This window comes from Panthera pardus, unplaced genomic scaffold (assembly GCF_024362965.1).
Source record: "Panthera pardus isolate Hobbes unplaced genomic scaffold, ASM2436296v1 HiC_scaffold_12, whole genome shotgun sequence".
NCBI classification, from domain to species: Eukaryota; Metazoa; Chordata; class Mammalia; order Carnivora; family Felidae; genus Panthera; species Panthera pardus.
This window is the reverse complement of record NW_026526677.1, coordinates 54,918,980-55,063,158: the sequence shown is the minus strand read 5'-3', so window position 1 is coordinate 55,063,158 and position 144,179 is coordinate 54,918,980. Positions and strand designations below refer to the sequence as shown.

Sequence of the window (144,179 nt, the reverse complement as noted above, 5' to 3'; positions counted from 1 at the left end):
AGCTTAACCAGGTGGTGACTAGTTGCAGTTGCTATGCCAGATGTGATTCCATTGCTTAAGCAAATTAACTCATTCTCTGGTGTCTAATATTCACCTACTGATCTTTCAAATGCGTTTTTCTTTTTTTTTTTTTTTTTTTTTAAATTTTTTTTTTTTAACATTTTATTTTATTTTTGAGACAGAGAGAGACAGAGCATGAACGGGGGAGGGTCAGAGAGAGAGGGAGACACAGAATCTGAAACGGGCTCCAGGCTCTGAGCAGTCAGCACAGAGCCCGATGCGGGGCTCGAACTCACATACCGCGAGATCGTGACCCGAGCCGAAGTCGGACGCTTAACCAACTGAGCCACCCAGGCGCCCCTCAAATGCGTTTTTCTACATCCCTTCCAGTAAGGATTACCAGAAGCTATTTGCTTTCAGTTGGCAAGGCCAGAAATACGCCCTTACTGTCCTACTTCAGAGGCATATCAACTCACTGGCCTTAGGTCATAGTTTAATTGTCCAGGATCTTGTTCACCTTACCCTTCCACAAGATATCGCACTGGTCTACTGCATTGATGCCATTATGCTGATTTGACCTAAAAAGCAGTAAGTAGAACTATTCTAGTGTTATTGGTAAGACATTTGTATGTAAGAGTGAGACATTTGTAGGAGTACAGTGCTATGAGGCATAAGAGGAATACTGATTGGGAAGGAAGAAATAATGTCATCTGCAAACAAATACAGCTTTAACATCTATGTAGATAATCTGATGTCCTATCAACTGAGCAACCACAGCCAAGATGTCCCTCAGTAGGTAAATGCCTAAGTAAACTAGTATAAATGAGAACGATTACAGCAAGGGTGCAGGATACAAGGCTAATATACAGGAGTCCATTGATTTCTTATGTACCAGCAATGAACACATGGAACTTGAAATTAAAAACAGTAAGGTCAGAATGGCTAAAATGGTTCCTCAAAAAGTTACGATCCAGCAATCACACTACTAGGTATTTACCCAAAGAATACAAAAATACTAATTCAAAGGGACATATGCACCCCAATGTTTATAGCAGCATTAGCCATAGACAAATTATGGAAACCGCTCGAGTGTCCAGCAACTCATGCATGAATAAAGATATGGTATATACAATGGAATATTACTCAGCTATAAAAAAGAATGAAATATTGCCATTTGCAACATGGATGGAGATAGAGAATATGCTAAGCAAAGTCAGATCAAGACATACCATATGATCTCAATCATGTGTAATTTAACAAACAAATGAGACAAGGGGAAATAAAAGAGGCAAACCAAGAAATAGACTCTTAACTATAGAGAAGAGACCGATAATTATCAGAGGGGATATTGATGGAAGGATGGGGATTTAGTGCACTTGTGATGAGCACCGGGTGTTGTATGGAAGTGTTAAGTGACTATATTGTACACCTGAATCTAATATTGCACTTTAGGTTAACTGGAATTTAAGAACCCCATAATATTTACATTACCACCAGAATAATTTAAATACTTCTTAGGTATAAATATGGAGTATGTACATGATGAGGAAGACTAAAAATGAAATCAAGGAACTACTAAAATGGGGATATAGTCCATGTTCATACTTAGGAAGACAATATTGTCAAGATGTTAATTCTTCCCAACTTGATCTACAGATTTGATGCAGTTCCAATCAAAATCCTAGCAAGCTTGTGGTTATCAGCAAGCTAATCCAAAAGTTTAGAGAGGCAAAAGAACCAGAATAGCCAACCAAATAATGAGAACAATGTTGAAAGACTGATACAATCTGACTTTTAGACTTACTATAGTCAAAAGGAACATGATGCCTAGTGAGCTGCTTTGTTTTTGGAGGCAAGATATCCCTCTTCTGGATGTGTTACTTGGGCTCACTTACCGAATGACCCAAAAAGCTTCTAGTTTTGAGTGGGATATGGAAATAGGATCTGCAACAGGCCCAGGCTGCTGTATAAGCTGTCCTGCCACTTGGCCCATATGTTCCAGAAAATCCAATGGTGCTTGAAATATCAGAAGTAGGGATACTTATTGGAGTCTTTGGCAGGCCTCTATAGGTGAGTTGTAGTGCAGGGCCTTAGGATTTTAGAGGAAAGTCCTGCCATATTCTGTGGAGAACTACTCTTCACTTAAACAGCTCTTAGTCTACTATTGGGCCTCAGTAGAGACTGAATGTTTGCACATGGGTCATCAGGTTATGATGTGACTGGAACTGCTTATCATAAACTGGGTCTTACCTGACCCACCAAGCAATGAAGTAGAGCTTAAACAGCAGTGTTTCATCAAATACAAGTGGTATATATATGATCAGGCCCAAGAAGGCCCTAAATGCACAGGTTACATGAAGTGGCCCAATACCCATGATCCCACCCATGTTATACCTTTTCTACCCATGCCTGCACCTATGGCCTCAAGGAGAGTTCTTCCTTATGCAGAGGAAGATAAGACTTGGGCCTGACTTAAAGATAGTTCTGTACAATATGCAGGTACCACTCGAAAGTAGACTGCTTCAGCAATATAATCCCTTTCTGTGATATTCCTGAAGGACAGAGGTGAAGGGAAATCCCTGAAGTGGTCAGAACTTTGAGAACTGTCATTTATTTTTCTTGGAAGGACAAGTGGCCAGAGGCACAATTATAGACTGGTTCATGGCCTGTAGTTTGGCTGGATGATCAGGGACTTGGAAGAATAATTGGAAATCTGGGGATGATAGACTTTTCTGAATGGGCAAGGTATTTGTGTCCCAGGTGAATGCTCACCAAAGAGTGAGCTTAGAGGAGAATTTGATAATCAAGCGGATAGGATGACCTGTTCTATGAATATCAGTGAGTCCCTTTCCCCAGCCACCCCCATCATTATCTAATGGGCTGATGAACAAAGTGGCCATGGTGGCAGGAATGCATGGCCTAAGCACTATGGACTTCCACTCACCAATGCCAGCCTATGGTGACTGCTGAATTCCTCATCAGCCAGTAGCAAAGACTACACTGAGTCCATGATATGGCACCATTCCGAGGTGATCAGCCAGCTACCTAGTGACAATGATTGTTACACTGGACTGCTTCCATCATGGAAGTGGTAACATTTTGTTCTTCTTGGAATACTTAACACTTAGTGTTTATTTTTGAGATAGACAAAGCATGAGCAGAGGAGGGCAGAGAGAGGGAGACACAGAATCCTGAACAGGCTCTAGGCTCCAAGCTGTTAGCACAGAGCCTGACACGGGGCTTGAACTCATGAGCCGTGAGATCATGACCTGAGCTGAAGTCAGACACTTAACCGATTGAGCCACCGCAATACTTAACTCTTGATATGGCTTTGCCTTCCCTGTATGCAATGCTTCTGCCAAATTATATGGGGACTTGGAATACCTCATCCACAATCATGGTATTCCACACAGTATTGCTTCTGATAGAACTCCATTCAAGGCAAATAAAATGTGGCAATGGACCCAATGTTATGGAATACAGTGGCATTTTCCCCACCATCCTGAAGCAGCTGGCTTGATAGCATAGTGGAATGGCCTTTTGGAGACTCAGTTACAGTACCAGCTAGGTGGCAATATATTTCAGGGTTGCAAAAAGGCCTACAGAAGACTCCATTGGATACTCTGAATCAGTATCCAATATATGATACTATTTCTCCCACAGCCAGTATTAACAGGTCTAGGATTTAAAGAAGTAGAAATGGGAGTGGCACCACTATTATCCCTAATGACCCATTAGCTAAATTTTATGCTTTCTGTTTCTACAAACTTAGGGCTTATAGAACTAGAGGTCCGAGTTCTAAAGAAAGGAATGCTACCTGGAGACAATGATTCCATTGAACTTAAAGTCAAGACTGCCACCTGGCTACTTTGAGCTCCTCCTGTGTGAATCAAAAGGTAAAGAAGGGAGTTACTGTGTTGGCTGGAGTGATCGATCATTACTACCAAGGGGAAATTGAACTTACTCCAAAATATAGGTAAGAAATAATATGCCTAGATATACAGGAAATTACTCAAGGTGTCTCTTGGTATTACCATGTCCTATGATTAAGGTCAACGGAAAGCTACAATAACTGAGGTAGGATGATAACTGATCACAATCCTTCAGGAATGAAGATTTGGGTCATTCCACTAAGTAAAGAACCATAACTAGCTGATGTGAAGGCAAAGGGAATACAGAATAATGGAAGAAGGTAGTTACAAGTAACCAGTTCTAGCCACACCTAGGAGGTCAGTGTAGGCAGAGGGTAAAACTAAGGAACTACTAACACTGGGGAGTGTAAAGGAATGGTCTCATTTTGTGGATTAGGATCAGCTTCCTAAAGAACCTTTACCAAAAAGGTATCAGGAGTATAACTAGTTCGAGTGTTGAGTCATTGGTTTTAAATGCTGCAGAGTGAAGAACATGTCTGGGTTAAAATAGGATCTGCAACTCACTGTTGATCAGATGGCTGTACGTGGTCCAGACACACTGGAGATAATTCCTGAGGAAATGGCCAGCCTGGCAGTCTGGATAAAAACCACCATAACGTGTTTATCCTGAGAAGGGGAACTGCCAAATTCCCCCTGTAAATGCCAAGTGAAACATTCAGGTGAAGTAACCAATATGCTTCTTATATGCAAGTCATGTGGAACTGGCTTTATGAGAACTGGGATATTCTTGCTGAATATGCCTGTTACCCAGGTTATGGTAAATGCTGTGAGTAAGGGGCTCCCTTTGAATAGGCACTCAATGTAATTCAATAGCTACAAAATTGGACAATAACTGGAGAAGCCTTATCCAGTTGCTCTCAGCTTCCCTGTATGGGTCTTACTGATACCAAGAATATAAAAATAATAAAGAGGGGAGAGAAAGGGGAGTGTCAAGGGAGCCTACACAGCAGAGTGGAAGTTTAGATGGTTGAAAAATGGGATGGATAGAGTGGACAATGATGGAATTGAAACAAAGCTGTTGATGCAGCACTAAGGACTGGGTGGGTCAAAGGCACATCCTGTTGGTCTCCCAATATTAGAGGTCCCCAAATCTGTTCCTATCTGCCCCAGTTTGGAGGAATTTAAGAAGTAGAAAGGCAAAAATAAAGTTGAGAAACCTGACCAGGAAATGCCTGGGGCTATGATAAAGGCAGATTAATCAAGGTATAGATTAAGGTCTACCACCTGGGGACCCAAGGCCATGGGCACATGTGCAGATAAAATGACAGAGGGAGGAAAAAAAAAAATTCTGGACTCCTTGACACAGGAGGCCAAGGTATTGTGAATCTGAAAGCTGTTGAAGTCTTAATGGGGTATAAGATTAGATTGGGAGGAGGATATGGAAATATAGCAGTTGATAAGATAAAAGGTAGGAGTTTATTTAGATGAAAGTTGGGATTCTTGGGTTGCCTGGGTGGCCCAGTTGGTTAAGCATCCGAGTTTGGCTCAGGTCATGATTTTGTGGTTCAGGAGTTTGAGCCCTGTGTCAGGCTCTGTGCTGAAAGATCAGAGCTTGGAGCCTGGTTCAGATTCTGTGTCTCCCTCTCTGTGCCTTACCTTGCTCACCCTGTCTCTCAAAAATAAATGTTAAAAAAAAAAATTGGGATTCTCAGACTTTTTGAGGTGGTCACATCTCCTTTACCTGAATTATTGGGATGGAGATTATATCCAACTAGATTGCTTCCCCTACCTAATACTGTAAAACAGAAGACCTTGAAATCTACCTTCAGACCAGCTTTAATTGAACGTGCTAAGTGGGAATTACTGAAACTGCCTGAGTCCACTTAGAACCACACAGAATACTTAGTAGGCAAAAAGATTACCACTTTAAAACACTTTTTTTTTTTTAAATTTATTTTTGGGACAGAGAGAGACAGAGCATGAACGGGGGAGGGGCAGAGAGAGAGGGAGACACAGAATCGGAAACAGGCTCCAGGCTCCAAGCCATCAGCCCAGAGCCTGATGCGGGGCTCGAACTCACAGACCGCAAGATCGTGACCTGGCTGAAGTCGGACGCTTAACCGACTGCGCCACCCAGGCGCCCCAAAAGATTACCACTTTAATGACATGCTGGAAGTTGGATCATTGGTACCAACAAATTCCGTGTGGCTCATGAAAAAGGAGATGGTTCATGGAGACTAACAGTGGATTATGGAGGCTTAAATAAATTGTATAGCTCACCATTTTCAGAACTGGTTTCAATCATACAAAAAATACAATGGAGGGAAGAAGGCTGGTACTTAGTGATTAATTTTACAGATATTTGCTATGTCTCCATCATGGAAAAGAGCCAACCACAGTTTGCCTTCACCTGGGAAGGAACCCACTTACCTTTACTGTGCTGCCACAGGGTTTTCTGAGCTCACCCACTTATTGCCAAAATTTTGTTAGAAGGGATTTGGACTGGATGCAGATCTCAGTTACGATATCAGTGCAGTGTATTATCTCAAATTAAATCCAGGTAGATTTTAGTGGCCAACTGGGGCTGGTTAGTAAATCCAGCATATGTTCAAGCACCTGTACAGGTGGTAAAATTCTTGGGTATAACTTGGGCAGGAATGACCTGGGATATTCAAGTGATTAAGAACAAACTGTTACTACCCACTCCTAAAACCAAGCAAGAAGCCCAGAGTTTGGTTAGTTTATTTGGATTTTGGAGAACTCATTCCATATCTGGCAATATTGCTAGCTTTTATCTAGAAGATTACCTGAAAGAAAGCTGTATTTGAATAGGGACCTGAACAAGAACAGCCATGTCTGAATTCTACAGGCTGGCTCTCCTAATGCCTTTGGGTTCTTATGACCCCCACTCAGATAGGATTTTCCAAGTATCTTCCACCTGTACTCATGTAGACTGGAGCTTATGGCAAAAGTCCATGAGGGTCTCTTAGCAGCAACTGTTGGGATTTTGGAACAAAGAATTCTCAGATGTCGCCATCTAGTATATGCCATAAGAGATCTTAGCCTTCTTTTGGGCATTAAGACTGCTTCAATGACTGAAGGACATAATCCTGAAAACTGAGATACCTGTAGGGTCTTGGATGATGTCAGAGAAACACTAACAAGGAAGGCAATTCCCAGAGGGGTTCAATAAAATGGAATGATTTGTGTAGAAGCATGCAACCAGGCAAGTGAAAGGAGGTGCCCATCATACTCATGAGCAGGTTATCCCTTTTCCTCTAGGGCCAACTTTGGAGCCACCTGAGGAACTGCTAGAATGAATTGCCACGTGGACAGTATCTGGTGAACAGCTCTTGACTGAACAACAAAGAGCTGCTTGGTTTTTGGGCAGCAGTTTCAAGATGAATGGATGACATCCCATTTGGGAAACTGCCACATAAGACCACCAGATAGAAAGGCTTTGATTAAAGAAGCTAAGAATAAATCAGCTTAATAGGCTGAATTGCCCATTTACCTAGTAGTGATGGAAGAATGGTGCAATGGTAAAAAGCCCCTAGGTTTATTTACCAACTCATAGGCTATAACCAATAGCCTGGCTGTATGGTCAGGTAGATTGGCAATGGAAAACTGGACTATTAAAGGGATGCCTAAATGGGGCATGGCCCTGTGGAAGTCACTCCAGAACATAAGGGGCACATCGGAGTAGGACATATTGATGCCCATTGGAAGAACCTCTTCCAGGTTTGGAAAGGAATTAGAACTACCAGATGGACTTTTCCATGTGCTCGAGGTGGCTATGTAGGTCTATGAAGTGAGTGGACATAGTGGTACTGTAGCAATGTAGAGTTGGGCTGAATCTAGATATTCTTCTTGCACCCTGCAAGGCACAAAATGTCAGAACGGTTCTGTCAACAAGAGAGACAGACTGAATATGGCTATGGGAAAAATTCCTGGGTGATGGGAAGGAAGGCCCTACACATAGCTGGCAAATGGATTACATAGGCCAATGCCAGTAGCCCTTGAGGGGGGAGCTATAAATGGATCCTAATCGGAATAGATGCTCTAGACTGGGTCTTCACATCCAGTGATAGATGTAAGTACCCAAAATACTGTTAAGAGGTTGAAACAGAAGATACTGTACCAATCTGGGACACTGAATTACATTTGTTCAGACCAAAGGATTCATTTTTCAGCCCATAATGTCCAACAGGGGGGATAAGATATCACATCAAAAGGACATGTTTATCACCCTCATAGTAATGGTCTGATAGAGAATTGGAATTGGCAGTTGAAAAAATTGCTGTCTAAAATGGGGAGGCATGGGGAAGAGACAAAAACATGAATAGCTGGCTTACATGCCTCCATGAATATGTAGTTATATTCAATATGAGGGGGACTAAGGGAAGGTCCCCACTGGATAGATTCTTCTGCTTTTCCTGGAAATTTGGGTGAAGAATGGGGGAGAATACTGGTGTGACCACACAATTCTTTGTATCACTTCAATTTTTTTCCCTTACTTGTTATAGTGGTCCAGGGACCAGGGATGCTACCGTGGGTGCTGAAAGTGGGGAGGATTCCAAAGCAAGAAACTCTGAATTCCTAGGGGCTGATGGCATGACTTGTAGCTGCACCCTATTCTGGCGAAGTTGGGAATGATAGTGAATGCAGTTACAGTAAATGCAGCTGTATTTCCTGGTAAGGATAGCCTGCTAGTTTTCTACTTTTGTAAACTACCCTACATGAATGGAAGTGGGCTAAGGGTGAGGCACTTGCTAGATTAGTGTTACTGGCAGCAATGTGGATCAGTACAGTGGCTGAAAGTAATATCCCTTCCAGAAGGTGGAAAAGTCTAGATAAAAAATGACAAATGGACAGGGAAATAGCTTTACCAGAAGGTAAAGGAATAAGTGGGTTAAACAATGAAGGAAAGCCAATCGTTGGTTAATACACAAAGGTAACATTCTCCTGCTCTGAGCCTCTAAGTACAATTATTGTAACAACCCCTGTCCTTAACAGAGTCTGGTATATGGGCAAGGGAAGATTGTTGGAAAGGCAAAGCAAACACTTCTGCAATTCTTACTGGTTTGTTCTGTAATGGAAGATACTAAGTCAGTGTGAATTAGAAAAAGGTCAGAAGCCAGAGGAGGAGATATGCCAGGAGACCTCTCCAGCTTTAAGACTTTGGACAGCAACAGGTCAGCTGAGTCTGGTCAGGATCAAAGATCAGGTATCTAAAAATGGTATCTTTAGCCAGTCCTTATGGCAATCCTGACTACTGTTCAAGGGTGTGAGACCTTGACCTTATACTCTTGGATTTTAATATTGGTCTTTAAAAAGGGTTTGGAGTGGGTTAATAGGTACCAATTATATGTGGCATATAAGAAATCTACTTTAAGCATAAAGATGCATAATATGTCTTTTGCTATCCCTTTACTAACACTATCCCTTTGCATAATATGTCTTTTGCTATCCCTTTACTAACACTAGTCAAAAGAAATCTGGTTAATTTCAGACAAAGTTTAGAGCAAGGGAAAATTACTGGGATTAAAGAGGGGCATTAAATAATGCTAGAGGTTAACTCTCCAAGACCATCCTTAATGTGTATACACTTTACAGAACATCAAAACATGCAACGCTAGAACTGCAAGGAGAAATAGATGAATCCAAAATTATAGTTGGAGATTAACTTCCCTCTATCAGTAAGTGATAGATCCAGCAAGTAGAAAATCAGGACATAGTTGAATTGAACAGCACCATTAATCAACTGGATCTAACTGACCTCTGTAAGTTACATTATTTAACAGAATATTCTTCAAACTCACGTGGAACATTCACGAAGATAGCATTTTTTTAAATGTTTATTTTTGAGAGTGAGAGAACACAAGCAGAGGAGTGGCAATGAGAGGAGGAGACAGAATCCAAAGCAAGCTCCAGGCTCCGAGGTGTCAGAGCAGAGCCCAACGTGGGGCTCAAACTCACAAACCATGAGATCATGACCTGAACCGAAGTTGGACACAACCAGCTGAGCCCTAAGATAGGATTCTGGGCCACAAAACACACTGTCTAGTAGGTTTAAAAATAAGTCAGTCTACTCATACCAAAATGGAATTAAACTAGAAATAAGGACTGCTGGAAAACCCAATACTGAGGTTAAATGTTTTTTAAATAGATGGGTCAAAGACTTAAGTTAAATAGTTTGAAGTTACAATAAAAATGATTTGTATTTTGTATTCTAAGTTTTATATTCAAAGTTTGTGGAATGCTGTGAAAGCAGTGCTTAGAAAAAAATTTAGCCTTGAATATATATTAGAAGAAATGAGATCTAAAAGAGGACCTATACTTCTATCTTGGAAAACTAGATGAAGGGATTTAAGCCTCAAGTAAGCAGTAAAGAAATTAGAACAGACATCAATGAAATTGAAGTCAGGAAGTCAATGGAGAAAGTCAAAACCAAAAGCTGGTTCTTTTACAAGATCAGTAGAAGTGATAAACCTCTAGCCAGGTTAAGGGGGGGGAAAGATACAAATTATTAAACAGAAATGAAAGAGGGACCATAACCACGGACCCCTACACGGTAGAGGAGTATTTTGAACTATACTCATACATTTGACAATCTAATGAAACAGACCAATTCTATGAAAGATCATCTCTGAAACTCGAACAATAGATGAATATAAAGAAAATGAATCAGTAACTTTCTAACACAAGACACACAGTCCATATGGGTTCACTGGGGAATCTCAAAAACAGATAGAAAAATCCTCTGCAAAATATTAGCAAACCAAATCTGGCAACACATAATATATACTGTGACCAACTGAGATTTATTCTAAGTATGCATGGTTGACTCAACATTTAAGAATTGCTGTAGTTTATCAAGTCAACAGGCTAAAAGAAAAATCATGAAGTCAATGGATGCAGAAAAAGCATCTGACAAACTAGCAATGAAAAATGTAGAATTGGAACCTACGGTATATGAATTCAAATTTGTTTTTCACACACTACCTATGTAAATTTCAGGCAAATTAGTTAGCCTCTGTGTGTCTCAGTTTCTTCATCTGAGAAATGAGGATTATAGAAGCTCACATCTCCTCAGGTTGTTTTGGTGAAAAGGAGAAAAAGAATTTGGGAGATGATAGCCAGAGGAACGAAAGTATAGCAGCACAAGGTAGTAAGGGGAGGAGAAGATAAGAGGCGGTACTTGATACTGGGATAGGGATTTCATTTAATGACTGAGAATGAGAAGCTTTTTTATGTTTATTGGTATAATACAGCCCATCATTTGTCAAATCATTCTGACACCTGAATTAAGATTTTCAAATCTGCCTATGAAGATGTAGATCTGAAGGGGATTCTCTCATCCAGTTGTACATCCACAGTTACTTCAGGCTTTAACAGAAACCTCCCACATCCTGGAAAATGCAGAAAAGAGTAAATCACCAATGGTACTGTGTGGGAGTGGGTAAAGGGATGCTAGGGATCTGATGGTTTGAGGCTCAGAGAAAGTTGATTGGTGGAATGAGGGATATAGAGGGAGGTGCAGGATAAGATAAAGGATGTGATAAAATTCACAGAAGATGTGAAAACTCAGGGGTGTGTGTGTGTGTGGGGGGGGGGGGGGGTCAAGGATGGGACCAAGATAAGGAAAACCCGGGTTTAAGGATAACTTGGTCAAGGACACATGTCTAGGAAGTGTTGGTACTGGTAATTAACTAGACAGATGTGGATTCACGTATATGATCTTAACCACTATTGTATACCACTTCCCTCAGAAGTGAGAAGGGGCTCAAATTTGATCCCAGATCCCAAATCCTGGCTCTGCCACTTATAAGCTAGGAGGATTTTTTCAAAGTTCTTTATGTTGAGCACCAGTATTCCCATTTATGGATGAGAAAAAAAAATCAGCCTTCAGACTTCAGAGAAGATGTATGCATGTCACTCAAATATTTATTCCCACCTACTCCAATTCAGCAGTTGGCCTAACACACTGAAGAGTTCTTTTATAGGAATTTCACATGAAGGATGGCTTATTTCAGAGCAAGAATACAACTCATTGAAAAGAGTTATAAACCAGAAATCCAATATTCAATTTATTTTGGGTCCCTGGTATCCATAGGTTAGCCTGACCAGAATAGCCTCCTTATATTTGATGGACTTATAAGGGAAGCCATGTTGTAAGACAGGGCTGATTGGATGAAGGCAAAACTGAATCAACACATTCAAACATAGGATTAACATGTTTAACATCAAGCTTGAGGTTTTCCTTTGTGTTGTGGAGCGGTCTGTCATGGTCTCTCATCCTTGGGCCAGGATGCCCTCTCCTGGACAGTGCTAGAATGTGTATGGACCATGTTTATTTCGGATTCATCTCTGCTTCCAAGGCTGAATAGACTTCTGACTCACATTTAATACAGATTTAAGATATCCTATGGGGAACGTTAGTATCTTTAATGTTCTTTTACACAGCTCATATGCATACTTCTCTATCAGTTGAAAAAGGTGGTCTTGAGTTGGTCCATAAAGTCAAATTATTAAAGAGGCCTTATAACCTTTAACATGTTTCAATTGATACACTGATTTATTGACTATTTATAATTTCTAAGTATCATGCAAGGTATGTATAAGAATCCTAGCCAACCTACTAAATTCTAAATTTAAAGGAGGAGTTCAATTGGATGTGGTATTTACTGAACCAAGTTTCAAAAGCTAGACATAGATTAATATCTGGGATGACATTCCTACTTTACTTGGCAGAGGGTATAACATGTGCACAAGCACAAAAGCAAGGAATTACCCTGCAGCTACAAGCAGTTTTACATAGAATATAAACTTAAGGTTGGGAAGGAGGTAGCAAGCTTCTAGAGTTCCCAGATTTTCCTGAGGTGCTGGAAAGTAAGATACTCTGGAAGGGGAGTAAAAATGAGAGCCTTCATGTATTGATTCTACTGCATTAACCCCTGTTCTGACCATATTGGTTCCTGGTCTAAAGGAGACAGGAGGTCTCCCAGGCTGATGAGAGCTAATGCTTCTGAAAGACACAAAAATTATAGTAGTTCTAACAATGCTGTTTATTAAGTGCCTGATAGGTTTTCTTACAAGCTTCTTCATACACAGTATCTCAATTATGAAAGCTACCCAGAGATGATTATTCCTACTTTACACTGAGGAAAAAAACAAAAAAACCTTGTTCAAGGTCACACAGTGGGTATTATGACTGAACTAGCTTGCAAACTCAAGCCTTTGGAGCTTCCAAGGCCATGTCTTGCCACAGTCCTAAATCATGATACCCACCAACACATAAGCATCCCATTAAGATACACCAAGATGTGTGCCTGGGTGGCTTAGTTGGTTGGGCAACATACTCTTGGTTTGGGTTCAGGTCATGATCTCAAGGTTTGTGGGTTTGAGCCCCACATTGGGTTCTGCCCTAAGAGTTCAGAGCAGGCTTAGGATTCTCTCTCCCTCTCTGTGCCCCACACCCAAAACAAACAAAAAGCAACACCAAGAGATAAACCACTTTCTCAGTTTGGCTTCTCTCCTTTCTGAGGAATGGGAATGGGATGTTAGGTTGGAAAGGTTAGTTTCAGAAAGACATAAAGGAGATGCACTGTTCTACCTCCAAGTCCATGGGATCCATTCCTCAATAATGTGAACCAGAGTGGGGGGGGGGGGGGGAGTCCACAGTATATAATTTTTAGGGAATAGCCATTGGTTTGTCTTTAATTTTTTGGTTTGTATTAAAGTTTAGAGACACTATTATCACCTCCAAATACTTTCAGAATATCAAAACTTCATTAGATATTTACAGCCATGCTGAACTCTAATTACAAGGAGATTCTTCATCCTTTTCCTATAAAAGCTTTTATGATTTCTATTTCTATTGGTGCCCTTAGAATAGCTACAGACTCCAGGGAGGCCAGATACAACCAGCAAGAGCAGGACTTGGACACCCAAGTAATCATGACTCAATTAGAGAGTCTGTCTGTTCTCCTGAGACCTCTCTGGACCAAGCCTGACATACTAGGGATAGCTATGCTTAAGGTTAGATTTTGTGTTCATTCTTCTGGGACAAAGTCTGTTATTTTCCTTCTCTACTAAGGGAAGTGGGAAGGTTAACAAGTCCAGATAGAATTCCCTCAACCCCTGAACAGAATGCTTATAAGTACCAGGCCTCAGTGGCATTTGCAGAGCCCTAGGCTCTTGCTGACACTACCCAGCAGAGGTAAGAGCATTGTATAAAAGGGGAATCTAGAAAAGGAACAGAGGTCATCAGGAGGGGTTCCAAGACTATTAGGATGAACAGACTTGGGACCCTTGGGCATTCTACTTCTGACTGTGCTCCTGTGTAAGTCTCCAAGACAAGACTCAGAGGGAAGGAATTCTCTTGGGAGGAGACTTGAAGTGTGGAATCCATACAGAGCTCATGCTTCCTTACAGATTCAAGGAGTCTGAAGAGGCCCTCTAGATTGCTAATGGCAATCCAAAACACTCCAAGAAACCTGCCAATGTTTTCAATACGCAATAGGTTATTCTCATTCAACATAGCTAGGCATTGTGTTACCCCAGGGATTATACTGGAGAAGATAGGAATGCTCCTTATTCTTATGAAACTTAGATTGTTTGAGGCATCATCCATGTAAGTCGGCAATGCAGAGCACTGTGTGTGTATAGTACAAAGACAGGCACTGAGCACAGACAGGGTTGGAGCGATTTAAGGTGACATCTAAGTTATGGAAAGGTGCATATGTAAGGATTGGCTTGGTGAAGAGGAATGCCATCCCAACACCAAGAACATGGGTAATTCTTAGAGGCAAAAGAACATGATATAGTTAGGAAGTAGAAAAAAATTTCAGCCTTGTTGGAAGGTAGTGGGTAGGGTCAAGAATGGTAAAAAATCTGGTTGGTGTTGGCAGATGTATTTGGATAGAGCTCAGGTGGCAGGTTGGCCTGACTCCTTATATCCTCATGGCAACTCTGAGCAGGAGCTTCAGTAGCCTCCCCTTCTATTGTGTTTGAAGTGTGAAGGCTGTTTGACTAGGGAGACATATGTTAAGGAATGTTAGGATCTTAGGGAAAGGATGGGAATGGGGCAGTCAGCAAAGTTAACCAAGACTCAGCCCAATCCCATTTAACAACGGAAGTGCATCTCTCCAGTCATGGGTACCCTTTTCAGTTTTATGAGGTGTTTCTGGAGATGAATAGGAAGAGGAAAACATGGAGAGGAAATGGTCATTGGGAAAAAGAGCTCTGTATGTTGTCAGGTATAGGGGAGGAAAGAGAAAGGATACAAATAAAATCTGCCTTCTTCAGGGCTTGAGGCCATTCCAGGGGATTGAAGACATTTGGCTTGGCTCTAGTAAGTCTGATGTAGTACACGTGTGCTGGATTTCAAGAGAAATCACTTCTGATGTCTAGAAGTCCCTACTTATACTTAGCTTTGTATGTAACTTGGGCTGTGAAATCTTCCCACAACAGGACTTCTCTGCCCAAACTCTGAAGGAAACGATTCCCCAGGTTGTGAGGCAGTATTGAGGAGACTCAAATGGCATCAAAAGAACAAAAAAAAAAAAGACTGCTGACACCTCTTCACTAAAATAGGAGGGTAACTGCTGAGGGAGGAGGAGCATGGGGATAGAAAACAAATTCACTTGCCAAGTCCTGTTGATTTTTCCATTCAAGGATTCTTCCTTTTCTGGAATAAAGATTCCCTATGTGATTACACCTTTGCTTAGTGTAGTATCAGGTTATTAAAGCCAGTTGATTAGATGCAAGGGTGAAGTAGACAAGTCCCCTCTTAAGTCTAGAAGTCCTGGTAAAGGTCATTTAGCCCTGAATGCCATTCATTTGCCTGTAGAACTAGTTCTGTAAAGTTGTCAACTTTCAGATTACATGTCCTACTAAGGAAGAAGACAACTTCTGAAAGACAGTACTGAGTGAAGATTGTACATTGGGATCTGGTGTGACCCATCCAAACCAGTGGCCTGGTGAAAGTGGCAGTTGAAGGGATTATCTACAGAGGCCTGGAAAGGGTTAAGGAAACTGACAAGGGGATGGTAAAGCACCAGAACCAACCTTGCACATTATTATCTAACTCAGGCCTGACCACATAAGGGAAGATGCTGTTGCCAGAAAACAGGAGGGGTCACTTTTTAGAGCTGTTGCCTTTGGTAGAAAACCATGGCAAGGCCATATGTGCGTGGCAGGAAGGGAACTGGAGAACATGTTCCTGATCTCCAGTCTCCTTTTCTTACCTCTTATTGGTGTCTCATATTGGCTGAACTCCTCTAGAAAACAGAAGAGAAGGGAATCCGGGTAATGCAGCCCTATAAACACCAGCTTATAGGGACCTGGGACAGGGCTTCAGAGGGACAAATGGAAAATAACCAGCACACAGGGTGAAAAAACCAAGACAGGCTCCCCTTGCTTGACTTCACCTGGTCACTTCAATCACAGGCTGGTTCCTATGCTCTTTTTTTTTCCCCCAGCCTCAATGATTCAGCCTTTTTACTGCTACTGCCAACACTGTTCCCATTTGTAGTGATAGAGGAGAACCTTGAGATGGAGAGGAAACCCAGCTCATCGAGAGGAATTCTGTGGGATCAAGTCACTACTATGGTGGTCATCCTCCCAGTACCGTGGCTCCCTAGAGAGGCATTCCAAGGTTTTTTGAACTTTAATATTTCAAGACCAAAAGTATATCCAATATTCTCAACTGCAAAGAACTAATGCTTACTGTTAATGTGTCAGACATTGCATTCTTGTTTAATCCTCATGCCTCCTCTAGGCTACAAGTGTTTAAGCTTGTTGTCAGTTGAAGTCAATTATATAACCGATATGATAAAGTAACTTGCCTCAGCTCCTACTGCCAGGATCTGAAACCAGATCTGGAAAATTCCAAAGCCCAGACTATTAACTATCTGCTATAGTCAACCCAACAAGGTTTAAGATGTAGAAGACAAAGCTTATATGTTTTTCTCCTTCCTTGACATTCCTCTAGTATAGATAGGAAACATTCTGGTATAATCCTTTAGACCCTGAGGAAAAACCCACACAAAATTGCTTCTAGGTCTTTTCTCAAAATACAAATATCCCTTTAGCCAGTTGTCCTGAACTCCAGGTAGGGCATTTCTTCTTTGGCCAAATACTTGTCCTCTAGGCTTCATGTCACTCAGAGCTGAATGGGTCTTCTTCCCTAATGGGGAGAATGCTCTGCTTCTGGAGCCTTATCCTCTATTTAGCCTCCATAAAAGGAGAGGGCCCTTGCAAGGATCTGCCTCTCAGCAGACAAACCGAGTTACATTCATCAGCTTTTGCTTTTTAGGAATTGCTTTGTTTCTATCCTTCAAGGTCCCTTTTCTTCACTGGTCCATGTCTTAGTGATTTTTGGCCTGTAGATTAAAGGTTTCAGATCATCCAATAGCAAGTGTTGGCCTCAAGCTTAACCTTTGATTTACCACAGAGCCTAGACAGTCCTGGGGGTCTATCAATGTGTCTTTTCAAGAAGCTCTCATTTTGAGACCTAATAGAATACTGAGAGATACCGTATAGTTTACCTTTAAAGGACTAAATAGGTACTGGTCTGCCTTAGGTCATTTCAATGACTGATGCAAGAACATTGCTCCTTGGGAGTCCTATTATACAGAGATACTCTTACATTCAAATTTGTGTTTGGCTTGTGCTTGGCAAATTTTTGTCAGGTAAAATTTTGTGACCGTAATAATATGACACTTACACTATGATATTGTTCCATGATTTCTTTTAAGAAGTTTATAGCATCTTACCAATGATTCTATTCTTCATTATAGGATTTAATAAAATATTTCTAGAAAAAGTTTCTATGGCATTTTGGGGCATGAGTGAGAAGGTTCATTTATGAATCGTGCTCACTTTTCAAAATTCCTGCTCAGTACCCAGCTCCTTCCAGCTTGCCGGCATCCCAGGGCTGGAGTCCCTGCATCTCTGGCTTTCCATCCCCTTTGGCTCCATGTACCTGGTTGCTGTGGTGGGGAACATCACCATTCTGGCTGTGGTAAAGGTGGAGAATAGCCTGCACCAGCCCACGTACTTCTTCCTGTGTATGTTGGCGGTTGTTGACCTGGTTCTATCCACTTCTACTATGCCCAAACTGCTGGGAATCTTCTGGTTTGGTGCTGGTGATATTGGCCTGGATGCCTGCTTGGCCCAAATGTTCCTCATCCACTGCTTTGCCACAGTTGAGTCAGGCATCTTCCTTGCCATGGCTTTGGACCGCTACATAGCCATTTGCAACCCGCTACATCATACCACAGTGCTCACTCATGCTATGGTGGGACGGTTGGGGCTGGCTGCCCTCTTTCGGGGGGTACTCTACATCGGACCTCTGCCTTTGATGATCCGCCTACGGCTGCCCCTTTACAAGGCTCGTGTCATCTCACACTCTTACTGTGAGCACATGGCTGTGGTCACCTTGGCATGTGGTGACAGCAGGGTCAACAATGTCTATGGGCTAAGCATTGGTTTTTTGGTCCTAATCTTGGATTCCATGGCTATTTCTGTCTCTTATGTGATGATTTTCCGGGCTGTGATGGGGCTAGCCACACCTGAAGCCCGACTTAAAACCCTGGGGACATGTGGTTCTCACATCTGTGCCATTCTGATCTTTTATGTTCCTATTGTGGTTTCTTCTCTCATTCACCGATTTGGTCACCAGGTACCTCCTCCAGTCCACACTCTACTGGCTAACTTCTACCTCCTCATTCCTCCAATCCTTAATCCCATTGTTTACGCTGTCCGCACCAAGCAGATCCGGGAGCGGCTTCTCCAAATGCTGAAGACAGAAACTAAGTTCAAGTGACCATTACTTCCTTCCCTCTCAAACATATGGAGAAGGTATTTAAATATGGTGGGCAGCTTGCCAAATGGGAGCTTCAAGCCGTCTGAGAGGTTAGGCCCAGTGTTCTCCAGTTTTTGTGATTCCAAAGGAATGTTAATGTAGAGCTTTAAGTTCTATTTATGTTTATTTTAATGACTAAAGGGTATTTGAGCTGTAAAGGTGAAATTATGATGACCTCAGTAATACAAATAGTTAGGATATTTATAAGAATTAAGTGCTGAATGAACACTAACTTGTGAGGTAGTTAGTACTGTTCACATTTTACACATTGGAAATAGGATAGAATACCCTTGCTTTATCAGTTGCATGCAGAGCTTCTAAGATGCCTAGATCCAATGCTTTGGAGTTTAGAATGTTATATAATAGGTTCTACTTTTTTCTGTGCCTGCTTCAATTCTAAAAAAAAAAATGGAGTCGTTTCATTCATGTGGACTTAACAACAGGAAAAGCAATTTTGATTTAAACCTTTAAGCCAAGATGCTAAAATTGCTTGTACTAAGAAAGCATGGAGTGTTCTAGAAGAATATGGCCTGTTAAAAAAAGATCAGCTTAATGAAGGGCAGTGGACAAGATTATCAGGTTTCAACATGACCTTCGTACTTCTCCTGCAGACCCATTCCTGTCAAGTAGCCTGAAGTGTGTGAGGGCTCCATGAAGAGGAGAACCTCTACTCCTTGCAGTAGCTCTCCCTGGGTACATCTGTAGGATCCCTCACTACATATGGTCTTTTTGAATTGATCACAAAATAAGGTGAAGTTAGGAGTTCTAGCATTTCTAGGAACATTGACTTTACCTTCCAGATTAAGTATTAATTCAATATCTAGAAAAGGACTATAAAACACTTTTCTAGTTAAGTAGCTGCTGTTGAAAGTTACTAATGTGATTCTTAACCACAGTTTGTAGGCAGTTACTGTCCCTGCTTTGCACATGAGAAATGGATATTCCCAGAAGTGACAGAAGAATTGCCCAAGGTGACTCAGTTTATAGGAGGTAAAAAAAAAGAATTCAGCAGTTAAAAATTTGAGAGAGAGTGAGTGTTCATGAGTGAGCATGAGGGGCAGAGGGAGAGGGAGAGAATCTCAAGCTGGCTCCATACTTAGTGCTGAGCCAACAGGGGGATCTAGGCCTGATCCCATGACCCTGATATTATGACCTGAGCCAAAAATCAAGTGCAACACTCAACTGAGCCAGCCAGATGCCACATGGAATTCAGTGGTTTAGAATTCCAAAGCCTCTAGTCCTTATGACCCTCATTTTACTCAGCTGCGGAAAAGATGAAAAGCTTTTTTCCTCAAGGTCTGAATGGTTGCATATTTAATGTCTCTTACACAGCTGACACTATAGTCAGTCCCAACTACGAATGCACAGATCAGTTTCCCTTCAAAGGGTAGAACTGGATGCAACTCAAAGTTGGATTACAAACCCTTAACTATAACCAGGCAGGAAGATGTTGAGTCTATTGAGCTTTAGGTATACAACAAATGATCACAGACCTTAGTATGAAGGGAAGTAGTCAAGTGCAAATGAAAGATCACTATACAACAACCAGAATAAGTGACTTCTGATTCTGACTATTGGGATATCTAGAATGTGTTCATTTAGGGTTCTGATTATATTCACATTTCCCTGAAATCTCTAACTTTTAGCCTATTCTATCCCATCGTTACATCATGGTTCAGCTTTCCTGAACCTTAGGTCTGAGTTTGGGAAGAGTCAAATAGTCTTCATATAAAGGGAAAAACAATCATAAGCAAAGTCCTGTTTTGCTTACCCCCACCATGGTTGGGGACCAAGGGAAGGGGTTTGGAATTAATGTCAAGTATGTGTTCACCGGATCTCAGGGCCCTCTTTGTGGAGGAGTGTGGGAAAAGGCAAGGACAAGGACATGGCCTGGAGAAAAGGTCTGAAGCTTTAGCATTTAACTACCAGGTTAAAAATTGGAGAGAGGTGGGGCGCCTGGGTGGCTCAGTCGGTTAAGCTTCCGACTTCGGCTCAGGTCATGATCTCACGGTCCGTGAGTTCAAGCCCCGCGTCAGGCTCTGTGCTGACAGCTCAGAGCTTGGAGCCTGCTTCCGATTCTGTGTCTCCTCTCTCTCTCTGACCCTCCCCCGTTCATGCTCTGTCTCTGTCTCAAAAATAAATAAACATTAAAAAAAAATTTAAAAATAATTGGAGAGAGGTTAGAAACCTTGTTATTCTCCTTTAGTGCATAGCATTTATATTTTCTGAGGGAGAATATGCTCAAGGGACTTAGGTATAAACTTGAACCCAATTTATGGCACTCTTCATTTGGAGTTCAGCCTAGCACATGAATTTGCTTTTAGCAGATTAGCTATGGAATATCAATCCCTCAACTCTTATGTATTTTAGTATTGTGAAACCTGGATGTAGCCAAGAGGCATTCGGTTTGCTACCTAAGCAGAAAAGACTAAGGGGTTTTATAGAGCATACAACAAAGCATGGAGATTGTTGTGGCAACCTTCAAATATGCCTCCCCCATCTCCTGTGGTATGAGTGTGGTTGACTGTCAGCCTTAGCTGTTGCCATCTAAAAATCCATCACCATGTTCCACTGAGGTCACATTTCCCACAAGCAGCTCCTAGCCAATAACTAGGCATTTTAGGGATGGAGGGTAGGCCCATTCCTGCAGGACAGAATACTTGTGACAGGTAACTATGGCTATGGGACTCCTCACTGTACTTCTAAAAGCTTCGGCAAGGCCAATGAAGTCTGAGACCTTTCCTTCCTTAACCTCTTTCAATACTTTACAGAGGTCAGACTGGCATTGTGAGCAGATAGCTTGCCCAGCATCTAGCTCCCTCTGCATTTCTCTCATAGGCATAGCTTCCAGTAAGTCTAATCCCATTTTGTGGTCTGCTTCTTAGAGGACCAAGAGTGGTCAGAGCAAGCAGAATGTAAAGTGGGCATCTGGCTTGCTAACTCCCTGGCAGAGGAGGATGATGCCACCTTACTTAGTGGGTAGGGCATAGGTAGTCCTTCACACAAGATGGTGACTCAATTGCTAAAGATTTCACTAGTGGGGAATTAAGAAGATATCCCAGTAGGGGGGAAACACTGTTGCAAATGTAAGGATACAAACATTTGAGAAATGTGGGGGAGGGTACAGTCTATAAAGTCATGGAATTTGTTTTTCTAAATTACACTGATGCCTTGCAGAAGGATGGTAAGATTGAGAGCTATTAACGAGCAGTTAATGGTTATGCGTGAGAGCCCGAGCATCTAACTTACAAAAATATTATCTGCTGCAATGATACAGCTAAGTGATAGGCCAAAGACCATTGTTAGAGGCATAGAGCACTCAGTGTTTGAATGCTCAGCCAGAGAAGGTCAGGGTTCTATTTTGGAAAACCTGGGACACTAAAACATGGCATGGGAACCTCTGGATGCCAACCTTTGGGTATAGTGGCCCTGTAGCTACTTCAAATGCTTGGACTTTGAGGTGACCCACATTTCCTTAGTAAGGGATGGCTTCTGTGAGGCAACAGGTGTTCCTCTCCAGAGCCATCCTCACTTCTCTTCCTGTCTACTGTGCTGATAACCAGGGTTAAAGTGCAGTATAACCTCCCTTTCTCGGGTAGACAGGGCCCAAGTTCTCAGAATTAGCTAGCACATACTGACATGAGTACCTGTGGGAATGGTTTGGGGAGTATTTGATCAGGAGCAATAGGATGTAAATATGTAAAATTAAGACTAGATGAAAAATTCAACCTGGAGGCACTTTCTTGGCATGTGGGATTTATTACCCTTGTGAACACCCTAGGAGATTGTGCAAACTCCCTGTTAGAGTGGCTCCTTTAAGCCTGAAAACAATGGCTAATGATAAGCAAAGCGAAAATGCTTAGGTTGTCCTGAAAGAAGGTCAAAATAAAGATGCAGGTAATCATATTGTAACAGATTGTTATGTAATGACAGAAGACCCATCAGAAAGTTATGTTCAGTTGAACACAAGACACAACATCCAAAACCATCATAACTGGTGATACAGGCACCAGTACCACTGAGAAGTTCAATGGTGGCTCTCACCAGGTCTGATGACAGCAAAGGTAGTTCTAGTTGTGGGCTCATGAAGATCAGTGGGGATAATGGAGAAATTGAGACCAAATGGAAGCATTTGACCACAAGTCAGAAGGCTGAAATTACTTTAAGAACTGGTAAAGTCAAAGTCAAAGTCAAAGGCTCCAGGGGATTGTGGAGCTGTTTTAGTGTTTTGGGCCCCAAAGGCTGAAACAGGTGGGTAGTCAGCAAGGCTCTGGCTTACCATCTAGAAAGACAAAGTACAATGGATATAAGACTAGGGATGGTCATTGCAATAGTCAATCTCTTGCTCAGTTTCCAGACCTGTACTAATTTTCAAGATCTAGGACTCATTAACCCAAGAGGTACCTGGATCCCTAAGGGGAAGGACTCAAAAAACCTCAGTTCTATACCATGATTCCCTGAACTCTTCTCTAAAGAGAACTATGGTCATTTAGGCAATTTTACACTAGGAAGAGAATACCTAGACATTGAAGACTGATACTGATAAACTGAAAGAACAATCATGGTCCCTCTACTGGAGTTGGGGCTCTGCTCTAGGTAGTAGAATCCAGTCAGTAAGGGGTCTTAGAGAAAGTCCAGTTCTCAGTATGTCCTGATTTCATGAACTTACCCAGTGGTCACTTCTTCAGCCACTTAGTGACTGATTACAACTATTAGAATTGGAATAACTACCATATGGCATACCTGGTCTGTGAGGGAAGAGATAGCACAGTGGGGAAGGCCAGATAGAAGTCTCCAAAATTTCTCTCCAAAGTTAAAAAATGCTACTCAGGTCCATGATAGAGAATTTAGCAACCGGGCAGATGTGATGTTTATTCCAGTTTCAAGAGGACTGAGAAGTTTCCATTCACATGGGATAGGCAATAGTACTCAGCTTCCCTCAGGGGCATGTTAACTCTTTTTTTTTTTTTATTTATTTTATTTTTTTTAACGTTTATTTTGAGACAGAGAGAGACAGAGCATGAACAGGGGAGGGGCAGAGAGAGGGAGACACAGAATCTGAAACAGGCTCCAGGCTCTGAGCTGTCAGCACAGAGCCCGACGTGGGGCTCGAACTCACGGACCGTGAGATCATGACCTGAGCCGAAGTCGGATGCTTAACCAACCAAGCCACCCAGGCGCCCATGTTAACTCTTTATACCGTAATATAATCCTAAAAGGACTAGACCTCCCACAGAATATCGCAATGATCTACCAGTGACAGGTTGATTGGGCAAAATACACAAGAAGTGGACTGTGAAAGCCTTAGACACATATGTTCCAGAGGAAGAGACAAATACTGAGAGTAGTCAGTAGCCTAGCATTTCAGTGAAGGTTTCCAGGGGTCCAATGGTAAAGAAATGCTTCTAAAGTGAAGATCATCTTGCAAATTCTATACAAGGAGAAAACAATGCATGGTAGGCTACATTTGATTCTGGAGATAATGTATTCCTCACTTAGGAATTCTGTACCAGAGGACATGGAAGGCTTCCAGCTTTGAGTGGGCCCAGAGCAGGAAAAGGCTCTATTGCAGGTTCAGGCTGTGGTGCCAAACATCACTGCCACATAGGCCATAGGAACTAGTACACTCAAGTGTTAGAGGTATCAGTAATGGGGAAAGAAACAGCATGTAGCTTATGGAATTGTTATTACACATGCCCTAGTATTTAAGTTAGGCTGTGTCACTTACAGCAGAAAACTGTGTAACTTGGTAACTCCTGGCATTTTGTTAGACCCTGGTAGAGACAGAACATTTGACTACGGGACAACAAGTGATCACGCATCCAGAACTGCCCATTAGGAGTTGGATGTATCAGACCTAAGTCAAAATTAGACAGGTCCAGCAGCAGTGAGAGATGGAAATGGTTCATCCACGATCAAATCTAGGAAGATCAGAGGGCAGAAGCATGAGCAGGAATTCCAGAGTCAGGTCATCCAGAGCATTTGCAGTAGTTCTTCTCCTGCAGATCACATCAATGGCCACATGAAGCAGTCTGTTACACCAACAGGAAGAAAAAGCCAGAGACTGGTTTATGTTTTATGGGTTGGGAAGGCAGGACCTAAAATGGATGGCAGATGCATTATAGTTACATACAGAGGTGGCCTTGAGACTTTGAAAGAGTGGAGAATCAAAGTTTCCTAGTTGGCAGAATTTCACGTGGTACAACTGGTCATTCATGCTCTGTGAAAAGTAAAGTGGTCCAAGAGTCATCTCTAAGTCCTTGGGCAGGGGCCTACAAAGTAAGAGACAGGAGATTTAAGGTAAAGAGGTCTGAGAGAAGGATGGGGGTTGGGTTCAAGTTGAGGAGTTTTGTATCTGTGTAAAGCGTACACCAGAAAAGGCTCTGAACTAAGCCACTGAGGCAATTCTGCTGGTTGACATTCAGTGGTCATCTCAGAACTGGTGTGATGGGTTATTAGAGTAGCAGCAGTGACAGCAAAGGAGACTGTGTGGGCTCAACCAAGTAGATTCCTACTGAGCACGGAGTTCAATGCTGAAACCCAGACATAATACTATTATTCAAGGAGGCCCCTTGGCAAGTCAGCTACTTTGAAGGTTTGTACTGCCAGTGATATGTACTTATCCTGGGTGTGGATTTTCCTTTCTTGTCTACGAAAGCCTCAGCCAGCACTACTTTGAAGGCTTCCTGAATGACTTATGGGAAAGAGATCCCACATTACACAGTAACAGAAGAGTAGACATTCTTCACCATAGGATATGCAGCATAGGGATCATGACTATGGGATTCACTGGAAGCATTAACATTACTTCACTAACCAGAAGCAGTTAGACTCAATTCTGGGGCAGTCTTCTAAAAACACAGCTGAAAAGGCAGCTCAGAGGCAGCACTCCACACAAAAAAGTGGCCATCCTTTAGGATGCTGTATTTGCATTAAATTAGATCTCTATCTGGTGCTTGGTCCCCAATAGGATACAGGTGTCCAGGGACAAAGAGGTAGAATCAGGAATACGTTACAGTCTCAATCATCCACTAGGGGACTTTTGCTTCCTATCCCAGGAAATAGGGTCTCTGAATGGTTGGAAGTCCTGATCCTCAAAGGATACAGCAAGGGTTCTGTTGAACTACAAATTATAGCTGCCCTCAGGCTACTTAGGACTCCAGTGCTTAGGGACCAACAGGTAAGAGTTACTATCCTGGCAGGAGTAACTGACTTAATTGAAGAGGCAGTTGCTTTTACACAATGGATATGGGGGAGTTTGTAAATGAGAAGCAAGATGATCTATTTAGGCATTTTCTAGTGCCCATGCCCCATTATAAGCATAAGTGTACATGTGAAACAATCCCCAAATAGGAGTATGATTACCAAGGGTTCAACCTCCTCAGGAATGAAGAATTGGGTTGCTTCATCAGGTAGGCCACCAAGATTTAAAGTGGTTATAGCTATAAGATTCCTCAAGATTCAAGATTTCTTGAGGGTGAGAGGAATTCCAAATAGACAGTGGAAGGAAAAGAGTTAACAATTGTGGTTCTGATAGGAGTTTCAGACTGGGGTTGTAGTTCTACTGGCCTTCCTCTTCTAGTTTACCCACAGCAAAAGAGGCCCATGGGAACTATGGGGTTGCTGCTCCCAAAATATGAAGGACACCTGTACCATGCAATAAATTGTGGTGACCATGAAAATATGCTCCTCAGATCTGATTGCAGGAAGCATATGTGACTAAACAGCTTCTATCACACTGCTCAAGTCCACGGCCCTGCCTGGGTTCCACTTCCTGTGGGGTGGCTTCCAACCAGTGAATGAACATAGCACTAATAATGCAGACTTATTCTTGTGAGACAGTGGACTTTCCTTATGGGTGCCCTTTGGCTTAAGTATTCCTTGTGGCCTTGTCAAAACTTTTAGAAATGCACTGAAGTCTAAGACCTTCCTTCCCTTCTTACCTCCCTCCTGCACAGAGATCAGACCTGCATTGTAAGCTTATAGTTCTTCCAGCCTCAGGATTCCTTTGTATCTTCCTTCATGGGCATTTCCCACTGAACGAATCTCTGACACGTTTAATTCCTTCTTGACATCTGCTCTTCAGAGAACCTATTCTAACACAATTACGGGGAGTGCTGCTGAAAAATGTTCAGTTCATGTTCACAAGTCAGTCCTGTGAGAAGGGGTAATGGACATGAGGACTTTTATGAAGATGGACTTTCCGAAGACTTCTCAGATGTTTAAAGAATGAAAGCCACGTAGCCATTACAATCCTCAGCACACAGCTCAGCAAGTCTTCCTTACCCTAGAACAGAATTCATGGGGGGAAATTGTAGTACCAATATAAATCTGAAAGACCTAGCATCAGAAGTGTCCTATAGCAATTGAGTTCAAAGTGTAGTGTAAAGGTAGAGCTGCTCCCTTGATGTTACCATAGGCACTCACGATGAGGCTTTATGGGAAGGGAGACTATAATAGCTGAAGACTGATCTAGACTAATAGACTGATGTTGTTACAACCCGGTTTCCTCAATTTTTCTCTTTAGCAGTTTTTTTTAGTATTTTTGAGAAAGAGAGAGAGAGAGCAAGCACGAGCGAGCAGGGAAGGGGCAGAGAGAGAGGGAGACACAGAACCTGAAGTAGGCTCCAGGTTCTGAGCTTCCAGCACAGAGCCAGATGTGGGGCTCGAACTCACAAACTGAGATCATGACCTGAGCCGAAGTCGGACGCTTAACAGACAGCGACCCAGGTTCCCCCAGCAGTTTGTTTTTATGTTGAGTCTGGTTATGGGTAGAGAGTCTTTTTAGGTTTCCATTCTAAGCTACTTCTCTCTCCCAATTCTTGGACTCATGAGAATATAAGGGATACATTACCAACCACTTGGCCTTGTAAGAACAAGACTTCTGAACATCTCTGGGTTCTTAGAGTAAGCAGAAAAATATTTCTGGAGAAGCTTCAGCCACTTGGCTGAATGCTGATTGTGTGGACTGCTTCAGTTGTTAGTATCTCTTATGTGGAGGTCCCATTCTCTATCTGTTGTTCCCTCAGGCTGTCCTCCCCTCAAGCTTTCTTGTAAGTCCACTCTTGGACTTTTTACCTGAAGGGACAGTCTCAGCCCCAAACAAAGGATTAATATTAAATCCTTTTTTTTTTTTTTACCCATCCCTTGTGACAAATGGTGGGACTTCTGTTTCATATACAATAAAAATGGCTTCTTATTCAGGCTATACCTCTATCCATGGAGTGGTATTGAAGGATTTGTGTTAAGGTTTTAGGGTGGTTGTAAGTAGATGTATACACAAGTGAAAATATTTTCGAAGTTCTGTAATACAGTATCACACCCAAGTACCTCCAACATAAAGTCCTAGGCAGGCCTATTAGAATCACAAGGATAATCATGAAAACTATTAAAGATTGAGCCCTGAGCATCTTTAATAGTCTTTTTGGGTGGGAGACCTATGGTTCTCTGAGATTAAGATGGTTGACAAGTATAACTGCTGCCTTCCTTCCCCAAGATCAGTCTCAAAAGGTACCCTATATAGGAAACTATAATAGAAATTCACACCCTGGGGAAGGTTGGAATGGGAAGGGACTGGAAAGTTTGTGGGGGTAGTAGCATTGGCCCGAGACAAAAGACAGACACCCAAGAACTACTATGAGACAATGCAATAGATAATGGACTATAAGAGCTTGGGTCTTGTTCCTCCCCTGCATTGCCTTGGAATAATCAGTGCCTAGTTAACACTTGTGTGGACTCCTTTGTCCTTAAAAGTCAAGTCACAGCTGCAGAAGAGCTCTGTGTAGGTGGCTTCATGGAGAAATAGGTAGGGCACAATTAACTTTAACAGCATCCCCACCCTCAGACATTCTCAAAACTGACAAGTTACCCAGGAGATTTCTCCTTTTAAACCCTTTCCATAGAGAACATGAAGTTTTAATTTTGGGGAGGAGGGGAAAGATTTACTATCTATATTTGGTGCCGTGGGCTCTTTGTTTTAGGATTAGTATACCTGCTCATTGGTGCTGGGAATCTGCAGTGCCATTTGCATTGTCTAATAGTCAATACTTCTAGAGAAGTCAACTCACAGGCCAGAAAGTGTTTGAGAAACAACTGTTCCAGAAGGCAAACAACCCGCTAATTTAAAGTCCACCAGAAGCAGATTAGAACAGATCAACCACTTCTAGAAGTGGTCCCACATTTGGATTAGTACGCTCAAGACAAAAACAGATTTTACCTGGCATAAGGTTGACTTTATAGATGTATATGGGACAGGAAACAGCAGCTCACCATCCTCAGTCTCCCTGGGAAGTTCCCCCAACTGCAGCTTCTCAGACCTCTCATCCCTATAGCAGTGTGAAGGGTTAAGGATGATGCTAAAAGTGTTCTATTCTGCCTTGGTATAGATCATGGCACTGGTTTCCTATGGAAGTCTTGTTACTTCAGTTACACAGGCCCAAGACCTGGGTCCCAGACCCTTAAGTCCAGGTATAATCTCACAGACCAGCAGACTCAGTAAATAAGACAATCAGTTCTTTGTAAGCAGTCTCTTAACTCATTAAAGATAATGAAACAGGCCTTTCAGTAAGTTAAGTCTAGCTGGAAAAAAAAAAAAAATCAGATGGAAGATAATTGGATGCCTACCTTATTCCATATACAAAAATAAACTCCAGGTTTATTAAGGACTTAGATGTGAAAGTAACTTTAATTCTTGGTAATGATATATGATTAAGTTTTAGGTCTTAGGATAGATGAAGTTTTAAAAACAAAGATTACTTCAAGGAAGTTAGGACGTTTGACTAAATTAGCAGAAAGTGCCTTAAATTGGGAGGTTACAGATGGGAAGACTCCTGATATATACAGAGGACTTATAAAAAGAACTACCAAGAAGAATTGCAAACCAAAAGAGGATGGACAAGATTATCAGTCTCAAACTTGAAGGCCACATCTTTTAGGGCAACCCAATGACTAAGCAGGGGGCGGGGAAACACCGTGGTCAATGTGGTCCAATTTAGGACAAAACTGAAAGGTCACTCTAGAAACAGCTCCTGGAGGAGTTGGTCAAAGCTACAGTTCGATTTTCATCCTAGCTTTTTGTCCCTGTCAACTTTTCACTTCCCTCCATGCAACACTCCTTAAATATTCTACACAACACTAACATTTGGTATTTGGAGAGGTTCAAGGAAATATATACTAAAAAGGTAACATGTCAGAATTGCAACATTTGGTAACATCGGGTAATGAAACCTTATCCCTGTTGTAGGTGAATCACAGCCCCTGGTAGCAGTCTGATCATTAAGACTTACTGATGTATTGGGAGGATATACTTGCTAAAAGTAATAGATTGACATAGGAGGCACTTGTGAAAGGTGTTCTATTAATTAATGTGTTCCATATCAAGCTAGGATGAAGACAACAGCAGAGCTACTCTATCTGTAGAAGAATCAGGATCAGGAGGTTAATGGCAGTTTACTTAATCAGTATTCATAATCCTTTGCCCTGTGTTTAAACTTGAAACATAGTTGATTGTCTTCTCTCCCGGGAGGGAAAAATTCAGAACTTTTAGGAAGAGTGCATGGTAATGACTCTACCAGTTCTCTCTCCCAAAGGGACCTACAGCCATTTATTCAGATACTTGCCACTGTAAAAAGGAGAACTATTTGAGAATGTTTGACACAAGTCCTAAGTAACCCTCATAACCAGAAACCCAAAGATTATGGCCCCCCAGTCAGGACAGGGAAGCATAGGAGAACTAGGTAACAAGTGGATTCCTGGCCAATAGACAGTTTACAGAGGGTCCTCTGATTCTGGGATGCATCTTATGATCATTCACCTTACCTGAATGTATAGTCAGAATGGATATACGTATCTATTCATGAGTTTGGCCTAGGAATCAAGAGGTATAGTAGAGAAGGCTGAAGCAAGGCCTTTGGAACTTTCCTCTTTTTCTGAATAGGACAGTAAGTGAAGATACTTTGTACTTGAAGGGATGGAAGAACTTAGTGATGCTTTAAAATGACCTAAAGCATGGGGTCACCTGGGTGGCTCAGTCAGTTGAGCAAGTCATATTCTTGCAGTTTTTGAGTTTGAGCCCCACATGGATTTGCTGCTGTAAGTGAGGAACTTGCTTCAGATCTTCTGTCCCACCTCTGAGCCTCCCCTGCTTGTGTTCTCAAAAATAAACAGGACATTAAAAAAAAAAAAAAAAAAAAAGCGACCTAAAGTCTGCGGAGGTGGAAGTCCCCATCACATCCCCATTTAATGCATAGTATGGCACCTGAAACAGCTAGCTCCTGGAGAATACTCCAAATGCATGTACTAGCCCCAACTAAGTGGTGTTGCCAGAGGTGTTCTCTGCTAGAGCACATTAACACGGTCATGTACATGGCACACCACCATTGATTTGGTGGATGCTTTTCTACAGGACAGGAGCTCAGATACAGTTTGCATTCACCTGAAATGAACACTGGGCACATTTGTAGTTTTGCCATAATATAGCTGAGATACCTGGAGCTGTGCTCTAATATTCTTTGATGATGAAAGTATTCTATACTCGGTATTCAGTTTAGTAGCCACTAACCACACATGGCTATTAAGCATTTGAAATGTAACTTGTTGGAGGCCTTAGGGTTACACACACACACACACACACACACACACACACACACACACACACACACACACACACTTCAGAGCATGGGAAATAAACACTAAGAAAATATCTAAGTGATTCATAGATCTACTTGGTATTTCAGGACAAAAGCTGGATGGCTGCTGCACTATCATCCCACGCAAGAGTAACCTTGAACAACAGTGGAGAGGGGTACATCCTCCCAACAGGTTTAGCTTCTGTCAGTACTCCTCGTTCTCCATTTTATATAAAAAGTGTTTTCATTTTGAGGTTTAAATACATAGGTGTATATACTAATGAGAAGTGGCAAATGGATTTACTGCTGGTCAGGCCTAGAAGGAGAAAAACTGAGGACAAGTTGGTATAAAGTAGAGATCTGTGGATGGGCATATGGGAGTAAGCTGAAGTATCTTTATAGAGAGTGCTAACATCCATCAGAAACCATCTACCAGAAGAACGTGCTAGTCCAATAGATACAATGGGAAGATCCTGCAAAATTAGTTTTGAGACTGGCACCTCATTCTACACCACTGTAGGCCAGAACTATGATGCCAGAAGTGTTAAGGTGGTTGCCAACTACCACATTAGACCTAAGGCCATGTTAAAAGTCCAAGACATTGCTATGGTGTCTCCAAACTTTGGGTCACAGAAGTCTATAGAAGATCCAGCTAGAAACCACAGGGGTGATAGCTTCTGTATCAATATGAAAAATCACAGCCTAATATACAGTTGCTATGTTAACCAGAAAAAGCATTTCACAAAGTTTAATACTAAAGAAAAAAAAAATCCTCAAGGTGGTTTTAGAGGGAACATACCTCTAACATAATAAAGGCTGTATAGGAAAAATGCACAGCTGACATTTTATTCAATGGCATAAAAGAGCTTTTCCTCTAAGATCTGGAAGACCAGAAGTCCACTCTTACATTCATTCAACATAGTACTTTCTCCAGTAAGGACAAATTTGGTGGGTAGGCAAGTAGAAGAATACTCCATTTTCTGAGACAGAAGTTTAGCTACTTACATTTTCTTAAATATGATAGACAGCTTAAATTTATGCCGTTTAGTCACCCTGTATATATTATCCGAATACTGGGTTTGTTCTTTGGTTTCCAGCCCTTGATCCTCCTTCGGCCTTGTAGATTGACTTAAAGGAACCAAGTTCAAGCACCTATAATGGGGAGGAGTATTCCTGCCTCTGTCAAGGAGATTTATCCAACAGAGGCTTCCACATTAGGGACACACTGCCCCTGAAGTAGTTCAGCCCAAGACTGACAGGATGTAGCTAGTATCTCCTGTACTCTGGTACTCCAAGGTAGAAAAAGATTAGGATTTCTACAGCATCTTTGTCACAGGTAAAGGCATAGGAAGTGATGGAATGGGGGTTGAATGATAAACATTGCCTGGAGACAGATGACCACATTACTGCTAGAGGCAAGTAGGCATCTTCTGGAAGATTCTGGGATTTATGAACTTTAGGAGATTGAGACAAACCATAAGGATGTAAATGTAATTTTATAATTCTAAGTTATGATAGAGGACAGCACTTGTTAGACTAGGAAATTTCTGGGGACAAACCTAGGATAATCATGAAATAGTCAGTATGTATTAAGTGTTTTGATAAGTTCATGGGGGATTGAAGCTAAAATAGAAGAAGAGAAATTGCCCTTAACTTCCAGGTCAAGGGAGTCTGGAGGAAAAGGAAAAGGATTTCATAGGGTCAGAAGCCCTGCTTCTTCAAACCTTAGACTGAATAGGCAGCTATACCCTCCCAGGGCTTTGAGTCCCAGATGAAAGTAAGAGCCTATAAACCAATACAGGTGTTGTAGGGATTGGCAGATGGAATACTTTTTGCTAACAGCTTAGTTTTTATCACCAGGCCAGGATTGCATTTTCAGTTTACCCATTTAAAAAAAAAAAAAGTTTCATGTGATCTAGAAGTAAATAGGAAGGTATGGGACTCAGTTTCTAGAGCTATGCACAGGTAGGAAGCATTATGTTAGTTGCTCCAAGTTTATGGATTTGAGAGTCTTTTAGGAACAAAGGGATCAAACCTCACTAGCCTGAATATGAAAAGTAACAATGATTGGGGTTTAGGAAGTAGTTGTAAGTCAGGTCAGAAAAATCAGTATGCTATTACCCAGCTGCTCTCCTCCAGAGAGGACTATAATAGAGTTACAGTTGGTAATAGTTTCAATAGTTAAAGGCAGAGCTTTGGACTGGACAGGAGAGCAGGAGAAAACCCCTGTTCCCTGTATTCTTCCTCCCATGAGGGTTTTGGTATTGTTTCCCCAGAAGTGAACGTTTTAGTCCTTCTTGGACTTATCCAACACTAGATATAGTTAAGCAAAGTTCCAATTTCAGGAACCAAATGCAAAGTCCTAAAGGAATCTGGACAAGTCTGAAGATGAGCTTTGTGGGCAAGTATAAGGAAACTTTTGAACATTAGGCAGCCATTAGTGAGGAAGGGGACTGCTTATAAAAGGACTGTCAGAGGGATGTATGTTTATGTCTTGTATGGGCAATCGAGTGATTAATGTGTATTAAGTTGCAAGAGAGATTACAAATATGACCAAGCAACAGGTAACAGCAGCCAGCAGGAAAAAAAAAAAAAAAAAAAAAAAAAAGAACATGTACTGCGTTTGTATTAACTATATACTCCCAACACCCACACTTCCACCTCCACACTATGGCTGTTGGTGCCACAACTCTATAAAGAGCTTAGAGTAAAGGCAAGCAATCAGAAGTCCACTTATAGGAACAGGAAGGAGAAAAGGTAATAGCTTACATCATGAATTTTTCTATTCTTGTTGAATATAGCCTGGAATCAAGCAATTTGAAGGTGGATAATAATGGGCTCAAGGATCTGTGCACTGCAGTCCTTAGTAAGGACCACAGGAAATTCAGTTATCCCACTGCAGAAAGGCCTTTAGTATAGGGTCTAAGTGAAGGGAGTCTGGGCTTTGTTGTTCCCAAAAGGGACTGCTTCTTATCTGCTCAAGTGAAATCTTGGTACCAATCCAGGACATGCTAACTCTGGAGAAGCCTTTGATGGGAGCTTGGGATTGTCAGTTACAACAGCACTGAGAGCTGAAGATGTAGTCACCATGGCATGTTATTTTCTGAAGAGTGACTGTTCTCCCTGCTCTGACCTGGATTGCTTTAACAAAGCCAAACAGCATGAGTAGAAGACTGGTTTAAACATCCCAAGTTGAACCCAGCTGAGGAGTCATCAGATAGGAACTGTAAACAAAAAGCTCCCAGGTGATCTGAGTAGTCTTCAGCTGAAGACATTCAGGCACACAAATTTAGTGAACCACCACTGAATCGTCAGCCTTCAGTTCCTATAGGACAAAAGTCCTAGAATAAGACCAAAGCAAAACTGTTAGCAAAACAGGAAACAAGATCTCCACTGGGCTTTAAGGTTTTGTTCATGAGTGCCAGCTGCTAAGATACGTGTTAGGTTGAGCAGCAACTCCTCCCATAGCACTTCTGTGTTTGCTCAGAGGAATCCTTGAGGCTACCAACAGCTATGGTACCCTACTACAAGGGGCACTTTCTCCTCGACCCAGGTCTCCGTTCTCCTGGCTCTCACCTTCCCTGCTACAAACTCCTTCAACCTTTGATCCAGGCTTTTACCACCTTCCTTCCCCACAAGATGTGAGCTGCCACTTTCCACCACACTAATTGGCATGCGTAGGGAGTGGTTGGTTTGCTGTAGGACATCTTTATCTAAAGATCCTGACAGAATTGGAAAGAGATCCTAAGATATCCCTTTTACGAGCCACAAATGTGAAGAGTTTTAATCTTACATTGGATCAAGAGATGCTCTCCAAGGGAAGGCAGCCACAGGTGAGGCTATCAGACTCTTCTGGGATGACAGTCTTGTAAGTGATGAACAGTACCTGTGAGTTTCTGAATTAAGGACACAACTCATCCCTTCAGACAGAATTAACTTCTCATACACTTGAGGGAAGAAACTTTAAATCCCCTTTGAGGGATAGACAAAAGAATACTATTGGAAAAGGCACTTAGGTTTCACTTCTCAGTAGGTTCTCAATGCATTTTATGGCTTCTTCTGCCGGTATCAGGATTCATTCCTGGAGTACAGAAGTAGCCTGAGCATGAGGGAATGAGGAAAGTTTCTAGGGTCAGCATCACAATCCCATCCCCTATAGAGCCCATATACATTCCAGGATCTTGTTGCTTAAAAATATTAGGAGGTTAAGTAGAGACTCTTCAGGCAGAGAAATGTCCAAGCAGAAAACCCTATGAGAAAATGGGGTTTTGAAGTAGAGATTCTTACAGTATCTGTAGGTTCAACATGAGGAAGTTTAAAAGGGAACTCTTTTGGGTCTAGGATCCCACAAACACCTGAATGTTGGTGTTAACAGTACTGTTATGAACAACTTGAGTCTAAAATCCAAGGGCAGGAAGAGTTTGAAGAGAGACCACTTGAGAAAGAATCTCAAGGACTGGAACAACTATGGGCCAAGGAAGAACACAAAAGGACCATGTGCCTTTATGAGGACGAAGTAGACACTAAGTCATGAATTTGAAAGACAGTTGAACAATAGGAACAGGAGAACTATTCCTCAGTAAAAGCCATTCCCTCAGCCTACCTTTCTAATTCCAGCAACACAAATTGAATCAGAACCTAAATGAACAGCAAAATGTTTCTAAGGTTCAAGCTACCTGTTTGAGAGGAGTCGAAAGAATTAAGAATGTTCAACAGCCCTTGGTCCTGAAGAAGGGCTTTGTAAAACATGGACTTCAGGCAAAGTAAGTGTCCTGTAAAATTCTTTAAACATTAGGAGTCATTTCTTGAAGTATTTGGATGGCTCAGAGGCAGAAAGTAGCTACGAATTAAGCCTAGTGAAGGCATTAGAAGGACAATAGGTTATACAGAGCTTCCTTCTGATGTGTTCTTTTTGACTCAGAATAGGAAAGAAAATAGCTAGTAACCCTATCAAGGATGGGGAGATTAGCTTTAAGAAGCGATTACAGCAAAGTTAGAACCAAGGCTTGAGCTAATCAGAGAAGGTCCTTTCTTCAGCCTTGCATTGTAAAAGATACTAGGTCTATGAGTTAGAGATACCCTTAAAAGCAGCAGGATAAATTTGAGAAAGACCTCCCAACCATTAGCTAGTATCATTCCAGCTAGATGGGTTCTTTGGGAGCTCTTACTAGTCCCAGATTTTCCAGCAAGCCCACAACAGGGAAGTAAAGGAAGCCTGGATAGGAAGAATGAGCTCCACCTGGACTAAGAGGTAGTTTCCAGTTTTGATCAGCCCAAAGCGTCTCTCTCAACCCAGTACTAAGTTTTGTTCTTCTGTTAGAGAAAGGAAAGAAAGCTGAATTTACTGCCTAGGTCTCAACTTCTTGGGACATTTTGTGATTAGTGAGATAAAGGGAACTAAGTCTAAGTATCTTATACTCTCTTGTCTGTCTTTCCCACAGCCAAACAAGAAATTCCCCATCTCTTAAAGGAGACAAACAGAAAAGCAGAGAGAAACGGACACTGACAGAAACGAGAAACTAACTTTGCTAGATCCCGGATGCTCTCCTGCTACTCAGGCTCGGCGAACCTGACTTTAGTCAGCAGCATAAATACCCTAGGGGACTCTGGAAGTCTCACTTAAATAGAAGGTGAGAGAACATGATTCGCCAGTGTTGGAGGCTGGACGTGATTGGTCAAACCAGAGCCAATAAGCTTCCTGAATCTTTTTAACCATAAGTAAAGTAGCAGCCCAGGATAGGTGCTGATTTTTATTTTTGATTGGGAGACCCCTGAGTGTGTACAGCTGTATGATAATTAACTCTCCAACATTTATTGTCAGGATTCACAAGGAAAAAACAGTTGCAACTGACAGAAATGGGTTAGAATCTTAAAACAGCAAATAAACTCAGTAAATAGTAATAGTACACCATTCCACATGAAAAACATTAAATTTTCTTTCCGTATTACTATAGAGGAAGACCCACGTCATGTTCCTTTATGTGTGAGTAGAAACCACTGCCAACGTTCTTCTTTTTGGGTCTCAGTGGCCCTAACGCTCTTTCTCCAGAAACATGTTTGGGCAAGACAAGAATGTGTAACTAGTGACCAGTCACTTCATGGTCTCAAACAGATGTCTCCGCTTGATATCAAAACCCACTTTTCATGTCTTAGAATTTTTCTCAAAACATCCTCATCCTTAACTCCAACCTGTGGAAAACTGGTGAAATCTCTAGCAAGCAGCAGAAGTACCATTACCACCCTTACCCTGACAAAACCACCTTAGTAGAGGAGTGCCCATGCTGCCTGGAGACTACTCATAAGTTTATGGTCTCCTCTCCAGCAGCTGTACCAGCAGCATCACCTGAGACCTGTTAGAAATGTGAATTCTCAATATTCTGAATTAGAAACTCTTGGGATAGCACTCAACCATAAGTGGTTTCACAAGCCCTCCATGTGGTTCCAATGCATGCTGCAGCTGGACAACTACTGCTTTGTACCAATTCAGTCAGAATCCTGGGGGCCATGCTGCTTTCCTAAACATCAAGTGTATCTTTTGTAAGTCTGTCTGGGTGATTTCCATGTGCAGTCAAGGTTGTTGACCACTGCCTTCATTATGCATGGATTCAGTTACCATCTCTATGCAAGCTGGAAGTGATTACCAAATCTTTAATTCTGGTCCAGGCCTCCCTCATCTCCCTTAGGCCAATATATCCAACTGAATTCTAGAGAACTGATTATGGGTAGGGCTAGGTGTTCAGTGCTTTACAATTTACCATTTCATTTAATCCCTGAGAGGTAGCTATTTTCATACTCCTTTTATAGTTGAACTGAAGCTTTTAGATATTAAATCACCCACTCAAAATTAAACATTTCATAAGTGGCTAATCCCAGATTCAGGAACACACCTTGCTTGCTGAGCACTATATCATTGTATATGCTACTTATCAGAAGTTCATCACTACACAGAATCAGCTAACTGGAAATGTGACATGATTGAGTGACAGAAAAGAGCCAGAATAATTTAGAGCTGACTGGAAATTATAGGGGAGCTATATGGGATTCACACAGAGTCTAGAAAATCCTGGAATGAGGGTGTCACATAGCAGAAGCACAATTCTAGGTTTTGGACATTTATTCTAGGTTGAGACATATTTGTGTCAAGAAAAGCCCTTCTCTAAGCACCACCTCCACTTTCAGTATCACAGTAAAGGTTTCAAACTATATTAATCCTAAGGTTTACCAACTAGCACTGTTTCATTTTTTAAAAAGATTATCTAACTTCCTAGTCAGAAAAGGAGCAGACAAGCAACTCAGCAGCATTGCAGAATTGCTGGGTCAATAAATTATTAAATCAACAAATGATAAGTGGGTACTCAAGTATCTCCTATGCATCAAAAGCTCTAGTAGGTATAGAGAAAAGGTACTGCTTTAGAATAACCTTGATGGAAACCTGAATGAGGAGCATATTGCACAATGTAAGTATAGGAAGCTTCAGAATTCATTTTTTGGGGGTAACATCATTCTGCAGCCAAGTAAGGGTACTAATAACGTAGAAAGGAAACAAACAATTATACACCATTTACTTATGGCTAAAGGCACAAAAATATTTTAAAAATCAGTAAAATGTGCATTATAATGATAATGATAATGTAAAAATAACCAAGAGATTCTAACCCCAAAGTACAAAAAAAAAATTAGGTTAACATTAAGTTAATGTTAATAATGCAATTCATTTTTAACTTAATAATGCAATTCATTTTTCAAAGCATTCCTGGCAGGTTGAAGATTAGAAAAAAGAGATCTCACATGTGAGAGAGGTTATTTTTTTTAAATTTTAAAATTTTTTTTATTTATTTTTGAGACAGAGAGAGACAGAGCATGAGCAGGGGAGGGGCAGAGAGAGAGAGAGATACAGAATCTGAAGCAGACTCCACGCTCTGAGCTATCAGCACAGAGCCCTACGCAGGGCTCGAACTCACGGACAGTGAGATCATGACCTGAGCTGAAGTCGGACACTTAACTGATTGAGCCACCCAGGCACCCCATATAAGGTTATTTTAAATCCATGACCTATTCTATCTAGGATGCAGAAACTTATCAGAGGTTAGACGTCCACCCAGAGAAGAGGTAGATGCATCCTATTTCAGAGGGGTTCCTACTGGGGGGAGGGTCACAACTGCTACAGACACTCCTAGAAACACTTAGAATCTCCCTTTTCTGGAAGCTCAAACCTTGTTGTGTCTGCCCTTTTACATTGGGGAATTATATCACCACTCAAGAAAAGTTTAAAAAGTAACAAACACTGGGGTGCCTAAGTGGCTCATTGGTTGGGTGTTTGTCTCTTGATTTTGGCTCAGGTCATGATCTCACGGTTCCTGGTATTGGACCCTGCATCAGACTCTGTGTTGGCCATGGGACTTGCTTGGGATTCTCTCCCTCTTTCTCTCTGCCCTTCCCCTCCCTGCCCACATGCACACATTCTCTCTCTCTCTCAAAATAAATAAATAAACGTAAAAAAAAGTAGTAACTAACACTAATTTTATGTGGGTCCTTTAAAGGAATGTTTCAGGCATCATATCCTTCTCGAACCAAATGCCATGTTAACCAGGCAACACTTCAGGTCTAGAAAGCAGAATTAGTGCCCATGAATCTTCAAATAATATTTCTACCTCCAGTTTCTTTCATTCTTGAAAGACTATTTCCTTTCAATTACACTAATAGAATTAACACAAAATTAATATTTCTTGAACTTACTTAACAAATATTTAACTGTCACTACATGCAAGGAATTTCCTTGTGAGGAAAGGCTAAAACTAGAAAGACACAATACCTTCCTGTATAGATGGATACACCAATGATCGTATGACTCCTTGTCAACGAGGAAACTAGAGGTGGGAAGTGAGAGATAGGAATTTGGGGCATGAGGTGAAGGGCTATCTGGTAGTGCCCACATGACCTCGATCAGGCTCTACACAGAGGTTGCTATAGCAGCAGCTGGAATGAAACAAATGGACAGAGTTCCAGGACACAGATAAAGATGAGAGGACCCCATATGGTGTAAACAAAGTCTGATATACATTATATTCCTTGCAACATGCATATCTACCCATGTCCCATTATATCCAGCTCCAGTACCACAAAACAGCTGTACTAGAAATCCTAGAGCAATTGGGAGAAATTTGAGTATGAAGTGAGTACTATGGTTATACAGAAGAATGTCCTTATGCTTAGGAGATTCATGTTGGAGTATTTAGAGGTAAAGTGTCATCATATGTATATCAGGTGTATTTGTAAGATATGGTTATATATATGTATATATGTGTGTATATGCATTTATATATAAACTTATATATGTGTGTATATGTGTGTATATATAAACTTATTTATACACACATATATGTATTTATATATAAATATATAATTTGTATATATATACATATAGATATACACACATATATAAGTTGATATATAAATACATATACACACACATATATACACACATATACACACTCATACATATATCCTTGTGTGCATTTAAGACAAATATGGTTAATAATTATTTAATCTAGGTGGTGGGTTTACAGATATTCATTGTACTATTTCAATGTTTATGCATATTTAAAATTTTTCATAGATTTGAAAAAATTGTCCTACTACCCAGGCAACTTTGTTTTCATGCTTGTTTGAGAATTAATGACACTATCTTTAGAGACAGAGGTCACTGAAGTCAGCTTGTGAGGAAATCTGGTACCCAGTTATCCACTGTTACCCTATCCCTGAAGCCATGTACTTTATATATGGTTCCAAACATGCAATTCATCACTAGATTCTGGGGCTCTAAGCACCTGATTTGGAAAGGCTCATGTTAATTGGGTCAGGGAATAATATACTGTAAGAAGTGTCAACCCTCTGTATTAGTTACTTATGGCTGTATAACAAATCACCCCATTTAAATGTAAGGTTTATTCTGAATCAAAATCAGGATCTTCAAGAGATCTCAACACCATTATGTCCACTGCAGCACGACTCACCATAGTAAAGATATGGAAACAACACAAATGTCTGCCAACAGAGGAATGGATGAAGCCAATATGGTATATACATATTATGGAAAATTTCAGCCTTAAAAAGGAAATACAACCATTTGTGATAACATGGATCAACTTAGAGGACATTATGCTAACTGAAATAAGAGAGGCACAGAAGGATAAATACTGCATGATTCCACTTATATGAGGTATCTAAAATAGGCAAACTCATAGGAGCAGATCATAGAATGGTAGTTGCCAAGGGCTGGAGGGAGGAGAAATAGAGAACTGGTGCTGAATGGATACAAAGTTTCAGTTATGCGTGATGAAAAAGTTCTAGAAACCTGCTGTACAATGTAGTACTTATAGCTAACAACAAGGTATACTGCACTTTAAAATATGTTAAGAGAACAGTCCTCATTTTAGGTGTTCTCACACACACATACACACAAACAATACAGGGGGGTGACGGATATGTTTAGCATCTTGATGGTGAGGATGGTATCACAGGTGTTTGTACACGTCGAAGCTCAATAAAATGTATACATTAAATATGTACAAAATTTTAAATGTCAATTATAGCTCAATAAAGCTTTAAAAATTTTGGTTTAGGGGCATCTGGGTGGCTCAGTCAGTTAAGTGTCCTACTTCAGCTCAGGTCATGATCTCATGGGTTGTGAGTTCAAGCTCCACATCGGGCTTGATGCTGTCAGTGCAGAACCTGCTTCGGATCCTCTGTCCCTTTCTCTCTGCTCATCCCCTGCTTGTGCTCTCTCAAAAATAAATAAAACATTGAAAAAATTAGGTTTAGTAGCTTAAAACTAACACTTATCATGTCACAGTCTCTGTGGTCAGAACTCTGGGCATGGTCGAGTTGGATGCCTCTGCAGTCACGGTGTCATTCAGGCCTTAGTCATCTCAAGGCTCAACTAAGGGATGATCCATTTCTAGGCTCACTTGTGTGGCTCAGCCTCAGGTATTCTGGCTGCTTGCAACATGACCCTTCTTGCCACAGGGGCATCTCCATAGAGCTTCTCACAACAAGGAAGTTTGTCCTGATTCCCAAAAGAGAGAGGTCTGAGAGGGAGAAAGTGAGAGGGTCAGAAAGATGGAAATCACAGTCTTTCAGTGACCTCATATTGAAAGAGACAGTTCAATGCTTTTGGCACATTCTATTTGTTAGAAATAGGTCACTAGTCCTTCCCACCCTCAAGAGGAAGTAATTACACAAGAGCATGAATACCAGGCAGTAGGGATCACTGGGGCCCATTTTAAAGGCTGCCTACCATACCTTCCTGCTTAAATCCTAAAATCCATTATCAGACCTAGAACCAACTCAGAATAAAGACATACAACCAACATTAGTTAACTTTTAATTAACTTTTCCTACTCTTAGAAAAAGTACCTTTCAACATAGCAAAAGAATAAGAAAAGGGAAGCATATGGTTCCACACAATAAGAGCTCTCCTACTCAAACTGTGCCCAGGGCAGCTTACAGGGCAGTCTTGTGGGACCTCATTTTCTGCCTGCCAGCTTGCAGTCACAGTCAAGTCTGCTTTCTGTGGCTGTTCCTGCTGTCAACTGTCTTGGACTCTGAGAGTTTTCATGCAGATAGTGTATCATGCAATACGCTCAGGACTAACATTTGAACAGGTGTGAATTGTGCAGAGTGACAAGGTGAATTACAAGTCCTCACTGATCCCATGAGGAACTCTGGAGAGAAGATGACCCTGTACACTTTTCCTGAATTGGGCAAGGGGGAAAATCCCGTGTACCCTGAATCAAGGAGACATTGGATGCAGTCGCTGCATTAGGAAGGTGATAATTTAGGGTAGTGCAGCATCCTTTGGCTGAAGGTAATTCCTGGAAAGGAATGCAGCTGGGAACCCTCAGTGGCCAGCACTCCCAGCTCCTGAGTAAATGAATGCTTCCCTTGAAGGGGGATCTATGTGGTGCTCTGCAGTCTACAACTAGGGAGTGTTCATAACTGATTAGTCTTCTGAGGGGACTTGGGGTGGGTAAGGAAATAAACCCTCAAACTTTTCCTGATTGGAGAATGGACTCTCCCATTATTATAGTATTTCTTCTTGGTTAAGAAATCATGAAATAGGGACACCTGGGTGGCTCAGTCGGTTAAGTGTCTGACTCTTGATCTCAGCTCAGGTCATGATCTCACAGTTCGTGAGTTTGAGCCCTGCATGGGGCTCTGCAGTGACAAAGCGGAGCCTGCTTAGGATTCTCTCTCCCTCCTTTCTCTTTCTCTCTCTCTCTCTCTCTCTCTCCCTCTGTCCCTCCCCCACTTGCACTGTCTCTCTCTCTCTCTCTCAAAATAAATGAATATACTAAAAAAAAAGAAATAAATAGGTATGCTAAAAGTGAACATATTTTTAAAGATAATTAATATTAACAGCAAAGAAAAATCCCAGAGATACAATGTAAACAGATGTTATAACAAAAATACATTCACCTCAACTTTGTTACTTTTCAGATACAAAACAAAAATAAATGAGATATAACTATTAGAACTAAAATATGAGAAACACATAAATTTGGAAAAGAAAATTAAATACTTGCTAAATTTCTTTTGTATTTATTGGTTAATTTTATAGCAGTGGAAACCTTAGGGAAGTACATGTAGGGAGTTGGAAGTAATAGATTTTCATAGCAGGAGCCAAAGACTTCAGTAATTGATGTCTCTATCTGAACTTGAACCTCAAGAGGCTTATTAAACTGATCCAACTCTAAGGAGAATTATTCTGCTGTTTGGAAAATTCTGTTTCATGTTCTATACAAAGAGACACTTTTGTGAAGAAGCAACGTACATCTTATAGGCTCTTCATTAGGTGGTATTGTGGCTGGTTCCTCATGGCACAGAATGAAATTCTTGGAAGATAAAGCAGGGTCATGATGTATAGTATCTCAAGCAAAAAGGGTGTGATTGAGATGGAATTGTGTATCAAATACTTACATGCCTGTATACACATATGCACACACAAATGCCCCTGCACATAGGCACCCAACACCTGCCCTAATGCCTAGACTGCATGTCCAGATAAAGCTCTGGCCTAGTGAACCATAGACAAAATTCCCTAGTTCCTCCAACCTAACTTCTGAGGTTTCAATGCCTGCAGGCAGTGGAGATTTCCAACTACTGCCTAAAATCCATCCATTTATTGACTAAACCATCTCTTCCTTTCACGTTCTACTTTCTTGTCCAATGTGTGTCCTAGGCCAGGTAAGTGTCATATTTCCATTTATAAAAAGACTATAGAGTAATATTCCATTGTATAGATACCACATCTTTATCCATTCATCTACTGATGGGCTGCTTCCATAGTTTGGCTATTGTAAGTAATGGTGCAATAAACATAGGGGTTCATATATATTTTCAAATTAGTGTTTTCATCTTCTTTAGGTAAATATCCAGTAGTGCAATTACTGGATCATATGGCGATTCTATTTTTTAATATTTTGAGGAACCTCCATAGTGTTTTCCACAGTGGCTGCACCAGTTTGCATTCCCACCAACAGTGCACGAGGGTGTCTTTTATTCCATATATCCTTGCCAACCCTTGTTATTTCTTGTGTTTTTGATTTTAGCCATTTTTTAAAATTTATTTTTATTCAAGTATGATTAATATACAGTATTATATTAGTTTCTGGTGACATAAAAAATATGACTCTTACACACAGAGAACTGATAGTTGCCAGAGGGGAGGTGGGTGGGGGCGAATGGGTGAAATAGATAAAGGGGATTAGGAGTACATTTTTATTTATTTTTCTTTTTAAAGTAAACTCTACACCCAGTGTGGGGCTTGAACTCACAACCCCAAGATCAAGAATCACATGCTATACTGACTGAGCGAGCTTTGTGCCCCAAGACTGCACCTGTCTTGATGAGCACTGAGAAATGTACAGAATTGTTTAATCATTATATTGTACAGCTGAAACTAACCTAACAACTACATGTTAATTATAATTGAAAAAATTATTGAAATGAATAAAATAAAAAAAAAAAAAGGAGAACTGATCCAAACAGGTTGGAGTCTTTAGTTACTGAACAGACCCGTATGTCACCTTATTAGCTAAGCCTCTAATTAACATCAGCCTCTAAATTCTCCTTCTTGGCTGCATTCTGGGGCCCAATGCCATACCCCTGATGTGATTAAAAAAAATTTTTTTTTACACTTTATTTATTTTTGAGAGAGAGAGAGAGAGAGACAGAGTGTGAGTGGGGGAAGGGTGGACAGAGAGAGGGAGACACAGAATCTGAAGCAGAGCTCCAGACTCTGAGCTGATGCGGGGCTCAAATTCTGGAACCATGATATCAGGCCCTGAGTCAAATTTGGATGCTTAACTGACTGAGTCACCCAGGCACCTCCCACCTTGTGATTTTCAAAAAGGAGTGGTCCATACTAGGCTTCTCAAATGTTAATATGCATGCAAATCACCTGGGAGGTCTTGTTAAAATGCAGACTGATTAAATCAGTCTGAAGTGAAAGAAAAAATTTTGCATTTTTAACAAGCTCCCAGGTGATACACTACTGGTCTGAAGATCATACTTTGAGTAGTAAGAGTTTAATAGATCCTAATCATTTCCTAAGTACAGCTGAAATCTTATCTTCAACAACTGCACAGATTAGTCCACTTGTAACAAGTATCATTTTGACTAATGATCATGATGATAAATATTGATTAAGTGTCTTGTGCCAGGCAATGTGGTAAACTTCACATGTAGTAATATCTCATTTATTTGTTAAACCAACATAGTAAATAATGTATGACAACTAATCTCCAACTTACAAATGAGGAAATGCATATAAAGAAGTTAGATGATCTGGTTAAGAGGTAATAAATACTTTTGTTTAAATGGCAGGTTTGTTAGGCTTTACTTTCCAAAAACTCACAGAGAGATTGTGTCAACTGACTACCTGGCAGGTGGAGAGGAGTAGGTGAAATAGTCTGGAAATCAATTCTTGAGGAGCTTGGTTATCGTTAGAAATGGAAGCCCTTCCATGCGCATCAGAGATAGACAGATGGATAGAAAGATAGATAGACAGGTAGATATTTGATAATTTGAGATCCTAGTCTTTGTATTCAGACAAATATCAACAATCTTTTGTTTTATGTTTTCTGTGGTTTAAGATCTTCATAGAGATAAGTAAGACTATATGATACTCCTTTTTTTTCTTTTTTCAAATCAAAGTACCTAAAAGCTAAGGGGAATATTTTATTTTGGGTTGTTGAATGATTCAGTGTGTCTCCTGACATATTGTGAAAAGCGCGATCATTGGTAAGATCTGACAGAATCAGGGGTAAGGGGCCAAAGCATTTGTTATAAAAATTTCCCCTGTTGTTTGTCCATGGGATATTTTTACTTGACCTTTGAGTCAGGAAATGTAACTTTACAGATTCATAGAACAATCAAGGGAATGCTGTGATAAATCATACTCATTTGTGTGATATGCTCAAGCTACTTCAGGGGCCACTATTGTCAGCTGAGCATTAGTGCCTTCTTGAGGGATGAAAAACACTTTTGGTTCATTTGGAAGTACTCATCTGTTTCACCCTGGACTTTTCAGACAGTGCCTCTATATACCATTCTCCACCATGCCTAACTCTAAAGTATTCTTTGTGAATTGCATGGTATGTTCTGCTTGGGACCTCCCTAATTCAGTTGTACATATCCCTCCATTTGTCATTAAAATAACCCAGTCATATAGCCTCTTTTTTAGTAATGTCTGAGTCATGCTGCTATTGGTAATGTGATCATTCTCATTTTCATTATCTCTACTCTGAGAAAACATGGTCACAATATTCATGATGTTAAAAATTAAATGAGAACCATCTGTACACAAAGCCCAATTCACTCACTGGTTAAGCTAACAACAAGCTGTGAATGCTTACAATTGCAGCTCCTTTAGGTCGGGGCACTTACACACAGCTCTGACTTTGCATGCTTCACAGATCATCACACATATACTACACAGTAAGTACAACACATCAGCAGTCAGGGGAGGAAACACAACCACAGACAGTTACAAGGGGAGGTGGGTAATCTCTGCTACACCTGTTTGCCACTACATGGGTTAGTGATGGAAGCCAAATGGAAGCAAGCAGTGGAAATTAAGAGTCCTAGAGAAACTAAAGAGAATAATAAAGTAAAAAAACACCAACAGCTTTCCTCTCCCTCCCTCAGATAAAAATGCTATCCATACTAATAATTTAAAAAACTGTTTTCCATTATATCAAGAGGGTACTCATGAATGAAGAAATGTAGCAAGCCATCAAAATTTCCTGAAAAAGCTTATGCAGATTTGTTATTGCTGGTTCAGGAAAACAGATGCTTTCAAATGCAAAGAAAATGACAGACATCATCTATATTCGGGTATTATAACAAGAAAAGAAAGAACTGGAATTAAAATATTTCAGCCTTTGAAAATTCTCCACCTTCTCCCATCAAAACAAATAAACAAAGGAGAAATTGTGAAGCAGAGGAAAACAGTAACAACACAAATGAATATGTCTTATGCATTTGCAGATACTGAAAAGAAAATCCTCACATAAGAAACTTAAAACCTTGGAAGAGAAAAGGACAATAATCAGGAAGATATAAAAGAAAATTTGACCAGACTCAAGAAGGGAATTAAAAAATAGACGAATAGTTTGCCTAGAAATGCAAACTAAATTAGAATTTCCTTAAGAGAGAAGGCATTCAACTTAAAATTTCGTTAGGGGCAAGAGAAGATAGAATTGGAAACACCTAGGTGGGTAAACAAAATAAAGAGATGAAGGGGATCAAAGAGAAAGTAACAGATACATAGGAAAACAGAAAAAAACCATATCATCTTCCTGAAGAAGATTTAAAACTGATGGAAATTAGAGGTGACCTTAACATGCATTTTTAAGAGGACTCTATACCTATAACTATTTTTTAAAGTTTATTTATTTATTTTGAAGCGGGGGAGAGTCAGAGAGAAAGGGAGAGAGAATCCCAAGCAGGCTCTCCACATTGTCAGTGTAGAGTCTGGTGTGGGGCTCAAACTCACGAACCACGAGTTCATGACCTGAAATCGAGAGTTGGACGCTCAACCCACTGAGCCACCCAGGCGCTCCTGAAATTGTCAACTTTTGAGACTAATTTTGGTGAGTACATCAAACATTAAAAATAAAGAAAAAAGTGCTTTTGATATTCAGGAGAAAAAAATACAAGTCACTTATAAGGAAAATAAAATCAGTTTTGAATTATACCTCCGGATAGCAATATACAAAATCAGTAATATTAGGGAAACATTTTTTTTTTAAAACCTCAGGGAAAGAAAGTGTGAACCAAGATTTTACAAACAACTAAGCTGTCTTTCAATATTAATAATATAGAAAAATAATGTTAAACATTACAGACAGAGAATATGTTAGCCACACTCCTTTCCCAAGGAATGTTAGTATAGAACAAGTTTGATCCAACCAGAAGATGGCTGGGAAAACTTTGGCAAAAGAACCGATGGTGGGGGATGAATATGGTTATTTGTTATCCAAGACTTTAAAAATGTAGAGCAAGGGTAGAAGAATGCCAACCAAATGTTATGTGTTCTGGCAAAATGGGAAGAGTGCAAATAAGAATGAGAAGTAAAGCGAGAAAAAAGAGAAAGTAAAAGTTTACTTCACTGATTATCCTCTAGGTAATAGGTAGGGACAAAACGATATCATTTAAAGCTGACAGGCAAAATAGTAAAGGCCTAAAGTAAAAAATGGGGAATGAGGGACACCTGGGTGGCTCAGTTGGTTAAGCATCCAACTCTGGATTGATCTCAGCTTAGGTCTTGACCTCAGGGTTATAAGTTCAAACCCTGTGTTGGACTCCATGCTGGGCATGGAGAGTATTTAAAGAGAAATGGGGAACTAATGTTTATTATAAAAGTTATTAATATAAAGATATCAAGTAGAATAACACAAACCACCCTAATGCTAAAAGAAATACAAAAATAGAGGAAAGAAAATAGAACACACAGAGCAATGTAGTAAATACAACATGAAGTAACATGATAGAGTTGGAATAAAATAAATCATAGTATCATTAAATATAAATTAGTCCAACTCATCAGGTAAAGAAAAGGATTTTCACACTAGCTCAGAATGCAATATCCAACTGTAAAACAAAGTGATTCAGATAGGTTAAAGTAAGGAAATAGAAAAGGTTTATCGCGCATATAAGTAGCAGCTGTGTTCCTGATATCAGACCATGTATATTTAAGGCTAAGATATCATTAAGCAATACAAAGAAAGATACTTTATAATTCTAATGACCTTAATTCATAATAAAGATCTGTTATAAATGTCTATACACCAAATGATGACACAGCAACCCCCTTTATACAGCAGAAACTATAGGAGACACATAAATAGAAGCAGGTTGATAGTAGAAGGCAATGACACAGCAATTCTCAGCCCAAGAAAAGTCAAGCAGACAACAAATTAGTAAAGCTGTATTAACCTAAACAACATGACTAATAATGTATACTCTGATAACAGAGAATACACATTCTCAGTTACACCTGACATATGCCTAAAAAGTGACCACTTATTACATAATAAAAAACAATAAGTTCCATAAAGCAGAAATAATAAAAATTTCTTAGAGTACAGCATAAGAAGGCTAGTTATTTATAAGATACTTTATACTCTTCTACCTGGAAAATTAAAACTCTTCATGGAACAATTCTGGGTACAAAAGAACTAATCAAATGTAGAATTTCAAACAATGGTATATACTGAAAATATTTCACATCGGAATATATGTAATAAAATAAAAGCAGAAGTCAGAGAAAAAAACCTTAATTTCAATAAAACAAAAAATAATACAAGTCCTAAATTTACAAGCTTAGAACAAATGAAGCTAAAATAAAGCTAAAAGAATAAAGATTAGTGAATAAGTAAAAAAATGTACATAACTTAAAAACATAACTAATAAATAAAAATCTGGTTATTTTGTGGTAGTGTCCCCTCCCTAAGGAGAGAAAAAAAAGAGAGAGAGAGAAAAGAAAAACAAAAACAAAAACAAAAAAACTTCAAGGTAACCTGGCTATGCGCCTACGGGACAATATCCCTCATGACCTTGTAAACTGAGACTACTTAATCAGACTACATGTTTGTGTGTGTTACCATATATGGGAGACAAAGAAATAGAAAATAGAAAAATGTATATAAAAAAACTATGCCACGGGATGTTCGGATGTTCAAGGCTCAGTTCTCAGGGTATTAACCCAACTGAACAGTGCTGGCGGGAATAAAGTTGCTTCCTGGGAAGAAAAGCCTCGGTGTCATGACTCTGTGCAAGCATCCTGCTACAATTTGATACAATAAATACAGAAGAATAAACTAGCTGAGATAGGGAAACCAAAGGACTCCATAAAAATCTGCTTTTTACTCCTTTTCTTGCTTCTATTCTTGCTAGGATTTGCACCCTACTTTACACATACAAGTCATGTATGTCCTCCTTGTAAGGGACAAAGAGTTCATGATTTCTTTGACACCTTCCAACACAATAGGTAACATCTAAGGAATGACTGTGAGAGAATGACTGGACAAAGCCATCATATGCATATTCCAGGCCACCGGCACCAGACATCAGGATGTCTCGACCCTCTGGTTCCAAGGAATAAGTGACTTATGAAGGACACCTGGACCTTTGTCCTTGTTCTGGTTAGACCTGGTTAGTACCTGTCTGAGAGGACAGGTACACGAGACTACTGTCCCCAACAAAAACACCAAACCCCTAGCAAAGATGAGACTCTCTTCCTTTTCCTTTTTGAGTCTCCCAGGTGCTCTGTGTCTAACTCTCTCTTCAGTAAATTCTGCTCTCACTTCCTCCTGGTTTGTGCTTGATTTCTATCCTTTGTGTGGCCAAGGATTCTCTTGGCTGGTTCTGTGGGACCTCCCCTTCTGGGTCCTTGGACCTAGCACTGAGGTCCATCTTGGTGCAGACTGTTTTGGTCAGGTCTGTCGCAGTCTTTTGTAGTACAGTCCCTCCTTTCCAGAGCATCCTGCCCCCACATTCCTGCAAGATACGCTACTCAAGGGCATAGTTTTAGCTGTCCTAGAAGATCTATGACATAAAGTTTCAGCTGTCCAGGAACACTGGATTTGGCAGTTACAGTTGAGGGCACCCAAGTACAGTCCCTGCACTATCTCATTCCCAAAACCCACAAAAACCCACTAGATTCAGATGACTTTATAGGAAACTTAACAGGGAGAGAGAGAGAGAGAGAGAGGGAGAGAGAGGGAGAGAGAGGGAGAGAGAGGGAGAGAGAGGGAGAGAGAGGGAGAGAGAGGGAGAGAGAGGGCGGGAGAGGGAGGGAAAGAGAGAGAAGGGGGGGGAGAGAGAGAGAGAGAGAGAGAGAGAGAGAGAGAGAAATTACAGAGAAAGAAAACATTCATATCTTTCCTTACAAGGTAAGTATTACATTGATGGCTGTACCTGATAAAGATTGTGCAAAAAAGGAAAACTAGAGACTAACTTCCTTGTAAGTACTGATATAAAATTCTAATTAAAATAACAGCAATGCAGAATTCTTCTACCACACCAATTCTTCTGCTTGGTCTTCTTTCTTTTCAGGCTACACATGGCAGCTTTGTAAAATAACTATTTTCATGTAATCTGAGGTATTTTTCCATGTTCTGTAGGCTATGACATTCTGAAAGTGGGAGAACCAAAGATTCTGGAAGCTCTTGCTTCTCCAAAGAATACCTTTTCTATGTCATTGTTCTGTTATCTTGGGTCTTTGCCCTGAGGGGAATACTTCTTCTCTCTTGGAACTCCTCTGCCTTGGGGCTGGGTGTGCTGAGCTAAGGCCTCACTACTTGTGAGGATCCACTATTGCCAATGATGCCTCAGTGGGAGCCAGGGTGAACCCTAGGGGAAAGCAGTCCATCTGTCCCCATTGCTGCCTCACCTCATGCTGGGGCTATTTGCATTAGTATCCCTTTTGCCTCCTGCATTTCACTGCCCACTTTCCTTCCTATATTCCACATTGCTGTCTAGGTTTACATTCTGGCCTGTGCTCTGAATTATCCTGTAGGCCACAAGGACCCACAGATTTGAGTTTAAACTTTTAAGTACAGCAGTTTTGGGGACTAATTCTCTTGCAGGCTTGAAGAGTGGACCTTCTAATAGATGCTAAACCCAGTAAAGTGGACCTAAACCACCCCGTGTCATCATTAGTAGTGTGCTGGGTCAGGCTGAGGAAGGCATGAAGCACCCCTCCTCCCCTCAAAGGCAATGGAAGGCCTCTCACCATTCATAGCACTGATAACTTGGTCTCTGCTGAGGAACTGGGGAGCTGGGAGCATGCAGTATTGTCTCCTTATTTTTCATATTCCCATGTATCTTTTGCCATTATAAAAAAGAAATTATAACTTGCGCCTATTGGCTTCTCTTTCTTTCTCCTCTTTTTGGCTTCTTTCTTTTTCTTTCTTCTTTCCCATTCCTGCCCCATGATGATGCTTGGGAAGAAGTCATGACCTTTAAAACATGGCCCATTCACCCCTCTAGCCCCATTTATTTTCATTCTCTTTCAAGTATCCTATCTTCTCTGGTTTATTCTCTGTTTAGAGAATATTTTGTCTTCTCCTATTTTTGTGCTGAGGTCCATGCTCTTTCTTGCAGTGTGAAAAGTTTATCTTCCTTGGTCTCTTTTACACTCTTTCCTTTCTCTGTTCAAAAAAGACTATAATACAGTGACATGAGATATATTTAACCAGTGAAACCCACCATGAGTCTCCAGGCAGAACTGAGGAACGTGAAGTGGACTTTGAGAGATTAAGTATATTATCAGTGTGAAGAATTCTACAACAAAGTAAAATGAATTATGACTGCTTGAATTTGAATCCTGACTCTCTGGCTTACAAGCTCTGTGAACTTCTAGGCACTTCATCTATAAAATGTAGATGTAATAATAGCAGCTGCTTTAGAGGACTGTGAAAATGGAATGGGATCATCTTCATAAAGTTCTTAACAGGGCACTTGGCACAAAGCAGGATTTCACAAATCTAATCTTGGGCTTCTGTTTTCTTTTCAGGGTTCACCCTATATTCTCTTAGGTATCTTCAGAGCACTTGAAGAAACAAAGACTCTTTGTACACTAAGCATCTTCCTTCCTTCCTTTCCTAATCTGGAAAGCCCCAGAGGCTAGAACACAGAGAAAAATCAGTCTCTGGAGGAGTTGCAGTGTTTGGCTCTTGGCAGAGGCCAAGGGAAGCTGGGGTGTCCAGGGAAAAAGCAGGATGGTACAATCTTAAGGGGAAAGAGGACTCCAATGGGAGGTCTTTAAAAGTGACACTACTCACCATGACTTTGTTGTTTATCTTTGATTTTGTGTCGTTCTTCCTGCTCCTCCTGAAGAGTACTGAATAAATCCCCCTTATTTGGAGTGAAAGAAATGTGGACACATCAGAGGACATTGAATAGTGAATGCAACAGGAATGTGGGTAATTGACCTGGGGACCGGGTGTTGGGCTAATGGAGTCTTAAGGCCAAGGTCACCCTAGAAAGGAGGAGAGAAGTCCTCCATCACACTATAAAGGGCTGGTCAGGTCTGGTGGGTAGTACTGATATGAAGATCACCTCCTAGAAATGATGAGAGGATGGGGGGAGAAAGAGGAAACAGGGAACACATGGTTACTTTGCTTCACAGCTAAGAAAGGAGTAAGTCCAACTTTGGAATAATGGAGAGACAGTTTTCAGGGTCAAAAGGGAGGTTATGAGAAAAGAAACTGAGCAGTAGGACTGATGGGGAGCATGTTTATTTCATTGTAGAGGGGAAGCATAGGGTTATCATAAACACAAAGGCTCCATTCAAATGAGTTATGCATTGCTGCTTTTACTGTTAAGACAACTTTGATCTGAATTATGTATTTCCCACTCTTTAAATAGGAATTAAAAATCCTCACATACCCTTTGATGTAGTTATTGAAGTTGACTTGTCTAAGCTTTTCTGTAGTGATTGGTCCTCCAGATCTTTATGCAAATGTCTGCAGGATTGAAGGAAGAGGCAGATTCTGGCTGGAAATGTCTTAGCAGAGGTTGACCAGAGCTTTCTGAAGAACAATGCACCTCAACAATTAGGAAGCAATTGTATCTGTATATTGCTCTGGGGAGTGGCTATGTGGGTATGTTCACATGCTAACTTAAAAAAAAATTATCAAGCTGTACACCTGAATCTGTGCATATTATAGTATGTATGTTATACTTCAATTAAAAAGTTAACAAATATGGGAACAGGCAGTCATATTAAACGTTTTGGATAGGTTAAATTAAATAAGGAATGAAAAGAAATCACTGGATTGGCTACACGTCATTGGCTACACGTCATTAACATTGACCAGTGTTAATTTTAGCAAGAAAATTTTCAGGTGAAATAAAAATGAAAAAAAGATGACCAACTAAACCAAATGTCCTGTTGTTTGTAAAGACTAATAAAACATATAAACCTCCAAGTGTGCTAATTAAGAAGGAAAAGAAAACAAAACCTCATGGATGAAAGGTATGACTAGCTAGAAGTTGCCAGGGCTAGAGAGAGGAGGGATGGGCTGGACACCAGCTGAGATTGCCTTCAGAAGGAAGGTGGATTTATACAGGGCAGTGAGCCAGGAGAGGAGCAAGATCCTGGATCAGAGGTGAGTGGGGTGGTGGGTGGAGGCATTCTGTTTCCTCAGGCTCTTCTTCAGCTCTTTAAGCAATAATGGTCAACTTTGAATGTTTGTTTGTTTGTTTTTTTGGTTTCTTTTTTCACTTTATTCTTTTTTTTTTTTTAAATATGAAATTTATTGTCAAATTGGTTTGCATACAAAACCCAGTGCTCCTCCCAACAGGTGCCCTCCTCAATGCCCATCACACACTGTCCCCTCCCTCCCACCCCCCATCAGCCCTCAGTTTATTCTCAGTCTTTAAGAATCTCTTATGGTTTGCCTCCCTCCCTCTCTTTTTTTCCCCTCCCCTCCCCCATGGCCTTCTGTTAAGTTTCTCAGGATCCACATAAGAGTGAAAACATATGGTAGCTGTCTTTCTCTGCCTGACTTATTTCCCTTAGCATAACACTCTCCAGTTCCATCCACGTTGCTACAAAAGGCCATATTTCATTCTTTCTCATTGCCACGTAGTATTCCATTGTGTATATAAACCACAATTTCTTTATCCATTCATCAGTTGATGGACATTTAGGCTCTTTCCATAATTTGGCTATTGTTGAAAGTGCTGCTATAAACATTGGGGATCTGTAGCATCCAGAAAACATATGACAGTCTTAAGGATGTGCTGAATATTTTTTCCACCCTTTACAACCATTTTACTTCAAAAAGATTTCCATTGTCTTCTCATTGCTATCACTGAAGATGTCTCACCCACTGGCTATACACAGCAAAGTTATTTTACTCTGACCATGAAACAGAGCTATTTTATTCAATCTGTTCCATTATAAGACATTTTTTTTTTTAACTTGGTCTCTAAGTCCCACTTATCCTTTTGACCATGCTATTCTGAGCAATCTAGAACTAAAAGAATAAAACAGGGAAAAGTCTATTTTTTTTTTTATTACCAGTGTTTTACTGAGCAACTATGTACCATGAATTGTGCTAAGCACTTTTGCACAGCTTCTCATTTAAATCCCAAAAGATCTCTATGAATTAAGGATTATTACCCTCTTTCCTTGGAAATTTTAAATACTTAACCAAGGCAAAACAGCTATCAGGTGCAAGAGTAGAATTTTCAGTCTAGGTAGTATGTACCTCGTACCAATGCCTTTTAGTCACTTTGCGATCTTGTCTCTTGATGTTGTAGGACCAACAGCACATTCTGAGTGGAGTACAAAGAAGCATGCAGGATTTATATGCTGTATTCTAAGGAAAGAGAAACTAGGAATTCCTTGAAAAAGCTCAACAGGTGTCTCTCAAGACTGAGTGATACCAACAGAGGAATAAGAGACCCTTGTAAGGAGTGTTCTTAAATGGTTGGAGGAATGTACACATGCCCAAACATGAAATCATGGAAACCATCTATATGAAGGGGAAAGTAACTAAAGGACATTATACAGGAATGGAATGGTGGTTAATGATGGCTCCTTATACTGAGGGTGACTCTCTATACTAAGTTTTACCTAACCAGATTCCTACACATTAATTGATATGGTAACACTAGAGTGTGGTAGACTGAGGTTAAATAGAACAATAAGCAGAAATAGATAAGCTCATGGATGTGCAAAGTAGTAACTCTGACAAAAACTGGCTGAGGGAGGTCCCTGATATATCTATAGATAGATATATCATCTATATCTATATCTATCTCTATATCTATATCTATATCTAATACCATTATATCAAGTATATGTATAATACCTGGCCCCTAATACGACACACACACCTGGGAGTCACAGGTGTTAACAGGAGCTGGAATGACATGGACTTGATTTTCAAATTTACCACCTGCTTGCTGTATGATCTTGGACAAAATATTTAATCTCATTTTAACTGTATTAACTGTCTTATATGGAATAGATGTTTTTTCTATTTTACAAATGGACAAATACACTCAGATTATGAATACTAGATTTTTCAAGTTAGTACTGGTACATACTATGTACATTAGGAAGTGTTTTCCTTTCTAAAGGATAAAGCTTGTTATTTGGAATGTCTTGGTGGTTTAACATGAAGAGGGAGTTATATGAATTGGAGAATTACAAAAACCTATTGGGGGTCATCTATGAAGGAGCCCTTAAGTTTTGTCTGCAGCTACTTAATCTACTAATTGAAACCAGCTCAACAGAAAATGCATGCTGAAAATTAGGGAAGGTAGGGATCACAAATATTTCCAGACAGTTTATCATCTTCTATGGAAAGTGGTAATGTTACTCTCTGATGACCTTCTTTTCCTGAACTCATCAATCTATTTGTTCAACAAGAAGGATGCTTCATTCATCTACTGTCAAAGCACTATACTGAAGATATAAAATATGACATGTTGAGTCTTAAGAAGTTCATTGTTTCATTCAATAATTATTAAGTATCATGAACTGAACATACAAAGATAGAAGACAAACTCTTTCCTCCGTTTTCTCCCTCATTCTTTGGAAACTGTTTGCTATGAGTACATGTTATCTTTTTTAATATGCTTGTGGCACCATGGCAATGGGCCACACACTTGGTATAAGGCCATCAACAAGACACAGTTGATTCAATACAATGACATCATAGGTAGAGTATGAGAATGGTTTAGATCCCTCAGAGGTCAACATGGGAGATTCCAGGAAAGTTCAGAAAAAGGTACCTAATTTAGCCTCTGTGTGAGATGGAGAAGGGGCCATGGGCTGATATTTGAATAAACAGAAATTAGTAAGGCAAAGAATACTGAGGGAGATGGAAGGTGGAGCAGGATAAACTGGTCAGATGTCAGTTTTCTGATCCAGTAGTCCACTGAAAATCCCACTGAAAATGCCAGTCCAGCCAGTCAGTTCAGCTGAAAAGTCCAGCTGAAAATACCACTAGTTGCTCCTAGCACTATATAGCTGGGAGCAAGTCTTATAGGATTGCATCCATTTCTTACATCATTTTATGTATTAACAGGAAAGCAGTCTCATCTGTGATGCTGGGGATACCCTATAACCACACAGTGGAAACTCCTGCCACCTTCTTCCTTGTGGGTATCCCAGGTTTGCCATCTTCCCATCTTTGGCTGGCTATTTCACTGGGTGCCATGTATACCATATCCCTGTTAGGAAACACCCTCATCATGACCGTAATCTGGATGGATTTCACTCTACAAGAGCCCATGTATTGCTTCCTGTATGTACTGGCTGCTGTGGATATTGTTATGGCCTCCTCTGTGGTACCAAAGATGGTGAGTATCTTCTCTTCAGGAGATGGCTCCATCAGCTTTAATGGTTGTTTCACTCAGATGTATTTTGTCCATGTAGCCACATCTGTGGAGACAGGGCTATTGCTGGCCATGGCTTTTGACCGCTATATAGCCATCTGTAAGCCCCTGCACTACAAGAGGATTCTCACACCTCAACTGATGCTGGTAATGAGTGTGGCCATCACCATCAGGGCTGTCATATTCATGACTCCACTGAGTTGGATGGTAAGTCATCTGCCTTTCTGTGGCTCCAATGTGGTTCTCCATTCCTACTGTGAGCACATAGCCGTGGCCAAGTTGGCATGTGCTGACCCCATGCCCAGTAGTCTCTACAGTGTGATTGGCTCCTCCATTATTGTGGGCTCTGATGTGGCCTTCATTTCTGCCTCCTATAACCTGATTCTCCAGGCAGTATGTGGTCTCTCTTCAAAGAATGCTCAATTGAAAGCATTAAGCACATGTGGCTCCCACATGGGGGTTATGGCTCTGTACTACCTACCTGGGATGGCATCCATCTATGTGGCCTGGCTAGGGAAGGATACAGTGCCTCTGTACACCCAAGTACTGTTAGCTGATTTGTATTTGATCATCCCACCTACCTTTAACCCCATCATTTATGGCCTGAGGACCAAACAAATGCGGAAGCGAATATGGAGCTTGCTGACACACTGCCTCTTTGACCTCTCCAAACTGGGTTCATAAACACAAATTCCATTCAGATCTTGAGCAATCAAGATGACTCAAGATCAAGCATTCAAGGATACCTTAGAAATTTGTGGAGCTGGTTTGGTTTGCCTAGCACCAGAAGGAGTTCTAAGATGAAGCTGTAAAAGGTATTCTTGCCTAATTTTCCAGTTTCTAGTAAGAATGTGTACGGAATGATCAATTTTATGACAACATCTTTAATGGTTTCAATCAACTAGTATCTGTATAAGAGATAAGTCTGGGCAGAGAATACAGATTTGGGGTTTTTCTTTCCTTAGCTTCTGACCCTTATGTTCAACTTAGTATCCTAAAAATATCCCTGCAGACAGAAACCAACAGTTTAGTCCTCCCATACTTGGCTGATTTTCTCAGAATTGTTCATTTCTCATGTGATTATTATGAAAGCAACTGTTAATATATAACCCTGCCTTCTGGCCCATTGATGAATCCGCTCCACTTGGGTCATGTGCATATAACTCAACCAGAGTAATTCTCTAGTCAAACTGGATCCCAGTTTATCTGAGGAGATAATAAACTTGGGATCACTGATCGTGGTCATTTTCTAACACGTGAACTTGGAAAGAGAAATCTGTACCACAGCAAGATATCAAATTAGCAAGATGGGATGAAGAAACCAAGTCTCTGGTGTTCAGATTCCAATTAATTTTGGACACCCAGGCACATCTGTTACTAAGTTTTATAAGATACCTCTATATCCTTTTAATTTCTCTCCTATTGTGAAGCTAGTTGGAGTCAGTGTACTAATAACCAGGCTTTTGCTTTTAAACAGCAGAAATTAAGGCAAAATGAGTCTGGTTGTGGGTATCTTCCTCTTTGCTTCCCAGTCCTGTTCTGTTTAACTGAACTGTAAGGCATAAAAGAAAAGGATCAAATGTAACATAGGTCTTTCTTCGTTTGGACACCACCATAGAAGTGTGCTCTGGGATGAGGAGGTTAATAGAAAACAATATCAATAATGATGCTGAAATGTGACTATTCTTTTCCAGGTCAGCAGATGTTGCTGTTTGGGTTTTGTTTTTATTTTTAACTTTCTGAGAGTCTTAAATTGAATAAGCAGTATATGTTAAAAGAAGGTTTCACATGTAAAAGACACATATATTTGACTCTGGTACATGTGAAAATCTATCTTAATAAAAGATAATTTCCAATAGTGTTACAACAAGTTATTATATCTGAGTCTTAATATTTCCTTGCTACTGATGGAGGATATACAATGCTAATTCATAGAGGGCACTAAAGATTAAAGAAAATAATGAATAGAGAGTGCATAACATAACATCTGATATACTGTCTCTACTTAAAAAATATATGCCCCAAATTTCTAATTCTATAGTTTTAAGGGGTAGGTCTAGGCACTATTGAAACTGTATTCCCATGTAGGTCAGTACTCATGTGATAACTGTTCCAAATAATCTGCTTAACAACTTAGCATCCACACCTTTGGCAAGCACTGAAATTATTTCCCTACCTAGAATGTATTCTATTTCAGAACACCAGTGAAGTAGGAATCAGCTTCTAAAAACCTGATAATGATGCACTGAGTTCCCAAAGAGTAGGAAAAAGGAACCCTTCTTACAATACTTAACATAAAAACAAATCAAGATCATGAAGTAGTTAAATGCATTTGATAAGATTTCCATTTTAAAATGTCACACTATTCTTTCCTTATAAGCAACCCAAAGAATTGACTATGTTCATCAAATACAAGAATATTAGATGTATTAAAGAATCTGATGTAAAGTGACAAAGGTATAGTCTAGCCTGCACTCAAAACAGAAATTTCTTCTCAGCATTTCCCACAGAAGTCTGCCCTACTTTATGTTTCATTCACATTGGTATTCCTTGAAACTAGCTGGGACCCACTGTTAGCCCTCAGATATTGAATTACATACTTTCAAATTGGACTAGTTCCTACCATGGCTACCCCAAAACAGAAAATCTTGTGCTTCTCCAGATATATCAGATATAACCTCAGCCCTCTCACACCAAGCAATGTATGCCATTTAACTAGTGCCTGGAACCTACACAGACTCTCAGTGTTTGGATATTAAGAGATTAAAATCAATCCTGCTTGGGGCACCTGGGTGGTTCAGTCAGTTAAGCGTCCTACTCTTGGTTTTGGCTCAGGTCATGATCTCATGGTTTCGTGAGTTCAAGCTCCACATCAGGCTCTGCAGTGACAGTGTGGGGCCTGCTTGGGATTCTCTCTCCCTTGCCCCTCCCCCTCTCTTTGCCCCTCCCCCACTCACATGATCTCTGTTACTCTCAAAACAAATAAACTTAAAAAAAATAAATCCTATTTGAATAGACCCATAACCAGTAAACAAATCGAATTACTAATCAAAAATCTCCCAAAAACCAAGAGTACAGGGCCAGATGGCTTTCCCGGGGAATTCTTCCAAACAATTAAGAAAGAGTTAACACCTATTCTCTTGAAGCTGTTCTAAAAAATAGAAATGGAAGAAAAACTTCCAAACTCTTTCTATGAAGCCAGTACTACCTTGATTCCAAAACCAGACAAAGAGCCCACTAAAAAGGAGAACTATAGACGAATTTCTCTGATGAACATGGATGCAAAAATCCTCAACAAGATATTAGCCAACCATATGCAACAATACATTAAAAAAATTATTCACCACAACCAAGTGGGATTTATACCTGGGATGCAGGGCTGGTTCAATATCCACAAAACAATCAATGTGATTCATCACATCAATAAAAGAAAGGACAAAAACCACAGGATCCTGTCAATACATGCAGAGAAAGCATTTGACAAAATACAGCATCCTTTCTTGATAAAAACCCTCAAGAAAGTAGGAATAGAAGGGTCATACCTCGAGACCATAAAAGCCATATATGAAACACCCAACATTAATATCATCCTCAATGGGAAAAACTGAGAACTTTCCCCCTAAAGTCAGGAACAAGACAGGGATGTCCACTCTCGCCACTGTTATTCAATATAGTATTGGAAGTCTTAGCCTCAGCGATCATACAACACAAAGAAATAAAAGGCATCCAAATCGGCCAGGAGGAGGCCAAACTTTCACTCTTCACAGATGACATGATACTCTATATGGGAAACCCAAAAGACTCCACCAAAAAACTGCTAGAACTGATCCATGAATTCAGCAAAGTGGCAGGATATAAAATCAATGTACAGAAATTGGTTGCATTCCTATACACCAATCATGAAACCACAGAAAGAGAAATCAAGGAATGGATCGCATTTACAATTGCACCAAAACCCATGAAATACCTAGGAGTAAATCTAATGAAAGAGGTGGAAAATTTAGACACTGAAAACTATAGAAAGCTTATGAAAGAAATTGAAGAAGATACCAAGAAATGGAAAAATATTCCATGCTCCTGGATAGGAAGAACAAATATTGTTAAAATGTCAATACTACCCAAAGCAATCTACATATTCAATACAATACCTATCAAAATAACACCAGCATTCTTCACAGAGCTAGAACAAACAATTCTAAAATTTGTATGGAACCAGAAAAGACCCCAAATAGCCAAAGAAATCTTGAGAAAGAAAACCAAAGTGTGGGGGATAAGCTTAGGAATCCCCCGGGCTAACACCAATGGCTTAACAAAGCATAAAGAAATACAAAGTTATAAAATGCTCACACCCAAGTTTGGGTAAATCAGATTGGCACTCCAAGAATAGGGGGTAAAAAGATACCCCAAGAATAGGGAATCACAGAGGTGCCAGGAATAGGGAGATGCAAAGGCACCCCAAAATAGAGAGGGGGTACAGAGCCCCCAAAATAGAGAGGGAGAGACAAAGGCCTGAAATAGAAACAATGCAAAGGTGCCCAATAATAGGAATAACAAGACTAGATATTCAGGGTGAAAGCACCCCAAATTTAGTACTATAGCAGAAAGCTGCTTTCACAGGAGGATAGGGCCAGGTTAGGTCAATTGGTGAATGGGACTATGGACCACTGCGCTGCAGGCAAAGCAGCACACAGCAGAGATGGTTAACAAAAGAAAAGGTGTCTTGTTAACCCTGAAGTTATTCACCCTATCTGTCTCATCCCCTAGGCTAGCAAAGATAAACAGGCATGGTGCCTCCTGGGCACCTCCTGTCAGCCGTTAACAACCATCTACCAATCTGCCCTGCACCAGGATTTTGTTTTGTGTTGACCCTAACCCCAGACACTGTATATCTTCAAAATCCCCTTTTTCCCCCTCACATCCCCAAGTTAATGTTTACGTTTCTTTGTCTCTTTGTGCACCCCCCCCCATCATGTTTGTAAGCCTTCTGATCTGAATAAATACAGGGCAAGGACCCTTATTCAGTACTCTTGTCTTTTCCCGGACATTAGCCATCTCTCACTTTAATCCTGCATCTGCTCTTTTGCTGGCCAAAAGAGAACTTTAGACTTAGAGTCTATGACACCACAGCAGGAGGCATCACAATCCTCGACTTCAAGTTGTATTACAAAGCTGTAATCATCAAGACAGCATGGTACTGGCACAAAAACAGACACTCAGATCAATGGAACAGAATACAAAATCCAGAAATTGACCCATAAATGTATGCTCAACTAATCTTTGACAAAGCAGGAAAGACTGTCTAATGGAATAAAGACAGTCTCTTCCACAAGTGGTGCTGGGAAGACTGGATAGTGACATGCAGAAGAATGAACCTGGACCACTTTCTTACACCATACACAAAAATAAACTCAAAATGGATGAAAGACCTAAATGTAAGACAGGAAGCCATCAAAATCCTTGAGGAGAAAGCAGGCAAAAACCTCTTTGATCTTGGCCGCAGTAACTTCTTACTCAACACATCACCAGAGGCAAGGGAAACAAAAGCAAAAATGAAATACTGGGACCTCCTCAAAATAAAAAGCTTCTTTCTGTACAGCAAAGGAAACGATCAGCAAAACTAAAAGGCAACTGACGGAATGGGAGAAGATATTTGCAAATGACATATCAGATAAAGGATTAGTATCCAAAATCTATAAAGAACTTATCAAACTCTACACCTGAAAAACAAATAATCCAGTGAAGAAATGGGCAAAAGAAATGAATAGACACTTCTCCAAAGAAGACATCCAGATGGCCAACTGACACATGAAAAAATGCTTAATATCACTCATCATCAGGGAAATACAAATCAAAATCACAATGATATACCACCTCACACCTCTCAGAATGGCTAACAATAACAACTCAGGCAACAACAAATGTTGGCAAGGATGTGGAGAAAGAGGATCTCTTTTGCACTGCTGGTGGGAATGCAAACTGGTGCAGCCACTCTGGAAAACAGGATGGAGGTTCCTGAGAAAATTAAAAATAAAACTACCCTATGACCCAGCAATTGCACTACTAGGTATTTATCCAAGGGATACAGGTATGCTGTTTTGAAGGGGCACATGAACCCCAATGTTTATAGCAGCACTATCAACAATAGATGAAGTATGGAAAGAGCCCAGATATCCATCGATGGATGAGTGAAGATGTGATACACACACACACACACACACACACACACACAGGAGTATTACTTGGCAATCAAAAAGAATGAACCCTGCAATTTGCAACTACATGGATGGAACTAGAGGGTATTACTCTAAGCAAAATTACTCAGAGAAAGACAAATACCATATGACTTCACTCATATGAGGACTTTAAGATACAAAACAGATGAACATAAGGGAAGGGAAGCAAAAATAATATAAAAATGGAGTGGGACAAAACATAAGAGACTCTTAAATATGGAGAACAAGCAGAGGGTTACTGGAGGGGTTGTGGGAAGGGCATGGGCTAAATGGGTAAGGGGCATTAAGGAATCTACTCCTGAAATCATTGTTGCACTATATGCTAACTAACTTGGATGTAAATTAAAAAAACAAAAAAAAAACCAAAAAAAAACCAAAAAAAACCATTCCTGTTTGAAAAACGGGAGACTGAATTTCCTGTAGGGAGTCCAAGGATTTTTCCCTGTCTCTATGCAGGACCTACCTATTTTCCCCATTAATAGCCTTTTGCCTCAAGGCTCAGGCATTGCACTCCTTGGTTTCTCTGCTAGTAAAATAAGGGTGGGCAAAGCTCATCCCTGTCTTGTAGTGAATCATCTCACAAAGCTGGAGGAGAGTGGTACAGGCAATCTATGCTCAGTGTGGCCACCTGCTTCTTCCCTCTGGACCCCTTTTGTAACTATTTTTGAATTATTTTTTTAAAATATTTTTTAACGTTTATTTATTATTTTTGAGACAGAGAGAGACAGAGCATGAACAGGGGAGGGTCAGAGAGAGGGAGACACAGAATCCGAAACAGGCTCCAGGCTCTGAGCTGTCAGCACAGAGCTCGACGCGGGACTCCAACTCACGGACCACGAGATCATGACCTGAGCCGAAGTCGGCCGCTCAACCGACTGAGCCACCCAGGCGCCCCTGAATTATTTTTTTTTTAACAGAATTATAGTTAAGTACCATCTAGTTGTTCATACCCCTATGAAATAAGAAGAGCTTATTTTTATTTTTGTGTTTTGATTCTAGGCATATGAATGAAAGTACCCTCACTTAAGTATTTACACACTCACACACCCACACATGGTGCCAAGACTGGGCTGTAATGGTGAACTAGACAAACAAGGTTCTGGTCTTCACAGGGTTCTTAGAAAGGAAGTAAGCAACAGCCCTAGATGAAAGGGTTTCATACACTTAAGAACTTCAATATTCTTGCTTGGTCTTAAAAATCAGACAGTATGAAATAAACAATGTATCTAACCTTGTACTTCTGACAAGTAACCAAAAAAAAAAAAAAAAAACAAAAACAAAACCAAAAACAAAACCCTACCTAAAACAGCGTGTTACCAATGAAGCCATTCCATTACTTAATTAACTCTAGGTTTGAATGAATTTACCTCCTAATAATCCTTTTTCTAAGAGACTTCCAGGGTTTGTCCTAATAAAACCATAGTAAAAGAACAGCACTGGTTTGGTTCCTATCCTCTTATGCTAAGTATCCATGGATGTTACTGGAAGCACTTTCTAAAAATCTATTTCTCAAGTCTATAAACAATTCCCCAGGGATTCCTCCTATACAAAGACATGGTCTCTTTAACGAGGTCTGCTCAACCCTTTGCCAAGACCAGGTCTGTGACTTACTAGTTCATTCCTCTCCAAGCAGAGAATGGAAACTTCTCCCCTTCTGCTAATGCTTGAGGAGTGACTTGGAAGCATGGTGGGCAGAATATGAGTTTATTTCTCCATTTTAGCCTGTTTTACCTCCTCCGCACATGAGCACCCAATAAAATGAAAGTACAAAGACAATTTCTGCTACTCTTTATTACAGGAATTACTTTACTTCTGCCTATACCTGACCTGCTGTCTACTTTGCTGCCCAATCCTGACTCAACAGTCAATTCCTTCAAACTTAAACTATATCAGACATTGACTTCTACAGCATCATGGCAACAACATGTGATGTATACATCATGGTCCCTTGCTATAGGCAGGGTCAATAGTTTCTACACATTTGCCTTGCAGTTGGTTTCCAGGCACAAGCATTCCCACATCATATTCCTAAGCCCCATAATGAGCTATTTTTGCCACACACATCACGCTAAGGTCGACAGCCCAGACATATAGTTTCAATTCCCTTTCATTATAACTTATGGCTCCAGAGCTGGCTTTTTGTGCCTCATCCTATTTTTTCTCCCACACTTACCTCCTACTTTTCTCCTTCTGTCATAGATTTAGAGAAGAGAAAGGCATAATATTATGTAGTTACCAGAGCCATGAAGATTCCACTGGTGACAGAAAAAGATCCAAACTTTAGCCCAACTAGCTTGTGGCTGAGCCTTCTTTCTAGTGTACGTGTTTTGCATTTTTCTTTTCATTATTTCCATTCTGTACCCTGATGTCACAGTCCCCATTATAATCCAAATACAAACACATAATAGATGCACAACATATTACTGTGGCCCAGAGTCTGGCACTGGCATGGGCACCTTTCTGTCTAACGGGCTGAGATTGTCAGGAGACAGTCTAAGGAACAAACACACTGCTGTAAAGATGCTGGCTGTTAAGAAGGTGAAGCAGGAAGGCTACTACAGGCGGAATCTGTGGCTTGCCTTCCTCTGTCCCTCAGAAAGGAACAAAAGTATAGGATGGATCGGAGATCGTCACAACAATCCTGTGAGGTAGGAGAGTATGCAATTACTATACCCATTTTCCCATTGAGGACACTTACAATCTTTCAGACATGTGGGATGTTTCAGATCCAGATGTAATGAATGATATGCAGGCATGTGACCTCAGAAGTGAGTTTGTCAATCTTGTTTCATTCGAATGTGAGAGATACTTTATAATCTTTACAATCTTCTTTCAACAGTTTTGTGAGAAGTTACTTGCTGCATTAAGGCCATTTCAGTTTCTCCATCCATAAAGTGAAAGTAAAAACAAGGCTCACAGGTTTTCTGATCCTGAGAGTCAGAGAAAAGGGCAGGACCAGGACCTACCTCTCCTTAGAGTCTGAGATACAGTGATTTTCCCAGCTTATGCTCAGAGAGGCGTGGCCTGGGCAGTGTCGCAATGCATTTCTCTAGTTAGGAGGTCAGAGAGCTGGGGTCAGATATGGGTTGCTCAGTAGCAGCAAACCTCAGGCAAAGCATCCTCTACTGGTATTAGCACAGCAACCAGCTCTGGATATGGCTCTGGATACGGACAATTATCTTTTGGCTTTTTGGTAAACCCCACACAAAAGGTTTCCTGAAGGCTGGATCTACTTCATAACCCTCGCTGACTTAATTATGGCACCAATGAGGACCAGGGAAGAAGAGCATGAGCTACAGACAGGACAAAGTCCTGACTCTTAACACCAACAGGTTATCTTACAACTGCTCTGATCCTCACCCTCAGCCCTGTCATACTTCCCTCACGGGGGTGTCATGCTCATCTGACTGAGCCTCAACTTTTTCAGATGAGTGACTTTGGCCAAGTAGCAACAGACCACTGAGCCAGGCAAAGGACTCCCTGGATCCTAGGCTCAGCTAAGTTCAAGGGCATCTGTGTCAGAGGCCAGGTTCACCAAGACCCCTGTGGGCCAGGCAAAACTCCAAGGCCTCTGGCTAGGATGGTGGCTCAGTTAGTCCTCCTCATCCAGGGAGCAGATGGTCAGAGGAGCCGTGTTGTTAGCTCCAATGCTATAGCAAGGACTAAAGTAGGGCAGGAGACGCCCAGGGAAGGGATAGTGGGGGAAAGTGAAAATGTGGGAGCCATTGTCAGTCACATTATAGAAAGAGATATCATGGGCCTCATAATCCAGGAAGATCCCCACCCGGCGGGGAGGGACCAGCAAGGACAGGAGCGGGTATTCATCAGTGCCTGCTCGGTACTCATTTCCCTTCCGCAGCCTTATCACCCAGAATCCATAGTGGGGGGATAAATAGACCACCTCCTTCCGGTCTACATTTTCCTTGCACACTCCCAGGCCCCATTCTGACCTGTCTCCCACTTCCACCTCCCAGTAGTGCCGGCCTGAGGAGATGCACTGGCTGCCCAGGACGATATTGTAGCGGTAGAATCTCTCAGGATTGTCGGGCAGTTTCTGCTTGGTATCTCCATAACGCACGCATTTTCTGTCCTCAGACACAATGAGACGGGAATAAGCAGTGTCTGGATCCAGGCGCACATCAGCTGGGGGAAAAAGATCCTGGTTGGTGACACTGACACATGGCACAAGGCACGGGTGTGGTCTCTTTGATGAACACAGCCATGGGTTTCTCAAAGATGGGTGGGACTGAGGCTAGCTGGGGCATCCAGAGGGCACTGAACCATTTTCCTTCTCTAGGAGGGGTCCCTCCCACTGCCCATCATAACCTTTCCTAGTATTCATTACCTGCATATGTCTTCAAAATCTCTCTTAGCCCCGGCACACGGCAATCTGTCTTTAGCTCAAGGGAGACTGGTTCTGGTCGCTGTAGGCTCCAAGACTTGCTCCTGGCAGAGAAGTGGTGACCCTTGAGGCCAGAAGACCCTTGGGGCCATCTGGGCCTTCCCTTACTACAGGAAAGATGGGCTTGGCCAGGGACAGTCAGTGGGGTGCCCCTCCACAGCAACAACAGGCAAAACAGAGATGTGATGATTATTTGCCTGAGCCTGAATGGATTGTGGTACAGAGAGAACAAACACATTTTGTGCTGGGGGAGGGTCAGATGTGTAATGGGTGCTGGGAGAGGCAGCAGCGTGCCACAAAGGAGGAAGGCCAATACCCAGGCTGGAGCACCAATGGAGACATCTTTTTTCCTTCTTGGGCAACCTACTTAAGACTACATATTTTATAACTTTACCTGAAATTCTTATTGGAACTACTGGAAATGAATTTGACCGACTACAAAGAAGGAAGAAGGCTGATGAACAAAGCTTCTTTAGCAAATGTAAGGAAAGATGATTATGGACCAGCAGCCACTCTTCTGTAGGTATGGGGTCTACATTTCTTCCCTACTTCTGCCTCTGGTCGGGCCCCACTATTCTTCACAGGGCTGCCTTGGAGCTCCAAGGATGTGAACATACCTGTTTAAGATTTCCTGAATACCCTAGAAGGAGAAAAAAAATGCAGCACATGAGTATGTGCTATTCCCTTTTTTTTTAATTTTATTTTTTAAAATTTACATCCAAATTAGTTAGCATATAGAACAACAGTGATTTCAGGAGTTGATTCCTTAGTGCCCCTTACCCATTTAGCCCACCCCCATCCCACAACCCCTCCAGTAACCCTCAATTTGTTCTCCATATTTATGAGTCTCTCCTGTTTTGTCCCCCTCCATGTTTTTATTTTTGCTTCCCTTCCCTTATGTTCATCTGTTTTGTCTCTTCAAGTCCTCATATGAGTGAAGTCATATGATTTTTGTCTTTCTCTGACTAATTTCACTTAGTTCCATTCACATAGTTGCAAATGGCAAGATTTCATTCTTTTGGATTGCCAAGTAATACTCCACTGTATATATATACCACAACTTCTTTATCCATTCATCCATCAATGGACATTCGGCTCTTTCCATACTTTGGCTATTGTTGATAGTGCTGCTATAAACATGGGGGTGCATGTCCCTTCGAAACAGCCCACCTGTATCCTGGGTGGGATATTGCTGGGTCGTAGGGTAGTTCTATTTTTAATTTTTTTGAGAAACCTCCAGACTGTTTTCCAGAGTGGCTGCACCAGCTTGCATTCCCAGAGTATGTGCTATTCCTTGGAGGGACCAGATAACACCGAGCCCTGGGAGGGGGTTTCTCTAAGGGAAAGGGAGGTGGAGAGCAAGGCTGGACTGGTTGACTTCAGGCTCCACCTTGACTCTCAGGCCAGAGGGGAAGGACTGGTATGAAGCCAGAGCTGCCTGAGCACTGCCCTACCTGCAATGTGACAAAAGGTCATGCCAGGCATTAGCAGAGGGGAGAAGGTATATGGGATCAATGTCTGACAGGCTCTGGTGAAGACTAGCTAATTCTCTCCTGGAGTCCCATGCCACCTTTAGCTCTCATTCAAAGTTCCCAAGAAAACCCACCACTTACCTGCAGCATCCAGCGGACAGGCCTCTGAGACCTCTCTTCCAGCTCTGCAATCATCCCCCACAGCACCCGACTCTGCTGGATGAGCTCATTACGATTCTGCTCCAGTTTTTGCACGGTCTCCCCCTCTTCTTGCTCTAGGCTGGTGAGGGCTGCGGCTGCTTCTACCTCCAGTTGCCGACCTGGTGGCTGTTTTTTCTTTAATAATCGCCGATATTTCTCAAACTCCCACATGATACTCTGCTTTCGGGTTTCTACCTGGATCTATAGAGCCAGGACCAGAAATCAGTACTGCTACTTCTTGTAAGGGCCATCCAGGACTGAGGGAACTGGCACATGCATACACACATACTCTGGCATGTGCTGGTACCAACTGTGTATCAGGCCCTGCAGAAGCCAAGATGAAGGATACTGATTTTCCTACCTCTCCGTTCCCAGAGCAACAGTACATGCTTCTGGGTCCCTATTACTACTCTTCTTGACCCTAGTGGGGCCCAGGATATTATCTTGGTACTCTATGCTCTAGACTCTTTTCTATTTTCAGAATAATATATTCTACCTTCAGAATAATGACCAGGAGGATTACACTTAGGTCTCTAAGGCAGTGTGACTTTACACTGTTAGTGTTGCTCCTTATGGATATTCTATCAATTCAATATGCTCTTTTAGGTTGGTTCAATGTTACCTCCTGTGGATCAAAAGTTCTGACGGTTTGGTAGTTAATGGTTCTCAAACTTATTACAGGGATGATTATCCAATATTCTAGTAACTTAACTTTTAGTAAATATGCTCTCACTGGGGAAAGTGAAACAGAAACAATGTATTACTAAGCCTTATATAAATCTTACCAGTGTGAACTTATGCATACCTGAATTATGTAGTTTTCCTTTCTCACATGTGAGGACACAAACCCAGAGGTCATCCCTTTATCACTATCAAGAAACTGAAATTGAGAGGGTACATAGCCTGCCTGAGGCCACACACTTGGTAGAGAATGCTGGTTGGAGGACCCCAGGGTCTCTGACTTGAATGCTGCATCTGGCCTCATACAGATGAGGAGGCTACCGCAGGCCAGCTCCAGGAAAACACAGGGACCACACAGTCTCCCCTCCCCAGGTGGCAACCTGCCTTCCAGCTGGCAGTTCGCTTCCTCTCACCAACTTCCAGCTTCCAGGCCTCATCTTGCTCTTTTTTCAGATGCTCCAAAGCCTCGTGGAGTTTCCACTGAAAGAAATAAAAACCTCATGAGGACACTTCAGGCAGCCCAGGTTGTCAATGAGGCTTCCTAGCACTGGCAGGAAAACAAGTGTCCCTCAGGCAGGCAGAATGATTGCTGGAGGTAAAGGGAGTGCCTGGGGTTGGTGTGGGGGACAGTGATTCCTGCCCGGACGACATTGGAGGCAGCACTCTGACCATTTCAGCTCCCACAGTTTCTAAGTTTCTGTAAAATAGAAGAAAAGGTCCATTTCCAACCTTGGACGTTCCTATCCATGCCTATTTTTATCCTTATCTGCCTTGTTATCCTATAGCCTCTTAAAACCTTGTTATTCGGAGTAATGTCCATGTGGGTTAGCAGCATTCACATTACCAGGGAGCTGCTAGAAATGTAGAATCCTGGCCTCACCCCTGACCTGCTGAATCAGAACCTGAATTGTTCACATACATATTAAAAGTAAGAAGCTCTATCCTAGAATATTACCACAAGAGATTACTGCTGGAAAGCATAAAGTGTTCTGATCATAATATTAACCATTTTATTAAAGATTTGCCAGGTGCCACATGTGGCTTCAGCACTAAACCTACATTTAGTGCTCACAACCCTTGAGTATTATCCCTATTTTGTAGATAGGTGACTACAAAGGCTCGGTGACTGAACTCCCCAAGGTCATTCAGCTAGTAAATAGCTGGGCTGGGATTTAACTCCGCTCTCTAACTGCTATGCCAATATTTCACTGCCTCCCTATTTTAAAACTCAAAATAAAATGAACTAGGAAGTGCTTCTAATTTTTTAGAAATCATTTTTTCATAGAAAAACACCTAATTCGGGAGATTTGTTTTACACTCTTACATTCTAAACTCAACTTCAAGAAAGAGAAGACCAGTACGAGATCAGTGGATCACAGAATCACTGGGATAATGAATCTGATAAAGATATGTCAGCATGGGCATCTGGAAAAAGAGCAAGAAGCTGGAAACTGATGGGGGGAGCTATAGAAAAGGAGCAGCAGGTGTAACAGAGATGACCCCCCCCCCCAAAAAAAAAATAAAAAGAGTAGGGAAAGGAGAAAGAACACTGGATGAAGAGCAAGAAGACCGAAGTCCCAGCCTTTGATCTTCCTTTAACTTATTTAACCTAAAGTCAGACATGCCTTATAATGTAATATTAGATAATCTCACTTAATCCTAAATGACTCAGCCATGGTCCCTTCCAGCTCTAAAATCATTTATCATGATCTCAAATTTCTAAACCTCAGTTTTGTAGATAAAGGACAGAGTTGAGGTGACTATTGCCAAATGATTATTTGTGGCATTTCTAAGAGGAGTTTGCAGATTTTGCTGGGTGTGGCCTTGACTGCTTCATGCCCAAACTCATTCAAGGCTCTCAGAACCTCAGCCAAACCAAACTGGTCTCCTTCAAATTCTCAGTAAGGAAAGCATGTTTGGGCTAGGCATTAAGCCATGCTAGGCTCAGGGATAGGGTGTGGAAGCAGGAGGAAAGGAAATGCAAGGAGAGGTGTGGCTCACTGTATCTGGTCCCCAGGATCAGTGGGTGTGAGGAGTCAAGGGAATCAGCTCTCACTTAGTCTCTGGGGCTCCTGGTCAAGTCCTTGATCTAGAGACAGCCAAGAGTGGGGCAGGGGGGAGACTGGGGTGGCTGGCCTCCATCTCCCACCTTATACTCCCAGGTGGCATCCTCCATAGGCACAACACTGTGGTCCTCATGCTCAGGGGACTGGCTGCAGGCCTCACACATGATCAGGCCATCCACTTTGCAGAACATCTTTAGCTGTTCCCTGTGAAGCTCACACACATCACCCTTCAGCCCCATTCCTGGATGCAGCCCTAGCAGACGAACTTTTTCTACAACATTGGCCAGCTGCCAATTAGGCCGCAGGTTCCTTGGCTGGACAGGAGCCCGGCAGAGGGGACAGGTGTAACCCCAGTTCTGGGATTCTCCTGGAACCTCCCAGAGTCCAGAGAGACAGCCGTGGCAGAAGCTGTGACCACAGTCGATGCTCACAGGCTCCCTCAGAAAGGTCATGCAGATGGGACAGGCCACTTCTTCCACGATGGCTTCCACCAATGCTGCAGGATCCATGGCTCCTTCTCACTCCCTCCTCAGAACATGAATAAAGCCAGGCAGAGGTAGTCAAGGCTGAGAAGGAAAGAAAAAAAAAAACAACACAACAGGATAAAAATGTTCTTCTGTTGAAGAGCAAAGGGATCAGCAAAAAGGATAGTGATTGAAAAAAGCTAACTTTCACCTTTGGATCCTTTATTGACCCTATTTAATAAGTGTTGGCCTTCCCAACTGAAGTTCTGACTCAGTCATATTATTCATACCATGGTAGAGACAGCTGGGGTGCCTAAGTGAGTGGATATTGGGAGTTTTCTGTTTTCATTCATTTGGTCATCCCTCCTCTGAGTTTGTTCACCAGACCATTCCCATTCTACTTCAATCACATTCTCCAAACCAGCTTTGTTTCTCTTGAGCTTGGTAAAGGTCCCCAAAAATGTGATGTTTCAGTATCCAAAATAAGGCCAGAAATACCCCTAGGTATATATACTTCAAGGTGCAGAAAAGGTAATAATACTAGATGCCCATTGCCTATATGCTTAGTTTGTTTTCTTGTGTTGCATATTTAAGTGTAAAGTATAAGGGAACCAGCAATATTTTCTCCACACCCTCTAAAGCTCTGCCCATTTCTCAAGCACTAATATTCACTAAGATGACAAAACACTTTCCTCAGCCTTCAGTGATATGTTTAGAAGCAAAGATGAAATAACACCCATTGCAAGATAAAAACACAGGTCATCTGATGACAGTCAAATCCACATTGATGAAGGCACTACCCCAGCAAGAAACCTGAGATTTTTGCCAGGGCCAGATATGAATATGGAACTTGAATGGTCAATGGCAGGCTCTTGGCTCAGTAGGCAATATTTGTTTGTTCACTTCCCAAGTTTGTGTGTTCCTGGCTAGAATCTGTAAAGGGAAGAGCCATGTTGGTCTTAGTCACAGCTGTATCCTCAGTGCCTAAACAGTGCCTGCCATGCCATTATTGTTGAATAAATATTTGTGGAATGAATAAACCAGGTAGGTATAGGAAATAGCTCCTAGACACAAAATGCTTTTATAATTTGTCAGGTAATTGAGAGCATATCATACAGTAATAAAAACAGCAAACACTCCTTAAGCACTTCCACTATGCTCCAGGCACTTTTCTGAGTACTTTACACAGATTAACTCAGTTTATTTCACAACCCTAAACAGAAACCATTATATTACTGTTCTCCTTTTACAGATGCTTGGCCCTGGGCTCCACCATTCTATCTTGGGCAAATTACTTAACCTCTCTAGCTTCAGGGTAGAATAAAATTTCAAGAGAGAGAAATCACTGTGGTTTAGGGTAGTCCAGTAGGCTTCCTGAAGAAACTGGAGCAGTGAGTAGATTTTGCAGGGCTCTCTGCAGGCCTTCTCATCGACCTCCCTGCCTCCTGATTGTCTACCTCCCAGTATCACTGCCAAACCGTGGGATCCAGTATCCTAAAACCTAGTTTTGTGAAATCACTCACCTACTGAGAGCCTCTCCTGGTTCCCCACCACCAGTCCAATAGGAATCTCTCTCTTCACCCCTGAAACAGCAACTACGCCCAGTTAAGCAAAGGGAGAAACTTCCACGCTTTCCTGAACCCATGTCTTCAGGGTTATTTCTATTTTTGTAGCTTGAAATGACTTCTCCGTGATCCTACTCTTAACATCATTTGATACACAGACACACATATGTTTATCACCTTACTTCTCACACTAAAAGTTTCATGAGGATAAGGATATTCTCTTATTTTGTTCACTACTATATCCATCAAGAAGAGTTGCTTCAAACATTTTTTCAATATGAAAGAATTAGTGTATATATAGTAGCTTGGAAGTGGAATATCCTCATCTAATACAGAGGGGCACCAAGAGCTACCACCTAAAGTTGGCACAAAAGTAGTTATTATCTATGATTTAAAGCAACAAAGATCAACAGGAGAATGCAAATAGAAATCGAAAACTGAGAACATGGTGGCAGTAGAGAGGTAAGGCAAAGAAATATCCAAATAATAAATCAAGAAAAAACAGCAAAGCATATCTTAAGATTTCAGAGTCATAAAGATCTAAATATGAAAAAGTTGAAAGTGGTGGCCTCTGTAAGAAGGACAGCGGCAGGGAGCTATTGCTCTTCCACATAAGACCTGCTTTATTGGTTTATTTTTTATTATACATAAATTACTTTCACAAAAGTTGAATTATTAGACGTTTAATTGCTTCGACCTTGCCTTTGCCGGGGTGGGGGTGGGGTGGCAATCTGGGAAAGGCATTTGAGGGCGGAGAGGTGAGCGTGGAAAAACCTCGAGAGGAGGGATCAGAGCTGAGAGAGGGCGAGGGAGGCGGTGACCCCGGAGTTTCGGGAGCAGAGGGGGATGGTAACCTCCTGGCTGCACGACGCGGGGCAGGGCCCGCGGAATGAGGACTGGTGGGGACAGAAAAAGGTGAGCCTGCAGGACCGCTGACTTCGGAACGGGAATAGCTGTCACCCACCTCCCTCCTCAGCCGGGACTAGCGCCCGGCGGCAGAAACTGAAAGAGTAGACAGACGCCAGGTTCCCGCGGCTGCGTGCCCCCAGCGACCCGAGCCGCTGGTTCAGCCAGCGTAACACTTACCGCCGGCCGGAGATGAAGGCCCCAAAGCTGCCAGCTCCTCTGCCTCTCTAGCAGGGCTCCTAGGCTCCGCCCGCAGGACCGGAGCCAATGAGCGGCGGGCAGGGCCCGGGATCGCAGTGGGAGAAACCAATCACAGGCAGGGATCGAGACAATCCTAGCCAATCGGAGGTTGGCTCTCGGAGCGCCAGTGTTTTTTTTCTGCTACGTGGGTTTTTCTGGCTCCTTCCACTCAGAGGCTCTTAAACTGTGAAGGGGCCCAGGAGTTAGTCCCAGGACAGGTGGAAGGGTTGAGAATCGCGAACGACGACCCCCAGGCCCTGCTGACTCTGGTCCTGAGGAACCTCGCGGTCTCACCCTTCCTCTCCGGCTGACTAGAGGCTTTTCACAGCGAGCCTTGTTCCTTTTGGGTAATAGCACCGGACCTAATACTATTCATTTGCCAGTTTTCTGTGTTAAAGTCGGCGGCATATGAGGTCAGTCACGAGTAGTTCTGTGACCCAATTTAGCAGGGCTGGGCACACATATGCAGTTTTCTGTACGATGAGCGACCTCTCCTGGCTCCAGGCTGCAGGCACAGGGTTCTCATGAAAAAACCCTCCTGAATTTTCCTGGCGAACTCTTATCACTTATTGCCATAATCCACTTTAAAGTTAGAGGCAGAGATGGAGATTAAAGAGTGCGCTTGTCTTGATGTATGGAAGGGTTGAATCATTATGTTGTACACTGGAAACTAATAATAACAATGTATGTTAACTCACTGGAAGCAAAATAAATACTTCTAAAAAAAGTTAGAAACAGATATTGGGAGCTGGTAGAGTAGAAGTGGAATCTCTGGTTACAAATTGTCATTGATTTTTTTTTTTTAATTTTTAGAAGACTGGTACCCCTCTCTCAGCCAAAGACACAGATACCGTCGTGTGCACACACAAACTGCTATTTTAAGGCAGTGTTTTGGGTTTTTCTTTGTACTCACAGCACCTTATCCTTTTCCTGATACTTAGGTGTTTACTGGATAAGCAAGGCATAGCCTGTCCACGTGGAGAGTAACCAGGAAATGCTCCAATTGAAACCCAGTTCCAAATGATTTCATTGCTGGGTCTGTACGCTTTGGATCCTCATGCCAATGTCAGGGTCCAGACCATGGTTGGAACAATGAAGAGTGAGGACCAGAAAATTCCTGAAATAAATGAGCAAATAAAAGAAAAAAAGATGTCACTGATGTCTGAGTTACACCCTCTTCCTCACCTGGATCTAGAGAAATGACTGCCCTAACAGAAGAGTGAATGGGCTAGTGAAACAAGCCACTTTAAACTTTTATTGAGCATCAGCTTTTTGCAGCTCTTGTACTGGATGCTGGGATTACAGCTATTGGCCAGAAAGTGTCTGCTCTTCAGGAGCTCAAGATCAAGTCAGTTGTGCTCTGGAGCTTTGGTGAAATTGAACTAGTTAATGGGGGAGATCCTTTTCATTTGTAACTTGCAACTGTCCATGACCATGACTGACTCTCAAAGGCCCAGACAAAAGGGCACCTTAGGGTTGCTGGGGGAGAGGGCTTGTGTTCACCAAGGGAAGGCTGGAAGGAGAGCATTTGAAGACCTATCAGCCTGTCACCTGTGCAGAGAAGGTGTCCTTTCCAGCCTCACTAAGGGTGCCTTGTTTGCTGTGAAAAGCAGACATGTGTATGCAGGCGAGGCTCTGTTTTGGAGACATTGCAAGGCTATAACTGCAGACTGCAATCCTCTGCCTGAATCCAAGACAGATCAGGACAAGGTGAGTGGCTAGCTGTAAGATCGTGTCTATGCTGTGGGAGAAGAATGTTACCATAGGAAAAGCAAAGACTGAGAACTGATTGGGAGGCAGGGAAGGAAGTGAGGGCATTGAGGAAGTGGGGCTAAGGAAGGGCTAGGGAAGCTGGTACAGTCCCTGAAGCCTCACTAGGCTTCATTCAAGCTTAGGCTTGAACTTTAGAGGGTAGGAGATAGTTGCCTCTGCTACTGGCATAACAATCAGAAGGAAAAGCTGTGATGGGTGGAGGCTAAGAGAAGTGTCTCTCAGACAATGGATACTTGCCCCACTGTACCTCAGAAGTCTCGTTCTCGACCTCTTATAATAGAGTAAGACCTCCTGCTCCTCCAGTGTTTTCAGTTGTCGTCAGTTTCCAGAAAGCAAAGCTGACACTTACCCAGGGTCAAAGTAGGGAAGTTAGGGTTTCCCTCCCCCATCCACTCATCGTTAGCCCAAGCTAAGAGGGAAGAAATCCCAGCTCAGAGCAGACCTTTGTTAACACTCTCACTTAGTCTGGGGAAGAGAGTCAGGGATGGAGGGGCAAGAGGAGCCTAGAAGCTAACACCTAGAATTCTGTCTAGAGGAGGTGGAGAGCCTTCTTCGAAGTGCTCCTGAGTCACTGGAGGCCAGTGAAAGTGATTAGGAAGTCTCTAAGAGTGTGTATTAGCTATTAGGCATCCCAAGAGACTGAGAACAGGATGTAGAGAAGGGAGCAGCTGTAGAAGCAAAGGAAAGGAGCAATAGTAGGAAGAAGACCTACTTCGGTGTGGCTTCAGCATGAGATGCCATGAATGGAAGTACAGCACATGTATGTGTGTTTGTGTATGTGTGATGTTTTAAAAAGAATACATTTTTATATTATGTTTTATTTATAGTTACCAAGATATATTTATACTGGTGATAGTTGCATATAACAGTCAGGAAGGAGTCTGGATGGTTGACTGCAGAACGAGTCATACAAATACTGTTAATGGTTTTGATCTTCGTGTTATGTTGGATTAAAAAATAATAAGAAATAGCTTTACAGTTCATTGTATTGGTATCTATTTAGATTTCTTTAAATTTTGAATGTTTCAGTAAGTAGTTTTCCTCAGTATCAGTGTTTCCATGATTTATGAATGTACAATTATGCAAAGTTGTGATATTGTGATTTATAATAAGAAATATATGTTTGGCCTTTCCTATGTTTGGCTCCTAAAACCTTTGGAATTTTCTCTGTGATGAGAGCCACAAAGGCGTCTATTGTTATGTTAATGAGATGACTTTTGGACCTCACCTAAGGATGGGGGCTGGTTGCCAAGAAAACCTACAGTTAGAGGGCTGTAAGTTTCAGTCTTGCCCTCTGGCCTACCTCTGATCACCAGGGGAAGAGAGAAGGGTTAGAGGTTGAATCAATCACTGGTGGCCAAAGATTTATTTAATCAGTCATGCCTCTGTAATGAAGCCTCCATAAAAACCCAAGAGGACGGAGTTGGGAGAGTTTCTGGTTTGGTGAATGTGTGGAGGTGCTGGGAGAGTCGCGCCCCTGGAGAGGAAATGGAAACTTTGTGTCCTTTTCTGTAGCTTGCCCTGTGCATCTCTTTCATATGGCTGTTTCTGAGTTATATGCTTTAATGATAAATCAGTAATCCAGTTTTGTGAACTGCTCTAGCAAATTAGTTGAACCCAAAGAGGACCTCTGGTTTATAGCCAGTAGGTAGTAGCACAGGTAACAACCTGTGTGTGTGTTGGGGGGCTGGGGGGGTAGAGGGGGCCGGTCTTGTAGGACTGAACCCTTAACCTATGGATCTGATGCTTGTTTTGGGGTGGATAGTGTTAGAACTGAGTTGAATTCTCGCCCTGTATGTGTTTGAGAATTGCTTGTTCCTGTGGAAAAACCTCTTCCACTCCTTCACAGGTTGAAATTGGGTCCAGCAATCCAAATTAAACGTATTATCTTAATTTTGAGTTTTCTTCATTTCTAGACTTTTTCTTGATTATGATAGCTAATATTATGCATTTACCACTACTTTTTTTTTTTTTTTCCCCTGAGAGACTTACCTTTATTGCCAAAGGTCTAATTTGTCATTTCACTCAAGGAAGCTGTTAATTTATGGTTATTTTAACTTTCTTTTTTCCTGATGTTATTCCTATTATATTACTCTTTATTTTACTTTTGCCCATTTTCTTTTCTTTTTTTTCACTTTTTGCATTAGTTTTTAGTTTATTTATTGGGCGTATAAAGTTTTCTCTAAATTTGTGTCAGGCTATATATCCCATAAATTGTAATGATGCTTTCATTGTCATTAAATAAACTATAACTACTGTTTTGAATGTAGTTTTCTCCAGAAATTGTTGAATTAGGTTTTTTTTTCTTTTTATTAAATCGAAGTCTAGTTGACACACAACATTGCATTAGTTTCAGGTATACAACACAGTGATTCGACAAGTTTGTATGTTATGCTATGATCACCATAAGTGAAGTTTTAAATATATGAGTACAGTTGACCCTTGAACAGCATGAATTTGAATAGTGCAGGTCCACTTATACCTGGGTTTTTTACACTATACTACTGTAAGTGTATTATCTTCTCCTTATAATTTACCTAATAACGTTTTCTCTCCTCTAGTTTAGTTTATTGTAAGAATAATACAGTGTATAATACATGTAACATACAAAATATGTGTCAGTCGGCTGTTTATGTTATTGGTAAGGCTTCTGGCTAACAGTAGGGTATTAGTAGTTAAGTTTTGGGGGAGTCAAAAGTTAAATGTGGGTATTTGTGCAGGGTGTATGGGGTGGCTAATGCCCTTAACCCCCACATTGTTCAAGGGTCAACTGTAATTTTTTTTAGGCTTGCTATTATTTTATGACCACAATGTATAAGAATTTATTTTAAAAAGTTTTTTTTAATGTTTATTTACTTTTGAGAGAGAGAGACAGAGCATGAGCGGGGGAAGGGCAGAGAGAGAGGGAGACACAGAATCCAAAGCAGGCTCCAGGTTCGGAGCTGTCAGCACAGAGCCCGACGCGGGGCTCGAACCCACAAGCTGTGAGATCATGACCCTGAGCTGAAGTCGGACGCTTAACCGAATGAGCCACCCAGGTGCCCTGAGAATTTATTTTTTAAATGCCATTACAACCTTGCTTTGGGAAAATATTTTGTGGCCAACTATGTAATTGTGGAATTATTCAGCAGGTGATGGAAAAGAAGGCATATTTCTATAGTAGAAAAGATTAAATTGATGTAGTTGCTTTATCAGAGCATAATAGAGTTTAGAGGGATTTGGCCAAACTCATTGCCTTGGACATGGGTAGCAGAAGGTTGAGTTAGGAACCAGCCAGCCAAAATGCTGACTAATAGTAGGGGTTGAAAGTATCAGAAACATATTTTAATCAGAGAAAGGACTTACTAAGCAGTATTAGGTAGCTCATTGGTGATGCAGGCAGGAACATCATTAAGTTACTCTGTAGAAATGTCACTACTACCTCCATTGAACATAGCCAGCTCATATTTTAGTTCCCATATTGGCACTAGAAACTGTCACTAGAATCTCTACCTCTGCTTTCTCTGGAAGATGGATTCTTCTATTAATAATTTTCACCTGAATGATTCAGTGTGGCATCTGCTTTTTTATGTTCTTAGCTTCTGAATCTACTTCTTGCAGGTTTGCATGATTGACAGCACTTAGATCACATGCTTCCACACACAGTAGTAGATTGGAATATTGTTCTCATCTATTTTCTTGTTAGGGCAGTGTTCAACCCCATCCAAGGTCTTATGACTCACAGTGCCTCCTGAGAGATGGAGAATATTTCCCCAGGCCATTATCAGACTTGGCAATGTGGCTGTCATGGATCATTGGAATGGGAGCTAAGGAAGTGTTTCAGTTTCCTACAAACCATTTATGAGATACGATCACACTACTTCTTCGTATTATCCCTCTGCCACAGTAAAGACATGTCCCAGAAAGGAACTCCCCCTTCAGCTTGAGTCCTGGATGAGAAGACCTGTGGATCAGAGTCCCAGCAGACTGCCTGCAGCCAAGGCCATAACAAATGAATAAAAAATGTTTGTTGTAAGCTCCTGTGATTTTGGAGTTTTTGTTATGGTAGAAAAACCAATTAATTAGCCATGAAGGTGACTTTATGGTTTTCATCTTGGGGAGATGTAGAATCATAAGGAGGGAAATTCCTGAAACACAGAAAGATCAATCCAATGATGAGTGGCTGCAATGAATGACAAATTTCCACCACAAACATTAACTCTATATTCATAAAATTTAGAAAACACACATGAATTCTCAGAACAAAATGTAGTCACCATGTTGTACAATAGCATTTCCCTAGTCAAAAAGAAGTTCAGAGCCACATTGCCATCATAGGTCCTTAAAGAGAAATATAATCTTATTTATGGAGGAGGCAGAAAGGAAAAAATGAGGGAAAAAAAAGATTGATGGTTTCAAGTTTTCAAAATTGTTCTCTTTGTCAAAATGTGTCTATTTAGTGTCTAGAGCTAGACTCGGGAGTGTCTCTAATTAAGAAGTTGGGAGTGATGCTGATTCCCACAGAATGTGAGGTGAAAAAAAAATTTATATAAACAGTCTTCTTTTTGAGGAGAATGGTATATGAAAAACTTTTGTTTTCTCAATTTAGAAATTTTCAGTGTATCATTCTTCTCCTAATTATCAGTATGTATGTTATAAAACCGCTACATTTTCCTTTCCCTTTCCTTTGTCCCCATACTTTCCAAACATCCCAGATGCAGCATTGAGAGTATGCCTTATCTAAGGATACACTATCTACTTTCTTTTGAGCAGGATGCATGATATTCAACAAAAACAAATTTCAAGCAAAGGTGAGGGCCCAACATTTCCCACAGTCCTTGTTATCTGCTTTTTTCTTTGTATTTCTGTGTATCTGCTGTGGGATTCCAAAGACTCCAGCTCTCTCCAAAGTGGCTACCACAGCTACTTACTGGCCTGGGATTCCTGTGAGTCTGGCCTTCTTGGGAGGTTTTTCATTATTCTTTACATTCACGAGCTAGACAAATCATGACAGCTAGTTCCCGAACCAGAGCTACTATTTTCTTCCAGAACCTAAGCTTTCCGGGACCCAGAGAGGCCTATTTTGGTCTAGCTATGTCTTCCTATATTCTTGCTTTTTCTCATCGAGCTTTTGTATTTTCCAGAACTTCTATAAATGTTGTCACCTCTGTTCATGGTTAGTAAGCTATGACTCTAACTTCCTTTACTATTGCATTTCCCTCTTTTTTTTGCTTCCTATCATTTCAAGCAGGTCCATATTGTTGTTTTTTTAAACTTCTAACATTAGCAACATATCTTCTCTACCACTTGTATGAGCAACACATTTACTGGATCAAAATGTTCTCCAGTGCTCCCTCATTTGCTTTTTCAACTCAACTCCAAAGGAGGATACTCTCCTCCTTCAATTCCTGACACACCCTTAGTTTGTCTATTACCATTTCTAAAGTTCATAGGTATCCTTCTCTCTCTTCATTAATACACACTGTCACTATTTTACCTGCTAAGATGGATGAGTATACAGCTGCCACTATTGTTTCTAAGCCAATTGATTACCAAAGCAATAGCATTCTTTTTAAAAAATGTTTATTTATTTATTTTGAGAGTGGGGGGTGGGCAGAGAGAGAGGGAGAGAGAGAATCTCTAGCAGGCTCTATTTTGTCAGTGCAGAGCCCGATGCGAGGCTCTAACTCATGAACTGTGAGATCATCACCTGAGCCAAAATCAAGAGTCAGATGCCCAATGAACTGAGCCATCCAGGCACCACCCAAAGCAATGACATTCTTGTTATAGGTTTCTTTTAATTATTTATTGGCCTGAGGATTTATGATAATTTTATTCACAGCTCTTGCCCCCCTGCAATTCAAAATAAGGTTGCTTCTTTATCTGCTTACTAATGACATTTATTATTCTTGGAACCACATTCCAGATCTCTGAAATACACAGCTTTGATTAGGGTGTAACTAATAAATGAACCAAGTGTGATTTTTGATGCATAGTCAATGTTCAGAGACAGATTTTGGACAAGATATGCAGTTCCTTAGAAGTTAGTTCTACCTCCATCCTGGATACAACTTAAAGGAGATTACAAAGAAGGAGAAGGAGAAGAAAACCACCAAAATTTGGGGAAACATATATAGTGCTATTTACTACTTCATTGTAGTAACATCTTAGAGGCCTAAAATAACCTCACTAAATCTCTAGCTACTTTGGGGTTAATTCACCCTTGGCCCACTTAGAATTACTCCACTCTTACCATTTGATGTAATGGAGAGTTTCCCTGCCTTCCAAGGCAAATCCCTGACTCCACAAATCAAGATCTTATGTATGTGGTACCATTTTCAGTTTGAGACCTAAATATGAGGGGCTTTGCACTGCCTACAAATGGTCTTGCAAAGTGGGATAGTCCTATGCTCCTTCCCCAGTCTGCAGAGATGTGACCTGAAGGACACAGATGATTAATACAGTATAAACAGTAAAAATGGAGTTCTAATTCTGCCTGGAAATAGTCATATATAGACTCAAAAAGATATTCCTGCAAAGCCACAGAGGTCCCATAGAACATGAATAAGAACATGAATAAGAAGAGAGATTCTGGAGAGATCATGCAGGGCTCATTCTCCTTGCTAAGAAGTTTGAGTTTTGACTTTATCTGAAGCCACAGTGAAGTTTTAAGATGGAGACTGACATGTTTAGATATGAAAGTATACCAGGGAACAGGGACTTGGAATTTTCAGTAAATTGTTTAGCCACAAAGTTTATTACCAAATGGTCACTCATGAGCTTATGTACCCCAGTGTGATTTGAAGAGTTTGAAATCAAGAAAATATGTATACCTGTTCAGTTATATTTATAATCCCTTTTTTCTTCCATTAACAAAAAATCCCACACTAAGGAATTTCAGTCTTCATTGTGCCCATTGCTCTTTCCAGCAATATATAAGATTCTTATGGGTATACTGTGATCAGGCACAGTTTCCCTTAAAGTCTTTTAGGGTTTGACACCCCAACTTTTAAGATCATTTTTATCAATTGTGAGTATGCATGAGAATAATAGATGATTTAGAGCTTTGAAATACTGCCCTCAGTGATAGTTATTCAGCCAGCACTGTGAAACATGGTCTTAGAAGTTAGAGCTCTGTACCATGCAAGACTGTGCGGTAAAAAGAAGGCCGTTATGAAATAATGCTAAGGGAAGATCAAGATTCAACATTGCACCCAAGAGGGTTTTGGGAAGATGGCAACATAACTTTGATTTCCACTTTCTAACTTTGTATGTCAAAAAATTCAACTAAGAAAATAAAATTTAACAAGAATATACAATCCTGTCACACAAAAGAGAGGAAAATTCATTCTAAAATTTGGGATTCCTGTGAATCTATTGAGAATATGGTAGAAAGCAGCTGACCTCCTTTGGGGGAAAGCTCTCATGAAACCATGTTGGGAGGCCCTCACTTCAGAGCCTCCAGTATTTGGCACCTGTGGAAAGAACTCTGCCTCATGTCTCCATGGGTGTTCTGGCCAGCTTACCTGGGCTATTTCTCATAACCTTCCTAAGAAAAGGCCCAACCTACTGTTCATTGAAAAGGCAGAACATTATGAGAACCTGTGTCAGCTAAGACCAGTGATTTGTCAAACCATAATTCATAACCATGAGCAGATAAAAGGAAGCTAGTAATGTGGAAAAATATCAGAGCTTGAAAAAAAGATAACAAATATGAGAAATCAAATGGCCCAGTAAAAAACAGGGAAGAAACGAGAGAACCTTAAAAAAAAAAGGAATGTGTAACATCAGTGAGAGCTGAGAAAATCCTGTCTTAAAATAAAAAGATGGCTATAGAAGAAAAGCAATGTGTAAACAATAGCAACTTGTTAGAAATAATGACAATAAAGCAGAGTGTGCAAATTTTGTAGGGAAAGTTTAGTTGGTTTTGTACCAAGAGGGGGAAGAGATAGGAGCATTTTCTTGAATCCCTAAAACTCTGAGGTGTAAATTAAAAGAGAAAAGAAAAGAAAAGAAAAGGAAAGGAAAGAAAAGAAAAGAAAAGGAAAGAAGAGAAAAGAGAAAAGAAAAAAAAAGAGAAAAAGAAAGAAAGAAAGAAAAAGAAAGAAACTGAATAGAAGCAGAGTAGCCATTTCTTTTTGCAACAGTGTTCTGGGTAAATAGCTCAAGTCTATCATGCATAGTTCTTTGTTTTTCAGCAAATGTATAAACTTAGTCAAGAAAAGACAAGAGACATGGAGGGCAAATATAAGCATTCCAGCAGGAAAGAAAGGAGGGGATGGAATAGATGGAATGAACAATAGTCAAGGAAATAACTAGGAAAAAATTTCCATAAGCTAAAGACCCAAGTTTAAAGATGCTTGCTCATTCATAAAATGAAAGATCCATACCTAGATAATTTCAGATGAAATTTCTGAACCCTAAGAAAAATGAAACTATTTGGCATGCATCTAGACAGATATACTTGCAAAGTAATGCTAAATCATAGTGGCTAGCATGTAAGCTCCACAAAAGCATTTACCTGTTCTGTTCACTGATATATTTCCATCAATTAGAAGAGTACGTGTCACATATAAGTAAATATTCATGAATGAATTAGCTGGCATTAAGAAATCAATCTTTACCTGAGGTCATGAAAATATTCTTTTATATTACTTTGGAAAATTTAATTGCTTTGCCTTTTATACTTCTGTTTACAAAAAATTGATATTTGTGAGTGGTACGAGATGAGGGTTCAAGTTTAACTTTTTCCATATGGATATTCAGCAGTTCTGGTACCACTTACTAAAAGTAGCCTCCTTTCCTTGGGGTGCCTGGGTGGCTCAGTCGGTTAAGTGTCAGACTCTTGATTTCTGCTCAAGTCATGATCTCATAGTTGGTAGGATCCAGCTCTGCCCCAGCTCTGTGCTGACAGTTCAGAGTCTGCTTGGGATTCTCTCAGTCTTCCTCTCTGTCTGCCACCCCCACTCCCCCCCCCCCCCCACTTGCATGTGGGCGCTTTCCTCATTGTCACATAGTGCTACCATTGTCATATAACAACTGGCTGTAAATCAGTAGGTGTGCTTCTGGGCTTTTATTTCTAGCATTGGCCCAGTTGTCCATCCTGCACCAGTATCACACTTTCATAATTATTATAGCTTTATAATAAGTCTTGATATTTGATCTATCAAGTTTTCCCATGTTGGCTCTATTTTTTTTAAATGTTTATTTATTTTTGAAAGAGAGACAGAGCACGAGCAGGGGAGGGGAAGAGAGAGAGGGAAACACAGAATCTGAAGCAGGCTTCAGGCTCTGAGCTGTCAGCACAGAGCCTCATGCGGGGCTCGAACCCATGAACCCGTGAGATCATGACCTGAGCTGAGGTTGGGCTCTCAACTGACTGAGCCACCCAGGCACCCCGCATGTTAGTTCTATTCTTTAAGAGTGTTGTGGCTATTTTTAACCATTTATATTTTGCTATAAATTTTTAATTAAACTTATCAGGTTCTGCAAAATGAGCTTTTAGGATATTATTAAGATTGCATTGAATCTGTAGAAAAATTTGGGGAGATAATTAAATTCTTCACATTATTGACTTTTCCTATAAAGGAACATAGGTTCTCCCCCCCCCCCCCCCCCATTTATTTTAGGTCTTCTTCAGTTTCTCTTAAGGATGCTTTCTGGTTTTCTATGTAGAAGGTCCTCTATATCCTTTGTTAGATTTACTCTTAGACATGTGATTTTTCTATGCCATTGTAAATGATTTAAAAAAAATCATGTCTATTTTATAAATAAATACACTGGAATTTTGTCCATTAACCTGTATTCAGCAACCTTTATATACTTATTAATTCTAATTATCTAATTGGTAACCTTTATGTAGTTACTTATTAATTCAAATTACTTACGAATGGATTCTTTTGGATTTTTATACATATACCATCACTAATACACAAATAATGATTAATTATTTTTTCTAAATTTCATATGATATGTTTCTTTTTCTTGCCTTATTACAGGTTGTTAACACAAGAAATCATTTTTATCTTCAGGTAAAACCATGCTTTCTTTCAATGTGAGTATTTGTGGCTCTGTATCAACACATCCATCACTATCTTTTAACAAAAAAACAATGGCATTACTCATTTGCAAATGGAATTTGAATACCTTGGAAACAAGAGAACACTTTCTTACTGGAGAGATTTCCTTGTAGATTTTTCTGCATCTCCTTTGCCTTTACTCCAGTTTAAGCCAAGATAATCTCTTGTCTAGGTGATCGGAATAACTTTTTCACTGATCGGCCCCACTTAAGATCTTTCCTACCAATTACTGTCCATGCTGTGGCTAGTATGATCTTTCAAACATGAGTCAGTCTGTAGCATCTTCTCATTGATGTTAGAATGCCAGGATGAAGTTCATACTCCCCAAACCAGCTCATAAGGACTCCATGAGCCACCTTGGTGCACCTCTCCATCCCCATCTCCAAACACTCTACCTCCATCTTTTGCCTGCTAAGTCCCAGATGCAGTGAAATTATCTCACCACTTCAATGTGTCATGCTTTCTCTCGCCCGTCAGCTTTCATATGTTTTTCTCCATAGTAAGAATACTCATCCCACTCCCTGGTTCTGATGAATTTTTAGCTTCAGGTATCTGTTTAAACATTCTTCCTTAGGAAGACCTTTCCTGACCCTAATCTTGGTGGGACTAATTTTCTCTTTTTTTTTTATTTCACTTAAAGCATTTAACATTATGAGATTATTTTTCATACTCATGATGAGATCTTTTGTCTATTTTTACAGGGGGGATGGGTACTGATGCACATATTTTAAGAGGAGATTTATGGTCCTCTTTCATTCATTCTTAATACCTGTCCTTTTGTTGATGTTAATTCATAATTCTCAACTCTATTTATTACTTCAATTGAGGCATGTTTAATGAGAAGGTCCCTTTAAATTTTTGGTAGCAACAGCAAGGACCAAGCTGCCACAATTTTTGAATGGAGATTTTTCACAGGAACTTTTCAAACATTTTTTCACTTGTTAGAAGAATAAGAATAGTATCTTCCAGAGTAAGATAGACCATGATATGACTTTAAAAATAATAGCATATCCCTATAGTATTGTTCCAGTATTTTTCATAAGAAATAAAGAAAACAAATCAGAAAATTGAAATTCAATGCAAACGGCGTTAAAGGGTCCACCCAACAATGGAGAGCTCTGGCTGAGGATATACTCAAATTCTTGGCTTAGGAGGCCCTAAATGATCTGAACTCTATGAATATTGGGAACATGGAGCTTCTGCACTAACTCCATCACATGTACTTGTGTTCAATCTCTTGTACCTCCAAAATACACATTTAAAAACTCCTTAGAACTATCGATTCTACATGTATTGCCCATTTCAGTCCTTCTCTTCACATGCAAACCTCTTCAAAGAGATGTCTACATCCACTTTCTCCCTTTCCTTTCAACCCACTTACTCCTTACTTGCTGCATTCAAGATTCTCTTCCCACAAGCCTTTCTCAAGGTATCAAGTGAATTTTTTTACTTTCAGTCCTACAGTGCTTGATCTCCCAGCAGCCTTCTGTACTGCTTTCCACTCCTTCTTCCCAATGTATTTTCTTCCTCTGACTGTTGTAGCAGTATCTCAGCCAAATTTCCTCATACTTCATTGGCTCTTCCAGTTGTTTTGAGTAATAATAATGAACACGAACATTCACTGGAGAATTGCTAATATCTCATTTTATTTTTCGTCAAACTGAGGTTAAGCCTAGTTGTACCATGAGCAAATAGTTGGACCCCAGTTTGGACACAAATGTTTCCTGACAGAGCCCCACATTTAAAGAACCACCGTACATTGTCCCATTTCTGGGGGGACAAGTGAGCTATGATTAGTGGATCAAAGAAGAAAGGGTTAGTTTGAAAGGAAAGGAGAGCTAAGATGCAATGGAAGGGGTTCAAATTCAAGACCAAGGAGTTAGGTCCTTGGTCCTTGAAGAGTCATCCTCAGAGCCACAGCCCATCATCTGCGAGGCTGCAGCTTCCCCACCAGACCACGAGGGGGCAGCATCAAGAAGCAAGAGGCTTCACTGTGTGCTCCCCCACCACCCTTGGATAGGGAATTTGGGAGCCTGAGCAAGATTATCAGCGGCTGTGCGCTTTCTGGTGCATGCTGTTGCCTCCGTTCAGTTGCTCCTTTTTTTCCAGCACAGATCATCCCTTCTCTATCCCATGGCACTTGCCTTCTCTTCAGTTTCCTGAGCCTTAGGATAAATGGTAATAGAGCGAAGCTACTTTGGGTAGGAGTTTAGGGCGCAGTTTTCCTTGGCTGCCTGAGTGAAGTGCGGCTTCTTAGGGAGCCCCGAGGAATTCATCCTTCATCATCCCTCACGCTCCCCAGAGCCCCGGAGAAACTATATTTGCGCGGTGGCCTTGGGCGGAGGCACTATTGGTGAGTGAGCCAGAATCAGCCCAGAGCGGGGAGCTAGACCAGGAGATCCAGCCACAATTCATTGCTGGGGGAAGCCGGCCTCTGCTCAGCTTGCTTGGCTGCTTGGAGAGGTCTGTCTGTGCGCTCGCACTTCCCAGATTACAGCGGCCCGGGCTCCCAGACCTTGTTCAGTGATCTACCCAGAGAGGATTTTCTTCAAACACTATGAGGCCCATTCCAAACTTTGTCTATAGCTTGAGCCAGGAAGGAATCCCCGGTTCCAGCCTCCTACACTTCACTGAAGAAACAAGGCAAGGGGAATGAATTTATCCAAGGAAATTATGTGTGTGGGACAAATACATGTGTGGTGGTGGTGATTAGTAATGAAAAAGGAAATTGAGAAGCTGCGCTGTAAAGTGAAGTCAGAGCCACCCAGTAAAGGGCCTTGAATGCAGCCCAAGTGGTTTCAACTTAGAGGGCTATGGGAGCCACCAGTAACTTGCTAGACAGAGCCTGACATGTCTGGTTTTGCTGTTTAGATGGCAGTGATGCAGAAGGTAGATTGAAATATCTGGGTGTAGAGGCAGGGGGGTGAGTTAGAAAGCTCATTTCATAATAAGAGCAGAGTGGATGATATAATGAGGTTGGGAGGGAAGGCGGGTGTATTAAACAAGAGGAGAGGTCATCATAGAGTAGTTGGAAAAGTAAAATCACGTGTGGAGGTAAAAGAAGAAAAATAAAGATGGGAGTAGCTGCCCTGAACTGGATTTGGAAGGGGTTCTATTTGGGACGAGATGAGCGTAAGCCCATAGGCTATCCAAGTAGAAAAATGAGGAGGCAGCAGGTTATAGGGTTGGTTTTCAGGACAGAAGCTTAGCACAGGGTTGTATGTGAGAGAAAGGAAGTTGAGCCTGGTGGTTATGTGATCACCAGGGAGAGGAGTGGCAGAAAGGGGGGATGTGCCTGTGTTCACCCCCTAGCACCAGCAGCAGCATGGACTGCTTTTCTTTCCACGTCTCAGCTGCATCTGGTTTCCGTGTCATACCCCACCCAAGCACAATCTGGGACTGACTGTCATGCAGGTGTCCAGAGATCCTGATGAAAAATTCTGTTCTATTCTTTGTTGGGGGCTGAAAATGATAATCTTTCTTTAGCCCCATCTCCCTACCTCCCAGAACACCAGAACTGCTTTCCACAAATTTCTTTGATTAAAACAAAAATCACCAGGGGAGAAGGGATACTGTCCTTAATCAGATTCCTCGACTTCCTGCCCTGGAAATTCTGATTCTCTGGGCCTGGAGTGAGACATGGGGGATCGTCTTCTCAATAACTGCTTCAGATGAGTCTTTCAGGGAAGTTTGAGAAATGCTCCTCAGGCCTAAACACAAGTCTGTCTCTTGAAGCCAGTACCAGACCGAACCCCTGCTTTCTGCCATAAATCAGACTAGGGTGAGTCTTAAAGGCAACTGCAGGCTAAGCCTCACACTCTGGACCCAAACCAACCGTAACCTCATGTGCACTAGAAGAGCTAGGGTCAGTGTGGAACCTTCTGGGCAGGTCTGCTGTGTTGGAGAAGTAGTTAAGAGCAGTGTCCCAGTCCACAGCTTTGGCTCTGGCAAAGAAGAGCTGTTGCATGTTTTCTGAGTGGGCCGTCACACACTGACACAATGGGATCTCCAGGGAAGTGAGTGTAAAGAGAATCAGAGCACAGAGAGGCTGGAGTTCAGAATTGCAAGTATTTAATCTTCTGTTTGCTACCATCATGACTCCAGTGCCCTTCCTTGTAAGTCCTTTCTCTCCTCTGAGTTATGACTTAATGCTGTTTCTTCTTTTCCCTGATGTAGACCCTGGACCTGGCATGCAGAAGCCTCAGCTCTTGGTTCCTGTCAGGGCCACTCCAAATGGAACTCTGGTCCATCCAGCATACTTCCTGCTGGTGGGAATCCCTGGCCTGGGGCGTGACATACACTTTTGGCTGGCTTTCCCCCTGTGCTTTATGTATGCCATGGCCACCCTGGGAAACCTGGCCATTGTCCTCATCATCCGTGTGGAAAGGCGTCTGCATGAGCCCATGTACCTCTTCCTGGCCATGCTTTCCACTATTGACCTAGTCCTGTCTTCTGTCACCATGCCCAAGATGGCCAGCCTCTTCCTGACAGGCATCCAGGAGATAGGATTCAATGTTTGTCTGGCCCAGATGTTCCTTATCCATGCTCTGTCAGCCATGGAGTCAGCTGTCCTGCTGGCTATGGCTTTTGACCGCTTTGTGGCCATCTGTCATCCACTGCGGCATGCTTCTGTGCTCACAGGGCCTACTGTGGCCAAGATTGGACTAGCTGCCCTGACCAGGGGATTTGTTTTCTTCTTCCCTCTGCCCTTCATCCTGAAGCGGTTGTCATACTGCCAAACACATATGGTCACACACTCCTTCTGTCTGCACCAAGATATTATGAAGTTGTCCTGTTCTGACACCAGGGTCAATGTAGTATATGGACTCTTCATTATCCTCTCAGTCATGGGTGTGGACTCCCTCTTCATTGGCTTCTCCTACGTTCTTATCCTGAAGACTGTGTTGGAGCTGGCTTCTCAGGGGGCAGCACTCAAGGCTTTCAGTACCTGCATCTCCCATCTCTGTGCTGTCCTGGTCTTCTATGTGCCCCTCATTGGGCTCTCAGTGGTGCACAGGCTGGGGGGCCCTACCTCCCTGCTCCATGTGATTATGGCTAATATCTATTTGCTACTACCACCTGTGGTCAACCCTGTTGTCTATGGAGCCAAAACCAAGGAGATCCGTTCACGGGTCCTCCATATGTTCTCACAGGGTGGCAGGTGAGCAGAATAACCTCCTTAGGGCCTTCAATCCCTGCCAAATCTGGAAGGATTAGGATCTTGTTGAATGTCTCCGTGATTGGAGCATCCAATCCATCGGGCTGTCAGCTTCTAGATATCTAACTAGATCTTGGATTCCTGTTTCCAGGAAATGTGTTGGTTCAGAAGTGTGGTTCTGAGGAAGTTTTGTTCAGGCCGAAGAAGCATCCCCAAGCAAAGGGTGCTCCTTGGAAGACTCCGACATTGGCAGGAATGAGTCAGTACTAAGTCATTTGCTGGGGGTAGCCTGTACAAGTGTGACCTTTCTGCTTACATGGTGGTAGAGCCAGAGAGGCAGCAGCCGGCACTGTTAATCAGCTGTGCCCCCAGCAGCAGGCTTTTGTGAAGGAGATTTGAACGTCACACCTCCATGGCTGCCATAGCATCTGACCTTGGACATTTCAACCATGTAAGACCTGTGGTACAGGAACTTAGGTGTTTTCTGCCTCCAGCCTTCAGCTGTATTTAGTTTAATGTTTAATAGTTTAGTGATGTGTAATTGATATACAATAAATGGCACACATTTAAAGTATACAGTTTGAGGGGCATCTGGGTGGCTTAGTTGGTTAAGGTCAGTTAAGTGTCCGACTTCGTTTTGGCTCTTGGTTTCGGCTCAGGTCATGATCTCACAGTTTGTGAGCACAGAGCCTGCTTGGGATTCTCTCTCTCCCTCTCTCTCTGCCCTTCCCCTGCTCACTCTCTCTGTCTCTCTGTCTCTCTCAAAATAAATAAACTTACAAAATTTAAAAAGTGTACAGTTTGATAAGTTTTGACATGTACACACCCATAAAACCACACCACAGTCAAGATAGTGAACATACTCATTACCCCCAAAAGTTTCCTTATACCCCTTTTAAAATCCTTCATTCCCATCTCTCTTGGTCACTCCCTGCTCCAGTTCCCAGGCAACCACTGAAATGCTTTATGCTACATTAGTTTGCATTTTCTAGAGTTTTATATAAATAGAATCATACAATATGTACTCCTTTTCTTGCCTGGCTTATTTTACTCAGCACAATTATTTTGAGATTCATCCATGTTGCAGCATGTATAAGTAACTTAATTCTTTTTACTGCTAGGTAACATTCTATTATATAATTATGCCATAGTTTGTTTATCCATTCACCTGTTGTTGGACATTTAGGATGTTTCCAGAATTGGAAACAAATACAGCTGCTATGAACATATAAGTCTTTGTATGGACATGTGGTTTTTTTTCCCTCCTGTGTAAATATTTAGGAATGAAATGGCTAGATCATACTGGAGGTATATATTTAACTTTTTAACTGCCAAACTGTCTTCCAGAATGGTTGTACCATTTTACATTTCCACTAATAGTGTATGGGACTGATACTTTTTTGGCATCTTAGCCTACATTTGGTGTAGTCTGTATTTTTTATTTTAGCCATTTTAGTAGATCTGTAGTAGTATCTCATTGTGATTCAATTTGTATTACCCTAATAAATAGTGATGTTGGCATCTCTTCATGTGTTTATTTGCCATCTGTAAATCATTGCCACTTTTCCATTGGGTTGTTTGTTTTGTTATTGTTGAGTTTGAATTTTTTAAAATGTATGTTGCATGTAAGTCCTTTATCAGGTATATACTTTACATTTCCCCCAGTCTGTGACTTGTCTTTTACTTCTCTTAAGCATCTTTATAAAACATCAAACATTCTAACTGGTGAAGTCCAGTTTATCAAGTTGTTGTTTCATAGCACACACTTTTTTAAAAAAAGTTTTTAATGCTTATTTATTTTTGGGAGAGAGAGAGAGAGAGAGAGAGAGAGAGAGAGAGAAACAGAGCATGAACAAGGAAAGGCAGAGAGAGAGAGGGAGACACAGAATCCGAAATCCGAAGCAGGCTCCAGGCTCTGAGCAGTCAGCACAGAGCCTGACGCGGGGCTCCAACCCATGAACTGAGAGATCAGGACCTGAGCCAAAGTTGGATGCTTAACCTACTGAGCCACCCAGGTGCCCCTCATAGCACACACTTCTGATGTCATATCTAAAAACTCATCACCACAGTCACACATACACAAAAAACATTATTCTTTTTCCCCCTAGAAGCATTATAGTTTTAGGTTTTACGTTTAGCTCTGTGATCTATTTTGTGTTAGCTTTTGTATATAGTGTAGAAAATCATTTATCTATATATGTGTGGGGTCTAATTCTGGACTGATTCATTGGCCTATTTTTCTATTTTTATGTCAATACCACATTGTTTTGACTACTGCAGCTTTATAAGAAATCTTGTAATCAGTATTGTCAATGCTTTCCCCTTTGTTCCTTATTTTCAAAGGTGGTCTTTCATGGGAATTTTAGCAGCAGTTTAAACATTTATATAAAATAGTCTTTTAGAATTTTGATTTGAATTGTACTGCATTAATATAGGTCAATTTAGAGAGAATTAACATTGTTAATTAGTGTCTTCTAACTCATGAACAAAGTATATATCTTCAGTTTTAGGGTCTTTGGTTTCTTTCAGAAATGTTTTGTAGTTTTCATTGTACAGATTTATCATGTCTTTCACCAAATTTATCTGTATTTTATATTTTGATGCTATTATAAATGGTATTTTTTAGTTAAAATTTATGGTCATCCATTATGTTAGTATAGAGAACTGTAACTGATTTCTTTATATTAACCCTGAATCTTGCACTTTGCTAAACTCAATCATTTCTACAAGTTTTTTTGTATATTTCATTAGATTTTTCTACATAGATGATCATGTTGTTTGTGAATAAAGACAGTTTTACCTCTTTCATTTCAATTTGCATACATTTACTTAATCTGTTTGTTATTGTATTGATAAGAAATGACAGGACATTGTGACTACAGGTGATACCTATCCTGTGATCTTGGGGGGAAAATATCTAGTTTTTTACTATTAAGTATGTTCTATCAATTCTTGAGAGAGATATTGAAATATTTAGCTATAATTTTATATTTGTCTATTTATTCATGTAATTATATCACTTTTGCTTCAAATATTTTGAAATTTTCTTAACAGGTACCTAAATATTTAGCATTTTTAAATTTCTTCTTAATGAATTAATCTTTTATCATTATGAAGTGGCCTTCTTTATTTGTGGTAATATACGTTACTCTGAAATGTACATTGTCTGATGTTAATAAAGCCATTTTAGCTTTCTTGTGATTAGTGTAATCATGGTATATATTTTTCCCCATTCATTACTTTTCATCTATTTGTGTCCTTTTGTTTGGAGTGCCTTGTCGACAGCATATTGTCAGATCTTACATTTTTATCTGATTTGATGACATCTGTATTTTACTTATGGTATCCCATTTTCTCTTTGTACCATCTGTTTTCCCCCCTTTTGCTTTTCTTTCTTTTTGATTAACTGAATACTTTCAGTGGTTCTGTTTTATCTCCTTTTATTGTTTATTAGCTGTCACTGTTTTGTTATTTTAATGGTGCTTTAGCATTTATAATATATCTTATCACAGCCTACTTTCATTTAACCATTCAATGTGTAGAAGAAGAATTTTACAATACTGTATTCCCATTCGTCTCCTCCCAAACTTTGTGCTGTTTTTGTACATTTTGCTTTTATTTATTTTATAAATCCAACAGAAAATTATTTAGTTTTGTTAACAGTCAATTATCTTCAAAGAGGTTTGAATAGTAAGAAAACAACTTTATGTATTTACCCATGTTGTTACAATTTTCACCAGTCTGCATTTCTCCCTGTAGATGCCCATTATTTCTATTTGGTATTATTTTTCTCTGCTTGAAGAGTTTCTTTTTCTTTGTTTTTCTTTTTTTAATGTTTATTAATTTTTGAGAGAGAGAGAGAGGCAGAGTGCAAGCAGGGGAGGGGCAGAGACAGAGGGAGACACAGAATCCGAAGCAGGCTCCAGGCTCTGAGCTGTCAGCACAGAGCCTGATGAGGGGCTCGAACTTCTGAACTGTGAGATTGTGAACTGAGCTGGAGTCGGATCCTTAACTGACTGAGCCACCCAGGCACTCCGAAGAATTTATCATATAACTTGTAATGTGGTCTGCTGATAATGAATTATTTCAGCTTTTTTATACTTAAAGCATCTTTATCTTGAGCTTCTTGCATCTGTGAATTTATAGTTGCATCAAATTTGGAAAACTTTTGGCTGCTATTTTTTGTAATCCCTCCCCCTCCCCACACCAAGGACTCCAATTACATATAATTTGGCCACTTGAAATTGTCCCATTGCTTAATGAGTCTGTGTTTGTTTTTTATTTACTTATTTTAAAGTTTTTTTTAACATTTATTTATTTTTGAGAAACAGACAAACAGAGCATGAGTGGGGGAGGGGCAGAGAGAGAGGGAGACACACAATCTGAAGCAGGTTCCGGTCTCTGAGCTGTCAGCACAGAGCCCATCGCGGGGCTCGAACCCATGAACAATGAGATCATAATCTTATGACCTGAGCTGAAATCTGATGCTTAACTGACTGAGCCACACAGGTGCCCCTGTATTTGTTTTTTAAATATTATTTTTTTATCTGTGTTTCATTTTGAATAGTTTCTAATGCTATGTCTTCAAGTTTACTAATCATTTCTTCCACAGTATACCCTCATCCAGTGAGTTTCACATCTCATACATTGTAGTTTTTATCCCTAGAAGTGTGATTTCAATTGTAAAAAAATATTTTTCATGTTTCTACTTAAATTTGTAATCCATTTAATGCAGTTCTAATTATCATCTTAATGTCTTCATTGTATAGTTCTAATATCTGTTTCAGTTCTGGATCAGTTTAATTATTCTCTTCATTTTGGGTCATTTTTCTTCTTTGCATGTCTGGTAATTTGATCACCTGTGAGACATTGCAAATTTTTCTTTGGTGCTACATATTTTTGTAGCCCGGTAGGTATTCTTATGCTTTGTTCAGGCAATCAGTCAAGTTACTTGTACATAGTTTGATCATTTGGGTCTTGCTTTAAAGATTTGTTAAGTGGGACTAGAGCAGTGCTCAGTCTGAGGTTCATTATTCTCCACTACTGAGAAAAGGTCCTGTTGCATTCTGTATGCAGTGCCCTGTGAATCTTGAAGTTTTTCAGTCTGGCTGGTGGAAACAGTCACTGTCCTTGACTCTGTGTAAGTACTGGATAGTCCTACCTTTAATATTTTCAGGGAGCTCTTTCCCCATCTTTAGGTAGCTTGCTCACCTGCATGTGTTGATCAGTACCTCAGTTGAAGGAAGACCCTCTACATCTCTAGACTTCTCTCTCTGTGTAGCTCTTTCATCTTTGATACTTTCTCTTCCAGTCTAGCTGGCTTGATCTTCCTGAACTCTTTGCCTCCATTTCCTTAACTTAGGGTGTCCTCTGGACTCTGCCTAGGTTCTCCTCCCCTGTGCTGCAATGAAGCTTTTTTAGGGCAGTAAGCTGGGGAAACCCCCGGGTTTCACCTTACTTGTTTCCCATGTCTCAGGGCTTACTCTCCTTCATGGCCTGATGCTTACTGTCTTGTAAGCCATTGTGTACGTATATCATCCATTTCTTGGTTCCTTCAGGTGGATGTTGCTTCTTGATACTCCATTTTGGCCAGAGTATGGATGTATATATATTTTAAGTCTTCACATAGTCAAAGTTTGGGACGTTGAGGAAAACAGCAAAGATAGTTCAAGGGGGATGGCAGTGAGTGTCAGGCTACAGATTCCACAGGGCACCTGGAGCTCTTGTCATCACTAGTTTTGATGTGGTTCAAGATGGAATGGCCTGATTTAACATAGTCTGTTTTTGCATAGTTTGAGTTAGCATGCTCTGTGTTGTAAATTTAACACAGTGGTGTAAAGCTGATAAGTAGAAAACAAGGAGAAACTAGCTAAAATTCACTTTGCTTTATTTATAGACTTAAAAAAAATTTTTTTTTATTTGAGTATAGTTGACATACAATGTTTAATTAGTTTCAGGTATACAACATGGTGATTCAGCATCTCTATGTTGTGCTGTTCTTACCACAAATGTAGCTATCATCTGTCACCATGCACCACTATTACATCATTGGCTATATTTCCTGTGTCATACCTTTTGTTCCCGTGACTTTTAAAAAACTTATTTAAATATTCAAGGTATTTAGTTTCACATTAAAATTGTTCTCTAGTTTTATAAATGTTCTCTCACTATTTTTTGCCCTTAATAGAGAAACAAGATGGCATTGGTATTATATGGCTGGTGTTGGAGATAGGGGAGGTTTAAGGAAATCACATCTTATTTCCTCAGCCAGAGATTCAGAAACCCAAAGCCAGGGAGTGCAAGATAGTATGGTCCCCAGGGATCCATGTTATGAGTTAGCTAGACACAGGGTGCAGAGCCTGTTAGACAAAGAAAATGTAGCTTTGGGGAAAGGTAGATGGGTCCATTGGGATCCAGACTTAGCAAGGACCCAAGCAGGGGCCACCAATGGGAAGAAGGCATCGTACAGAGAAAGCTTCAAGAAGAAAAGGAGCTCATACTTAATCATGGGACCTCACTGAAAGCTTATTCTGCTTTTCCTCTGGCTGAGTTTGATGAGCCTGGGAAGAAAGAGAAAAACCCCTCACAAAGGTCATGGCCACACAAATGAATTTCTTCTAGCCTTCCCTTACTCATCCCCCTGTCTAACTTTTCACTGGGAACTGGCCAATAGCCCAGCTGGCACAGGGCCCATCTGGGGAGGACTCTAGAGACCCTGTCTACCCACTGCCCCTCCTTCCCCATACCCTGAGGTACACTTTCCCAGGACACAGAAGCCAAGAAGGACACCAGACCTACAGTTGGCTACTGAGAGGTACCTGCTCAAAGACCCTCTGGGAAGCACTCCCTCCACCAGAAGGGAGAAGCAGAAGGAGGGAGGAGGTAAGACAGAGAATAAATACCCAACCAGGGAGGCCCAAAGGAGAGGGTGGAGACAGAGAGTGGCAGCCTCTTCAGGAAGAGGACTAGAGGAAAAGACACACGTTCCTTCAGTGCGTTGAGGTGAGTGTAGGAGACCAGGGGATATGTGCAGGTGTGTGGGTTTCTTGTAGTTGGGGATTTCCCATTAGATTTTCCAAGTGAAGGAGAAACCAGGCTGTGATGAAATGAAGTATGGGGGTGGAGCCAGGAAGAATAAAGGAGGCTCCTGACTCAAAGGACAGTGTTAGCAGTTTCTATGTGAGGTGAAGGGAAGCATGGACAGTGTTAGCTGCTGCCTGTGGGTAATTTTCAGGTACTATAAAAAGTGATCAGTTTACTGGGGTCCCCATTTAGATCCTGGCAGGAGCTGTCCTAAATGAAGGTGAATGAAGAACAGACTGGGTTGGGACTGGGTTAGAGTTCAACTGGGGTCTGTCCATGTATTCACAGGACCAGTCCTAGTTTGTTAGTGTGGTTGAAGTTCAGTTTGTGTTGGGGGTAGGGGCTCATTCTGTACTCTGCATCAGAAGTCAGAGTATGGCTGATACAGAGTGTGGCTGATATTGGGACTTCAAGATCCTCCTAGGGCTCTGGTCTTGACTCTGTGTGTGCCTAGGGGCAGGGTCCAGTCTTTATTCCATTTAAAAAGTGGATTACTGTCTACACTGTGACTTCCCCTGCCTTGCACTCTGTTCCCTGGCCCCACTGAACCACGTGCAGCTTTCCTAACAAGGTATGTACTCCTTCTCTCTGGGTCTTCGAATTTGTCAGTATGCACTTTTAACGACAAATTAGGTCCAATTTGTTGCTTTAGTTCCCCCAGCCCCCTCAATTAAATCAAAGCCCTTTGCCATATCCTGCAAGCCCCTCCGTGATCTGGCCCCTGCCCTCCTCTCTGACCTCACTTTCCAAAATTCTCCTGAGCTCTCAGTACTCTGGCCATGCTGACTTTCTTTCTGATCTGTGAACCACCAGAATAGAAGACCTTTTCCTTTTGTTGCCTCATCTGCTCTTTCCCTAGATGTCAGAATGTCTGGCATGTTCCTATCATACAGCTCTCAGCTCATACATCATCACCTCAGAGAGGCTTCCAGTGACCTGCATCTCAAATATGGGTTCCTCTCCCCTGTCCTTTTCTATCTTATCACTCTATTTTATCTTTAGTGTACTTATCTTTATCTGATATGTTCTTGCTTATTTGTTATTGCCCTCCTAGTGTATGAGCTCCCTGAAAACAGCCATCTTTTCTCTTTTATCTGCTGTTTTATCTCTGAATGCTGCTGTCCCCATATTCCCAACCCTGCCTGGTTAACCATGACTGGCCCCTCAAGTCTTGGCTCACAGGTTACCTCCTCAGGGAAGCTCTCTGAACCTGAAAATTTGGTAAGCTACTGTCTGCTTTGCTCCCAGGCTCTTGTACTTACCCCTATCCTAGCATTTATCACAACTTGTGATAGCTGCATAATTTGTCTCCATTTCTCCCCACCCCTGCATTGTTTACTGTGTGCCTTGTTTACTCTGTGTCTCATTATCTCCAGTGTTTAGTGCAGATTCTGGTACCTGGTAGTCAGTCAGTCAGTCAATCAGTAATTACTGAAAAAACATGAGTGTACCAATCAAAGTCCCAGATCAGGCTTTTTCACTGCACCATGTTTCCCTGTGTGTAGGCAACAAAGTAGTTCTGCTGGACACTGATTACCAGGTCAAGCTTTGCAGCTCTGTGGGACTTTTAGAGACTCTGATCCTACTTGGGAAGGGGAGGGGCAGGGCCCTGAATCCCTGGAGCTCTGTTTGGGGGTGATTTTGGAGGCCCACGCTGCCTCTAGTGAATAGAACAGAGCTGGGAGCCTCACTCTACTTTTTTTGAATTAGAAAAATGAGAAAGTGCAAAGTCTATTCTCATTTTGACCCTTCTAAAATGAATGTTGGACACTACAAAGGTTCATCTGCTTTATCAAATCCAAAAGAGGTAGGGGGACAGAAGATAAGGATGACCTGAGGTAGAAGTGATTCTGGGGCTACCACACACATGGAGGATTAAGGAAGAAACCCCCCCTCCTGAACTGAGTGATGAGCTCCTGCAGTTCTTGCCCACCGCAGCATTGCCCTGAAGTTTGCCTTTTCTCTCTGGGCCTGAGAGTAGGATCCAGAGGCCCCCAGGTGTTCTGGGCTCCCTCTAAGGACATTATCTTCCAGATGTTCCTGCAGAGGCTGGCAAGGGCACCTGAGGCCCCAACACCGCTGCTCTAAGCATGGAGCATTGTATGTGTTTATCCCCAACAATGGTAATGACCATGAAACCCTTCTCCCATTCCCTGTTTGTTCCCCTTCCTTGCTGCACCTAAGTCGGAAGAGCTGGTCAGGTTTCCTGAGTCCTGGAGAGGGCCTCTAGACTCACAGGTCCTCAAAGTGTGGATTTCTTGGAGATAGCATTAAAATGGACCTTATAAACCATTGGTCCATTCCTTTTTTTTTTTTTTCTAAATATTTATTTTTGAGAGAGGGAGCACGTGAGTGCGCACAAGTGGGCGAGGGGCAGAGAGAGAGGGGAACAGAAGATTCAAAGCGGGCTTAATGCTGACAGCAGAGAGCCCGATGTGGGGTTCAAACTCATGAATCACAAGATCATGACCTGAGCTGAAGTCAGACACTTAACCCGTAAGTCTCTAATAAACTATCAGCATCCTTATCAGTCAAATAGGATTAATAATACAGGTTAATGAGAGGCTCTAATCATATAAGAAGGGTAGAGGATAAAGTTTTTAAATCTCCATTGTAGGGACTGCCCAAAGTCACAGCCAGAGGAGTTGGGGCTAAAAGGAGAATGCCCAAGTCTTAGTCCGGGAGGGTCCTCTTTACAGCCCTTTTAAGTTCCCTTCCAAGGGTCTACCTGGGTAAGGTATCCTACTTACCAAGCCCTTCTACCCTGCCTCTCAGGTAGATTTTATTGCTTTCAGAAAGTGCAACAACAATTAAGGGCAGCCTAGAATAGGGGAAAATGTACAGACCTTGGTATTGGTCCAGCTATTAGTCCAGTTCTGCTTTACCAGTCAGCTATTAAACCCTGGGAGCACTTTTTAATCCTGTGGGACTTCAGTTTTCTCAGATATATATAAAGATACATAGAATTCCTATCATGTAGAATTTTCTTAGGTTAGAGATAATATTTTTACAGCATCCAGCATTTGGTAGGATCTCAGTGATTTCTATTTTTATCATAAAAAGCAATAAAATCAGTTTTGGGAGTGACCTCATTGTTGTTCTCTTGGCTCAGAAGAAATAGAGCTCATGGCCCCTGGTCTACCTCCCTGACTGCTTTTCCATGTGTTTCTGAGAAGGAGGATGTTCAGAGAGGTCTGGGAAGAGTGTGAGGGTGGGCTGGTCATGGGGGCTGAGCTGGCACTGGGGGACAGAGTCCTGGAGGCCAGGGGGAGGGAATGAGGAGAATTGGAGACTTCAAAGTGTATTTCTCCTCTGTGTAGTTGTGGCTTCTGCTCCCTCCATCCTCAAGAAAGGGCCAAGATGTCCTTCACAGTTCTCCAACGCGCGCCTGCGACTTGCTGAGATAGTGTGACTTTTTCTTTTTCAAAGAAAGTCCCAAGCCTATTCCCTGGGGTTAGGAAAAGGAAAGAAAAAATACTTTCTTTGTTTATTTTTTCTTGAGTGTGTTTTACTTTCAAACTAGAGTGATTTAGTTCCTATTTCCCCCAGAGTTCCAAATATTTTCTGAGTACATGCAAATGGTTCTAATTACCAACAGCCACTCAGACCAGATGACATCTGTTCCCTCTGCCTGCCTCCTGGCAGGACTGTGGGAGATTGGGATGCTTCAGTGCTTGGGCCTTCTGGCTGGTCTCCCTACCATCCCTTCCTTTTTCTCTTGCTGAAGTTTCTGTGGCCCAGCGTGATATTTTCCCCAGCAGTAGCTGCCCACTTTATACTGCTGAGGCATCTCTCTCCCAGACAGCTGAGTCTTCTCCTTGTCTGATGTCTCCACATCAGTGCTTATCCTTTGCCGTTGAGAGAGATGGGCTGCTAGCTACTGTGTATGTGTGTATGAGTATGTGCCTGAGGTGGAGTGGTGATTTAGGTGACAAATGGGGAAAATGAAAAGTTTTTGGGAACTGTATGTTTTCAGGAACCTTGTTTCCCATTTTAATGGAAAAAATTTAAAAGTGCTTCACATATTGTGATATAGGTTTTACAGCACCCTTTGACATGCCTTATCTCATAATTTTGCAGCAGCGCTGTAAGGTTGTTACTGTCCTCCGCTTATTTTGAGCTGAGACTTGCATTTCTAGCCCCAGATTTGACCCTTAGAGGTAATAGGTTGGAATATGCCAATCCAATGATTATTTCCTAATGTTTCCTAAGGTGGAACATGGTGATCCTGTTCTACCATGTCTGTTCATGTGAAATTTTTGGATGCTATAGATATCTGGCCTCCTGGAGTAGCAGAGCTTTCTTGCTGATGTCTCCAGAGGGGGCATCCTAGGGCACCCTGTCTCTCGGGCATAAACTGTGCTGCATGTCTACTTTGCATTTATGTAGAGCCAAGGCTGTGCACCTGCTTTGTTCTCCATGTATCCTTTCATGCCCTCTGCTTCCCTGGGTAATAAAGGCCTTTTCTGTTTGACTGTAAAGATTCTTGTTCTAAAATTAGGACTACCCTGCACTGACCTTCCAAATATTCTTTCATTCTTCTCCAAAATCTATAGTTCATACAACGGGCAGTCCTTCCTACCTCCTTGCCTGTGCTATCCTCATTAGATGTCTATTGAGGGATTCTTCTTTTGATAAAACTCACTTTCATTTTCAATAAATGTTAACTGCATACTAATTAATAAATATGGTATGGTCCCTGCCATTCAGGAATCCATAATTCAGGCAAAATAAATATAGAAATAATTATAGTTCAAGACTGTAAATGCATGAAAAGAGACCTAAATAAAGTTCTTTGGGAACACAGGGCAGGAAGCATTTAATTCTACTCAGGGGTAGAAGTTAGCAAACAGCATAGGAGGGAGACAGTAAACCAGGATGTGAAAGATGAATAAGATTTTCTCAGTGGGAAGTCCAGGAAGGGGATCTGGGAAGATCTTGACAAAGGAATGAGAAGCAAACAAGAGAAAAAGACACAGAAGCATGGGAATCAGTGCCACCTTCATGAAACAACATGCATTCTAATATGGCTGGAGCACAGGGGTCATGGTCAGCAGTGACGGGAGAAAAACCTAGGGCAAATGCTGGAAGATAGACTTTTTGCCACAATCTAACAGTTGAGTCTTTTTTCTAGAATTAATTTGGAACTTTGAGAGGTATTTTTTTAAGCAATAGATAGCTGATTTCATTTGGTGGGAAGATTGTTGGGATTGTGCAGATGAAGAAGGTGGCACTGGAGACATGGCAGTCAGAATAGAGCCTCTGAGCTTGTGTGGCTGTTCAGGCCACCCCACAGAAAAAAAGGAAACACTGTAAGAAAACGGTTAACAATGATAGATGTAATTATTTGCACCTTTACTTTGTGTCAGGCATTGTGTTAAACGCTTTATACTCATTGTTTCATTTAATACTCACACTGACCTCTATTAGGCAGTCACTATTATCCTCATTTTACAGATGGGGAAACTGAGGCTTATAAAGGTTAAATGATTTGCCCAGATGGCATAGCTAATGAAGATATCCACCAGGATTTGAATCCAGGACTGAGTTCAAAGCTTTTGATTTTTGGACAGGGAGAGTTGAATATGCCTGAGAGACAGGTGATTCCTTTCAGTAAGACTTTAGAATTATGAATCTGGATCACAAAAGACAATTCAAGCTTGCTAAACAGATTTTGGAATCAATAGTTTTATGTGACAAATAGATTTATTGAAGGGGATGGGATGGCCAGGGTAGAGGGTATAGAACAAGAGGGGAACTAAGGATAAAATTCTGAGAGCATTATTATCTAGAAATATGCATAAGGGTCAAGCAGAGGAGTCTGCAGGTCCAGAAAGGAGACTAAGAACAGATGATCAGAGAAAGATAAGGAGCAGTAGGAGGAGGAGGGAGAGTTTTAAGGAGAGAACTGCTCATAGTGTCATAGGTTAGAGAGGTCAGTACAGAGGATTTCAGACACTGATGACTTTGGCTTCTTTGCCTGATTTTCTAGGCTAAATATGGCTCCTTATACCTTTTCCCTCCAGCAGTTGGAATTAATCTTTCAAAAACCCATGCTCTCAGTGTTTTGCTCTCTGTCTGGTGTGAAGGAACCCCTGTGGGATAGTTCAATGGTGAAACAAAGATTATTGACGCATTCTGAACCCAGTGAATGGTGTAAGTCCTTCCTGATGCTGGCCATGCACTCTTCTTTACAGTCAACTGCTGTCTGGTGACTTGTCTTAGTATTTCACTTCTTTTCAGGACTGATTTTAGAGGTGAGATTAGTGATTAGTCTGGGCTTTGAGTTACAAATGGCTCACACTCACCTGCTCTCTGGTAACCCCCATTCCAGTTTCAAGATCTTAGGAATCTAACCTTTTCTTTTTTCCTCCCAAGATAAAACTATCTTAAATATATCCTAGCAATAAGTGGCACTATTTCCATTATGGGAAGAGGAGATAGCTAGTTTCCAGATTATAGCCAAGCATATTTTCATATATATAACAAGTGTAAATTTATATAATCTAGTAAGTCATAGAAGCACATGAATATTTGTGGATGGAAAAAAGGAACGGATGAAGGAAGTTAGTTAACTCTCTAATTGTTTCAACAGAGAGATAAGATCTGAGAAAACTCATCTGACATTTCCCATCTCAACAATCTCTAGTTATAGTCATCACTTTTGTAGCCAAATTTGGGGATAGCAACCCCCTGCTATAGGATTGATTATTTCTGCAGTGCTTCTAATGCCATCATCATCTTTCAGGTTTAGTCTTCTGTGTCAGTCCCTCTCTTTTAAGCTTGGTGGGTCCCCTAGACACAGAGCTTGAGATGGTAATTCTTGTTTAAGTGATGTATTGACAAACTACTGTCCTGAGAAGAGGGGTGAGACAGGCAGGATAGACAAGGGAGAGAAAGCTAAGCAAGGCTGTGGTCTCAGCAAAGTCTGGTTGCTCAGAAAGCTCTGAAGTACTCATTGCATCACAGCTTAGGTCCCACCTGGAGGCAAGGCGACTAGCTCTTTGCACCTTTATGTCAGGCAGTCATTGACCTCTAGATGTGTCCTGGGGTTGAGGGGGCCGAGTATAGCATAACTTCTGGGTGAAGTGCCTCTCATTTGATCAAGGATAATTTTCTGGAGAAAGGGAGAACTGTGAGCCTTTAGTACTCCACACCCACTGCAAATATAGGTGCATTGGTTTGGTGGAGGGGATCTGAGTGATATACCAGTGGCATCCACTACAGCTATTGTTCCTTTTATGATACAAACTGGATAGTCTGGACAATGTAAGACTCTGGATGGACATTGGACAGGAGTAAAGTATAGAGTCAGAGTTTAGAATGAAGTTAGTTTGTCAGTTTTTAAAACTGGATTAGGGATTATCATAATAAAATAGGTATTATTAAGTTTTAGATCAAGTTTGAAATAGCTTCCAGAATTAAGCATTAGATTAATGTTAAAGTCTGAGTAAAGGTTAGAATGAGAGACATCATTAGGATTAGTGCTAAGATTAGGTTACCATGTTGATTTGTGTTAGTATTGCTATATTTGGATTATAATTAGTTTTAAAGATAGCCTAATGATAGAATTACAGTTGGTACTGAACATAGGGGAGCATAAGAGTAGGACAGGGTAGAGGAAATTATGGGACAACATAAAAATATCATCTAAGTCTGTATAGTCAGTTAATAGCCTATTTTTTGTGAACTAAATGATGTAAAATATGCTTAGAATTTTTGTTTTAGTATTTTACTTGTTTTCAGGATTGAATATAGAGGTGGGATTAGTAATTAGGACTGGGCCTTGAGTTACAAATAGTGGTTAGATTGAGTTTAGAATAGAATCAGAGTTTGGATAGGCAATGAAATTAGAGTTAGATAAGAGAATAGGACATCAGGGTGGAGGGAAGGAAGCATGGTTTTGGGATCCTGGAGTATCTGACAATGGCTTATTTATGTATTCCAGCCTGTACCTGCTTGGCACTGGTTGAGGCTCCTCTTCTTCACTATGGTGGACCCCAATGGCAGTGAATCTAGTGCCACATATTTCATTCTAATAGGCCTTCCAGGCTTGGAAAAAGCTCAGTTCTGGTTGGCCTTCCCATTATGCTCCCTCTACCTTATTGCTGTGCTAGGTAACCTGACAGTCATCTGCATTGTGCGGACTGAGCACAGACTACATGAACCCATGTATATTTTTCTTTGCATGCTTTCTGGCCTTGACATACTTATCTCTACTTCATCTATGCCCAGAATGATGGCCATCTTCTGGTTCAATTCCACTACCATCCAGTTTGATGCTTGTCTTCTACAGATGTTTGCCATCCACTCCTTATCTGGCATGGAGTCCACTGTACTGCTGGCCATGGCCTTTGACCGCTATGTGGCCATTTGTCACCCACTACGCCATGCCACTGTGCTAACATTGCCTCGTGTTACCAAGATTGGCATGGCTGCTGTGGTACGGGGTACTTCACTTATGGCACCCCTGCCTATCTTCATCAAATGGCTGCCTTTCTGCCGCTCCAACATTCTTTCCCATTCCTACTGCCTACACCAAGATGTCATGAAGCTGGCTTGTGCTGACATCCGTGTCAATATCATCTATGGCCTCATTGTCATCATCTCTGCCATTGGCCTGGACTCACTTCTCATCTCCTTGTCATATCTGCTTATCCTCAAGACTGTGTTGGGCTTGACACGTGAAGCCCAGGCAAAGGCATTTGGCACTTGTGTCTCTCATGTGTGTGCTGTTTTCATATTCTATGTACCTTTCATTGGGTTATCTATGGTACACCGCTTTGGGAAGCGGCATGACTCCCTCTTGCCCGTCATTATGGCCAACACCTACTTGCTTGTTCCTCCTGTGCTCAACCCTATTGTTTATGGAGTGAAGACAAAGGAGATCCGGCAGCGTATCCTTCGTCTTTTCCATGTGACCACCCATACTTCAGATCCCTAGGTGTCAGTGAAAATTTCTTTTCCTCTCAAATTTTTTCAATTCAGATTTTAATATCAACATTTTGGAAGACATTATTAGGAAAAAAAACCTTCCCTAATAGAAACACAACTGATACCTTCAAACAGGAAATTGGTTGGAGAATCTCTGTATGGATAGGGGCAGCAGAACCATACACTCCCAATCCCTGTTTTTAAATATTATTTTCACTTTATAATTCTCTTTATATAATTATTAAAACCCTGAGATGGTTGTGGCTGGAGAGCTATTTCTTCCCATTTAACCATTTAGTCCAAATCTCTGCTTGCATTGATAGTCCACAGCATTTCTGAGATGAGAGTTGTACATCTAAGGGACATTGATCAAAAGTTAAGCATGGCAAGAGTAAAATAAACACAAAAGCACAATATAATCAGGTTATCTTGCTTGACACTATGATTTCTTCTTCAGAATCCCCAACTGTATTGGATCCCAGGAAAACAGATGTACCGGGATTTCTTTCTTCAAAATGATCTCCACAGAGAATAAATAATTTCTTTTATTCTAGGAACCAGCTCTCAAGAGGAGGATTAGAGTAGAACCTTGAAAATACTACAGTTACCTACCTTAATGAAAGATGGCACACTCTGTTCTGAGCATTTTTACAGATCATGGATACTTTCCCTTCACTATCTTATCAGTGTTTTTATCTGGGTAGGAATATGATTAGTATCACCATTATACCAATGGGAAAATTGATACTTAATGGGGATCAGTGAATTATATGAAGTCACAAAAATTGTCTTTTGATATCCATATTGTGGGGAGGGACTGTTAGAGAAACCTTTGAGGTAGTGAGTTAGACTTTTCAAAAGTCTTGCATTTTTTTTAGGGGAGGTATTTAATTTCCTTCCTCACTCATTTAGTATTGCATATAGGAATTTCCTGTTAATGTTGCTGATGGCTTTAATTCCAATAGTTCCTTGTCCATTTGCCACCATACCTGGGTAGTAACAGCAGAGTGTGTTTGGGACATTCCCAAACAGTGGCTAGTTTGGAAAATAGTATGATTAGCAGTGGGGTCACTCAAAGGATACCTGGAGAGACACTTTTTGGAGAAATGCAGCTGAGAAGACCTAGAAGCTCATGACAGAAATGACAGGTCTCTCACAGACCAGGGGTCTAGAACAGGAAGCATGATGAGGCTGAGCAAGGCCAGTGGCCCATGTGGCTAGCCGGGAAGCAAGGTTAAGGCAAGCATGGCTCCAAAGGAACTAAATAGAGCATATCAGTGGATACGGCCTATCCCCTAGGCTCTGAATGGCCCTGTGGGTGAAGCCCACAACATCAGTGCTTGGAGAACAAGGCTGTAGGAGAGGCCATAAAGACTAGTAAATTTAGCATGAATATGGTCCTAGAGGTCTACTTAGGCACAACACTTCTAGATGGAAGCAGAATGGGAAGGAGAAGGTGTGGGTGCTACAGGAGTGCAGCGAGAATAGACAGGGAAGAAATGAGACCATTACCCATGGAACGCTTGTTAGACCTAAACAGAAGCAGGTAGTATAGTAGAAAGCTTGGCACAGAACCAGCCAGAATTTTCTGGCTATAGCTAGCAGACTGCTTGTTAGGGTATAGAGAGAGTACATGTGATTTCTTGGACTGGAATCCAGAAGATGAGAATTGTGAGCAGTATGGGTTCTGATATGCTCAGGTGAGTGGTGGCCAGCAGAACTAGGAGCATAAACTAGAGTCAGTGCAGGCTTTGGTCATTTCGGACAGAGGCCCCTTACCCAGTAAAGCCCTGACATTGGGATTGAGAGAAAGAGAATTAAAGAGAGAGAAACAGACAGATTTTCTTTCTTATTAGGAAAGCAGTATAATAAACTTTTGACATTCCCCAAATACAAAAGAAAAGTATAATAAACTCCAATAAAGTTGTCACATTAGAAGACAAACATTGTTAGCATTTTTGTGTTTATTTCTCCAGATTTTTAATAGGTGTTTGTATGCATGCTTCTGTATGGACATATGATGAATGTGTGTTACCAGTTTTGTATTTGAAAGCCCATTAGATACAGGGATAATCAACAGATAAATCGGACACATTTAAATTTTTTTTTAATTTAAAGATACAGCCATTATCCTAGATTTTAGAAGGGATTCCAAGTCCGTGATAGTATGCTCATGATAAGTTTCATGGCTTTAATCTTAAGTGACTTAACCATTTTGTGAGTATAAACACACACCACCACCACCACCACCTTCCTTTATCTAATTTCTTAATAAATACTAAATTATTAAATGCCAGATAGAGACAAAGCTATAGCAGGACTCTTTTAACTTCTAGGTCAGATTTCTGGTCATTTATTTAATGACTACTCACTGGGTCACCTGGAAGGGCCTGGAGTTAAGGACTAGAATGAGAGGAATAGGCTGCCTCTTTCAGGAGATTTGGCTGGAAGTTAGGGTATGTTCTGGCAAAGACCTTCATCATGTGCCTTTCACATAGGTATCCTTTTACCTTCCCCATTTCCTTTGTTTAGATATTGCTGTCTCTGACCCTACTGCCTCAGCCACTTGGACCTTTGTTCGGTCCTGGAGGAGTCTGAATAATACTAAATCTCAGTCTATAAGTCAGTCATTTTTTTAGGTTTATTTAGAAATGTTTCATAAATGTGGCTTGTGTTCTCCATTCTGCTTACCAGTGTTCTGGCCCAGATACTTACCTCTTGCTTAGAGGATTGCCATACTTTCACATTTGTTTCCTTGCCTTAAACATCTTGTGCACGAGTCCTAAATCCCATGTAGTTTGCAGGAATTTTTCCAAACACAATTCCGATTATCTGCTCCCCTACTTAAAATCCATTGAGGATCTTTTATTGCCTCCCATACAGAGTTACTTCTTAGAATGACAGTAGGCCATTCTTTTTTACTTTTATATATGTTCCCATCTTATTTTTTCTGTGTAAAATCTCTAATTTTTCCACGTAGTGTATTTTTCAGCTACTTTATAATACTTGCTATCTCTCAATGATTTCATGCACTTTTAAATCCTCTATTTCACTCTGTTTCCTTTGAATTGCCTTTTGCCATTTTTTCTTTTTAGCAACACTTGATAAAATGAAACTCTTTTATCATTTGTCAGGCCAAAAGAGGCATTTTCTCTTTAGTGTCCCTAGACCTCTTGGTTCATACTTTAGAACTGGACCATTTACAGTTCAGAAAAGTTTGAGTGAGCTTCTGAGTCATATATGCTCAAGTTAATAAAATATACTATATTATTGCTTTAATTAAATTGAAATAAGACTCCTTTGGATGCAATGAGCATACATGTGGAGAGTCTGTCTTTAAGATAGACAGACCTGAATTTGGGAAAGTGCCGTATTATACCATTGGTTTAGGATTTCAGAGTTGATGTTTGTTGTTTATCTCTTAAGGTACAGTAGTCCCACTTCCTATCCACAGGAGATACATTCTAAGACCCTCAGTGGATGCCTGAAACTGCAGATGATATATACTATATGTACTGTACGATGCTTTTTTCTATATATACATACCTATGATATTGTTTGATTTATAAGTTAGGCACAATATGAAATTAACAACATAACTAATAATAAAATAGAACAATTATACTGTAATAAAAGTTATATGAATGTAGTGTCTCTTTTTCAAAATATTTTATTGTACTGTATACTCACCTTTCTTCTTATGATGATGTGAGATGATAAAATGCCTACATGAAGAGATGAAGTGAGGTGACTGATGTAAGCATTGTGATGTAGTGTTAGGCAACTACTGACTTTCTGATGATATGTTAGGAGATTCATCTGCTTCCAGACTACAGTTGATTGTGGGTAACTGAAACCACGGAAAGTGAAGCCATGGGTAGGGGGGGCACTATTGTATTCTCAAAACTTCTTGTTCATTCCCGGACATCTCATAGCTTTCTTTATGTTAGACTGGATCCAAAGGGAATGAAGATGATGCAGAATCAGATTGTAGTCTGCCTTTTCTACAACTAAGGGAGCCAACAGGATACAGGGCTTTTAAATCTAAGAAAGTTAAAGAACAAGGGGATGGAGAATCAGCTGCTCTTCTTCCACGGTCTTCTTCCCAGACATGTCCAGATCCCTGACTTACTTCCAAATCCATTTCCTCCTCCTTCTCCTCTTATTCTTCCCTTTCATCTTTTTCATGACCATGATTGACAGGAAATGTATTCCCTACCTTTGTTTTTAAGCTGTTTTTGTGAGTTATTGTTCCTTATTAAAATATAGATATATCAGTAGAGAGAAGCCACACTTTCTTAAAAAAAAATTTTTTTTTTCAACTTTTTTTTTTTAATTTATTTTTGGGACAGAGAGAGAGACAGAGCATGAACGGGGGAGGGGCAGAGAGAGAGGGAGACACAGAATCGGAAACAGGCTCCAGGCTCCGAGCCATCAGCCCGGAGCCTGACGCGGGGCTCGAACTCACGGACCGCGAGATCGTGACCTGGCTGAAGTTGGACGCTTAACCGACTGCGCCACCCAGGCGCCCCAAGAAAAGCCACACTTTCAAAGATAGCGAGTGTGACATTTGGAAGGTAAAAATTGCTTCTAGTAAAAATCACCCAGAAAAAGTATCCTTAGAAAAGGTGGCTGATGGGAAGGAGGACTTTAAGAAGGAGTGAAAGATGTATCACCCTTTCTTTATCTAACTTAGAATGTCTTAGGTCTTCCAAGAAGTTTTCCATCTTATCTAAGGTGTGAAATTTAATGCTATATTTTCTTACAATCCTTTTAATATCTGCAGCATCTGTAGTGAGATCACCACTCTCATTCCTGGTATTGACAGTTTGTGTTTTCTCTCTTTTTTCTTTCCTGTTCAGTTTGGCTAGAGGCTTACCAATCTTAATACTTTTCTCAATGAAATATATTTTGGTTTCATTGATTTTCTTTTTTTTTTTTCTGTTTTGTTGATTTTCTCTGTTATTTTCTTTCTTCTGCTTACATTGGATTTAACTTCCTCTTATTTTTCTAAATTCTTAAGGTGGAAGCTGAGGTTACTGGGATCTTTTTTTCTTATACAGGTACTGTAGTGCTATGCATTTCCCTCTAAGTACTGCTTCAGCCTGCATCTCACAAATTCCATATGTTTAATTTTCATTCAGTTGAAAATAACTTGTAATTTTACTTTTCATTTTTGCTTTGACCTATAGTTATTGTAGATTCTGATTCAGGAAGTCTGGCATAGGGCTCAGCAAGATAGAAATTTAAAAAGGGTCCATAAGTGATTCTGATAGATAGCAAGGTTTGGGAGTCCCTGGCTAAGATGGGAAGTGTGGGATGGTAGACAGAGATAACATTGGCTATTTGAGGGTGACTAGTAGCTGGTGAGGGATCCTTCAGGAGTGTACTTTATTTGGGGTATTGTGTGATATGAAACAAGAAGACACTTGGGTTGTAGAAGCATAGGAATCAGGCAGTTCTGCTTCTGAGGGGACTATTTCCAAGGGTTAACAGATTTTGTCTTCAGTATGATGTGAAAACAGTCTTAACCAAGAAATTAAAATAAGAACCTCTGAAACATGTGACCTCTGAAACATGTGATTCATTTCCCTTTTGAATCCTTGGGTTCCCTGATAGGTATTCCCACAAGACACTTTCTTCTTCTCTTGTAATACTCATTATGTTTGAGAAATGCTTATTTAATACCTGTATTTGCTGGTGAATTGTATGTAAGTGTATGAGGGCACTGTTTCATTGAACCTCTTCATCATTGCATCCTGGGGCATAGTAGATGTGCCTGGGGCATAGTAGATGCTTATGACAGACATTGACTGCTGTTCACCACACTAATTCATCTGCATCCAGGACACACAGCTAGGCATTTCCCAGCCTCCTGTAAGTTGGGTATGATTAAATTCTAGCCATTACTTTCAATGTGAATGGAAGTGATGTGTGCAGCTTCTAGACCTGGCTTAAAAACTCTCCTATGTAGTCTTCCATGTTGACACTGCATGTGACTTGGGAATCCACGTGTTGCATATGGTAAACCACCAGCAGCGAGTTCCTAAAAAAAACTATGTAGAGCCAAACCCTTTTACCTGCAACCCTCCACCAACCCATATTTGCACCATTTGTATAAATGAAAACTGACTGTGTCATCACTGAACATATTTTTGTTTTTAAAGTAGTCTAGCCTTGCAAATACAACACTAAATAAATATTGGTTGAATAAATAGCTTAGAAACTAAAGGAAACAAAACCTGGAAAGTGAGGGGCTCCGATAAGACTGCTGATTATCCTTCCAGAAAAAACAATGGAGGTATGAATTTCTTAAAGGAGGAGGTATTTCCTTACATTAGCATAATTATCACAAAGTCTTTATGAATCAAGATGACACCAAACTGGGTCTTATATAGGCTTTTATTAATTTTCTTTTGGTCAATGTCCTCTCACCTCAGGAAATTTACATTATTGTTCCTTCTCCCTCTTGGATATTCAAACTTATCATCTCAATCATTTCCAGCATTCATTATGTTCAAGTCTCTTCCATATTAAAAACAACAAGTATAAACCTGCCTAGATCCTATATTCCTCTTTCATCTCTTTCCTTTCTTAGCCAATCTCTTAGAGAAGTTATCTATAACTTATCTCCATGTGTGCATCTTTCATCTAACTCTTTCATTACTGCATCATAACTTTGTCTTCCATCAGACTACCAAAGGCATTCACTATCATCATCAAGGAGCTCTGTGTGTCTGAGGTTTTAAGTCTTTACCTTCCTTGACTTCTCAACAACATTCAACACAGTTGACTACTACCTCTTTCTTGATACATTTTCTTCCTTTGCCATCCATGGCATCACACCCGTGGTTTTCCTCTTATCTCTCTCAGTACTTCACAGTTTCCTTTGCCACATACATTCTACTTGGGCTTATGAGAGAACATGGTATATGAGGGCCTGAAATTAGCCCTTTAATTGTTATGCAGTGACACTTGGGCTGATGGCTTTTATTGCCATCTGTATATCATGACTTAAATTTTATCTCTAGTGTAGACCATTTGGCTAGTCAAGAGTTCCTGGGCTATAAGTCTAATGGCCTGTGTATTCTAGTCATTTGGATGCTTTCAAGGGAGTTCAGGCTCAGAGTGTCCATAATTGAACTCATGATATTCTTTGCCCAAATAAGTTTCTTTATTCATGTTTCATATTTCAGTTAATCATGCCACCATTTACCCTGAAGTGTCCCAAACTATCACTCTTCCTTGGCCTTTCCTTTTTCTTCTCTTAGTCTTCATATTTGATCCAAAGTCAAGTTATATAATTTCTACTTATATAATAAGTTTGAACCCATCTCCTTCTCTTTATCTCCACACCCCTAGTCCAAGTTTCCACTAAATCTCATCTTGACTATTTTGCTAGCCTTCTAACTGATAATTTAATATGTTCTCTACAACAAAATATTAAAAAAATGATGTTTTTAAAATAAATGTGGTCATGTCAAAATGATCCTCATCCCTGATTAACACACTAATTATTTCCCATATTTCTGATTGGTTCTCATTTATGTTTTTCACATTTATCTTAAGCCATAGGTTCTTTGCTCTTTGACTTCCTGGTAGCACTACTTTTCATTCCATTCCTTTACTGTGCCATGCTTCCCTTTCCACAAGTTCTTTGGAGACAAAGTTTTATTTGCCTAATATACCTTCCCCTAAACACTCTCCTTTTTCCTAGTTAACTTGTATTCAGAATTTGGACATCACCATAATTATCACTTTTTGAGAAAAGCCATTCCTGATCCCTTGAACAGGTGAAATACGCTTATTGTGTACTTTCATCTATTAATTAATCTATTTATTTAGTCACCATGGTGAGCAGAATTCTAAAACACTACAAAAATATCCTGTTCTAGTTCCCAAAACCTTTGTATATGTGAAATATCAATTCTATGATTATGTTATTATATGGCACAGCTGACTTTAAGATAGGTGTGCTTGAGCCCACATGAGCCCTTAGAAGAGACATTTCTGCAGCTAGCTGGTGACAGGAGTTAGAGATATTCAAAGCATGAGAAGAATGTGATGCATTGTTGCTAGTTTGGTGATGAAGAGGGTCATGTGAGAAGGAGTGTGGAGCCTTAAGGAACTGAGGAAGACCAATAGACAGCAGTTGCACAACCTTAAGGAACTGGCTTCTGCCAACAGCTCAAATGAACTTGGAAACAGATTCTTCTCCAGGGCTTCCAGGTAAGAACCCAGTTGGCTGACACTTTGATTTTGGCCTTATGAGACCCCCAGTTAGAGAATCTAGCCAAGCCCATCCTCCAGAATGTGAAGTAATAAATGGGTGTTATTTTAAGATAAAAATTTTTTTTTGTAATTTTTTAATGCAGCAGTGGAAAACTAATATAGTAGCTGAATACATTTTTAGTGCTATTAACATTAAGTACTATTAAAATGAGTGCAAACTTTGCATTCAGAATGCAGTGTAGAACAAAAGTGTTAGGCTCTTCCTTCATTGAACTTATAGTCTACTGGGGGAAGAGGAGCCTAAATGGATAGCTCTTAATTCATTGTAAATTTACATTTATTTCGGTATATATTTAGTCTAGTCCCGCAAATCTTTGAATGTGGTAAAATACCACTCCTGTGATTGTGTTGTGTTATATGGCACAGTTGACCTTAAGACAGGGAGTTTATATTCATATGGGTTGAGATAATTACAAGAGCCTTTAAAAGAAGGGACATTTCTGTAACTGGTGACTGAAGAAATCAGAGATATTTAATTGATGTGTATTCCTTCCATAAAAAAATCAAGTTTGGTTTTGGTACCTTTATATTATGATCAACTAGCAGAGTGCTTGGCACATAGGGATCACTAAAGAATAAACAAACTATTTGTTAACACATAAAAGGTAAAATCCTCCCAAGTTAGATAGCTGGTAAGTGTAAGAGACAGGCTTAGAATTTGAATAAGGCTTGTTTCCTGACTCTACAGTTTGTGTTCTTAACCACTATAACCCAGTGCAGACAGTATATACTAAGATATTGTGATATTGAACCTCATACTTTTGAGAGGATGGGGAGTGGTTAAGAAGAGAGACAGACATCCCCTTTCAGCTTCACTTTGTATGAAGGTATACTCAAGCAGGAATATATTAAAAAATCTTAGTATTGTAATTTTTTTCCTACAAAAATTCTTTACGGAGCCAGAGTATTTCATTGATGTGTGAAGGGCATAAAGTCTGGGAAAAGGGCCCAGGAGATCCCATAGGGTGAAAAAATAGGAAACCTTCACTAGGTTGAGGAGCCTTAGTTCAATCAGTTAGCTGTTTTGCACCTCTCACATCTCCAGGTCAGCTATCCAAGTTCAACTAGAAGCCTTTTCACAAACTTTTGCAATCATTTATATGTATTCTTTTTCCCCATTCAAATTCATTTATATATTCAAAAGAATCATTAAGCAGCTATTACTCCACAAACACCACTAAAACTGAGTATATTTTGGCACGCTTGGGGTTTACAGTCTAGTCGAGTGATAGACTGTTGCATATTGCATATGTGCATATATTGCATAGGAGACAAACACAGTCCAGTGAATAATGTGGAGAAGAGAATTGGACAAATTTTCTGAGAAATTAGGCTTCTACTTGACTAATAAGAAGTGTAGCTAGAAATGAGATATAGGTAGGTGGGGAGATGAGAACATTGCAGGCAAAGTAAATGGTGTCTGGGAAGACCCTGAGACCAGATAAAAGCTTAAGCTGATAGTCTTTTGGCTCTAGTTTTACTTGTATGTCAATACACTTTTAACCTGCAATACATACTCCTAACTTATTTTATAGTAAAATATTTAATAAATGATTTATATGTTTTTTTGGCAAACCAAACTACCTAGCATGGTATATGCAGTTAGCATATAAGTTATGTTAGTATGTGCAGTTCTGTATAATTCTGTACAAATTGTACAATCTTCTGGCTTCATCCCATACCACTCCTTCTTCAACCCCTACACCACAGTCACACCTGTGTAGGTATAACAAGTGGTAGAGACATAAAGAAGTGCAGGCATGCTTAACTTTCCATGAACACATTTACTTCTTCAAGACACGGAGCCTTTTATTTCATATTGCTCTTTTTTCCTGGATTTTTATCTTTCTTACTGAATTCCTACTTTGCCTAGAGAAACCCTACACATTTTTCAAGGTGAAATAAAAAACATTCCCTCCTTTGTAGAGGTTTTCTGATCTTCCCAGGCAATTTCTGGCCGCTACCAATTTGCAGTTCCTCTAGTAACCTCTTGCACAGGACTTTATTGTTGTACTTGTATGCTGGTGTGTATTTACTTGCCTTTATCCTCATACAAGAATGTGTTTCTGGAGAGAAAGGATCATGTTTAATATATTTTTCAGTCTTTAATCCTCAGCACTATTTACAGTAAAAAGTAAATCATGAATGTAAATTTGAAACATAAATAATCCTGATGGTCTTCCCACTTCCTGAGTAGGAATTTTCAATGCTTTATGAGGGTAGCAGGTTCCTGCAAAGTACAGCAACAAGTTTCCTTTATAGTACCCGGACCCAATTATATTTCATAGTTTGATCAGTCTTGGCCCTTTCTCTTTAGCATCCTAAACATGGCTTCCCTGATGGGCTTGGATTTCACACTGTAGATGATGGGGTTGAGCACAGGGGGTACCACCAGGTATACATAGGCAACAAGGGCATGTGCAATGGGGGACAAGTGCCTCCCAAAACGGTGGATCATGGACATGGTAATGCCTGGAATGAAAAAGACAAAGACAGCCAGGATATGGGAAACACAGGTGTTGAAGGCTCGGATGCGCTCCCTGGGAGATGCCAGTCCCAAGATTGTGTGTAGGATAAGAATATAGGATAGGATAATGAGCAGAGAGTCTATGCCTCCAGTGGACAATACCACATAGAGCCCATAGATGATGTTTATGGTGATGTCAGCACAGGCTCTTCTCATCACATCAGGATGAAAACAGAACGAGTGGGACAAAAGGATTTTGTTAGGGCAGAAGTTCAAGCGTTTAAGCAGGAAAGGCACTGGGAAGAGAGACAGGGCAGCACGGGCCACAATGGCCATCCCAATCCTGATGATGACATTATTGGTGAGGACAGTTGCATAGCGAAGAGGGTTCGAGATGGCCACAAAGCGGTCAAATGACATGGCCAGGAGCACTGACGACTCCACCACAGAGAAGGAATGGAGGAAGAACATCTGGACCAGGCAGGCATTGAAGCCTATGAGCCTGTGGCCAAACCAGAGCACAGCCAAGGTGGTGGGCAGTGTGGACAGGGTGAGGCCCACGTCAGTGAGGGCCAGCATGGACAAGAAGTAGTACATGGGCTGGTGCAGGCTGGGAGTCTTCCTCACAGCCAAGAGGATCAGGCAGTTTCCAGTGAGGGCCACAGTGTACATGGAGGAGAAGGGGATAGAGATCCATCCATGAACAGCCTCATGCCCTGGGATGCCAATCATCAGGAAGGCATGTGGCTGGAAGAAGGAGATGTTGACATGGGTCTGGGAAGGGAGCATCTTTGGGAAGCAGTTGAAGTCTCCAGAAAGATGTGACCTCTTCAGTCTGGGCAGACAGAAAGATGGTGATAGGACACTTGTTATTAGGAAGATATTTGTTTATGCTGTATATAATTTTTCATTAATTATTTCTCATCTTCTCAGCTCTTTGTATTATTAACCATTCCAGGAATGTACATACATTAGCTAATATGTCCCCCAAACAAATGCAGAATGTAGGGGATAGTTTAACTTCCTCATAATTACTGGAAAATAAATGACTGAAATGGATTTACATTTCACGTATACTGTTGCCCTACTTAGAGAAACAAAAGGGTACTAATTTTCTTGGACACAGAGCTGGGTTTCTGAATAATTCTCTGAATCAGTAAATTTCTGTGCTTTAGGAAAGTAGACTCCTTCATTTCCTCTGCTTCATCTAGAGGCATAGATCTGCTGTCTCTGGAAGTCCAGGCCTCCTTACTTTTCTTGCTGCTTCTGACATATGCTCATCTCCTTACCATTGGCTCCTCCTCCTGGCAGCAGCTGAAGAGAGGGGAATCTCAGACTCACTAACCAGACCTCCATCCTTCTAAGTAGTATAGAAGGGATTGTATTTTGGCCCAAGGTACTTACCTTGCTTGTCATAGCCTTCTCTACCTCTTCACATCCTGAAGGAGCCCAGAAAAACTGCAACTAAGATACTTACCTTTATACCACTGGCTGGATACCTTAGCGAGTTGCTATTCCCCAGGGATGTCCAAGCCACAGCCCAGAGGATAGTCTATACTTGTTTTTTCTTGGGCAATGGAAAATGTGTGGGATATGTGTGTTGGCATAGAGGGTTATAGGGAAAATGAGATATTTAAGCAACTGAGATGTGGAGGAGAGGTGTAGAATCCTCATCATCTGTAGGTTCATCCATTCTGCCACATCTGCAGGAAATTTTTCTGGGCATTTCAGTTTTTTCCTTTACTTTCCTTTTTAGTGATATCAGATCAGACATCTGGAGTCACACAGAACAATTTCTGGCCCTGCTAAATGGTACCTTTCAGAAACACACGGTTCATTGTGTCTCTTTCCCTCCACTCTCTCCTTGGCCCTTAGGATTGTTCATGCAGGTTAAGAACTGCCACTTTCTGTGTCTGTTCTTCATGTGACATTGTGAAAGCCCCATTCTGTTGCACAGCAAATATGTATCAAGCAACCTTGATAGATGGGTAATAGAGGATGGGTAATAGATAGAAGATAGATGGGTAATAAAGGGTCCCAAGGTAGAGAGAGATGAATGGGGGTACACATGTTTACTGGGAGCTTCCATATCTCTATTTTTATGTTTTTAGAGATACAGAGTGTCTTCCAACCTAGGAAATTTTCCTTGCTATCTTGTTCCATCCCCAGGAGTTTCCTTTTTTTTCTAATAGAGTAGAATAAATTGAAAATATGAAGAAGCCACAGGACTGAAATGCAATAGTATCTCTGTGTGTGTGCATGTGTGTGCATGGCAGCTTTATTAAAGTATAATTGATGTGTAAAAATTATTAATGTATTCATTTAATAAAATTTGACATATGCATACATTCCTTAATTTATCATCATAGTTGAGGTAATAGACATATCAATGAATTCCAAAAGTTTCCTTGTTGCAAATTGCAGGATTTCCTTTTTTTTTTTTAAGGCTGAATAATATTCTACAGTATGTATATACCACATTTTCTTTATTCAACTTTTGATGGACATTTGGATTGTTGGATCTTGGCTATTGTGAATAATGCTGCAATGATAATGGAAATCTAGATATGTAAGTAATGTACCTCAACATACTAAAATACTCAACAGTGAAAAACTAAAATATTTTCCTTCCTTTCCTTCCAAGGATGCCCATTCTTTCTGCTTCTGTTCAACATAGAACTGAAAGTCCTAACCAGAGCAATTAGACAAGAAAAAGAAATAAAACCATCCAAATTGAAACATAAGAAGTAAAATTATCTTTCTTTGCAGACAACATGATCTTATGTATAGAAAACTCCCAAAACTCCATTAAAAAACTGTTAGAACTAATAAACATAGTAAAGTTGAAGGAAACAAAATCAATATACAAAAATCAGTTGTGTTTCTATATACTAACAGTGAACTATCCCAAAAGAAAATTACTAAAACAATCCCACTAACAATAGCATGAAAAAGAATAAAATATTTAGGAATAGACTTAACCAAGGAGATGACTTATACACAGAAAACTATAAATCATTGATAAAAGAAATTAAGACAAATAAATGGAAAGGCATTGTATGTTCATGGATTAAAAGATTTAATATTGTCCAAATATTCATATTTTGGGTAATATTCATATTACCCAAAGTGATCTATGAGTGCAGTACAATTCCTATCAAAATCTCAATGACATTTTTTACAGAAATAGGAAAAAACAATCCTAAAATTCATATGGAGCCACAAGAGACCCAAAATAGTCAAATTAGTTTGAGATAGAAGGAAAAAGCTGGAGGCATTACACTTCCTGATTTCACAGTACATTAAAACTCTATAGTAATTTAAAACAGTATGGTACTGGGGCACCTGGCTGTCTCAGTTGGAAGAGCACACAACTCTTGATCTCAGGAATGTGAGTTCAAGACTCACGCTGGGTGCAGAGATTATTTTAAAAATTAAAAAAAAGACAGTTCTCACATAAAAACTGACATTTGGGATAGGGAGCCCAGAAATGAATGACACATGCAGTCAACTGGTTTTTTACAAGGGTCCCAAGAATATGCAATGGGGAAAAGACAGTCTCGTAAACAAATGGTGTTGGTAAAACTGGGTATCTCCATGCAAATAAGTGACATTGGACACTTATATTACACAATATACAGAAAGTGGACCTGGGATTGTAAAACTCATAGAAGAAAACTTAGAGAAGAATCTTCATGACATTAGACTTAGCAATAATTTATTGGATATGACACCAAAAGCAAAATCAATAAAAGCAAAATTAGACAAGTGGAGCTACATCAGACTAAAATTTTAATGCCCATGGGGCACCTGGGTGGCTCTGTTGGTTAAGTGTCAGACTTAGGCTCAGGTCACGATCTCACAGTTTGTGAGTTTGAGCCCTGCATTTGTCTCTCTGCTGTAAGCACAGAACCAGCTTCAGATCCTCTGTTCCCCTCTCTCTCTGCCTCTCCCCTGCTGGTTCTCTCTCTCTCTCTCTCTCTCTCTCTCTCTCTCTATCTCTCGATAAATAAGTAAACTTAAAAAAATTAATGCACAGAAAATAAGAACAACAAAGTAAAAAGGCAACCCATGGAACAGGAGAGAATATTTGCAAACCACATACCTGATAAAGGATGAATATAAAAATATATATGAGGAACTCTTAAAACTTAACAGCAAAAAAACTAAATAACCTGATTAAAAAGTTGGCAAAGGAATTGAACATACATTTCTTCAAAAATATACAAATGGGCAATAGGTATATGTAAGGGTGTTCAACACATCACTAATTATTAGGGAAAAGCAAATCAAAACCACAATGAGATATCATTCCACAACTGTTAGTATTGCTATCATCAAAAGAAGAAAAGAAAGGAAAATCCAAATGATAGCAAGTATTGGTGAGGATGTGAATAAATTGGAACTCTCGTGCACTGTTGGCAGTAATGTAAACTGGTGTAGCCACTATGGAAAACAATATGCAGGTACTCAAAAAATTAAAAGTGGAAATACCATATCATCTAGAAATTCTACTTCTAGATGTATACCAAAAGAATTGATATCAGGATTCAAAGAAATATTTGCAGAAGAATCTTAAGAGAACATTTGTATTTCCTAACATTGGCCTATAAATTCTACTTCAACTTGCCAACTTCCCAGTTTTCTGCCAATGCACCTGTCAGTGAAGAAAGTGCCTGCCCCTGTGGTCTTTTTGGGATAATTTTGGAATGAAGGTGTCCCTATCCCAGGGACAATGAATTTTAAGAGCTAAAGCAAAATAGAGTGATGTGTAACCAAAGTCTAGAGTCTCTAATATTATAATCTCAGGCAATCATGGAAGGCCAGAGGAAAACTGTACTTGATCAAGAAGATGCCCTTTTGGAACAAAGGATGCCCATTTGCTCCACAGCTGTGAAGAGCTTTATCTATAGCTTTCATTGCTTTGAGTGTGGTGTGAACTTAGAAACTAGTTGTTAAATAGACATGAGGATATTTGTTCAGGAATTATGATTTATAAATAGATTTATTCAAATAATATTCCTGAAGCCATGTCTGGGCCAATCCCTTTTATGGATAATGAAGGCTTTCAATGTAATCAGTATTGCCTTCCAGGAACTAGAATAGATCAGTACAATAGATGATTTCAGTAGCAGGTGATAAGTTCTCTGAGAGACGTGTGTACAAGCTGCAAAGAGAGTAGAAGAGGGAAGATCAAGAAACAAGACACAGAAGACAGAACCTTTAATCTCTTCCTGGAAGGATAAGAGTCTTCCACTTAGGGTGGAGAAAGTAGTAGGTGACTATTACAGCAGCAAAAAAAAAAGCTGGGAGATCCACTCACCAGGGCTGTGCAGTTATAGGTTCATCCTCTACTGCCTACATTTGGAGGTAAACTGAGGAGTGCTAGACCCTACACCCAGAGATCTTTATTTCTGACCAGACCCATAGGCTTTATGCTACGTCCTTTCACTGTCTTCATTTGTGCATTCACTGAAACATCATTTGTTAAGCAATGTGTTTTTGTGTGCCAGGCCCAAGTTAAGCACTGAGAACACAGAAATAACTAGAACATCAGCACTGATCCCTAGCTTTAAGGATTTCAAAATCTCAAATGTAATGTAACTATTTATAATTACAGTATAATGTATTAAGTACTACAATTGGAGGAAGCACAAGTGCTTGGGGATCACTATTGAAACCCCTTACTTGGCTTAGGATGGGAGTGGGCAAAATCCCAAGTCAAGTCTTAATGAAAAGCATATTCTAGTCAAGAGGAAATATAATTTTTTTTTTTGCTTCCTTTGCATTTGAATTCGGTATTCTGAACACCAGTGGATTACCTTACCCAGGCTCAGCCTTAGGATCACTCTCAGCATTCATTCAATAATTACCTGAGACACTGTACTGTCTCTCTTGAGATACTAGGATCATGGGCATGTAGCTTGCTTGGTCTCTCCCTCCTGGCTATCCCACACATGTGTGCATACACACACAAACACACACACCACACACATACACACTTTTTCTGCAGACTCATTTAAAACAATTTTTTAAACGTTTATTTCTTTTTGAGAGAGAGAGACAGAGCCTGAGCAGGGGAGGGGCAGAGAGAGAGGGAGACACAGAATCCCAAGCAGGCCTCAGACTCTGAACTGTTAGCACAGAGCCTGATGCAGGGCTCAGTCTCATGAACGATGAGATCATGGCCTGAGCTGAAGTTGGATGCTTAACCAACTGAACCACCCAGGCGCTCCTCTGCAGACTCATTTTTAAAAAAAGTATTTTATTTTTATTTGAAAGAGAGAGAGAGACCAAATGAAGGAGAGGGACAGAGAGGGAGAGAGAGAGAGAGAGAGAGAGAGAGAGAGAGAGAGAGAGAGAGAGAGAGAGAGAGAGAATTTTAAGCAGGTTCCACACTCGGCATGAGCCTGATGCAGAGCTCAGTCCTATGACCCCGGGATCATTACCTGAACCGAAATCAAGAGAATCAAGAATTGGACCCTCAATTGACTGAGCCACCCAGACTCCCCTCAGCAGACTCATTTGAAAGTAAATTGTAGACATTACAATCCTTCTCAATAAACATTAACTATGGACCTCCTAAAAATAGATTCTCCTACATGATGAGAAAACTGTTTTCAAATCTAAGCAAATTATACTAACTAATAATATTGCCAATATACAGTACATATTCAGATTTCACAATTGTCCTAATAATTACTGGTTAATGGTAGTATTTGTTTGTTATAGCCCTTTAATCTCTTTTAATTTATTTTTTTTTTATTTATTTTTTTTATTTTTTAATATATGAAATTTACTGTCAAATTGGTTTCCATACAACACCCAGTGCTCATCCCAAAAGGTGCCCTCCTCAATACCCATCACCCACCCTGTCCTCCCTCCCACCCTGCCCTCCCTCCCACCCCCCATCAACCCTCAGTTTGTTCTCAGTTTTTAACAGTCTCTTATGCTTTGGCTCTCTCCCACTCTAACCTCTTTTTTTTTTTTTTTTTTTTTCCTTCCCCTCCCCCATGGGTTTCTGTTATGTTTCTCAGGATCCACATAAGAGTGAAACCATATGGTATCTGTCTTTCTCTGTATGGCTTGTTTCACTTAGCATCACACTCTCCAGTTCCATCCATGTTGCTACAAAAGGCCATATTTCATTTTTTCTCATTGCCACGTAGTATTCCATTGTGTATATAAACCACAATTTCTTTATCCATTCATCAGTTGATGGACATTTAGGCTCTTTCCATAATTTGGCTATTGTTGAGAGTGCCGCTATAAACATTGGGGTACAGGTGCCCCTATGCATCAGTACTCCTGTATCCCTTGGATAAATTCCTAGCAGTGCTATTGCTGGGTCATAGGGTAGGTCTATTTTTAATTTTCTGAGGAACCTCCACACTGCTTTCCAGAGCGGCTGCACCAATTTGCATTCCCACCAACAGTGCAAGAGGGTTCCTGTTTCTCCACATCCTCTCCAGCATCTATAGTCTCCTGATTTCTTCATTTTGGCCACTCTGACTGGCGTGAGGTGGTATCTGAGTGTGGTTTTGATTTGTATTTCCCTGATAAGGAGCGACGTTGAACATCTTTTCATGTGCCTGTTGGCCATCCGGATGTCTTCTTTAGAGAAGTGTCTATTCATGTTTTCTGCCCATTTCTTCACTGGGTTATTTGTTTTTCGGGTGTGGAGTTTGATGAGCTCTTTATAGATTTTGGATACTAGCCCTTTGTCCGATGTGTCATTTGCAAATATCTTTTCCCATTCCGTTGGTTGCCTTTTAGTTTTGTTGGTTGTTTCCTTTGCTGTGCAGAAGCTTTTTATCTTCATAAGGTCCCAGTAATTCACTTTTGCTTTTAATTCCCTTGCCTTTGGGGATGTGCCGAGTAAGAGATTGCTACGGCTGAGGTCAGAGAGGTCTTTTCCTGCTAATCTCTTTTAATTTAGATTAATTCTCCAACATAGTTTTTACAAAATTGCTTAAAAAAAATTTTTTTTAGTGTTTATTTATTTTTGAGAGAGAGAGACTGAGTGTGAGTGGGGGAGGGGCAGAGAGAGAGGGAGACAACAGAATCCAAAGCACGCTCCAGGCTCTGAGCTGTCAGCACACAGCCTGACACAAGGCTCGAACTCACTAACTGTGACATCATGACCTGAGCCAAAGTCTGGCATTCAACCGACTGAGCCACCAAGGCGCCCCCAAAATTGCCTTTCTTAAGATTCTGGGCTGGGGTGTGTGTGTATGTGTGTATGTGTGTTTGTGTGTGTGTGTGTGTTTGTGTGTGTGGTGCTTCTTATATACATGATTTTTCTGATTACGTTCTCATGGTTAGATTCAGGTTGGACATTTTTGGTAGGAATTTTACATATATGATTTTGTGTTCTTATTGTTCAGATCTAAATCTATCAGTACTTTCTAAAGAAGAGTTATTTTTTCCTTCTTCTCTTCTCCCTCTTTGTTTTGAATATTACTATGGACTCACACTTTCTTTAAAAATTCAATTTGCTATAACCATCTGCTGTCAAAATTATTTTTAATGTTCTAATTGACCCACCTATATCCACCGGTAGCCTCTTCAAATGAGTTTATGTATTTTTTTTTTTTTCCACAGGACTCTGCTGTCTTAGTGTTCTTTACTGCTTTAGGGTGCATAAGCTATTCCAGTATCACCTTATGTTTTTTCTGCTTCATACCTGGAATTAGCCATTGCTCCAAATATCCCAGGGAATTATAGTGGGAATGGTTTTTAAAAACCAATATGTGGGCCCTAGCTTTGCTCATTGCTTCTGACACTTTCAGAAGACAAAGAAGAGAAATGTAGAGATAAAATTTTAAAAAATATATCTATTTTTTCCATTACTGATTTAATTTTAGCTTCCATTCTCTTTTCCCAGTACTGTTACATCAACCTTCTAAATGCTTTCCTTGCGCTTTTTCTCCCCTTTCACCTTTCTAACTTATAGCACAGTTAAGTCTGTGCAACCTTTACAATGCAATAGCCTTTCCATGGCTGACTCTTAAACAAGGAATGAGGGCAGATGTTTCCATGAGGTCTGAAGGTCCCCAAGGAGTCTCACCACTCCTCATCATTTCTAATTCATCTCCTGCCATTCTCCAACACACACACACACACACACACACACACACACACACACAGATTATGCTGAGCCACATATGGCTACTCACCTTTCTGCAAACACACCAGATAATTCAACACCTCAGTGTTTTTATTTTTTGCATTCTTTTCCCTTCATAGGTATGCCTTCCCCTTGCCCACCTTTTCTGCCTGACAAACTCCTTCTCACCTTTCAGCTTCCTTCTTCCCTGACTTGCTTCTCATTTCCTCTAGGAAGGCAGGAAACTCTCTTCTGTATTCCTATAGCATTTTGTGTGTACCTATCATAGCCTCATTACATTTAATTATTGTTGTATATTTAGAATCTTCTGTCTTACAATGGAGAGGCAAGACCATGTTTCCTATAGCCTTTTGTGTGTACAATACATTTAAGTATTATTGTATATTTAGAATCTTCTGTCTTACAATGGAGAGACAAGACCATGTATGATTCATTTTACTGTCTCTAGTAATGGCAGAGATTCTCACACAAGTAAATATTGAATTAAAAAGCTGAAGTCAATGAGTGCAGGAAAGAATGAAGTCTATTTTGTCACCCATCAGTCTGAGAGTATCCATTTGCTTGTCATACTCTTGGTAATGTGTCTGGGTCAAGGATCTGAGTAAGGACTTTCTGGACATAAGATTGGTCATGTTTTTCTTCAGATTCTGTGGTTGTTTCTTGGTTTCATCAGCCTTGCCTCTTCTCTCTCAGTAATCTGAGCATGGCCTCCCTGATGGGCTTGGATTTCACACTGTAAATAATGGGGTTGAGCACAGGGGGCACCACCAGGTACACATAGGCAATAAGAGCATGTACAATGTGAGGCAGGTGCCTGCCAAAACGGTGGATCATTGACACTCCTATGACTGGGATGTAGAAAATCAGAACAGCTAATATATGAGAAACACATGTGTTGAGGGCCCGGACACGCTCCCTCGGAGAGGCCAGACCCATCACTGTACGAAGAATAAGGGTATAGGACAGGAAAATAAGCAAAGAATCTACACCCACTGTGGATAAAACTACATAGAGCCCATAGAGGATGTTGACAGTAATGTCAGCACAGGCCCGTTTCATGACATCTGCATGGAAACAGAAGGAGTGGGACAGGAGAATCTTGCCAGGACAAAAGTTCAGTCGCTTCAGTAAGAAGGGCCCTGGAAAGAGGGATACAGTGGCCCGAGTAACAATGGCGATCCCGATCCTGATGATAACATTATTGGTGAGGACAGTTGCATAGCGAAGAGGGTTCGAGATGGCCACAAAGCGGTCAAATGACATGGCCAGGAGCACCGACGACTCCACCACAGAGAAGGAATGGAGGAAGAACATCTGGACCAGGCAGGCATTGAAGCCTATGAGCCTGTGGCCAAACCAGAGCACAGCCAAGGTGGTGGGCAGTGTGGACAGGGTGAGGCCCACGTCGGTGAGGGCCAGCATGGACAAGAAGTAGTACATGGGCTGGTGCAGGCTGGGAGTCTTCCTCACAGCCAAGAGGATCAGGCAGTTTCCAGTGAGGGCCACAGTGTACATGGAGGAGAAGGGGATAGAGATCCATCCATGAACAGCCTCATGCCCTGGGATGCCAATCATCAGGAAGGCATGTGGCTGGAAGAAGGAGATGTTGACATGGGTCTGGGAAGGGAGCATCTTTGAGAAGCAGTTGAAGTCTCCAGAAAGATGTGACCTCTTCAGTCTGGGCAGAAAAATAAGACGAGACAAAATGATTGGAAAATATACCAGCTGTGATATTAGGTGACATGGTTCCCACACATTACTGAATATGAAACACAAAGGGGATTTAAAAATGGACTCCATATAGAAACCAACTAGAGACTAACTATAATTTAAATTTATTGAGTATAATAGTATCATTTTGTAATGTGAAATACTGATTTCTTCTTATATTGTAGAAAGCAGGGCTTTCTTTAAAAATATGTGAGATGATCCTAAAGGGCTTAATCAAAAATGCTTTATTTTAAATAAGAGATAGTGGCCTCATGAAATAAATTGCAAGGATATGGTGGAATCCTGAAGGGTTGATAGCATGGGCTTGTTATCTTTCCTTTCTTGGATTTACCTTTAAAATGTCAAATGGACAGATAAGTATATAAGCAAAGAAAAAACACTCTATAAAGTTAAGTCAATAAAAACAAGAAAAAGGAAACAGCCCCTGAAATATCTTTTAACAGAGATTTAAAAACCCACCCCAAATAAATCTGTGAGCCAAAGGGATTTTACTATGAACCCTGGGGTACAGTTATGCCATATCTAGACAATGTAATCACCTCACTCTGAAGGTAGGAAGTCAACTCAGAAAGCCCACTTGTCAAATATGGGCCCACCAAGCATCAGTGAGAATAAAATAACTGCTAGAGATTGAAACACACTGAGGGGCCGGGGGAGAGAGAGAAAGAATGAGGACAGCAAGGCTAGGCACTCAGTATTCTGAAAACTGGCAAATAACCTGCTTTTCTTCTACAAATTGTGACATGGTATAAAGAAAATAACTGAAGAAGGGAAGTTTCTACAGAAGCATTCTAGCTAATAAGAAAGTACAACTGAAGTATTACTTTTCTTTTTTTAATGTTTATTTATTTTTGAGAGAGACACAGAGCGTGAGTGGGGGAGGGGCAGAGAGAACCAGAGACACAGAATCTGAAGCAGGCTCCAGGCTCTCAGCTGTCAGTACAGAGCAGGACCAGGGCACAAACTCAGAGGTCATGAGATCATGACCTGAGCTAAAGTCGAAGTCAGACGCTTAACCTACTGAGCCACTTAGGCACCCCTGAAGTATTACTTTTGAACAAACCCAATGAAATAATGGCAAAAAATCATCAGGGGCTGATATCATCACATATGAGAGAAAGCTACATTTTGTATTTTACCAAAATAAGCCTGAATCATATCTGACTACCAATTTATAGAGAATATAAGAGACACCAGGCAAGCAGATACGTTAAAAGACACCAAGAGATGGAATAAGAAAAATCCAAACTACAACCAAAACAAAAGCTTCTAGGACAAAATTCCAGTTTCTTCCACCAATAAATATAAGAAAATAAAAAAAGGAAGAGTGAAAACCTATAGATTAAGAAAGATTTGACTCATATCAACCAAATCCAATGGACGAAACTTGTTAGGATCTTGTTTTCAGCAAATCAAATAAAAAAGGTGAGCAAACTAGCACTAAAAAATACTTTTATGTGGTAATTGGGGAAATATAAATACTGGTTGAATTCTTGATGATCTTTTATTTTGGTGTAATTATAATACTATGCCTGTGTTTTAAGATTTGAAAAATTTGTAAGATGAAGAAGGACACAATGACTTATATTGACTTCAAAATAATTGGGGGCATGGGGGTCACTTGTGGTGGGAATTGTGTGGAGCCAGCCTGCAAAGAGTGGCTATGAGCTGATGATTATGGTAGCTGGATATGGATATACAGAGATCAAGTTTATCCACACTCTAATTTTGAGAGAGGATTTTATTATTTTTCATAATAAAATATTAACAAATCAAAAGTTTTTTCTATAATGAGTAACATTTGATGGCAAGAGGTGTTTAGTTAAACATGGTGAAATGCACACAAACTTTTATCTCTACTCTTTCCAAAATCTCATTTAAATGATAGTAATGAATTAAAAAATGTATATTATCTGAAAGTGACAGAAGAACAAGATGGGATATAAGGTGTATCAACAATAATATAGTTAATAGATAACCATAGGAAGAGTGGAAAGAAACTGGCAGAAATAGAAGATTAAGTTCGTAGAGAGGAGGTTATGCCACACATGCACTTCAAAAGGACTAAGGTAAGAGTGAGGAATGGAATTGAAAACAGGATGATTTTATTTTTTATTTAAAAAAAAATTTTTTTAACGTTTATTTATTTTTGAGACAGAGAGAGACAGAGCATGAACGGGGGAGGGTCAGAGAGAGGGAGACACAGAATCTGAAGCAGGCTCCAGGCTCTGAGCTGTCAGCACAGAGCCTGACGCGGGGCTCGAACTCACAGACCACGAGATCATGACCCAAGCTGAAGTCAGCCGCTTAACCGACTGAGCCACCCAGGCGCCCCAAAACAGGATGATTTTATAGGGAACAGCTATATGATTCCTTCTCCTATCCTTTCCTTTCCTCCTATTCCTTCTCCTATTCTTGCAGAAGATAGCTTCCTTTCTAGAAAAATTCTCCCAGCAAGATTCTGGACTCAGAGATATCAGACAGAAATGAAAGATGGACAGTGTTGAAAACAAAGGAATTGAGGGAAGATGAGGCTCCCCAGCTCTCTTTCCCCACTTGGTTCATAGAATCCTAGTAAGTAGGTTTACTCTGTACCACCAGATGGCCACCATGGACCTCTCCCAACCAGACCATGTGACAAGGAATGCCTGTGGAGAAATGCTGGTCCCCACAAGGACAAGGATAGCTGAGATGCTGAACCAGAGCTCAGATGACCTCAGAATGCCAGATGGGAAGACAACTTGGCACATTTTATCATCCACTCCCTCTCTGGAGAGACTATTGAGGGAAATCTCTCCCTGGAATGTGATCTGGGATTGGAATTTATCTCTGAGCTATAAACTCCCGGAATCTCAGGCAGGCAGCCTCCTTCAGGCCTTCTTCTCCAAGCAAGAGATGGGGCTAATATCTCTCCTGGTTCAAGACCGATTACTTCTTTTTCTTCTGTGTTATTTGCAGGCCCTCCACACTGATATATGCATCTGAGGCTGAGGTACTGGTAGTCATCCATCTGGGAAGTAGGGAAAGGGATGTGTTGGGGCCCAGGTTACTCACCCTGGTGGTTTTCTGGGCTGCTCCACTGGTCCACATCCCACAAGAGCCCAGGATGTCTTTGTGGCAGAGGGATTGGGTTTTATCCCACTGCATAGGGATACCTTGGCAGCAGTACCTATCTCCAGGGAAGGCTAGGCTGGGGCCACAGAGGAGTCAGTCTATTCAGGTCTCTGTGGAATGGAAAAGTTGGAGCTAGCTTCAGGATCAGGGGAAACTTTTGGAGGAACAAAACAATAATGGGGCAAGGGAGACAGAATCATGGATTCTACAATATCTCACCAAGTTTAAATGGTCCTATTCAGAGACTATCAGCTTCAATAGCCCATCTGTATTTGAGATCCTTCCAAGACAATATTCCTAAAGACTCCTCTTGGCCAGGCCCCAGGATTAGTTCTGCAGAAGCTCTTAGTCTTTGCAGAGGGTAGAGATATGGAGCCTAAAGGTGGTGGCCTAACCCAGCCTGAGGGAGTCAGAAGAGGCTTCCTAGAGGAGATTGAGAGGGAGTGAACTTCTGGGAGGCCCACAGACTCTGCTCCAAACTCTCGGCACTCATCCTGGGACAGACACCAGTACTCTGGGCTTGCATCTCCAGCCTGTAGCTGGCACAGATTCCCACACTCAGCCTGGGTCTGACCTGCTGAATCAAACATTTCAAAAAGGAGGAAACTTGGACAGTGGAAAGAACATGAACTATGGAGCCAGGCAGACCTGAGTGCAAATTCTTGCTCTATTTTCCTCACCACATACAAGCTCCATCTCCATTCTTTCTTACTTCCTGGAGAGTTCCTCCACCAGATTGCCTTCTTTCCTTCCTAAATCAGTTTGCCCTGAGGTCATTCACCTGGAGCTTCTTTCTAGCGACACACTGACTTTTATTCTCTTCGATTTTGGCTGCACTCTCCCAGCTGAACTGGGCCCAGCCTGTATACCTTTCTCCCCCCTGAGGTGATATATAAACTTTGGGAAAAATCACACACCTTTGAAATCTTATGTCAAAACAAATTGGTGCCCTTTAACCTGAGCTGAGACTTCTACATCACTCCATAATTCCTTTCAGTTTTTAAATTGTCACCATTCCAGTTTTTTTTTTTGCTCAGTTTTTTTTTAAAATATGAAATTTATTGTCAAATTGGATTCCATACAACACCCAGTGCTCATCCCAACAGGTACCCTCAATACCCATCTCCCATCCCCCACCAAACCTCAGTTTGTTCTCAGTTTTTAAGAGTCTTTTATGTTTTGGCTTCCTCCCTCTATAACCTTTTTTTTTTCTTCCCCTCCCCCATGGTCTTCTGTGAAGTTTCTCAGGATCCACATAAGAGTGAAACCATATGGTATCTGTCTTTCTCTGTATGGCTTATTTCACTTAGCATAACACTCTCCAGTTCCACCCACATTGCTACCAAAAGCCATATTTCATTCTTTCTCATTGCCAAGTAGTATTCCATTGTGTATATAAACCACAATTTCTTTATTCATTCATCAGTTGATGGACAGTTAGGTTCTTTCCATAATTTGACTATTGTTGAAAGTGCTGCTATAAGCATTGGGGTACAAGTGCCCCTATGCATCAGCACTCCTGTATCCGTTGGGTAAATTCCTAGCAGTGCTACTGCTGGGTCATAGGGTAGATCTATTTTTAATTTTTTGAGGAACCTCCACATTGTTTTCCAGAGCAGCTGCACCAGTTTGGATTCCCACCAACAGTGCAAGAGGGTTCCCGTTTCTCCACATCCTCGCCAGCATCTATAGTCTCCTGATTTGTTCATTTTAGCCACTCTGACCGGTGTGAGGTGGTATCTGAGTGTGGTTTTGATTTTATTTCCATGATGAGGAGCAACATTGAGTGTCTTTTCATGTGCCTGTTGGCCATCCAGATGTCTTCTTCAGAGAAGTGTCTATTCATGTTTTCAGCCCATTTCTTCACTGGATTATTTGTTTTTTGGGTGTGGAGATTGGTGAGCTCTTTATAGATTTTGGATACTACGCCTTTGTCCAATATGTCATTTGCAAATATCTTTTCCCATTCCGTTGGTTGCCTTCTAGTTTTGTTGATTGTTTCCTTTGCAGTGCATAAGCTTTTTATCTTGATGAGGTCCCGGTAGTTCATTTTTGCTTTTAATTCCCTTGCCTTTGGGGATGTGTCAAGTAAGAAATTGCTACAGCTGAGGTCAGAGAGGTTTTTCCTGCTTTCTCCTCTAGGGTTTTGATGGTTTCCTGTCTCACATTCAAGTACTTTATCCATTTTGAATTTGTTTTTGTGAATGGTGTGAGAAAGTGGTCTAGTTTTATTCTTCTGCATGTTGCTGTCCAGTTCTCCCAGCACCATTTGTGAGAGAGACTGTCTTTTTTCCATTGGATATTCTTTCCTGCTTTGTCAAAGATTAGTTGGCCATACTTTTGTGTGTCTAATTCTGGGGTTTCTATTCTATTCCATTGGTCTATGTGTCTGTTTTTGTGCCAATACCATGCTGTCTTGATGATGACAGCTTTGTAGTAGAGGCTAAAGTCTGGGATTGTGATGCCTCCTGCTTTGGTCTTCTTCTTCAAAATTACTTTGGCTATTTGGGATCTTTTGTGGTTCCATACAAATTTTAGGATTATTTGTTCTAGCTTCGAGAAGAATGCTGATGCAATTTTGATTGGGATTGTATTGAATGCGTAGATAGCTTTGGGTAGTATTGACATTTTGACAATATTCATTCTTCCAGCCCATGAGCACGGAATGTTTTTCCATTTCTTTATATCTTCTTCAGTTTCCTTCATAAGCTTTCTATAGTTTTCAGCATACAGATCTTTTACATCTTTGGTTAGATTTATTCCTAGGTATTTTATGCTTCTTGGTGCAGTTGTGAATGGGATCAGTTTCTTTATTTGTCTTTCTGTTGCTTCATTATTAGTGTATAAGAATGCAACTGGTTTCTGTACATTGATTTTGTCTCCTGCAACTTTGCTGAATTCATGTATCAGTTCTAGCAGACTTTTGGTGGAGTCTATCGGATTTTCCATGTATAATATCATTTCATCTGCAAAAAGTGAAAGCTTGACTTCATCTTTGCCAATTTTAATGCCTTTGATTTCCTTTTGTTGTCTGATTGCTGATGCTAGCACTTCCAACACTGTGTTAAACAACAGTGGTGAGAGTGGATATCTCTGTAGTGTTCCTCATCTTAGGGGGAAAGCTCTCAGTTTTTCCCCATTGAGGATGATATTAGCTCTGGGCTTTTCATAAGTGGCTTTTATGGTGTTTAAGTATATTCCTTCTATCCCGACTTTCTTGAGGGTTTTTATTAAGAAGGAATGCTGAATTTTGTCAAATGCTTTTTCTACATTGATTGACAGGATCATATGTTATTTTCTTTTCTTTTATTAATGTGATGTATCACATTGATTGATTTGCAAATGTTGAACCACCCCTGCATCCCAGGAATGAATCCCACTTGATCATGGTGAATAATTCTTTTTATATGCTGTTGAATTCGATTTGCTAGTATCTTATTGAGAATTTTTGCATCCATATTCATCAGGGATATTGGCCTGTAGTTCTCTTTTTTTACTGGGTCTCTGTCTGGTTTAGGAACCAAAGTCATGCTGGCTTCATAGAATGAGTCTGGAAGTTTTCCTTCCCTTTCTATTTTTTGGAACAGTTTGATAAGGATAGGTATCATCTCTGCTTTAAATGTCTGGTAGAATTCCCCAGGGAAGCCATCTGGTCCTGGACTCTTATTTGTTGGGAGATTTTTGATAACCGATTCAATTTCTTTGCTGGTTATGGGTCTGTTCAAGTTTTCTATATCTTCCTGTTTGAGTTTTGGAGGTGTGTGGGTGCTTAGGAATTTGTCCATTTCTTCCAGGTTGTCCAATTTGTTGGCATATACTTTTCATAGTATTCCCTAATAATTGCTTGTATTTCTGAGGGATTGGTTGTAATAATTCCATTTTCATTCATGATTTTATCTATTTGGGTCATCTACCTTTTATTTTTGAGGAGCTTGGCTAGAAGTTTATCAATTTTGTTTATTTTTTCAAAAAACCAAGTCTTGGTTTCGTTGATCTGCTCTACAGTTTTTTTTAAGATTCTCTATTATTTATTTATGCTCTGATCTTTATTATTTCTCTTCTTCTGCTGGGTTTGGGGTGTCTTTGCTATTCTGCTTCTATTTCCTTTAGGTGTGCTGTTAGATTTTGTATTTGGGATTTTTCTTGTTTCTTGAGATAGGCCTGGATTGCAATGTATTTTCCTCTCAGGACTGCCTTCACTGCATCCCAAAGCGTTTGGATTGTTGTATTTTCATTTTCATTTGCTTCCATATATTTTTTAACTTCTTCTCTAATTGCCTGGTCGACCCATTCATTCTTTAGTAGGGTGTTCTTTACCTCCATGCTTTTGGAGGTTTTCCAGGCTTTTTCCTCTGGTTCATTTCAATTTTCATAGCATTGTGGTCTGAAAATGTGCATGGTATGATCTCAATTCTTCTATACTTATGAAAGGCTGTTTTGTGACCCAGTATGTGATCTATCTTGGAGAATGTTCTGTGTGTACTGGAGAAGAAAGTATATTCTGTTGCTTTGGGATGCAGAGTTCTAAATATATGTGTCAATTCCATCTGATCCAATGTATCATTCAGGGCCCTTGTTTCTTTATTGATCCTGTGTCTAGATGATCTATCCATTGTTGTAAGGGTGGTATTAAAGTCCCCTGCAATTACCACATTCTTATCAATAAGATTGCTTATGTTTGTGATTAATTGTTTTATATATTTGGGGGCTTCCATATTCGGTGCATAGACATTTATAATTGTTAGCTCTTCCTGATGGATAGACCCTGTAATTATTATATAATTCCCTTCTTCATCTCTTGTTACAGCCTTTAATTTAAAGTGTAGTTTGTCTGATATAAGTATGGCTACTCCAGCTTTCTTTGGACTTCCAGTAGCATAATAGGTAGTTCTCCATCCCCTCACTTTCAATCTGAAGGTGTCCTCGGGTCTAAAATGAGTCTCCTGTAGATAACAAATAGATGGGTCTTGTTTTTTTTATCCATTCTGATACCCTATGTCTTTTGGTTGGAGCATTTAGTCCATTTACATTCAGTGTTATTATAGAAAGATATGGGTTTAGAGTCATTGTGATGTCTGTAGGTTTCATGCTTGTAGTGATGTCTCTGGTACTTTGTGGTCCTTCAACATTTCATTCACAGAATTGCCCTTAGGATCTCTTTTAGGGCTGGTTTAGTGGTGATGAATTCCTTCAGTTTTTGTTTGTCTGGGAACACCTTTATCTCTCCTTCTATTCTGAATGACAGACTTGCTGGATAACGGATTCTTGACTGCGTATTTTTTCTGTTTATCACATTGAAGATTTCATGCCATTCCTTTCTTGCCTGCCAAGTTTCAGTAGAGAGATCCGTCTCTAGTCTTATCAGTCTCCCTTTATATGTTAGAGTGTGTTTATCCCTAGCTGCTTTCAGAATTTTCTCTTTATCCTTGTATTTTGCCAGTTTCACTATGATATGTCATGCAGGAGATCGATTCAAGTTACATCTAAAGGGAGTTCTCTCTGCCTCTTGGATTTCAATGTCTTTTTCCTTCCCCAGATCAGGGAAGTTCTCAGCTATGATTTGTTGAAGTACACCTTCAGCCCCTTTCTCTCTCTCTTTCTCCTCTGGAATCCCTATTATACGGATATTGTTGTGTGTCATTGCGTCACTTAGTTCTCTAATTTTCCTCTCATACTCCTGGATTTTTTAATTTCTCCTTTTGTCAGCTTCATCTTTTTCCATAATTTTATCTTCTAATTCACCTATTCTCTCCTCTGCCTCTTCAATCCAAGCTGTGGTCGCCTCTATTTTATTTTGCACCTCATTTATAGCATTTTTTAGCTCCTCCTGTTTCTTAGTCCCTTGATCTCTGTAGCAATAGATACTCTGCTGTCCTCTATACTTTTTTCAAGCCCAGCGATTAATTTCATGACTATTACTTTAAATTCATGTTCTGTTATATTGCTTAAATCGTTTTTGATCAATTCGTTAGCTGTTGCTACTTCCTGGAGTTTCTTTTGAGGAGAATTCTTCCGTTTCGTCATTTTGGATAGTCCCTGGAGTTGCGCGGAACTGCAGGGCTCTTCCTCTGTGCTGTCTGGAGTAACTTGTGTTGGTGGGCGGGTCCACAGTCAGACCTGATGTCTGCTCCCAGCCCACTGCTGGGGCCACAGTCAGACTGGTATGTACCTTATCTTCCCCTCTCCCAGGGGCAGGACTCACTGTGGAATGGTGTGGCCCCTGTCTGGGCTACTTGCACACTGCCAGGCTTGTGGTGCTGCTTTGATGGGATCTGGTGTATAAGCTGGGGTGGATCTACAAGGTGCACAGGGGCGGGAGGGGTAGGCTTAGCTCGCTTTGCTGTGAGTAGTCCCCCGCGGGAGGGGCCCTGCAGCACCAGGAGGGAGAGGCAGACCTGTCAGAGGAATCGATCCACAGAAGCACAGCGTTGGGTGTTTGTGCGGTGTAAGCAAGTTCGGTGACGAGAGTTGATTCCCTTTGGGATTTCAGCTGGGGAATGGGAGAGGGAGATGGTTCTGGCAAGCACCTTTTGTCCCCCTTTTGTGCTGAGCTCTGTCTTCCGGGGCTCAACACCTCTCTCTCTCGGTGTCCTCTTGCTCTCCTGCTCTCTGAGCAGAGGTGTTGACTCTTAACACTCCAGATGTTAAGTCCTGCCGGGTGTCAGAACTCACGGAGTCCAGCCCCTCTGCTTTTGCAAGCCAGACTTGGGGGTTCTGCCTTGCTGGGCAGGCCGCCCCTCCACTGCCCCGGCTCCCTCCCACTAGTCTGTGTAGCGCGCACCGCCTCTCCGCCCTTCCTACCCTCTTCTGTGGGCCTCTTGTCTACGCTTGGCCAGAGAGCCTGTTCCGCTAGTCTTCTGGCGGTTTTCTGGGTTATTTAGGCGGATGTGGGTGGAATCTAAGTGATCAGCAGGACGAGGTGAGCCCAGTGTCCTCCTACCCATCATCTTCCTCCCATCCCCATCACCATTCCAGTTTTATTGCTAAGCAAAATAAGTTGGAGAAAGACAAACATATATATGATTTCACTCATATGTGGAATTTAAGAAACAAAACAGACGGACATGGGGAAGGGAAGGCAAAATCAAGTAAAAACAGAGAGGAAAGCACACCATAAGAGACTCTTTTAAAAATTTTTTAAAAATGTTTTTAATTTATTTTTGAAGGAGAGAGAGAGACAGAGAATGAGTTGGGGAGGAACAGAGAGAGAGGGAGACACAGAATTTGAAGCAGGCTCCACGCTTTGTTCTGTCAGCCCAGAGCCTTATGTGGGACTCGAACTCACGAACTGTGAGATCATGACCTGAGCCGAAGTCAGATGCTCAACTGAGTGAGCCACCCAGGCACCCCTTTTTTAAAAAAAATTTTTTTAATGTTTTTAAATTTATTTTTGAAGGAGAGAGAGCACACCATAAGAGACTCTTAAATACAGAGGAGAAACTGAGGATTGCTGGAGGGAAGTGGGGTGGGGGGATGGACTAAATGGGTGATGGGTATTAAGGAGGGTTCTTGTTGGGCCGAGCACTGGGTGTTATATGTAAGTGACAAATCACTGGGTTCTACTCCTGAAGTCAATATGTCACTTTTGTTAAGTAACTTGAATCTAATTTAATAAATATTAAAAAATTATATGGGGGAAGAAATGAAAAAAAAAATAGTCACCATTCTTCTCAAGCTCTTCACCCAGACTGCCATCTCTGCTGCTGGCAGCTAATTTGACATTGCTCCTTTCACACAGGAAATGGAGACTCTCAGGTGTGCCTTCTCTAAGGTTCTTGCCCAACCCATCTGCTCTCTTACCCACTTCCACTCCAACATCCACATCATGCCAGGGAGACCATTAATGGCACTTAGTGCTTCATGTCAGCACCCTCTCCACCCTCTAACCACTTCCTTGTTGGCTGCCCATCACTTATGGAAAAAAAGTCTCAATGGCATAGCATGGAACCCAAGATTCTTTAAGATGTTTTTCATTATTTATTTAGTTTTTTTTTAAAGTTTTTATTTGAATTCCAGTTAACATAGTGTCGTATTAGTTTCAGGTGTACAATATAGTGATTCAGCTATTCATACATTACCCTGTGCTCATCATGACAAGTGCTCTCCTTAATCCCCATCACTTATTTAACCCATTCCCTCACCCACTGTTGCCTCTGGTAACCATCAGTTTGTTCTCTATAGCTAAGAGTCTGTTTCTTGATTTGTCCCTCCCTCCCTCTCTCTCTTTTTGTGCCTTGCTTGTATGTTTTACTTATAAAAAGCAAATATAAAATTCCACACATGAGTGAAATTGTATGGTATTTATCTTTCTCTGACTTACTTTTCTTAGCATTATACTCTCTAGTTCCTTCTTTGTTGTTGCAAACAGCAAGATTTCATTCTTTTTATAGCTGAGTAATATTCCAATATGTATATATATATATATATACACACACACACACACATATACACACACACACACACACACACACACATATATATATATACATACATATATATATATATATATGTATGTATGTATCTCACATCTTTATCCCCTCATCAATCAGTGAACAGTTGGCCTGCTTCCATATCTTGGCTATTGTAAATAATGCTGCTATAAATAAGGGTGCATGTATCCCTTTGAATTAGTGTTTTATATTCTTTGGGTAAATACCCAGTAATATGACTTCTGGATCATAGGGTAGTTCTATTTTTAACTTTTTGAAGAATCTCCATACTGTTTTCCATACTGGCTGCACCAGTTTGCATTCCCACCAACAGTGCAAGAGGGTTCTTTCTCTACACATCCTTGCCAAAACTTGTTGTTTCTTGTGTTGTTGATTTTAGCCATCATGACAGGTGTGAGGTAATATCTCATTATAGTTTTGATTTGTATTTCCCTGATGATAAGTGATGATAAACATTTTTTCATGTGTCTGTTGGAGAAATGTCTTCTTTGTAGAAATGTCTATTTATATTTTCTGTCCATTTTTTTAATTGTTTTTTTTTTCGAGTATTGAGATTTATAAATTCTTTATATATTTTGGATACTAGCCCTTTATCTGATATGTCATTTGCAAATATCTTCTCCCATTCCGTAGGTTGCCTTTTAGTTTTGTTGATTGTTTCCTTTGCTGTGCAGAAGTTTTTATTTTGATGAAGTCCCAAGAGTTTATTTTTGCTTTGTTTCCCTTGCCTCAGGAGACATATCTGGATAAAATTACTATGGCGGATGTCAGAGAAATTACTGCCTATGCTCTCGTCTAAGATTTTTATGGCTTCAGGTCTCACATTTAGGTCTTTAATCCATTTTTAACTTATTTTTGTGTATAGTATAAGAAAGTGGTCCAGTTTCATTCTCTTGCATGTAGCTTACCAGTTTTCCCAACACTATTTGTTGAAGACTGTCTATTCCCATTGGATACCCTTTCCTGCTTTCTCAAAGGTTAATTGGCTAGGGACGCCTGGGTGGCTCAGTCGGTTGAGCGGCCGACTTCAGTTCAGGTCATGATCTCACGGTCTGTGAGTTCGAGCCCCGCGTCGGGCTCTGGGCTGATGGCTCAGAGCCTGGAGCCTGCTTCCGATTCTGTGTCTCCCTCTCTCTCTGACCCTCCCCCTTTCATGCTCTGTCTCTCTCTGTCTCAAAAATAAATAAATGTTTTAAAAAAAATTAAAAAAAAAAGATTAATTGGCTATATAGTTGTGGGTTCTGGGTTTTCTATTCTATTCCATTGATCTGTGTGTCTATTTTTGTGCCAGTACCATACTGCTTTGATTACTAGAGCTTTGTAATATAACTTGAAGCCTGGAATTGTGATGCCTCTAGCTTTTCTTTTCTTTTTTAAGATTACCTTGGCTATTCAGGGTCTTCTGTGGTTGCATACAAATTTCAGAATTGTCCTATATCTGTGAAAAATGCTATTGGTATT

General features: G+C 40.8%; 7 protein-coding genes and 1 pseudogene across 7 annotated transcripts; 5 read left to right on the top strand and 3 right to left on the bottom strand.

Moving 5' to 3' along the window:
* The window catches only part of LOC128776251 (uncharacterized), a 16,005-nt pseudogene extending 12,316 nt beyond the window's left edge, over positions 1–3,689 (top strand).
* Positions 3,690–17,748: 14,059 nt separating this feature from the next.
* Positions 17,749–18,705, top strand: LOC109267089 (olfactory receptor 52M1; the record flags this gene model as incomplete). Its single annotated transcript, XM_019449592.2, has 1 exon — positions 17,749–18,705. A coding segment is annotated over one exon (957 nt), but the record flags the coding sequence as incomplete, so codon positions are not given.
* Positions 18,706–57,992: 39,287 nt separating this feature from the next.
* Positions 57,993–59,678, top strand: LOC109267116 (olfactory receptor 52I2-like). The gene has a single exon (XM_019449614.2). It carries the CDS (start codon positions 58,008–58,010, stop codon positions 58,980–58,982), a length of 975 nt encoding a protein of 324 aa, XP_019305159.1. The 5' UTR covers positions 57,993–58,007; the 3' UTR covers positions 58,983–59,678.
* Positions 59,679–66,216: 6,538 nt separating this feature from the next.
* TRIM68 (tripartite motif containing 68) lies at positions 66,217–76,560 on the bottom strand. The gene is made up of 7 exons (XM_019449607.2): positions 76,469–76,560; positions 73,437–73,919; positions 71,672–71,767; positions 70,547–70,807; positions 69,551–69,573; positions 68,877–68,977; positions 66,217–68,674 (listed from the first exon to the last, which is right to left on the bottom strand). Exons 2-7 carry the CDS (start codon positions 73,860–73,862, stop codon positions 68,124–68,126), a joined length of 1,458 nt encoding a protein of 485 aa, XP_019305152.1. The 5' UTR covers positions 73,863–73,919; positions 76,469–76,560; the 3' UTR covers positions 66,217–68,123.
* A 15,729-nt stretch (positions 76,561–92,289) lies between these two features.
* LOC109267088 (olfactory receptor 51D1) lies at positions 92,290–93,602 on the top strand. The gene has a single exon (XM_019449591.2). The coding sequence runs from the start codon at positions 92,454–92,456 to the stop codon at positions 93,522–93,524; it is 1,071 nt and encodes a 356-aa protein (XP_019305136.2). The 5' UTR covers positions 92,290–92,453; the 3' UTR covers positions 93,525–93,602.
* Positions 93,603–108,590: 14,988 nt separating this feature from the next.
* On the top strand, positions 108,591–109,717 carry LOC109267087 (olfactory receptor 51E1). The gene has a single exon (XM_019449589.2). The coding sequence runs from the start codon at positions 108,591–108,593 to the stop codon at positions 109,542–109,544; it is 954 nt and encodes a 317-aa protein (XP_019305134.2). The 3' UTR covers positions 109,545–109,717.
* Positions 109,718–119,314: 9,597 nt separating this feature from the next.
* On the bottom strand, positions 119,315–121,109 carry LOC109267028 (olfactory receptor 51I2-like). The gene is made up of 2 exons (XM_019449538.2): positions 120,154–121,109; positions 119,315–119,330 (listed from the first exon to the last, which is right to left on the bottom strand). The coding sequence occupies exons 1-2, from the start codon at positions 121,080–121,082 to the stop codon at positions 119,315–119,317; spliced, it is 945 nt and encodes a 314-aa protein (XP_019305083.2). The 5' UTR covers positions 121,083–121,109.
* Positions 121,110–130,092: 8,983 nt separating this feature from the next.
* LOC109267086 (olfactory receptor 51I2-like) lies at positions 130,093–131,154 on the bottom strand. The gene has a single exon (XM_019449588.2). It carries the CDS (start codon positions 131,053–131,055, stop codon positions 130,093–130,095), a length of 963 nt encoding a protein of 320 aa, XP_019305133.2. The 5' UTR covers positions 131,056–131,154.
* Between the last annotated feature and the right edge of the window lie 13,025 nt (positions 131,155–144,179).

Excerpts from the sequence above, each read along its gene's own strand:
- LOC109267116 (XM_019449614.2), top strand. The coding sequence starts at position 58,008 with ATGCTGGGGATACCCTATAACCACACAGTGGAAACTCCTGCCACCTTC.
- TRIM68 (XM_019449607.2), bottom strand. The coding sequence starts at position 73,862 with ATGGATCCTGCAGCATTGGTGGAAGCCATCGTGGAAGAAGTGGCCTGT. Across the intron at positions 69,574-70,546 it reads CTGTCCGCTGGATGCTGCAG|GGTATTCAGGAAATCTTAAA; the intron begins GTAAGTGGTGGG and ends TTCTCCTTCTAG. Across the intron at positions 68,675-68,876 it reads GATTTTGAAGACATATGCAG|CTGATGTGCGCCTGGATCCA; the intron begins GTAATGAATACT and ends TTTTTCCCCCAG.
- LOC109267088 (XM_019449591.2), top strand. The coding sequence starts at position 92,454 with ATGACTCCAGTGCCCTTCCTTGTAAGTCCTTTCTCTCCTCTGAGTTAT.
- LOC109267087 (XM_019449589.2), top strand. The coding sequence starts at position 108,591 with ATGGTGGACCCCAATGGCAGTGAATCTAGTGCCACATATTTCATTCTA.
- LOC109267028 (XM_019449538.2), bottom strand. The coding sequence starts at position 121,082 with ATGCTCCCTTCCCAGACCCATGTCAACATCTCCTTCTTCCAGCCACAT.
- LOC109267086 (XM_019449588.2), bottom strand. The coding sequence starts at position 131,055 with ATGCTCCCTTCCCAGACCCATGTCAACATCTCCTTCTTCCAGCCACAT.